Source organism: Tiliqua scincoides, chromosome 1 (assembly GCF_035046505.1).
Source record: "Tiliqua scincoides isolate rTilSci1 chromosome 1, rTilSci1.hap2, whole genome shotgun sequence".
NCBI lineage: Eukaryota > Metazoa > Chordata > Lepidosauria > Squamata > Scincidae > Tiliqua > Tiliqua scincoides.
Genome location: NC_089821.1, coordinates 64,009,301 through 64,153,177, shown reverse-complemented (window position 1 = coordinate 64,153,177; position 143,877 = coordinate 64,009,301). Strand labels below are relative to the sequence as shown.

The window sequence follows — 143,877 nt, the reverse complement described above, 5'->3', positions numbered from 1 at the left end:
TGTGTATGTATGTGTGTGCCCTTTCACATCTTCTCTCATTCGTGATGGCCAGTTTTGTGTGACTGAAGAGCAAGTGAAGACTGATTGCCAGTTCAGGGCCAAGGGTTGTGTAACAGGCAGCGCAATCCTAACTTGCACTGGAACAGGTATGCTGGCAGGCCTGCACTGTATTCAGTCACGTTTTGGGCTATCTGATGCTCGGCCCGAGGCAAGGGGAAACATTTCCCCAGGGAGAGCTGCAGCAGCCAACTGATGGTGCAGATCTGAGCAGCCCGGGGCAGCCCAGGAGCAGGGTTGGGCCCTGCCTCCCACTCTGGGAATGCCTGCCACCTGCCCTCCCTCGCCCTGAAATGCCCCCCACACCCCTCCTCCCTGCCCCCCACGCCTGCACTGGCTGAGCTTGGCCAATGCAAACTCACCCATTCCTGGGGCCTGAGTGGGTGTAGGGAGGCCAGTGACATTTGTGCGCTGGCCTATCTCCCCAAAGAGTGGCGCAAAAGTGCTTTAAGAAGGGGTGCTTAGGATTGGACCTTGAGGGCCCGATCCTATCCAACCTTCCAGCACCAATGCAGATGCAATGCAGCCCAGAGGTAAGGCAACCAATGCTCCCTTACCTTGCGGAGGCCTCTGTGACTGCCCCACTGCGGCAGGATGCAGTGTGCACCCCATTGGCATGGCTGCATCAGTGCTGGAAAGTTGGAGAGGATCGGGCCCTGCCTGACACCCAAAGCTTTGACGTTGCATGACACCCCTTATGGCAGCCGTGCTTCACTGCGGGCAGCTTTCCGGGGCCTCGAACAGCAACATCAAGCCAAGCAGCCCGGCTCCAGCAAAGAACCAGGGCTGCCTCACCTGTGGGCAAAGAGGGGGAAAGGCTGGCGCTGCCTCGGAGCTGCCTGTTCCTGCTGGAGCCTCCCACCGCCACGCGCCCGGCAGCAGCTCCACAGGTGCGGTTCTCCCGGGCAGAAGGTTGCCCCGGGCGGCGGCGCGGGCGCAGTGCCGGCTCCGGCCAGCAGAGGGCAGCGGCCGTCGAGGCGGCAGCAGCGGCCGAAGGAGGAGCAGAGGGCGGGGGAGGGCGCGAGGGGAGCGGCCGGGCGTCGCGGCGGCAGCAGCAGCAGCCCCAGCGCAGTGCCAGGCGCGTAGCGGAGGCCGATGCGCAGCGCCCGCCGGGCAGGCTGGGAGGGAGTCCCGCGGGGAAAGCGCGCCTGCCGCCGGGGGAGGGCCACGGGCGCGCCCAGACTCACCTCGGGGGCCGAGCGCGGGGCGTCTCCGGAGGGAAGCCGCTTCGAGGTGCGCGCCGCCGGCGTTGCGCGGCCGGGGGCGGGATGCCCCCCTGCGGGCTCGGCCACTAGCCCGCCCGGTGCATGGCACAGCCATGGAGGTGGTGGACGAGACGGAGGCTCTGCAGCGCTTCTTCGAAGGTAGGCGAGCGCCGAGCCGGGCGAAGGTCCGGGCTGTCGGCGGGCCAGCCGTGGCTGCCCAGGGTGCGCGCGCCGCTGCCTCCTTCTCTGGCCCCCGACGCCCCGCGCCAGCCACAGGGACACTGGCGAGGCTCCCCGGCCGCAGGGAGTCGGGGCGCCCTGCAGAGGCTTGTGCTTGTCTCGCTACCCAGCCACCCTCCAGGGTCTGCGGTGGGTGGGGAGGCAGGGGAGGCAGTGCCTCTCCACTGGAGTCCTGGGAGGCACACAAGCACCCACCGCCCACGTGCAGTGAGGCAGGTGAGGCAGAGCCTCCCCCCCCACGCCACTGCGTGTGAGGTGTGCAAGCACACATGGGTTGTGTGTGCTTGTACACCTCACAGGCGGCGGTGCTTTTCGAAGGACTCTGGTGGGGAAGACTCACCTGCCTCCCCACCCAGCCCAAAACATGGGAGGGAAGCAGGGGAACAGCACTGTCTGCCTGCTTTCCTACAAAACTTTCTGTAGAGTCTTTCCCTTCTCCAGGCAGCCCTTTAAGGAAGGCGTCTTGTACTGTGAAATGGGCTTACTCAGAAGCTGCGCTTGGGCACCTGTATCCGAAATGCCTGGTCATCTGTCTGGAATGCAGGTGCCTGTGTCCTGAAGCGTATGGCACATTGGACCAGGATGTGGATTGAACACTTAAGGAAGTCATTCACAGAAGCACTTCCACGCAGTGAAATCTTTGGCAAAGTTAATACTGTATGTGATAAATTCAACACACTGATTCTGCTCCAGAACTTAACACATCAAAGATGCCTCTGTGCATGGTCTGTGATCTTGCTGCCTTTTGGATGAAGAGGCCCTTCCAAATAAAAATCTGTTGGGGTGTTCATCTAGTTTGGAATCAGGCTTTTTTCCTCCCATTAGTATAATTGTTACTATTCAGTACTAGTATTAGTAATAATCAACTAACAATTGTTTATTTTTACTAATCAATAATAATTTATATACTGCTTTTCAACAAAAAGTAGTTCACAAAGTGGTTTACACGGCTAAGCAAGTAAATAAATTGTTTCCTATCCCAAAGGGCAGCAGTTGCTGAAAAAGATGCTGTGCTGGGACAGTTGCTATCCCCCTCCTAAATATAAGAGGAGCATCACTTTCAAAAATGCTTCTTTGTCCAGTTGGTAGGGGAATACTATATTTCCTTCACCACCTATGTTTCTGCAACGTATATATTGGTTTTTTTTTATGATGGGAATCTAATTGTTTTAAACCATTTAGGGAGTCTGTCTTGGCTGAAAAGCAGAGTACAGGTCTTTAAAAAATACCTCCACAATACAAAGCAGAGCACCTTTATGCTTTCTGTAGCACACATCTTACCATCACTGCAGAAGTCTGAGCATGAATCTAGCAACATGATTGTGGCCCTTTCCTGGACCAGGAGTAGGTCTGTAATTGATCGCATAGACTCTGGTATCTAATGAATTGATGGCTATCCTAATTCCTTTTCCATCTACCCTGTCTCCCATTGGACACAGCCCAAACAGGACTCCCTATTCTGAAATGAATTCCATTGTGTATCCACAATGCCATAATATTTGAATCAATTACCTGGTCAAGTCTGGATTGTAGAGTCAGAACCTGATTCCAGAAAAGTCTTCCAGTCTGATCCTTCATCTCTTAGGTTGTCCTGCATGTGACATGGTTGCAATAAAATATGATGTCTTAGGCTACCATCTTAGCCAATCTTTCATAGGAGGAAGTTCCATTGAACACAGTAGGATTTACTTCTGAGTAGACATGCATTGGATTGTGCCCTTAGTTGTCATGAAATGTTTAATAAAAGGGTAACTCCTGTGTTAAGTGTTTCTTTTTGGAATTGCAGTGGTGGAATGCATTTGACGTTTTGCTGTCATGTTTGTTGTCATCATGAATCCTCTTCTTTCTCTCCTGTCTTTATACCTTTCTTTTTCATCTTCTACATCTTTGCATTTCTCTTTTTACCCCAATCTTGTTTTTCTCTTCCCTGTTTTTTCTTAATTCTTCAGTGTTTTTGTCTAGCTTTTAAAAATGTTTTATTTTGTGTGTGTGTGTGTGTGTGTGTGTGTGTGTGTGTGTGTGTTTTGGCAGCACCCCTTTATTTGTAGTTTCAGAGTAACTCCAGCAAAACTACATTATTTTATTCATAATGTTTTCCCTTGTGTGATATCTGCATGTGAACCAAATTTCTGCACTTAGGATCTAACCAAGTTTACTCATAGATCCTACTGCAAAAGAAAAAAATACACAGGGCTATCTTACACAGTTAATTTTTAAGACATGACCTGTAAATTTCTGTTGTTGTCAGGCTAAGTGGCAGTATAATCTTCCATGGACTTGAGGGTCAGTTAGTACATTGATCACACCTGAGATTTGACATCACTTCCACTCATTGCAAGAAGCTTCCCTTCTTTAGAGTTAGGTATGCTTCCTATGTATATTCAAGATTCTGCCAGCTTCTTGATGCGATGTTGATATGGTAGAGGACATGTAATGGAGCTACTGAGCGCTGTTAGTGAGCACAGAATAGGAATGAACTGTAGAAATGTTTTGGGAAGAATGTATTGATCAGTTACGCAAATTCCAACATATTTTAAGTCACACTTACTGGTGACCTGTCTGTGTTTTTAGTGAGCTAACATGGCACAGTGGCCAAAGGTCCTGAGATTTTAGCTAAGATTTAACTAAGATTTTAACTTGGGGCAAAATATGGCTTCATAAAGTATAGGGTGGTAGCCTTAGGCAAGTGAGTATTTCTTGACTGCAGCCACTACAATCCCTTTCAATACCAAGATGGTAACAATGGCTTGCTTTACAGGGCTGTTGTAAGAATTACTGAGATAATGTACAATGTGTACAATACAAAATGTTATTTATATAATGAGTGATCAACCCTAGATGAAAAAGTTAAACATGTGGCTTTTATGGAAAGTTCTTGTATAGCACTCATTTTGGATGCCTTCTTTTCACTCGACTAAGAGAGGTTATTGGGCATGTATATCTTGGAAAAACTTGAGAATTAGACAAGGGAAGTGGAAATGTACATTTATAATCATAGACTGTAACCTAGGCTGCTATCCTAACCACACTTTCCTGAGCGTATGACCTATTGAACAAAATAGGACTTACTTCTGAGTAGACGTTAGGATTGTGCTCCTACTCTAACTTCTCCTTTGGCTCTGTGAAACATCCTGTTTGCCTGAAATACTTTTAATGTATGAGAGGTGAAAAATGATCAAATTCTGGTGAAAGTTTTATTAAGAGGCTTTTACATTCATTTAGCTCCTCTTGTTTGGTGTGTATTGTATAGTTGGATTTCCAGTTTCTCCAGCTCTCTGACATACGTGCATGTACATTATCAGATCTTTATAGTTTTCGTTTTGACCCAGTTTGGTCTTGTGGTGACCGTGATCGGCTCTGAAGGGGGTTCTGTACCCTGAACAGCTGTGCAATGGAGGAATTTAGTAGATGTAGCTTTCTTTATAAAGTAAAATGGTGCAAAAATCTTGACTTGGTGAGGTTCTGCTCGAAATGCAGAATGATAGGAGCAACGTTCAATAGTGGATATTGGCGATCCCTTTTTAAGTCCTGTTTGGATCAGCTTCCTTGAACTGTAAATGTTGTTTACATCTGCCAGATTCTGCCTTGGGAAGAAGTTTGAGTTTCACAGATTGACAGTATGCAGATTAGATGCTTTGGGCAAAATAAAGATACTGTTTTCTTCCTTTGGTTATGCTGAATGCAGTTAGGGCAAGAAGGACATTTCTAGAACCTATGAGTTGTGTAACTCATTGTGGTGCTATTTTGTATTTTCCTCATTGAGCACATGGTTTTGGTGAAGTTTTTGAGAATGTCGTCTTGTTTCTTCTATATTGTATTTTTGCTTGATTTGAGCTGTTGTTGTATGGTAGGTGAGAATGAGATGGGAGAATGTTTACAGCAGAAATAGTGAAAGCACATTGCCTAGTGCAGTGCTTCCCAAATTTTTTAGCACCAGAACCCACTTTTAAAAATGACAATCTATTGTGACCTGCTAGACAAAAAAAGGTCTGGAAAGGAATAATTTATTAGTAGTAATTAATGAATTATTAATGATAGGGGTCCTGTGCTTCTGAGGCTGCTAGAAACCTTACATATAGTATGTCTGTGTGTATGCATTTGCTAGACTCTCCCTAGAAATGTTCAAGGACTGTTTCCCCAAACCTTTACAGTCATTCCAGGGTACCCAGAAGGCTGAACTGGAGGGCAGGATGTGCAGTTAGGGACTTTCAGATTGGAGAAAAGGCTGAAACTGGATTCACACGTGATGTACAGTACGCCAGTTGCTAAAGAAAATCAGAAAATGTGAGATTTTGATTTGGGGGTAGGAAGATTAACTCATACCACAATTTAGCATTCCAGCCCACAATTTTCTTCTGCAAGGGTGCTTGAAAAGTTTTTTTTTTTAAGTGTTTCCAAAACTTTTTGCAAACCACCCAAAATGACCCACTGGTGGGTCCCAACCTTCAGTTTGGGAAACACTGGCCTAGTGTATGTAGGAGGCTAGTTGTATGGATTACTGACTCAGTATGTTCTGTCTCTCTCACCCTGTTTCTCTGTGAATGTTCAAATGGCTGATTTTCTAAAAGTATTTTTACCTTTTAGGGATAGATGTTGGTGTCTTTTTTTAAATGCTGAATCTTTTGATCATTGATATTGTGAGTCAGTCTGATGTTTTGAGAGACCAGTGGTGTTAAGGCAAACATGAGTAATCTTTGTAAATGAACAGTACAAACTATGCATGTCTATTCAGAAGTAAGCCTCATTCAGTTCAATTGGACTTACACTCATGTAAATGTGTATAGGATTGTAGCCTGACAGCTCAATGCTATGCATGTTTACTCAGAAGTAAGCCCCATTATGTTCAATGAGGCTTACTCCTGGGAGAGTGTGTAAAGGATTGCAGCCTTACGCTATTTGCACATAGCATGCTTAAATCTTGTTTTGTATTCCTTGTGTCTGCATTGCAGACCTAAAACCTACATTGGTTAGAATGCACACTTGACTTAGCAACAGCCTCCTTTTTGCTTTTGACCTCAAATGAACATCATTCAGAAGTGACACATTCCAGACTAGTTTTCTTAGTGTGATTTTTGTGAAAACAGTAAGAGTTGATTTGCAAGTTGAATCTGCATTATTACAAATAATTCATGCTTAAAATATAAATTCCATTGAAATGTTCCTGGCAGATGATGGGCTTCTTTTATGCTGATTTGGTTTAAGAAGAGTCCCACAAATGGTCAGTTGAGCCCAGCAGTTTGTTCCTGTGAAGTTGACCACTTCAGATGTTTAAGGGAGAACATATGAAGCTGCTTTTTACTGAGTCATACTATGAATCCATCTCATTCAGTATTGGCTACCCTGACAGAATAAAGTCTCCAGGATTTCAGGAATCTTTTCCTGCCTAGTTTAGGAGATGCTGGAGATTGAACCCGAGACTTTCTGTGTGCAATGATCCATCCCCAGTTAACAGAACAGTGTACCTGGAGAGGCTTTGAGCATCTTTTGGCTCATACACTTGCTTTCACTCTCCCCGCCCTGCACCCATTTGCTGGCTCAGTGCAATGCAAAGAGAGGCAAATGCCAAAACTGGAAAGATTTGCAGTTCTTGGAGAATTTCTCCTCTGTTTAACCCATTAGATAAAGTTATTTGGGAGTTTATGCTGTAAATCTGATAATCCTGAGGAACAGTGAGTGGGTTCATTCCTGACAGCAGAATGGTCTCCTGAAACTGAAATTAAAAAAAAAAAAAAGATATGGAATGTATGCTTGAATGATTGAAGCTGACCTCTAAATTTGGTGTTTCAGAGTTAAGAATAGAGATGAGAGAGTTCAAATTTGGGGGGGAAATATGGCTGTGTGGTGGAGCACCTGCTTTGTGTGCAGAAGAGCCGAGATTTCAATTCCCAGCATCTCCAGGTAGAGCTGGGAAGGGTCCCTGGACTGCTACGGAGTAGGCTCTACTGGGGAAATGGACCAGTAAACTGGCTCACTATAAGCCAACTTCCTCTGTCATGTTTGCATTTGATCATTCAAACAAACATGGTTGGTGGTCCTTAGCAAAACAAACAAAAATGCATATTTTTCCTTAGGAAAATAAAATTCTTATTAGAAAAAACCATTGGTAGACAGATCTAAAGTAGCCCTTCTCCTCCTCCTCCGCGCTTCTGACTGATAATGCAGGAGAGCGCAGTCTTTTCTATCTTCTTCAGGTACTTGGCTTGGTGCTTGGCTTCTGCAGAGAGCAGGAATTTAAGCACTACCGGAAGCTCAGGCCTCCGCATCTCTTCAATCAACAAATAATATAAACAAAACATATATTACCCACAAAATATATACTACCAATACATGCATATCAATAAACCATAAGAAGCGCCCTGCTGGATCAGTCTGAAGGTCCATGTAATTCAGCGTTTTGCTGTCAACAGTGACCACCAAAGAAACACATAAGCAGGGCATGAAGGGAACTGCTTCCCTAGTTGTTTGTCTTCCAGCAATATTCTGTCTCTGACTATGGAGGTTCCATTTAGCTATCATGGCTATTCTCCCATTAACCTGTTTAAACCTTTAAAAAGGCTAAATAAGATAGTGGTCGTTGCCACATTCTCTGGCAGTGAATTCTGTAATTAACTATTTATTTTGTAGTATTTCACAAAATATTGTGAACCTGTGCCTATTGTGAACCTTCTGGCAAGTTAAGAACCCTGCTGGATCAAGCAAAGGTCCATTTAAATCAGCATTCTGTTTCTTGCAGTGGCCAAAAAAATGCCTCTGGGAAGTCCACAAGCAGGAGATAGGGGCATGCTTCTCTCCTACCATTGTTCCCTTGTGACTGGTATTCAGAGGTAAACTGTCACTGATCCTGGAGGTGGTGCATAGTGAACCTGACTAGGTAGCCATTGTTAGATCTGCCCTCCATAAGGTTATCCAGTCACTTTTTAAAGCTGTTCAAGCTGGTGGCCATCACCATGTATTGTGGCAACAAATTCCTCAATTAAGTATGTGTTTTGTGAAGAAGCACCTGCTTTTGTCCATCATAAATTTTTCCTTTATCATTTTTAGTCAGTGACCACCACCCCCCATTCTACTATTGTGAGAGAGGAAGAAAAACCTCTTTCTCTCCACTGTTCCCATATCACACATAACTTTAAAAGCCTCAATCATGTGTCCCCCCCCACTTAATTGCCTTTTTTCCAAGCTATAAAGCCTCACACGTTGTAACCCGCCCTCATCAGCCCTTTGATCATTTTAGTTGCACTTTTGCACCTTTTTCAGCTCTGCAATATCTTTTTTGAAGTGCAGTAGCCAGAATTGTACACAGTATTCCAAATGTGGCTACACCATAGATTTTTGTAGGGACATTTTAATATTAGCAGTCATTTTCAATCCTTTTCCCAATTGCCCCGCCATTGAATTTGCCTTCTTTGAAGCTACTGCACATTAGGTTGATGTTTTCATTGAGCTGGTTGAGGACCAGGATGAGTGGGTGTCAGTGCACGGTTTTCACAGTGGAGAGAAGTGAAAAGTGGTGTGCCTTAAGGATCTGTCCTGGGACCGGTACTTTTCAACCTGTTCCTAAATGACCTGGAGTCAGGGTTAAGCAGTGAGGTGGCTAAGTTTGCAGACAACACCAACATTTTTGAGTGGTAAAGACCAGAAAAGATTGTGAGGAGCTCCAGAAGGATCTCTCCAAACTGGGAGAATGGACAGCAAAATAGCAGGTGCGTTTCAATGTAAGTAAGTATAAAGTCATGCACATTGGGGCAAAGAATCAGAACTTCACATATAGGCTAATGGGTTCTGAGCTGTCTGTGATGGATCAGGAGAGGGATCTTGGGCTGCTGGTGTACAGCTCTATGAAAGTGTCAACCCAATGAGCGGTGGCAGTGAAGAAGGCTAATACTATACTTGGGATCATTAGAAAAGGTATTGAGAATAGAACGGCTAATATTATAATGCCTTTGTACAAATCTATGGTAAGACCACCAGTAAGACCAAGTAAGACCTGGAATATTGTGTCCAGTTGTGGTTGCCACACCTCAAAAAAAGTCAGGCAGTGTTGGGAGAGTTCGGACAGACAAAAGAAAATATTTCTTTACTTGGCTTTTAGTTAGTCTGTGGAACACCTTGCCACAGGATGTGATGATGGCATCTTGTCTAGATGTCTTTAATGGGGGATTAGACAAATTTCTGGAGGAAAAGTCACAGGTTACAAGCCATGATGTGTATGTGCAAGCTCCTGATTTTAGATATGGGCTACATCAGAATGCCAGATGCAAGGGAGAGCACCAGGATGCAGGTCTCTTGTTGTCTTGTCTGCTCTCTGAGGCATTTGGTGGGCCACTGTGAGATACAGGAAGCTGGACTAGATGGGTCTATGGCCTGATTCAGCGGGGCTGTTCTTAGGATTTTAAATTTAAGTGCCATGTCAGCTGGTTTCTCTCTATACACTGACGCACTCAAGGAACTTTAGGAGGACAGCGAGGCAGAACTTGCCTTTCCAGAAACCATGCTGATTCTCCTACAGCAAGGCTTGTTCTTCTATATACTCAATAGTGTTATGCTTTCCACCAGTTGAACTGAAACACTGGTTTACATGAAACAAATGTTAAAATGACCAGCCTGTAATTTTCCAGATTCCCCCTTGGATCCCTTTTAAAATACTACAGTGCTTTGGTCCATATAGTTGCTCCTCCCCCATTTAATCATTTGTATTAATGATTCTCTTTATTGTTTTTACATATTGTGCATTTTAGTGTGGAACTTTTAAACCATCTTGTGCATTTGCTTCAACATGGGAAAGGTTGGATATAAATTTTTGAATACTGTCCTCCTCTGACATGGAGGCTAATTTCAAAGATATATTATGTATTTTTATTAGAAATAAACAATTTTCTTAGGCACTCTTGAGATGGTGCCTTCTGGACCCATTGATTTTTTTTTTTTAGTTTTAATTTGTCAATATGCTCTAGAGCAGTGGTTCTCCAACTAGGGGGATGCGACCCATCACTTCGTGTAATGCTTCCCCCCCCCTTTCAAGGGGTGGGGGAAGAGGAGAGGCAGGGAAGTGATCCCCAGGATCACATCCCCAAGGGGAGTGGTGCTTTTACTTCCTTGGACTCAGTGAGGGCTGCTGGAGGCTGAAGGAGGTGCGAGGAGCCCTACGCAGGGCTCCCTGAGACTTGGAATCTTGAAACGAACCAATCGCAAAGCACTTCATGTTTGTAGGAGGTGCAGTGCAATCGCTCTGTTTCGAGATTCCAAGCCTCGAGAAGCCCTGCGGAGGGCTGCACTGGGCTCCCTGCACCTCCTACAGCCTCCAGCAGCCCTCGCTGAGTCAAAGCACCCCCTTTGGCTCCCCCTTAGGGATGCGATCCTGGGGATTGTTTCCTTGCCCTTGCCCCTCCCCTGCAAAGATTTACTGAGGGAGTAAAGCTCCCTCAAAGTTTGAGAACCACTGCTCTAGAGCACTGGTGGTCTTGGCTGTTCCAGGACCATGGCATGAAATACTGCCTCCCCCCCCCCCGAACTGGAAGTCATTGCTGTGATCACTGATGTAAATCTGAGCAACCCATGTGAGGCTGCTTAGGCCAGGGTTCTGTGCTGCTGTGGCAGTTCCCACCCCCCTTCCAGGCCTGATCCACCTCTCATTTCTCCCCCCTCACCCAAAAATGCCCCTTCTCTGCCTCCATTCCGCTCTCCCACTCCTTTCGCCAGCCTGTGCCTACGTGGACTGGTGCTTACTCTGTCAGGTTGGATCTGGCCTCCGTGGTCCGGCATTGGCCTCTGCGCCGGCCCAGTTGATTCCTGAGTTGGCATGAACGTGCTTTATGGCACATTCACGACTCTCAGGAGCCAGTGCAAGGGGCCTGTGCCAGCTCATCTTGGCATCAGGATTGCATACTTAGTATATCTCACAACTTTCAATTAAACATAAGAGTTATGCTTCTGTGCTCCAAATAGTGCTATAATGTTCATTTGACAGGAAAAAAGTGTTTTAAAAGTAACAGCTGCTTCAGTACCCACTATCACTGCCCTGTACTGACTCTGCAGGGAGAGAATGGAAAGTAGTATTGGGGAAAGCACATGAAGTGGAGGGACTGACTTCTCATTTCTTCCTGGTGATGTGAGGAGTAATGTCCAAAGAAGCCCTTGGCCTGTCATAGTTCAGGCCTTTGGACATCCATCTTCACAGCAGATTTTGTGAACTTACTTTCTGATGCCTGTTGATGTTACTGACTCATGAATTTGTCTCTTTTTGTCCCTAGTCCCCTTTTAGAGCACAGGTATACATTTGAATATTATGATGTCTGACAGCAGGGAGTTCTGCACGTGAACCATGTGTTATGTGAAAAAGAGTATTTAAAACTTACTGCATGTAAATATTTTTTCTTATGGCAATTGATTATTTTTAAGGGAATTTCCTCAGTGTCTGCAAAAATGTCTTATTGCAGGAATTGTTTTCCTCACGTTACAGTGTGCCAAAAGTAGTTTCAGGCATTTGTTCAGTGTACTAAAAGTTCAGTTTTTATTATATCCATTCTTGCTGTAAGCAGTTCTATTCACTCTGTGCTATTTAAATTTGCCAATTTTCCAATATGCTGTAACTCTAAGGGTCCAGTCATTTCCAGTTTTCCAGTGCTGAGGAACCATGTGACTTGGGCAGGCACTGCATCCTGTGGTGGGGCGACAATCATGGAGGCCTCCTAAAGGTAAGGGAATGTTTGTTCCCTTACTCCAGAGCTGCATTGCTGCTTCCAGAAAGCGGAAATTGTATGTTTTCGATATTTTGTGGGAAGGGAAAAATAGAAGGATAGAGGCACATAGGCACCTCCTAGTAACTCTCTTTAGGCTTTGGAGAGAGTTCTAAACTAGAAATGGAAAGGCCTGGTACTTAGCAGTTCTTGTATAGGTCATATAGGTTAATCTCTTTGAATGAGTGACATTTACATATTGCTCTTCAACACACACAAAAGAATTGACAAATGGTTTGCATAGCAAAATAAATAAAACAATGATTCTCTGATCTGAAATAATACAAAATCTTAAACAAACAACCCAAAAAGGCACAAGGGAGACACCAATAAACAAACAGACCTGGGAAAGATGCTACATTCCAGTGAATAGTAACTGGTGAGAGGGATATTCCCACCTTTGGTCTGGAATCAATGATATGACCACTGTTTTCTGCCAACTCTGGTTCTGTGATAACTCATTTTTTCAGATCAGTAGTCTTCAACCTTTTCAGGATTTCCACTTCTCAGGACTGCAAACTGTATTTCTCAACTGAGTTGCTGTTAAATGGTCCACTAGTATTTCCAACAATCCTCACAATTCAGAAATCTAGGGTTATCTCTGAGTATTGCAGAATTTGAAGTAAATATTTCTTTCCTTCCTAACATAAATAGTTGGCAAAAATGTTTTAATTAAGCCCAGTAGTCTTCATTCTCTTATGCCTTGCATAGGGAGTAGTTGTTCCTGATAGAAAATGGAAGAAGCAAGAAAAAGAAGGAATTGGTAAATAATTTCAGTGCTTCCAGTGAAAGTGGAAGGAAAGAAGATACCAAAAACAGAGTAGAGTTAAGCCAGGCAGGGTGAATGAAAATATGGTGTTGCCTAAAATATCTTTACTCATTCAGATTTTACATCACCTAGCTGAGTACTTATTGATGTGTTAACTAAATGTTGATGAGAATTTTGATGGGAAAAAGCAGTAGGAAGGGAAATTTGGAGAAGTAAAGCATGCTGTGTTGGATTTTACAAGACAGGTGAGATAGTTATTGTTGGTGTTCCTGTGGTGTGCAGGGAGTGTTTACACAGAACATTTGTATTTTATATCAAAGAGTTGGTGGGGGAAGAGAAGCAGCCTGACCCTTGGCTGGCATTCTCTGGAAACCCTACCTTCCTCTCTGCCTAACACTCACGTAAGGGAAACAGTTACAACAGAGCTTAGCTATTTGGGATCCTGCGCTCTCTCTTTCTTGGCTAATTTATGAGATAAGAGGTTGTTAAAGAATGTATATCGGGAAAGATGTGCAGAGCAGCTTAAAAGGAAGAACAAATGGTGCTGGTGGAAGGGGGGAGTGAGATGGGTGGCTTGGCAACTCTCTGAAAATTTTAATAGGGAGGCATTTTTTTTAAAGCACCCTCTGGAGTTGAGAGCCACAGGGAGAGGAGAAATAAGAAATCCCAGGTTTGTAAAACTGGAGGGTTTTGGTTGCCTTGTTGCTGCCAGGAGTAAAATAAACTGATGAAACACAAAGGAGCTATGTCTTAGTTTTACTAGTGAAAACAAAACTAACTCCTTTTGAGGCACAGAAAATGTCTTCTGTATAACAGTTGGGAATCTTGATGCTCTTAACAAGGTGTAAAGTTGATAAATCATTCAGGTGCTCATGCACCCAAGCTTTCTTGCTCAGGTGGTTTCTTGTAACTTTGCTGTTGACATTGCTCATTTCAGCTCAGTGGGAAGCATCGGAGATGGCATATGTAACAACATTAGTGTGTTATCAATGTATGAAGGAGAGTGTTTGTATTAGCAAATGTTTAAGGCAGTGTGTGTGTATATATATTTGTAGAGTTATGTGGGTATTTTAAGGATACTTCTAACATGTTCTTACTGGAGGGATTTTGTTTAGCCATCATAACTCTGTTTGCAAATGTTTTGTTCTTTAATTTCTACAGCACCTCTAAGTGCTAGACCTGCGATTCTGAACCCATTCACATGCTTGAAAGTCCTACTGAAGCCAGTAGGCTTTTGCTGAAATATAGTTCTCAGTCTTTAAGGTACCGCAGGACCCTCTGTTTTCTTTAGAAGTCTATGATTAAACTTAGAACCATTGGCTTTCTACAGTGTTGCGGAAACTACCAATGGCTAGTCTGTTCCCACCAGGGCAGAACAAAAGTTTCCTGAATCACAGTCCTCCATCCTAATCAGAGCTAGTGATGAAACAAAGGTGCACACAGATTTAAAACTGGACAGTGTTCCCCAATACAGAAATATTGCTTTCAAACATAAATGCTCAGACTGTGTTGTTGTTTTTTTTTGGGGGGGGGGAGTCTTAGAATGTGCCAACACAGATTTTAAATTTCCACATCTATCTCAGTTCTCATGAGTAAATTGATCAGAATTCTTAATGCTTACCCAGGCAGTGCATTCTTTGATTGAAATGCCAGTGTGCAGGTCCCATCACTATGCAGTATTGAAACCATAGTGCTGTGAGGGTCTTCAGCTTAGTCCTATCACTTCACAGAAGTTAACTACACTTTCTCAGCTGCTAGACAGCACCATCATGAAATCGGTAGTGTCCAGTGTTATGACCAGAGTCTTCCTATCTTTACTGCATTACCATTCAGCTGTTACATTGCCATAAAATGCCTAATCCAACCTAAATAACTCCTGCTGCCGATGGAGGCACAGCAAGGTGCCCTATCCTACGGTGGGAGGGGGGCTGTTGGAGAGGTCTCCTCAGGGTAAGTGAACTTTTATTCATTTGCCCTGGGGAAATCTTCCACTGCCCCATGGGACTCCTTGGTTCTGTGCCAGTTGTTTTGCTGGCACAGGACCAAAGCATGCAAAGGCAGTGGAGAGGGACAGAGAGAGGATTCGGCCACACACTCATGCTGCTAAGCCTACCGTCCACCTTCTTCCCTGTCCCCCCAACCAGAAACTCCCCTGTTTCTTCTCCACCACCCCGTTCCTCCCACTGCCTGCCTGCACCACCACCCTGCCTTTCACCATCGGATAGTGGCCTGGGTCTGGTCACTGGCCTGCATGCATCCCATCAGTAACTACACTGGTGGCCTCACTGCACTGGCCAGCCCTGCTGGATCCCACAACTTTCAGCAGGATCCAGGCACTTCCACCTGATCTACCAGTGGAACGTGTGTTCTGCCGGTGGAGAGTTTAAGTCGGATTGGGCTGCCTGCTATTTAAGCCTCTACCACCACCACTGAAGTGAAGAATCCTAATTTTGGGTAGAAAGACATTTTCTCTCATGCCCATAAGCAGTCATGCGTCTTGTCATGGCTTGATGTGTTAGTGAAAAGGGGGTGTTTTGAGCAATCTGTTCCTGTTTGGTGGACTGTCGGTTCTCTTTTGGTTCAGTGCCTCCCTCAGATTTCATTAAGGCCAGTAATTATTCACTTAAGATGAATATTTCATTTGAGAACAGCTTAAATAACAGTGTCCTGAGGGTCACTGATAGCAAATCCCTTCTTCTCTTTGTCCCTGAATCTTAAAAACTGCCTTTTTAGCTTGGGTTTGTGGTTTGCTCATGAGGTGTTTTGAGGAGACTCTCTGTTGCTGCCCTGGGGGCATACAGACTCCTTCCCATCTCATTAATTTTAATCTCATTCCTCAGGCTTTTTGTTTTTTTGGCTGTAGGGGGGCAGTTGAGGCATTTGCCCCAGACTGCACATGTGGAGAGGGCCACATTGGCAGATGGTGCACTCCAACTGAAAAGAAAAAAGATGGACGCTCAGATGACTGCAGCTCCTGGATCTGAATGAGGTCCTCTCTGCCCTTGGTACTGAGGAAAGAACTTCTGAGGGGGTTGAAAACTCATTGACATCCTTTCAGAATATATGTAATGGGGCAGAATCTCATTTGGGGTGTAGGTCCTCACCTTTACCTGTTGACAGGCCAAGAGATCCTATAGGACAGCCTCTTCTTTTTAGGACTAGCTGGTGCTTTGTCAAGATGTTAAGAGGCTTTCTGTTAAGTACTTTGCTTAGCAGGAGCAAGTCTGTGACAGAAGGGTCCCTGGGGAAGCTGGTACAGTACAAACACATGACTGGCCCCTCTCAGTAATCCCCTTGCAAGCCCAAATACCAGAGTGTGCCTAATCAGAGTGAGATGCTACGGAGGGGTGGCAGCCTCCTTCTCTGATAGCCATTTCATTTCCCCACCACATTTCTCAGAAAGGAATAGAAAGCCCAGTGGACCACAGCAGTAGGGTAGAGCCCAGAAAGCAAAGCAATGTAATGTAATGCTAGAGCGGGATAGCAAGAGAGTGACTGGAGTGTGACACTTGGGGTGTTGCCACGCTCAGGATGCGCTGGATCAGAACAGGTAAATACATGCAGCAATGTTGTCTTTTCTGTGGTTGAACACTGACTAGCTGGCTGTCCTTTTTCTCTTGTCCTGGGCCTTTTCCATCCTGTCTTATCTCTCTTCAGGACCCCAGCTTTTTTGCTTGGAGATTCAGCATGAAGGCAGGCGAGGGGAGCAAAACTCAAGGTCACAGGGAGCCTAACAAAAAGGCCTCCTTGTGAGATGGGAGGATCACAGCCTTCTGTGTAGTACCTGTTTCAGTGTTCCCAGGAGCAGAGAGAGCACAGCTTCTGGTTCAGTAAGTCTGAAGGGGAAAAAGGCCTTCCAAACCGAGGGTGCAGTGGGTGCATTAACCTGATGCCCTTTGGTATGGCTGTAGCCCAGAGCTACCTGCTTCACAAATACCCTTGACCTTCTATGATGCCATTCAGAATTTCATTTTGTAGGGGCTGAGGGAAGAGGAGGGATAAGAAGAACTTGATGGAAATACTAATGAAAGAAATGGATCCCTGGGATTTGTGGGGGTTTATGAAAGAGTCAATTGCTCATGCGTGGCACGTAAGGATGAGTCTTACTAAGGGATGGAATGCCCTTCAGCTGGAGTCAAGACTGGAAAATCCAGCAGTTTTGAAGGAGCTGTCTGAAGGACCAGCTAAAATGGAGCTTTTTGCTGATGGAACAGAGTATTCCAGCAGTTTGGAGGTTGTTTGAAGTATGCTACTTAAGGAGAACTTTTCTCAGCAGCTTGGGTGATAGCTGGGATTGGAAAGTCTTTGAAAAGTTGTTTCTCTTGTAGCATGTAGGTTTTTTAGCATTTGGAAGAATTGCCGAAATGGTCAGATTTTTTAAATTTTGAATTGCACAAATATAAAAGAGAGAGTGTGTGCTTACATTCTTTGTTCTGTTGGGATTGTATTGTTTCCCTTCCTTGCTCTTTGTGGTAAAATGGGTAATCCACTCTCAGTTCTGCCTGGCAGTAATGTCACTAGGGGCATGCGGGGTGTGTGAACTGCACCAGATAACACATTTGGGTGTGTGTGAATGATACCGTTATTTATCATTTGATGCAAAATTTCATGCAGAATGCAATGAAACAAACCGTGTATAAATATCTGTATTCTCTCAAACGTTATGGACAAATAACACAGGCCAACATACATTTTGCTTCCTTAAACGTTACACCAATTCCTGGGTATATTTGGGGTACTGATTCCAAAAATGGCATCCATTTTGCCCTATCACGTCTAGTTTTGGAGACATGGCATAGCCTCTTTAGTGAATGGTTCAAGCAGCTTCCTCATGAGGAAGCCTATACCATGGCTTCCTCTTGAGGAACCTGCTTCAACCATTCACTAATTCATATCAAACCCCAAATTCATATCAAACCACCATAAAGTTTGGGAAAAACTTTTCTGACCCTCAATTTTGTAGGCCTGTGTAACCAGAAAAGGAAAACACAACTGCCTTATGTAAGAAAAAGTGAATTTTCTTAACTCAAAACTGATGAATGCGACTGATTGTTCCAAGAGCCAATGAGGTGGTGTTATGACACATTAGGGAACCAATGCGGTATTAGTATAAGTCAGCTCTCATTTCTGTATCAGAGCTAACACTAAAACTCTTAGTTAGTTGTATGAGTGTCATCAGCTTGACCTCTGGGTTTTAGTTGGTGACTGTTTTGTTGGATGAGCTGTACTGTTCTATATTTAAATAAATAAATAAAGCAAGCTAATGCAGTAACACCAACCCTAGTGATGCCACTGCATTTAAGCTGTACATATGGTGTGGTTTGGGAGGAGGTCCATCATGGGAGTGATATAGTGAGCTTATGCACTGTGTGACTCAAACTCTAGTAATGCCTCTGCTTACCTGGTGAGGGAAATTCTAGGCACAGAGAAATCTGAAGCTAGTAGTCCTAAGCGAGGAGGATTTCCTTGTTTCCCTGTCCTATTCCCTTATGATTATCAGGAGGCTAGGGCTGCAGTCCTGTCCACACATAGCTGAGAATAAGCCCCATTGACTTTAATGGAACTTACTTCTGAGTAAACATGCATAGGATTGGGCTGCAGTACTCTTGCTGCCACCAGTACAAAGAAAGCGGTTGAGAATGTTGCAGTTACTGTAATGCTGTTGTACACATAACTTCTGTTTATGAGACTGTGGAGTCTTCAATGCCTTCTCCAAGTTTTACTATGGAGCTCTTGATAAATCCTGCTGGGTTAAAAGCAGTTACAACAGAGAAGGGTCTTCCTTCCCTATCCTCTTCTTCTCCCCTAGTCATGTGGTATAACGAGCACATTCAAGCTGCAGGAAAAAAATCTGCAGCAATAATCCCTTTTTAGAAGGATAAAATTTTGCTAGTTATATGATCGATCATATCAAAAACCAAAAATATAATTGAGGAAAAATATTTCTATTTATGCACTCAATTTATTTAAATGTTTTACATTTTTCATATTTCTATATGTATTGTTCTTTTCCCAAGGAGCTCAGGGTGGTGTACATTACTCTCTCTTCCTTTATCCTTACAACAACCCTGTGAGGTAGATTAGTGCATCATAACTAATAAGGATTTGAACCCAGGTCCCTTGAGCATTAATCCAACATTTTCATCTCTATAGCATACTGTTTAGGACAAGAGGAAGCATTTTAAATGTACGTTCTTCCAATCTGTCAAAACTGGGATCAGGCCCTTTTGTCTTGTGTTGCAAATAATAATCTTCTATAGGTCTTGTCTGTGGTGTGCAGTGTGTGGAGTCTAACCTGCCTGCTGCATCTCTCTCCTCTGAGTGTCTGTGATCCTTCTAGGGCAGGGGTGTCCAAAGTTTTTGGCAGGAGGGCCACATCGTCTCTCTGACACTGTGTCAGGGGCGGGGGGAAAAAAGAATTAATTTATGTTTAAAATTTGAATAAATTCACATAAGTTTACATAAATGAATATATTAAAGATGAACATGACTGAATGAAGGTCTTGCGATAGCTCAAGGCCTACAAAAGGCCTTGCACAAAGCAAGGCTGGCCTTTCCTTTGCTGCTGCTACTGCATCACAGACGTGAAACAACAAGCAGTGGAGGGAGCCCTCATCCCACAGCTCACGTGAGTGGTCAAACAGTTGCCTTCATGCTGAGAGCAGTTGGGCCAGTGTGGGCTCCAACAAATCTCTGGAGGGCCAGAGGCTCATTGAAGACTGGGGGCTCCCTGAGGGCCGCATTGAGAAGCCTCGGGGGCCGTAAGTGGCCCCAGGGCCGGGGTTTGGGCACCCCTGTTCTAGGGCAATGGTCCCCAAACATTTTCGACTGGTGGCTCCGTTGACCTCCTGGGCCACTGGCCGCGGCTCCCTTTGAGGGTTACAATCCTATATGTTGTATAGGGTGGCAGTTTTTTTTGCAAGGATTCCGCAGCTCCCCTGGCTGGTTTTTGCAGCTGCCCAGGGAACCACAGCTCACAGTCTCTCCTAACAAAGATTTTTTTTCCTGTTATTTAACTCTTATCTTAACGCCCCTAACTTCCCCTGAAAGCTCCTAGAAAATTCCTCTCTAAAAATTTTCTGACTGGGCTCCACCATTGATCATTTGTTTTCCATTTGATGGCAATTTGGAATTACAAAAACCAAGAAAGATGTTTATATATGAAGAGTCTTTCTGTCTGTGTGCCCTTGTCTAAAAGGATGTTACCTAAATCTAACCTGGGAAGCTGTGGTATGTGTTAGTTCCACAGCATATGTTGTATATTTATTCATTTGTAGATTTATATCCTGTCTTTCACAAAATGAATACAAGAGGCAGCCAACATACAATAAAAACAAAAAATGCACCTAAAATCAAAATAATAAAAATGATTGTTTTAACAACAAGTGACATAGCGGACCAATAAAAACAGTAAAGCATTAAGAGAGATGCATCACTTAAAACCAACATCATTAAGCGAGAAATGTTCAGTCATGAGTTTCTCTCTACTGTCTCTCATGATGTCTGGCCAGTCACTTTATTGTCAGCTATTCCCCCCCCCCAAATGTTATAAACAGTGTTGAGAGATTTCTCCAGTTGCTTGTGCATTTTACCCCATTCTAGATTGTGAATTTGTGAAGAATGGGGATTCTTTTCAGCACCCTCAGTGTGACTCAGATCCATACTGGATCTTAGCCAGGACCCATATCTTTAACTTAGGGTGCAATCCTAGCTCCTTATGTCAGTGCTTTCCAGCACTGACATAAGGGCAATGCAGCTCTGAGGTAAGGGAACAAACATTCCCTTACTCTGAGGTGGCCTCCATGACTGCCCCCCAACTGCAGGATGCAGCATATGTCCCATTGGCACTGCTACGCCAGTGCTGGAAAGCACTGACATAAGGGGTTAGGATTGCGACCTTAGTTTTTTTTTCCCCCCTTTCAAACTTTCTACCTTCGGGGAATGTTTTCTGCATAAGTGTGACTACCAAGCAATGCAATACTGGGTTGCTGGGAACCCTGGGACAAAGCCCTATATTGGGTTCCCCTTGGTGTCCCCTACCTGCCCCTGATGGGTTGGGTGCTACCACTGTTATCAGTACTGAGAATTTAAGGGTCTGTCTGACCAGGTGGGCCCTTGGCCAGTGTCTAACCTAGGAGAATCCCTGTTGCCATTTTGCTGCCAGACAACTTCTGAATGTTGCAGAGGATTCTGAGGAGTGTTCTCGGTTGCTCACTGAGGTGTAATGGGACGCTGATTAGGCACACTGGGCCTCACCGTTGTACTACGTGCGTTGTGAATGTATCCCAGGATGCACCCCACATTATAAAAGCTCATTGGTGGTGGTAGACAAGCTGTCTTTCAGGGAAGATCGACTTCAAATAAGATTGGTATCAAGTACTGAATTTGTAATTAAGGATCTCTTGATAGGCTCATGAAGAACTGTGCAGTTCCCTGGAACACTGGATATCTCTGCTCTCCCAAATCATTTTGTGATCACAACCAGGGTTGTTTTCAAATAAGCATTCTTTTGTCAGAATATAGGTTTGGATCAAATCATGCACACATTTACCCTTCATACAACCTCCTGTCTTGCCTTCCGGGCCAAATATAGCAGGTCTGATTCATACATACAATCAGTGGCATAATAACCTCTTGAAAAACATGACAATGTAGGTTATGCCACATAGTAAATCCAAATGTATGAAGTTGTGTACTTCTGATTATTTTTGCCATGCCAATTACAATCACCTTCCTTCTTGTATCACTGCAGTTCGTGTTCATATGGTGAACGTGGCTGGAACCTCATGGGAAGTCACTCATGGAAACAAAGTTCACACAGCTACATTTTTCACCCTGCCATCCTGCTGGTTGCATGTATGAATCATGCCTGGCTGGTCTAGTTGGTAAACTATATTATAGCAATAACTTATTTTAATCAATAGAACTGAGACTGAATTAGAAATTATGTGAAAGTTGAAAAATTTGAGACATGCTGTCATGGGGAGAAAAAAAAAACTGCAAGCTACTGTCAGGATTCATCAGGAGAGTTGGCTTTCTTTTCTAGAGATTTATCTACAGTCACATTTATCTGTAATGCACAAAAGTAGGAATTTTTTTTAAGTTAACATGTTCTGCCCAGAACAGCTGAAGTTCTACAACTTGTTTGAATTGTGCCACTTAAAGAACTTTGCATTCATGCTTATTTTGCATCATGTGTTCTGCTTCTGTTCTCTGCTTCCTACAAATGAAAGATCAAGAAGTTACGTGAAGCAATTCAGTTCATGCTTACTGCTGGAGTACCTACTGCCTTCAGGTCCTATCTTAGCTGCTCATACGGGTGAAAAGTTTGCCTTTAAAACAAGAAAGTTTCCTAGGATGCTGATTCTTTCTCCCATACAAAAGTGGCTTCTATGCAGAATTGCAGGTATGCACAGATCTGGATATAAATTCTTTGTACAAATGAGTTCATATTCTTGCTCCTTTCTCACAGTTGGCTCTTCAGGCATAGAGAACAGATGTGAAAGAGTGTTACAGGGTTTGTTAAACTGAATTCATTGTTCTTGTCATCTTGAAGTTTTGTTAGAGCCACTTCATCCATGTATACAGAAGTATAAAGAACAACAACAAAACCCTGTGCTCCATCATGTGTGAAGCTGGTGCATGAGTCTGTTGTTCTGAATGTCTGTTAGGAAATTCTGACTTGTCCAGAATGTGTTTGACACACCCTTGCAGTTGCACCTTGCAGGAGCAGATCGATAACGAACAAACTGTCTTTGGGCAGCTTGTCTGTCATTATTGCCAACGTCTCATTGCAGATTCCTCTGATAAGCTTCTGCAGAGTGTAGATTGACAAGAGATCCAGGGTAATAAAAAAGGGTTTAAACCTAGATTCTTCCTTCTAAGCAAAGATTCCACAGTACACAATGCATGTAGCCAATGCATGCCTTCCCATTGGGGGTGGATCTATACAGCCAGCATTTATTGATTACATGTACAAACACACAGGCATCACATGCCTGGTATCCCCTTTACCCCTTTTTAATAAGAGTAAGTGCCACTGAAAATTTTTGCTGTGCATCCGGAGAAGGCACCTGTGTACTTGGCAGAGTATTCTGGGTAATCTGTTGCTTCCCTCCAAAGATGATGTTGATTGGCTGGGTCTTTGCCCTTGGACTTTGTGCTTTCTCTGATAAGAACCCCAATGAGCTAAATGAACCTGAGGAATGATTAACTCGGTATGTGTGCTGCCAGAGAACGGGGAGAAAAGGAGTGGCTCTCCTGAGACACAAACAAGACCCTAATGCAGTACTAATAGGTAATCATTTCACTCACTTTCCCCTTACCTCAGCCAGATTAGCTTTCTACCTTCCAGATGCTTCTGAATGACACCTTTTCTTATTCCTCTGCTAGGAAGGGAAAATGTTAAATATGATATAGTGTGATAAGATCAGTGAGCTAGGTAAGGGGTGAACATTATTGGAATACAGGTGCTAGAGAGGAAATGGGGTTTATCCTCTTTTCATTGTCTCCACATGTCATGCCCTTTCCTGGTTTGGGCAACCGTGCTTATCCCTGTGTCCCTCACAGTGACATGCCTTGTATCCCCTCCCATCCCCCCACCCAATGGGAACTGAGGCAAGATGGGAGAAGGTAGCATGAGTGACACATTGGAATGGGTTGCAGAACTCTGTCGCTCATTGTAATGTCCAAAGGAAAAAGCATATCCAGGGCAGGGATCCTGAGGAATTGCAGTCCGAATGCTGATTATGTTATTCTCCAACCCATCTGCTGAGAGAGTGACAGGCACATGCTGTAGACTGGTCAACTCTAAGCCTCCCATCTGGGACTGGCTGGGACAACAAGCCAGTTCCCATAAGTGGGCTGGCTTTTGCACCCCCCCCCCCAAAGTTCCTTAAGGGGGCCTCCATGGGATGGGAAAGTGAGGACTCTACCCTCACTACTTATACCTGCCTGATATTCCATGCCTAACAGACATGAGGAAGTTATGGAAAGCAAATACAAGCGTGCTCAGCACCACAGCATGTACAAAACAGCAAAACATCTGTTGCTATGAGGAACATAAAAACCCAGCCACCATTGCCCTCCAGCTCTTTTGAGCAGGGACTGATGTTGTCCACAGCAAAAGACTGTGACAGTAAACTTTAGTAACAAAAGGATAAGATCATGATGGGGTGGTGGTGGTGGCAGGGAGTGACAGATCAGTATTGCCTAGGCACTCAGAGCTCAGCCATTATGTATTGCGCAGTTGCAGAGCACAAGAGAAAGTCTTTCCTCAGGTCCATACCTAAGGTCCCACCTCATAGTCATGTTAATTGGCTATGAGTATGCCCATTGCCATATGGCCAGGTGGTAGAGATACAGCACCACTTGGAATGAGAATGTCAATTTAGCCTTTCTCTTCACTGCCATGTATATGGGCACAAATAGAGGGTGGAGTCCAGGTGACTTGGGGCAGTTGAAATTCCTGCTGACTTGAAATTCCTGCTGGTTTGCACAGAGATGGTTCTCATTATTTTGAGCTTTTTTAAAGCATTTTCGGGCACAATCCTAACAGGCACTTATGCCGGTATAGGAGCCCCAGGAGGGTTGCAAACGTGCCATAAAGCATGTTTGTGCCTCTGTGGGAGGTAGCTGCTTCAGTGCATCCAGATACGCCAATGCACAGAGGCTGGCAGAAGCCTCTGTGGCAGCTTCCTCCCCACCACTTGTGCCAGCGCACCTGCGCTGACACAAGTGGTGAAGGTAGGCATGAGGAGGCGGGAGGGGGCGTTTCGGGGCAGGGAGGAGGTGGGAGGGGACGGCGTTGGGGGTGGGCATGCAGGGAGCTGGGGCGGGGCTTGGACCTGGCGGTTATACCGGATCCCAATCCCCGTCCCCGCGGAGAACGTAGTGGCTTCAAGCTGCTTCGCTCTCCTCTGACTTGCACCATCTCCAGAGGTGGCGCGGGTCCGAGGAAACCCATTGGGGCCAGCAGCCCTTACCCAGGGGTAAGGGGAAGAGCTTCCCCTTGCCTCTGGCTGAACCGCTGCTGACCAGTAACCCACGTTGGATGCAGCACAAGCCTCCTAGCTTGCCTGCTCCAGCGCAGGTTTGAATTGCGCCCTTCATTTCCTACAACACCACTGTGTGACTCTGGAGTCGTTTGCCATCTAAATTTGTTTCTTTTTCTCCATTTCCTTCATTCCCCTACTCTCCCTCACTTGTCAAGGTCTCCTTGGCTTTAGTCCTGACAGTATCCCCTGTTCTTATTATTTGTTGTGCCTTTGTTAGAGTAGGGCAGGTTGATTCCTTCTGCTTCTATAATGGGAACCACTATAACCTTCAGTTTACCACAGCTCAAAAACACGTGCTGTTTTACAAGTACAAAGCTTGCATTATTTCTTCAACTGAACAGCTCCTGTTAATGTCGGTCAAATTAGCGGAAAATCCAAATCCAGGTTATTCCCTTTAAAAAACAACAACAACAACAAAAGAAGACACGCTGTCTGTGCTCAGTTGGAAGAGATTTTTCTTGTGTTACCTCTCCTGCTCCATAGAAAGGGCTAAAGCAGCTTTGGGAAGGGTATGCAGGGATTGTGGGCAAAACGTTAGGCTAGATTAGCCCATACATTGCAATCTGATGGCTAAAATACAGGATTGTAAATTGATTTTACTAAGTTATAAATGGTTGTTTCCCCTGCTGTGCTGGCTTACTTAGAATACTGTGTTTTCCTATTGCCTGTTCTGAAGATTGAGAACATTTTACATTCCCAAGCAGAATGTAACATGATGCCTCATGTGGGCTGCTTATCACATTGAACTTTGTCTGATTCATTGCCATGACTTAAAATGGCAGGAGGGAAAACTTCATTGTGGAACTTGGAGTCTACAGGTCTGAAGCTGTAAAATACAAATGCTAAATGACTGTTTATTCTGTTTCCTTGTTCTCCTGAGGCTAAATGCTTGTCATTTAGCATTTACATTGTGTCAGATGCTCCATTACCTCAGAATGTGCTACTCTGAATATACTTAAAGGTCTGATCCTATGGTGCCCATTGCCCCAGCCCCAGTCTGTGCCAGAGGGACACAGGAGAGGAGTGCTGGCCAGTAAGTTCTCATGCTAGGTGGCAGGAAAGCTTTTAGGGATGGCGGGAGGAAGGGAGGGAGGAGGCAAAACTGGGTGGAGCAAAGGTGTGCTGGAGAGTGGATCGGGCCTGGGGAGGGGAGAGGGACAGTGGCAGAGGCTGCCACCAAATCCTGTCTCCCCTGAGCTGTGGAGCCCAACACAGGTCTCCCTGGTTGTGCGCCAGCTCAGGAGCTGGTGCAGGTATGAGTAGACCCATTGGTGCCACCTGCGTTCTACATGTTGTTAGGGAACTGATGTTCCCTTACCCCAAGGAGTCCTCCTGTGGCTGCCCTGACCTTGCAGGATATTTCAGCAACCATTTTGGCATCACTGTACTGCACAGTGTCAGGGCAGCAGAGGATTGGGCTGCCCATTTTATACAATATGAAACCAAATTATTAAATTTGCAGAATTTCCTTCTTGGCCTTCACCTTGGACCAGGAAAGGTGGCTTGATGTTTCAGATGACAGGATTGTTAATAGTGACTGGATGAATGGGGCAGTCTTAATGAAAGTCTCAGGGAATGAAGAAGAGAGGTATATAGAGGCTTTGAACTCTTGACTGCTCCTGTCAGTATTTATCATAGAATCATGTACTAATCTAGTTGAGCCAGTACAGGTTGAGCCTCATTATTGGCTGGGTTCCAAGCACTCATGTGGATGGCAAAAACTATAGCACTATAGCAAATCAATTAAAAAAACAAAGTTTCTTTGCTCCCATTTAAAAACAGCCTTGCTGACCTTTGTGATGTTAAGATGGTTGGATTGTCATCTTAATGACTCTATTAAGATGACAATCCAACCATCAGTCTCTCTCAAGGTGCTTAGAAATGCTTCATTCTGACCCCTCCCTTCACCAGTGCAAAGTATCTTTCTTTCTCACATGCTCAGGGAGAAAGGAGGGGCCGCTGGAGAGAGAAGGATTGATGGTCAGCCAGCTTCTCTCTTTCTCTCTCTCTCTCATTAAGGAGGCTATTGTTAAAGGACTGTTCAGTTTTTTAAAGGAATGCATTTTTCCCCTTCTCCAGGGATCAGCACATTCCTTCTTATTTGCAGTGGCCATTCGTGTTGAGTCAAATCCGTGTATAAAAAATCCATGTATTAAAAAATCTGTGTATAACAAGGCTGGACCTGTACTCTGCTCAACTCAGATCAATTCCTAAGGTTGGCAGTGATGTAAGATTTAGCTTCAGAACAGAAGAGAGCACTAATTCAGAGTCCAAATCTGGCATTTGACATCTCGTATGTTTTGAAATGCTCTTCAGAGATAACTCCTCACAGAATAATCTAAATGAGATGTAGCAAAGCATGGATGATTCTGTAAAATTTTGTTTCTTCTTGTGATAGGAAGTAGATTTCCATGCTATTTAGTTGCTGGAGCCATCAAAATCTGCAACTTGAGAACTGAACATATTGCAAAGCTCAGGTAATTGGAATGATAAAATAGGAGTAGAAGACCAATCTGGTGGGCTCACAGCCCAATCCTAACTAACTTTCCAGTGCCAATACAGCCATGCCAACAGGGTGCCCACTGCATCCTGCAGTGAAGGGGTAGCCATGGAGGCCTCAAGGTACGGGTATGCTTGTTCTCTTACCTTGTGTCTACATTGCGGCTGCATTGGCACTGGAAAATTGGTTAGGATTGGGCTGTCACTGTAAAATACTGCAGAGATTAAATGGTGCTCTCTCCTGTATCTGGAAACCTTTAGTGACTTCCTGTCCCTGGGTCCAGTAGAAAGCTCACAGCAATAAACAAATTTTTGTGGCACCTTAAAGACTAATCTATTGTAGTATATTGCAGCATAAACTTTTGTGAACTCCAGTCCACTTAATTAGATGCATGGAGCATTACTTGCAACACATCAAAATGTTATGATTTCATGCACCTCATGAAGGGGACTGTAGTCTATGAAAACTTATGCAGCAATCAATGGGGTAGTCTTTAAGGTGGACAAGACTCTTAGTTGAGTTTGCCACCACAAGCTACCATAGTGTTTCAATAAAAAATAATAATAAAAGCAATACATGTCTTATGTATAATGCTTGACCTTGAAAGTCAGGTACTGTATTTTTTCTCCATAGTTAATTTTTCTTGCACTAAAATGTAGTCTAATTCAGCGTGTTTGATCAAATCATGATTTAGATTCCTTTTAAAATCATCTTAATTTTAGAGACTTTTTATAGTTGAAATGTGAAAAAATCCAAACTAAATTTTTAGAGTGAGACTATTGATAAGAATATTTATATAGTGCTTTTCAACAGGAGTAGTTCACAAAGCAGGAGAGAACATAGTAAAATAAATCAGTAGATGGATTGCTGTCCACAAAGGACTCACAAAAAATAATACAGAAGAGGCACCAGCAACAGTCACTGGAAAATATGCCATGCTGGGGTGAAGAGGGACAGTTACTCTCCCCCAGCTAATTATAAGAGGACACCACACTGTAAGGTGACTCTTTATTCAGTTAACAGCATATTTAAACTTTAACATAAGCCCTTCTGATTTTTGTAAAATGATTTTTATTTAGCCTTGCTTTCAAATTTACTGCCCACTATCCTTGTGAATGTTACATAGTTTATTTAGAAATTGAGTGATAGGAACCTATGTAGACTTGGACCAGAACCTTTGCATTTCTTATGGCAAAGCTTCATATATTCTTAAAATGTGGCATAAAGCCAGTGGGAGAGTGTTTTAAAGTGCAATCCAAAGGCGCTCTTGGGCTGACACAAATTCCCTGTGCAACCTGAGGTGTCGCAAAAGTGCCATAAAGCACCTTTGGGCCAATGGGAGAGTCAGGAGGCCAGTGCATGGAGGTGTGCTGGCCTCCTGAAGCCAGATCAGGCCTCCACAATGTTGGCAGATGGGTAGGTTTGCCTCAGCTGGTGTGGGGGTCTAGAGAGGGTGGGGAAGGGTGTTCCGGGGCAAGCGGGCCAATGGGTGAACCGGGCCCAGGAGAGGGGTAGTGCCAGGATCCGGCACTTAGGCCAGGTCCTAACCCCCCTTCTGGGTGGTCCGGCCAAACACCAGGCTGCTTGGATCAGGTGGCGCAGATCCGAGTAGCCCCATTTGGCCTGCTGCCATAATACTTGGGTAAGGGAAATTACTTCCCCTTGCCCCAAGTTGCGTCACAGCCAGCCCCAGCCCTGCTCTAGATGCAGTGCAGGCCATGTTTCATGGGTCATGTTTCAGGTTATACATAGGGGTTTAGAGATAAGACACCATGAGCGGGATAGATGGTTAAAACTATTCCTGTTCTGTAGGAAGTGTCTGTTGAAATTGTTTCTGCCTCCTGGAGAACAGAATGGATGTAGATACCTCGCAAAACACTTATGAATAGTTTAGTTTGTTATGTGGGAAGAAGAGGCAAGACAATCTTCCTTGCGGGTGCAGCACTGGATACAGAAGCATGCCTGGACTCTGTCGAATACCATACCAAAATGCATAAACAAAGTATAGCCACTCCTAGTACATTTCTTTCACATATGATCCATTTGTCTATATCATGACAAAATGTTTTGAATGCACTGAATTTTTTTAACACTTAATAAAGTACTGGAATAACCCTATTAAGAGAAGATTTAGCAGACTGCAGAAAAGGAGATATTTGTGTTCTTGAAGCATAAATAAGATAAAGATGTAAGACTCTTGATTGCTGTGTTCAGGAGACCTATCTTCCACCCTTGTAAGAAAATAAAAAGTAAAGAAGTTAAATTGAAGTTGGTTATCTCGTAGAGTTTTGAAAGCATCCAGCAAATGCATGTTTTTATTATCAATGAGCTTCTGGAAGATTTGTGTATTACCTTAAGAGTGTGTCAGCCCAATCCTATCCACTACCCTCCTTCACACTGTTGATGCAGCAGCACCAAAATGGCAACTACTGCATCCTGTGGTGGGAGGTAGTCCGGGAGGCCTCCTTTGGGTAAGGTAACAAGTTTTTCCTTACCTGGGGGTAAGCCTTCATGGTGGAGGTGGCTATACCTGAACCTGCGACAGCTAAATAGCTATCATAATTCCACATAAACCTGCTACAAGATTGGATCCTGGAAGAGGGTTACAATATTGGTGATGCCAGCACCACTGATTCCGCTCCCTCCTGGGCCTGATACTCCCATCCCTGCCACCTTCCCCTGCCCTGTTTCACCTCTTCCTGCTCCATTCCATTCTCCCACCAATTCTCCCGCTGGCTTACCTTGATTGGCGGGAGAAGCTCCAATGCGGTTGGGAAGGTTCAGGCCTTCCCACTTGTGCTCCCAGCAGCACATTGTATAGTATGCTAACGAGGTGCCTTTTGTCACAGGTGCTCATTGCTTTATGGCAATCAGCACCAATGGAGGATCCCAACCACAGACCTATGTTTATACCCTGCTTTTTCCCCACTCTATGAGCATCCAAGGCAACTCTCAAAATATATAAATATGCAATCTAAGCGTAGAAAAATTTAAACATTTCATTTGAAAAATGAAAAATTTAGAAAAAATTAAAAGAAAAATTTAAACATTTTAAACAGTTTCCAGCATACGCTAAAACAGATAAACAGTAAAGCCACCAAAAGCAGCAAGTGAGAAGGTTGCTTACAACATGCTCTGTACACAGGCAGCAGTGTAGTCTACAGAGGCAGGCAGGAGCACAAACTTGACTTTGTGGCATATCCTGCTCTGTAGGCCCTTGTGTCTTGTTCAGAAGTGCTGCAGGTTGGCTGCTCATGCTGTAACTCCCCTCTCCCCACATTTTCCCTTAGTAGTGACCACCACCTCTTTGTTCTGTACAGCTGTTAGAACGACATTGGTGCTAAATAAATGAGTGTTAATGACACTAATAAACGTTTGTTTTCTAAGAAACTAGTTGACTTATGTCATCCATCTCCTGCCCCTTAGTTTAGATGCTTGCTGTTCGTTCTGTTTCACTTTCTTCTTTTCTCACCACCATAGTGTGCATTGCCCGCTTAAGGGTATTCTACTTCTACTATAACACCTTTTAAAAATTTCAATAAAGAGAATGTTGGTTCACTGCAGGTAAGTGGTTAATGTCCCCTCCTGCTGGTTTAGATTATTGTGAACAGTACATCCTAAGCCATAGAAGAAAATGAGAATTTCTTCTTGTGATGTATGTCTTGTGAGACCAAGTGACAATTCCAGTACCATGGACAGCAGTATTGTTGTTCAAGAAAGTTCCAAACGTTACTTATTTTGAAAGATAGAACAATAGATTTAGGAAATGGAAATTCAGGCTTCTCTAATTTCTGCTCATTTCCTGGTTTTTCTTTTTAGGGGGTGGCATAAAAATTGACCTGGGGTTTCAGAAAATTGTATCTTGTGTTATAAGCCCATTGACCAGAATTATCCTTCTGTTGTTCTTCAAGCAAGTCTTACAAAAGCTCATGACTGAAGAGTACATTTCAGCCAGAGTGCATAAAATACTAAACTAAAGCTGTTCCTTCAGTAGTGATATATTTGTGCCTAAACATTATACCTTTAAAAAGGTCTACCTTTAAAAAGGACTCTGTAACAGAAGCAGTGCTGTACCTTGAAAAAGCAGTCAGTCATGTGTATGAGTGGTTCTTGTGAAAGACAAATTGCAGTCTTTGGAGTGGTGAGTGTGTATCTGTAAGCATGCCTGAAAGAGCAGGATAACTCTGTTTTACATGTACTGTAATTCTAAGTCATTGAAGCTTCATCAGTGAGCCCTGAAGGACTGTTTCCTCTTCATGTGATCATCTCTCTCCCTTGCTGGAGTAAGACTAACCATAGTTTGTTATGTCAGCTGAAGCACATGTTCATGGTGCCTCTTCTGAACACTAGCTAAAAAACTGTAAAAACAAGGTTTCAGTTTGTTCCTTTTGAAAAGTAATGGGAAGAGGACAGTGTTTCTCTTGATCTTAGTCTAACACTGAATTAATGCTGTGAAAGTGAAAATTGGAAACAACATTTTCAATTTTGTGTCCACTGCAAATGGGGAGTAGTTTTGAGCATAAAGATGTAATCCTGAAGTTATAAAAAGCATTTTAAAAAAAAAAAAATGAGATAAAAGGTTAGGTGGTATATTCATGCCCACTTGAGTAAACTCAATAAAATTGCTGGTTCAGCTACTTATGACTGAAGGGCCAATCCTATCCAATTTTCCAGTGCCAGTGCAGCAGTGTCAATGGGATGTGCACTGCATCTAGTGGTGGGGAGGCAGTCAGAGAGGCCTCCTCAAGGTATGGGAACATTTGTTCCCTTACCTCAAGGCTACATTGCAGTTCCACCACTGCTGGAAAGTTGGATAGGATTAGACCCTTTGTTTGTTTATTTATTTGTTTATTTTCCATCTTTCTCTTTGAAGGGCATCCAAGGCCCTTATTCTCCTGCTCCGCCTTGGTCTCTTAGTGGCAGCTCTTGGAGCACTAGAGGATTTCAGTCTCTAAATAGTGTTACTTCAGGAGCTAAACTGGGTAAGATTGTACACAATGTGCTACAGTGAAGGGTCACACACTGACCATGGAGAGAACCATTGAATTAATTATTTAAATGTGTTATCTAATGACTCATTCTGCTTGTGTAATTTCCCTTCTTCTCCCATTATAGCATTGTAACTCAGCTCTTTGTTACAGCTGCACTGACTGCTTCTTCAATTTTCTAGCTGTTTCAGAAACCTTTAGCACTGGATATTTCCTCTTGGTGGTTTTAATTGACAGTTGAATCCATTGTCAATTGAATAAGACGGCTTTATCAGCCCTAGAGAGTGTTAACTTGGGGGTGGCAGTATGATGGCTGGCTTGGACACAGAAATATGTAGGTTTTGCTCGTACTGGTTTCAACCAGAGATGAAGAGTTAAAATGGGTGAACAGAAGTTCTATATTGGTTGTGCTTGGCAGCACTATTTCTGGCAGGTGATGGGTGATTAAATCTTTGAATGCTCCCACCACATATTCAATACATATGCAAAACTAGTATGTTGGGGAGAAAGTCCTAGGTGTTTGGATGACATAGTAGCTCTGTAACCCTGAGGAGATTCTTTTTTAAACATGGGAGAACACTTAAATCCCCAGCTGCAGTTTGAATCGGTACTGCATAGTAAGACATACATCACATGGGGCTTCTGTTCATCTGTTTTAGCTCTTAGTCAAACCAGCAATCTAGATAAATGGCCACTCTGGTACTAAACTGGAAGTTGATTTAGTGTGCAGCTGAACTTCAGTATAACTGGAAACATCTGCTTTACCAGTAAGAATCTGCATTGGCATGGTACAGAAAGAACCTGTGTGAAGAGGGGATTATGTCATGCCACTAGCTGAAGACTGAAACAATACATGCAGGCAAACATCCTTCAGAAACTCTTTTCAGTTACTTTGGGGAGTTCTTTGGACACTGAAAGGCAGAATAGAAATCTCTAAGTAAATCAGTAAGACCCCAGGTGCCATCATCATGGTAACTGAATGTAGATGTGTTGGATGACAGTCCTCTGGAAGGTCAGTGCAGGTTCAGAGCTTCCATAAGCTAGAAGGTTCTGGTGAACTGTAGAAGGACAACCTGTAGGACTAGAAACAAGTGCAGGAAAATGAGGCAGCAAGGAAGACAGACTAGTCACAGCAGCCAGTCAGAATAGTATCAAGATCACATCAAAGTGTTCTATGCAATGAAGCAGGAGATAGAAACAGAATAGCAAATGGCTGAGGATCACAGGGTAATAATAATAATAATAAGGTTTTGAGGGCAAGGCTAGATTGCATGTTACTTGGACAGACTTCTGTGTGCCCTGAACAACTCTATCCTCAGTTCCCATCAGGAGCAATGGGCAGTGCTGGTGAGGGAGGCCTGTAAGGGCCAACAAGCCCTCTGGTGTTAGATCTGAAGATCTAGTGTTGAAGATCTGCCCTCTGATGTTGAAGATCTATTAACCCACTAACTCTTCATCTGTGGTTGAAACCAATTTGAGCAACTAAAGTGAAGAATCTTGGTTTAAACTGCCTGGATTACTTCTCTGCCCAAGACCCTGTGTGTCTTACCCTTCCATTTCTTTCTTTCTTTCTTTCTTTCTTTCTTTCTTTCTTTCTTTCTTTCTTTCTTTCTTTCTTTCTTTCTTTCTTTCTTTCTTTCTTTCTTTCTTTCTTTCTTTCTTTCTTTCTTTCTTTCTTTCTTTCTTTCTTCCTACCTTCCTACCTACCTACCTACCTACCTAACTACCTACAAAAGGCAACACACATACCCCGTGGGATGACTTGGGGTTGTTCCTTGTGCACTTGCATTAATTTGCTGAATGAGTGCTTTGTGATCAGCTGTTTCAATAATATTGGAGTGTAAAACTATTTTTTCCAGCATGTATTATTTAAAATGAAAGATTAACTGAACAAACAAATACTGCTCAGTTCCCACTGCTTTGCAGATCCTTTTGCGATTAGGGATCATTGCCTCTGTTTGGGGGGAGGTGTGGTCAGGATGTGGGGAAATCACTATATGTGTTAGTTTGGGGCTAATGGCGTAATAGTATGTATTTATCAGCATTTGCCCCATGTGTGTGGTGTGAACTGAAGGGGTCTAAAGAGAGAGAGATTCCAGAAATGTGAGTGCTTTCCTTGCAGCTTTCTCCATCTCGTATCCTGAAACATAATACAGAATGTTGTGGTGTTAACAGTGGAGACCATGAAAATGAAATTGGAAGATAAATAAGCCAATGTGTGTCTCCAGGCAGGCACCTTCACAGTCACCAAATGCTGATGTTTGTATGTGCTGTGATTTCCTCCATCTTAGCACATGAATTGACAAGTAGACCATTGACGGCCGTGGCAGAGGGGGGGAGCACTGGAGGGCATACAAATACTCTACTGTATTGCTGCTCACACCTTCCCCTCCTCCTCTGTCCCAGTGTCCAGAAGACAATGGCTCCATCCAAGCCTATGTTCACAGCTGGCATGGGCAGAGAAGAGGCCAGGGAATGGGTGGAGAGCCCTGAAAGAGCAGGGACCAAGGAAAAGACCAGAAGGATGAAGATGCCGATGTGAGAAGTGCCCAGAGCAGGTGTTCAGAAAATAGTGGGAAGAGATCTCTAAGCTGGAAGTGGCAGGAGAGGGAGGCTATAGATTTTAGTATAGTATAGTGGTGCTTGCCTTGTGCGCATGAATAAAAGGTGCTGCTTATGGGATTTTGCTCTGTTAGCATGAGTGGCTTGAAGTGTATTACCTCATACTTTTTTTAATGTCACCTCTTGTTATCCCAAGACTTAGGAACAATAAGAGAACTTGTAAGGAAGCGGAAGCTATGCCTTAGGAAGCAGAATTCCTTTATTTCAGAAATTTTATATTCCTATTTATGTTAGGAATAATTGTCAAATAATGCAACAGATGTAAGAAGTTGATGTTTATGTACAAACAGGAAATTTCCTGTGAAAGAAAATCAGGCCTGCTGTGCCCTTAGTCTTTAGATGTCCTTGGACTACAAGGCTGCAATCCTCTATTCCAGTGGTTCTCACACATTTAGCACCAGGATCCATTTTTTAGAATGTGAATCTGTCAGGACCCACCAGAAGTGATGTCATGACTGGAAGTGATGTCATCAAGCAGGAAAATCTTTTACAATCGTAGGCTGCAATCCTACCCACACTTACCCATGAATAAGTCCCATTTACTATCATTGTTAATTCTTGTTCTCCCCTGACTCACACATAATTAGCCAACTAAAAAAATACTTTCACTTTTCATTATAGTCTTTGATTGCATCTTGCTGTGTAGTGATTTTGCATTTCATTAACTAACCTAGTATGACCTGGCTAAGACTCCAAAAAGCAACAGAGCTGGTGTTGGCATAGTAGAAGGGACACCGAGGGCCACTTCACACATTGTGCAAGTTTGCCACTGGGTGTACACTTAGTAGGAGGCTGGAGACAATTGCTACTTCCTGATTATTTTTATTTTTTTATAATTTATTACTCTGCGTCTTCAGTTCTATAGAATTCTTAGAGTAACTTCATTACAAATTTAAAACAAGACGACTGAACCAAATACAGGCGTCCCCTGGTATTTGCTGGGGATATGTTCCTGCCCCCCTCCATGGATACCAGAAACCACAGATAAGGGAAGACCCTCTCTCCGTGTTTCCCCGCTGTCTCCCCATGCCCCGTTACCTTTGTTTAACTTCACGACACTTGCCTAAAGGGAGAACCTGACTTGCTTGAACGAACACTATAAGCAGAAAGAGAGAACATTAACTTCCTGCTTCCTCTTTGCTTTTAGTCTCTCTTCTAGGCTGTAGGCTGCTTTCTTGCTTGTCTTGCTATAAGCTTTCTGGTTATAGTATTTGTTCACACAAGATGGCATTCTCCCTTCATGTAAATGTAATGAAGCTAAACAAAGGTAATGGGCCACGGAGATCCGCAGATACTGAATACGTTGATAGTGGGGGACAACTGTAATAATAAAAACACAGTTTAACAATACATGATTCAAATTGTTATAAAATAAAACAAAAAATTTAAAAGGCCTGGGAAAATTAAAAGGTGTTTTACCTGAAATAAAAAAGGTGTGACGCTTTGCACCAGTCAAATCTCCTTGATGAGAAAATTCTAAAACAAAGGCATCGCCACCCAAAAGGACATTTCTGTGGTCACTACTTATCTCTCCTCTGATAGTGCTGGAACCTTTAATTATGGCATTCTTGAAAATTGGCTTAAGAAAGTGTTCCTAAATGATTGAGTTAGGAATATCATGCTGACTTTGGCCACAATTGACCTGGTATTGGACAAGCATATGAGAATATAAGAAGAAAGAGGAGGTCCTGTGGTGTGCATTGAAGTATCAAAGAACCCAAGGGAAGTTAAATAAAATCTAAAAAAAATGTTGATGAGGTTTGCCAAACTGTTCCCACACTGCAGGGAGAATACATCACACCTACAGAATTATTCCAGGAGCTAGAAAGGAGTGAGGTGTGGAGAAGATAAGGAAGCATTATAAGGAGAAGCTGAAATGTTCAAAAAACCAGATGGGCAAAGTATTGGGTAGGAACCTTAGGGTAGCATACTTCAGTCTTGGAGAATCTTGACTCTACAGAATTCACCAGCAAAGCTGTTTCATCAGCAAAGCTGTTTCAGGTATATGTAGTTGCGGAAGGGAACGGGGTTCTTGTTGTGTTCTTGTTGTAAGTTGTTGTGTTCTTGCTTAGAAAAAACTGTCTTTTCCCCCCCTCTGCATTTGAATTCTTCTATGCACAGTCATAGGGAATTGTGGGCTGCAGGAGCTTTGCTTTGGGTGGTCTATAAGGTATTTGTAGGGGGCTGGAAAGGGTCCAGTGGTGACTATGGTGCTCTCTCAGGTTACATGAGTTGCATCTCCTCCTGAGAGTGGCTGGTTAATTTTACGGTCAGGTAGTAAAGAGTATAATTAATGAGGAATGCTAAGCTGCATATCTGGGATGGGTTGGGGGGGGCTTGGGCTTGGGGGGGGGGAACACAGTCAATACTCCTGTATCTTGTAGCACTTGAAGTGAATTAAACTGTCTGAACTCTACTCATGAGTTTGTTCCAGCATAAGGAAGATGCCCATGCCCAAAGTAGTGGAAAGTGCAGTTACTTTGCCTGAATCTCACTGTGATTCTTCCAGTTGGATGCAGTCCTGTGGGTAGGTGGAAGATGCACTTGGGGGCTGTTGCTGAAGCAACCTCTGTACAGTACAGTATTTGAATGAATTATAGTATGTATGCATGTGGTGATACAGTATTGCAGTACAGATTCTGGGTCACAGATATTGAGCATAACTGTTCGTTTTCCCTGATCTTTCCTGCATTCTCTCTCCCCCCCCCCCCAAATTAGGGCAGTGTTTTGTTAGGAATCTCTTGTGTAGATTCTTCAGTCTCGTGTCCAGAGAGCAAGCCAATCAATAGACAGGAAAGTATAAACATGGAAGAAGGCAGAAGGGGAGAGAGGACTGCAGTGAGTCCCAGGGAATGTGCCGATGCTGCAACCAAATGCACTAATTTCACAACCCATTGTGTACATTCTTTGAAACCCAGCAGTGGCCACCTGCATTTAACTTAGCATCTCTGTGTTCTTGATTAAGTGTTGATGATGCTACTGGGCTAGAAAGAATGTCTAGAAGTTCTTAAGGTGGCTAAATAAAACATTCCAAGTAGCATGCGTATGGTTTGCAATTCGAGATGCTTGGAGGACACAATTTGATGAGAATATGCTACAATAAAGGCAGGCCCTCACTGTGACAGCAGGGCTAATAAATTAGGCTGCTCACTGTTAAGGTCTGCTGCCAGTAGCAACTCAAGGCATGCAATTTCTAAGGAAAGATGGTTTGTTAGAGGTCTTGGACTGCCGTGATCCTGTGCCTCAGAATCAACTCCCCCCTCCCCCCAGAGCTTGGTAAAGTCACCTGATACCCCATACTCATTTGCCTGTAATAGTACTAGACCAGTGGTTTCCAAACCAAGCACCAGGACCCACTTTTTAAAACAACATTCTATCAGGACCCACTTAGGTGTACCAGACTTTTAAAAACGGAGATCTAGAAAGAAATATTTTATTTATAAGTAATAATAACCAGAAAGAGAGGCCCACAAACATTTATCTCCCTTTATTTACCCATGCTTGCAAACTGCAGGAGCTCAGCTCACTGCAGGGCAGTTAGCATCTACAGTATCTGATTTCTGAGTAGCTTCAGAGCTTGAAGCAATTAGTTATCTGATCTTTTTATCACCCTTTGTCGACCCACCAAAAATCAGGTCAAGACCCACCAATGGGTGCTGAGCCACAGTTTGGGAACCACTGTACTAAATTATTTTTAACGTTCTACAAGAATTGATTGTGCCACTTCAGGGTCATTCCATATGACTGATACCTGCAGATGGTTCCTATTACAGTGTTTTCCTGCCCAATTCCATACAGAAGTTATAGGGGAGAGATTGACTATAAAAGTTAGTGTTGGAAATTTGCTTTGGATTCTTTTTTCCAGGTCACATGAAAAATTGTTTTGTGATCATATGTGGGAAAAAATGATAGTAGGAAAACAGATGTCTCATGCGACTGTTGTCACTGTTGCATCTGGTCACTTAAAAGAAGCTGGAAACACTGCAGGATAGATATTTGTAGACTTATTCAGGGTTTAGAATTTGATTTAGTTATAGATTTGAGTCATATCACAATGTATGATTCCATATCCTTTATCCTCTTGTATTTATTGTAGTTTTGTGTATCTGTAGCCTGCTGTAGGTCTTAAATGTAATGGCATGATCCTTATTTGATGTTTGAATAACCAAGGACAGAACAGAATATCTCCCTGTCTCCCAGGCTGACCCTTCGCTATGGAAGATGACATGATGCTATAGCCCCACTTGCTCTTTTCTCTTGGTGCTTTGCTTTCTCTAGTCTCTTCTTCTCCTCCCTTTAGTTGAAGTTCATCAACCCATTAAAATGGCTGACCTTCTCATCTTCCCCAGGTTCTCACATCTGGTTCTAATTAAAGTATCTAATGATGCAGCTTTCTCTGACAGTTTCTCTGCTCTCCTCCACCTAATGACCCAGGAATGATTAGAAGATGGGCAACAGACCAAATATATGTGGGGTGGATTTTTTTTTAAATAGGTTGATAGGTTTATGATATTTCTATCAATCAGTGGTAAATTCTGTTCATAATCTCCCAACCTTTTCCGTACAATGCTTTAAAATAGAAGGATGACGTTAACATTTCAGAGAGAGTCAAATTCAAAAATGATCATGACATAAATTTGACCCATGTGTATCTCATACCAATTTTCAGGGTGTATGTGTGTCAGGTTTGTGAAACAGGATAAAAACTGAAATTGTGTGTCTGTGTTCAACAGGGATGGGAACTCGAGTCAGGTGACTTGAGTCCGAGTTGTGAAAATGCATTTTTTTGCTGACTCATGTACACTCGAGTCACGTGTGTGGAAGACTCGGAAAAACACTCAAGTCAAGGCCCCTTGACTCGGCACTTATCCCCACGCATGCAGGCTCAAGTCTGTCTGGGCGTGCTTGCTTACTGTTTTTGTGGTGTGAAAAACTTTATGGGGCCATCATTCAGACCAGGTGAACAGCAGGGAGGTTCCAGCCAAGGGGCAGGGAAGGGTTAATGTTTGCTTTTGCATCCGAGTAGGAGGCGGAGGGAGAGAGGCAGGAGCAGGCTCTCTTGCCCATCTCTGATAGGAAGGAACCGATGGGCAGGAACCGATGAAGGATGGGCAGTCTGGTTTGTTTCTTTGGATGAGAGAGGGCAGGAAGAGAAGCCCAAGCGGGTTCTTGCCTTATGATTGGCTGGAGAAGCCCAGGGAGGGGGACGTAGGCAGGGAAGCGGGGGAGATGGTTTGTAACAATTACGCTTTCCAACGCATGACTCCTCTTGGCTCCGTTGTTACTTGGGAGGAGGGAGCTTCGTTGAATGACTGGTGCAAATAGGACTACTTCTGAGTAGAAGTGCAAAGGATTGGGTTGTCCTGGTAAGCCTTGCAGCTGCTGCATGTGCCCCTCCTCCCTCTTGCCACTTCTATCCCCATTCTCTTGCAGTCCGTCCCACTGCCTCCCACCTTGTTTACAGATGGGCAGGGACAGTAGGGGAGACTTTAAAGAGAATTTAGACACTCACACACACACACACCCTGGTACACACACTCTCATTTTTTCCCCATGACTGGCTTTTTAAGGGGAGTGACTCATGAGCAGAGTCCTTTCAAGTCGTGAAAAGGCAACCTGACGACTCGAAAAGTGTCCTTGTTATGACTCGTTTGAGTCGAGTCACAGGAGATGGAAACTTGTGACTTGACTTGAGTCAAGCCACGCTGGATTTGCCCATCCCTAGTGTTCAACCATCTGATCACAAATTCCTTTGCTTTACATGTAATCAACCTTGAGCAGCATATTGGACAAATGCAGGACCACTTTGTGATGCATAACAGCTCACAATCATTTCTTTACAATGTGTGTGTACTGTATATTGTGCATTCATAGCAGCCCTCCATCATATTCTGACTACAAATTGAGAACTGAGTGAATGGAGACAGTGATTCACCCAAAGCCAGTCAATGTGTCTAAGGCCATTTTCAACCACTGTGCCGTGGCACACTGGTGTGCCGCGAATGGTCCCCAGGTGTGCCATAGGAATTTGGGGGAGGGTCATTTATTAATAGGGCCATTGGGGGATGTGAGCCCCCATTGACAGCACAGTGTACTTTGTCAATTATCAAAAAACTGATGGTGTGCCTTGACCATTTTAGTGCCTTGCCAGTGTGCCATGAGATGAAAAAGAATGAAAATCACTGGTCTAAGGCCTAAGTTCAGGTTTCTCCATTGCCCCACCCTGAATCTCTTTCACACTTCATATGAGCCCAGGATAATGCCCTGAGTGGTGATCATAGCATTAAGAGTGGAAGAAAAGTCGCAGGGAAGGACCTCATTATCCCTTTTGCTAATTGAGGGGCCCATGAGGTGGGGATAGGTGGCTTTCAGTGAATTTGCAGTGGGCTGATAAATAACAAAACAGCGAATACAAAGAACGTTGGAGGTAGAGCTGGAAGCTTCCTTTGGACGCTGGCCAAGTTTAGATATTTAGGTCTGGCAGGGAAAATCAGTCCAAACAGTGAAATTCCTGGCATTCTCAGATGTACAAAGGATTCAGCTCTTCCAACTCCCTATTCCTTTTGTTAGATTAATGCCTAAATTAATGTTCTCATTTTCTTTTTCCCCTCTCAAGCATACCTCCTCCATTTTTTCCCACCCTTCCCTGAAATATGTTAGTGTATTGAACCAAAGATGCTATGGGTTCAGTGTTAGATGTGGTTGTGCAGAATCCCAGGTCCTGTGAAGCTTTGGGGAAGTTACTATATTTCAGCCTAACCTACCTCACAGACTTGTTGTGAGGCTAAAATCTGGCTCTAGATTTCTTGGGGGGAAGGAGATACTGGTTGTTGGCAACCTTCAGTCTCGGAAGACTATGGTATTGCGCTCTGGATGGTGGTTCTGGCACAGCGTCTAGTGTGGCTGAAAAGGCCGATTCGGGAGTGACAATCCCTTCCACACTGTGAGCAAGTGTAGTGTGCCCCTGGTCTGTCTCCCTGGCTATGGGCCTTCCTTCTTTGCCTCTTTGCCTCAGACTGTTGGCCAAGTGTCTCTTCAAACTGGGAAAGGCCATGCTGCACAGCCTGCCTCCAAGCGGGCCGCTCAGAGGCCAGGGTTTCCCACCTGTTGAGGTCTCAGGGAGAGAGGAAGACTTCTGTTCCCTCCACAGGCTCTGCCCACCCAGCCTGATTAGGAGCAGACAGAGCTGGGGTTAGGATTGGCAGGGAGCAGAGGAGGTGGACCACTGCCATTGTGACCTTTCTCCAGCCCCCCTTCATCTTTTTTCTCACAGAAAGGGAGCCAGAGAAGGTTTGTTGTGGCAACTCTGGAGGAAAAGGAGAATGTGCTGCTGTTATAATCCTGTAACTGGCTTTCCTTCCCTTGTGGGAAGGAAAATGAGCTGAGTAAGAGAGGAACCATGATGACTGCCCTGGAGGAGCTAAGTGTTGCGGCTTCAATACTCAGTTGCTTCTCTTCCCTAGTGGAGGCAGCAGCAAGCTGAGCAAATAGTGAAGCAATGGAGGTGGTGACCAGGGTCTAGGTGTAGGGCCCCCATAGCACCTTGTCATCCCCAATCCCCTGCTTAAAGTGACCGCTTCATCCTGACATAGAAAAGTTGTCCAGAAACATAAATGCAGCAACTTTTTTCAAGTTGCATTTCAGATAGAGGTGTCTATAACTGTGTATTGCTAATTATATGGAATTAAATATATTTCATTTTTAAAATACGTATATTTAATTATATATTTCAGAAAATTATATTTCAGAAAATTATTATACATTCCCAGAAAATTATGGGAGTAGAGTCACAGAAAAGAATAGGAATTGAAAAAGGGACTAAAAGCCAGGCTGAAAATGTTTTTGAACTTCTGAAATTATAGTATTTGAGGTTTAGATTTGTGTGGCCTAGTGTCAAAGATACAGATGTATATTGAACAACAGCAGCAAAAAGTGTTTTTTAAAAAATTAATTGAAAAATATGCCTTTTGTAGAAAAGATACCAGATTTTTACTTGATGATGATATAGCAGTCCAAAGTAGGGTAATACCTTGTTATTTTTTTGGTTAGTCTTAATAAAGACATCAACAGCAAACCTTTAAATCCTATGGGTTTCTTCATTAGGCTGTATATAGAATTCAGCTATATATAGTTTGATAGAAGAATACTGTAGAATTTGAAGGCCTGGTATTTCATACCTTGTAACTTTTTTTATTAGTCCTAATAAAATGCATTAACCCGCTTTGGGCTGTAAGTATTTTTGTGAGGCTTTGGAGTCTTTGGATAGGAGCTTAGGAGGAGACTAGTCACAAGAAAGGATAGTTAAGGGGCTGGTAGTGTTAGAACTTTGGAAGATTCTCACTGGCTGTGAATGCTTTTCCTACTCAATCCCTGTTTTGTTGGAGCTGAGAGAAGAGCAGCTTTTTGGGGGGAATGGGTGTGAGTTATGTGGGTGTTCTTGCTTCACTGAAGTGTCCTGCTCTCTCCTAATCTCCAGTTGGAAAGGGAGGGGGCAAACGGCCTTATTTAATGTTGTTAGAAGCTCGTGACTCCTAAGAGAAGCATTAGCTTTTAATTAATCACCTAAGCTGGCTTTTGGTAACAAGTCTTTACTGAATGGGGTTTCGAGCAACAAGATGCTCTTAAGAGCTCGTGCTCAGCGGCAGACATTCCAGAGATGCTTTTTGCGGGGGGGGGGGGTGAGGGGGACAGGCAGAGGTTTGAGAAAAAACAAATTAGGAACAGGTTTGGAGAAGAGATTTCCAGTGTTGGACATGATTCAAGATGGGGCCCCATAGTCCTGGGGTGCACTAAGTCCCTGAGTGATGAGGCTATAACAAGCCAGCTCGAGTGGTACGGAGTATTTTGCTCCACCAGAATTGGCATGTCACCAGAGCTAGGGTAGCTGACTCGAGAACCTCTAGCAGAAAGTTGAAAAGAGACTTTTGGAAGATCTCTTTATATTTAGTAAGAAAATAACTCTCCTCATCAACCCACAAACAACTACTTACAGGAATCTTGCTCCTTTTTAAAGGGTTGGTTATCAGTGTTTTTGAACCTATCTGACATGGTTTCTGCGTCTGTTTGCTTATCTCTCCTTTTGCTTGAGTCTCCCTTGTCATGAAGGTGACCTCCAAGGCAAGGTGGCTTGAAGCAAGGAACTGACCTGCTGCCAATGTCAGACTGGGTAGCACAGAGGAACAATCATTATCTGGTTGATCTGGGCTTGAGCCCCCTGGAATCTGACATGAAGTTTTTGCCTGATCCATGCAAAACCTTTCAGAAGGGGAAGGCAAAGGACCATTGGACACAGGGTTAGGCAATATATAAATCGAATAAAAAGATATTGTGGATTAGATCCTAAAAAATGTGCAGGGAAGGAATTTCTCCTGAGGCAACTTCTCCATTTGTTATACCCCTGAAAAACTGTGTCTTGGAGGTGGAGGGATGCTTGGGAATGGGAAGAAGAGTGGAATTCCCCAAAAATTGAGCAGAGGTGCCTTGCCTGAGCAGATCAGTACACAGTATAATAATTTTGAAATCAGATCATGTCTGATGGTGCATTTCTGTGAGGCATCAATGAAAAAGTCCTCTTTTTGTGCTCAGACCAACATAGTTTTGCATGTCATTTTTTATACTACTTCAAGTAGTGTTCCTGTTAGCCTTTTGCCTGGAGCATTCAGAAGCTATTCCTTCCCCTGTTAATGCTGCGTTCCTGTTCCCTCTTCTGAATTAAAGAAAATGCAGGGGGAGTGAATGAGAATTGGAACCTAGATTTTGTTTGAATAAGGTTTATCTGACCATACATTTGATCCATCTCTAACCATGCCAGTATGGGGATGTGGCTCCCACTGAAAGAACTGCAATGCAGATAGACACTGCTCACATTTGGATGTACATCCAATATGTGCTGGTGGTTCTGGGTTCACCAAGTGATGTGTACAGTGGCGCATGCCTCTGTGTGCAGGTCACCTGCTCTAGATTGGAGTAGCAGTTCCCCCCCCCCCCCCGTAAGCTGTTGGATCCAACTGAGTTTGAAACATTTTTAAACTTGTGTTTCATGGAAAAATGAATCTGGATGGAGGCTGGTCATGCATTGCTGGATGTTGAAAGATGGGTAAGTGCTTTGTGTATTTGTTCTTATTGAAAGTATTCCATATTCTTGTGCTAATTTTATTTTAACTTGGATTCCTTTTACTGCTCTGCTTACAAAGACATGCAAAACATGGACACACAGCTGTATTCTCCTTGAGCACTCCACCTTCATGACTCAAACATGCAGGCTTTGACAGGAAGTGGTAGAGTGGAGTTCTGGTGCCCTCCACCACTCCTACACCTTTGCCTAACCTATACAGTTCCAGAGTGTCCATTATCCTGAAGAGAGGCTTTCAGGGTAGGGGGTTCACAGGGAGAGGGGTGGGGAAGTTCCCTTGTGGGGATTTCCTTCCTCATGCACTTCTTAGGATCAATTAGACATGCACATTGTTCCTTTTAATAGATTATCCTAGCTGTCCTTCCTATTTCTTTGTGTGTGTTCTGCAGGGCTAGCTCTGCTCATGAAGCCGAGTGAAGCAGCTTTCTCAGGTGTACAACACGCTGGAGGTAGTGGATTTGCAGAGAGTGCCCCCACTACCACCTCTTTTACTTTCTCCTGCCTTTCTCCAAGGTCAGCCGGAATGGGAAGAGGAAGTGTGTGTCAGAGCAGGTCCTGAAAGACATTCCACCCCATTGCCACTCTTCTTTTCCTATACACGTACTTCCTCTTTTGATCCCTACTGCTTTTTTCAAATCATGGAAAGTGGGATAGAACATGAGGTGGTCACAGCAGGCAAAGAGGCGGTCATGGAGGCAGTGGCATGAATGCACTGTCAGGTAAGGGAGGGGAGAGAGGGCTTGAGGAAGGAGGTGGCAGCTGCAACACACTGTCTTAGGTGTAGGGGGCTTGGGGGCTTGGGTTAGCCCTGGTGTTCTGTCTTTTTTGAATCAAACTTGTTAGGGACAGGGACTTATCTGCTTTGTCTGTGTAACTCTATAATGCATTGTGTACTGGAAATACTTATTTTTCACATTTTTATATTTTTATACAACCTTTCCTCCGAGTAGTGCACGGTGGTGCACATAGATCCTTCCCTCCTTTTGTCCACATAGCAACCCTGTGAGACAAGGCTGAGAGTTAGTTCCTGGCCCAAGGTTACTCAGGAAACTTCATGGCTAAATGGGGATATGAACTTGGATCTTCCAGGTTTAGGTCCAGTTTCCAAACCACTACACCATCCGGGCTCCCCATAGCAGATAGTATGCTGTAGGCAGAAAAGTGGTTTATTACTTCAAAGCTCTGTAATTCAATCCCTATCATAATTTTTAGGCACTCTGTAAAATTATATATGGACTATATAGAGTTACTGCAGTTTTCATATGCATTTAATAAACATTTTAAAGACGAAAATAACATTTAAAGTTATTTAGCCCTTTGACCAAGCATTTCATCATTTATACTTTTTAATTTTATGAAATGTCTCTGAATTCTATACTGTTATGGCCGCTAGCAGGCTATTTCTTTAGTTGGACCCAGGACGCCTGGGTGATGTTGCCGTAATGGGAACTGATGATTGGCTGATGTCATCTCTATGAAGTGTTAGCTATCAGAACTTGGAGGAGATGGCCTCTCCCAAGGAGAGCTGATGTAAGTTGTGTGTGTGAAGAAACAGCATTTGAGGATAGCACTGAGTCAGAGGTAGGGAGGCCCAAGTCAAGGGCTGGATTGCACCCATGGTCTTGTAAATTAGGAAAGTCTTCCTTCAAAAATGAGCAGAAAGCATGAAAGAGAGGCTTATTAGGTTGACATAGTGTATTTATGGTATAAAAGTCTTTTGTTAAAGTTACCCTTAAAAAAAAACACCTAAGTGATCCCAGCATATTTTTAACAACTGATTAAAGCCGGAGAGAGAGAGAGCGAGAGAGAGGTGGGCAGCCCAATCCTATCTAACACCCCATGCAGTTGCACCAACAGCATCCTGCCAGTGTCAAATGCTGCATCCTGCCAGGAATTAAGGGCTGCAAAGTCCTCCTCGGGGTAAGGGAACATTTGTTCCTTGCCCCAAGGTAACCTTGTTGCCCTGCTAGGTCTACTTGGACCTGCACCAGCTAAATAACTGGTGCAAGTCCAAATAGACATGACAGGGCAGATGAATGCCAGGAATGAGGATGGGATATCGGTGCTTCTCTGCCACCAATATCACTCCTAGCTTTCTCCTGCCACAGCCCTTCTCCAAAGGTATATAAATGTCCCTTCCGGTTTCCACGAGAAACCAGAAGTAATGTGTTTTTCCCCCCCTAAACGGGCATTCTGAGGCCTGCAGAAGCTGGGGGCTGACACATGCAGCCTCTGCGTGCCTTAGAACAACCTCCTGAGTTTTTCAGGGACCTGAAATCCGCAGATTCAATTATCCATGAATTTTGACATCTGCAATACCAAGGTGCTGACCTGTATGTATAAAATTAAATATATTTGGTTGTAATTCTATAAAGGTTGGAAAAATTATCCAGCAAAAATTGTAGATAATTCATGACAGCTATGTTTGTGAGGTATTATAGAATCATGTTTTATCACATGAGAAAAGTATGCAATAAAAGAGGCTGAAATTCATAATTGCAAGATCACATTCAGGTTGAGTCTCATTATTCGGGAGGGTTCTATTCCCAGAACTCATGGATGGCAAAAATCACATTAAAGCAAATCCATTTAAAAAACAATGTCCCTTTGCTAGGCAATTTATCTTATTGCGTTGAGATAAAATTGTGGGTGAAAAATCTGTGGATAGTTAGGTTATATCTGTACACTGGAAAAAAAAAAGAGCTCCTCCTTTTCCTTTTTTCAAAATTACCATTGCTGCTTGGGAAAGGAGAAATTTTAAAGATGAGAGAGGTGGGATGCAAACATATCCACTGAAAAAAGAAGATAGAATTGAAAGGTGTTCTAAAATGCAGGTGGTAGAACAGAATCCTTGTGTAAATCCATGTCGTAACCAACCTTGAATACTATGTAAAGTTCTGATTCATGAAACAGGATACTTTGCTGACTGGGGTTCTGTGTTCAGTGTATGAACAGATCGGATATTGAGCAGGGAGCTGTACAAAGTACAAACCCAGCAAACCACCTTTCCCCTACTCATTTCTCCCTAACTTGGCAAACCAAGGCTAGTCTACTGTTCCGCAGTTTCTGTGACCAAGGAAACTATATTTTCCCTTCACTTTCTACTCTCCCACTCCACCCACCAATCCTTTTGGCAAAATTCTTTACTGGATTTATTTCTGCCGATTTGCTTGTCTTGGTATGAAAGGGATTTTCACAGGGTAAAGTTCTGATAGGTTGAAAGCTCCTTCCCCCCCCTTTTTTCTTTTTCTTTTTTTGGTTGGTTGGTTGACTAACCTTTACCCAGAATGCTGTTAAGAGTGGGTGGGAGACTCCTTTGATTGCATGTGTGCTAGTCTGGTGAGCAAGTGACATATCATTTTAATCTGCTGTGATGGAGCCATTCAGGAAAAGATTGTCTTTATTATCTGAGCTCTGGGTAACAGATTCTCTCCACTCTTTTTGATAATGCCTTTGAGACATAAGACTGGTGCACTAACTCCAGAGTGCTTCAGACTCCTGAGAAATAGATAAAGTAAGCATTCTATATCAACAAACCCAGTGCATTTTCTTGTACAAGAGGAGGCGGCGTAACTTTATGGGGGAAAGGAAAGTCCAGGCATTCTGGAAAAATGATGGCATGTAGATTTAAAAAAAAGTGGTGGATGTAACTGAATGGAGGGACAAATGTGTGCCACCAAAGGCAAGCCACATCCTAACTCCCCTGCTGATTGGCAGCCCACTCCTGCTGATGCAGTCACTCCAATGGAGTGTGTGCTGCATCTTGTGGGGGGCAGTCCTGTAGGTTTCCTTTTGTTCCGTTATCTTGAGTCTACTGCCCTAATGGGTCTCCTCAGACCTATGCCAGCCATTTAGCTGGCCCAGAACCTAGGAGAGTAAGGGGAAGGAGTGGAGGAAATAACGGGGAAGTAATGGGGATAGGATCCTGGTGCATACTAGTGCTGCCGGGATCCACCCCTTCCTCCTCTTTCCAGCTATTGCCTGCACAAGCTTTCCTGCACAAGCTTTTCTGCAGAAGCTTCCTCGTTGTACTCTACGCGATATCGCCTCCCATTGCCTGCCTCCAGATTACCCTCTGGCAGTGTGCTGGGGCCTCCGCCATTTGTGGTTGTGTCACTGAAATGGCTGCCAGCATCGTTCTATTTGTGATGTCATAAAGGCATGTATGATATGTCTTTTTGACAACACAAAGCCCAGTTAGAATTCGGCCCTAAGAGTGATATGTTCTCATGGCAGCTGGAACAGACGCTCTCCTCTGAGTCAGGGGCGCCCAAACCCCGGCCTGGGGGCCACTTGTGGCCCTCGGGGGCTCCCAACCTGGCCCTCGGGGAGCTCCCAGTCTCCAATGAGCCTCTGGCCCAATGCAACTGCTCTCAGCATGAGGACGACTGTTCGACTGCTCTCCTGAGCTGTGGGACAAGGGCTCCCTCCACTACTTGCTGTTTCACATCTGTGATGCAGCAGAGGCAGCAAAGGAAAGGCAGGCCTTGCTTTGTGCAATGCCTTTTATAGGCCTTGAGCTACTGCAAGACCTTCATTCATTCATATAGGTTCAATCTCTTATGTTTATGTAAATTTATTCAAATTTTAAATGTAAATTAATTCATTTTTTCCCCGGCCCCCAACACAGTGTCAGAGAGATGATGTGGCCCTCCTGCCAAAATGTTTGGACACCCCTGCTCTGAGTAAATGCAACAAAACTTGTTGAGGCTACTGTAATAACAAATAGGCAGAGAACAGTTGGAGTACAACTGCATCCTCAATAGTCACGAAATCATTCTTAAGAATTTGCAGCTCCTTCTAGCAGGAAGCCAGTTGCAACTCACAGTGGCAAGAGTCATAGCAAGCTATTGTTATGTTTATCTTATTTTGTTAAGTGTATTTATCAAAGTGGTTTATTTTTGTATTTGACTCTTTGAATGATCGCTGTTCCCGTATCGCACATTTTGCCAGATGTGAGGGAGGGCACCAGGATGCAGGTCTCCTGTCTTGTGTGTTCCCTGAGACATCTGGTGGGCCACTGTGAGATATCGTAAGCTGGACTAGATGGGCCTTTGGCCCAATCCAGCGGGGCTCTTATGTTCTTAAGTACTGACTGATGTGTCTCCACTGATATACTTGATTCTGAATTACTATTAAAAACCATGCAAGGCTTTGGTTATGCCTCTTAACTGTGTTCTAGTCATCTGTCTCAAATTCCTGAACTACTGCTAGGCCCTTGTTAGTAAAATGGTTTTTCATTTAGGTCCCATAGTCCTATCTTTCTATTCTTCCATTGTCCATCTGCTGGTCTCCAGCTGATGATCCTGGAGCAATACTCTATTCTTCAGATCTGAATCTGATGCTACTTTCCTTTTCAATATCCAGTTTTAAATCCAATTTAGTGCCTTGACTTAAACCAGCATTTTTGTTCTGGGAAATTTCTATCATCAAAACTTTGTCTGACTCTGAAAGAACAGTAGTATGTCGCCCAATTTTTGCTAATAGCTTTCCTGTACAACCTGTCTTTGCTTCAGGTCATGATATTAATGGAGCCCTTGAACCATCAAACATTGATACTAGCATCCTAGAAGAATACATTGGCAAGGAGGACTCACCAGATATGTAAGTGCCTCCTTTTTCATCCATATTCTTAATCCTTTGTGATGGTTGTGTGATGCTGTGAGCGTGACAGTGAGAGGTGTATTTGGGATGGGTGGATGAGTTAGTAGTAGCATTTATAGTGCTGTGGCCGACTGTTGGTAGTTTACTTTGTTTTCTGCACACTTTTTTCTTCTATCTTTTCTGTATTTCCATGTGACTTCACTTAACTTTCCATACCCACTACATCCATGGTTCTTCCAAAATTCTGTATTTCTATACTTCCTTCTTTGGCAGGGCCACTGGAAAAGTGTTTTACTCCAGATGTCTGAACTCAGTTTTCTAGCTATATTCTGCCAAAAGTGATGTGTTCTGATTACCAAGAAGGGGTGCTCTCACAAGATGGTGCTGTATAGGAAGCAAGCAAATGAATGAGAGTTAGGGAAAGAACCAGTTGCTATTGGTAATAGGAGATTTTCTAAGTCTGGGTGGTAATGTTGTGTGTGAGAGAACCCCTTATGTATCCTGCCATGTCAGGATAAGAGATGTGCTAATTTTAAATGTGTTGCATTGGGCAGCACTTAGTATGCTTAGCCACCAATCTTCATGTCCAGACTTATAAAAGATACATTATATATGCATTTTGAGGTTGTTTAACTTATCTCTCACAGCTCTGATTTGGACTCCATCACGGAAATTCCAGCCTCAGTCAGCTACCCTCATGTCCTGCCTTCTAGCTCTGCTGCGGTCAGTGCACCTGCCTCTAGTGTTGGTCATCTGACTAATGCTGTATCCAGTGGTACTCTTCATCATGGCTCCCCAAGCGCTCAAGGGCCAATCCGGCATGGTCTTCATCATGGTCCCCTGAACAGCCAAGTTCCAATCAGGCTTGGTCCCCCTTTGCCCAATCCATGTGGACCCAGCTACAGTGCTCACCTCAACTGCAATAACAACAATGGCATGGTGGCCCCTAAGGGATACCTCACTGGCCATTGCCTGACCAGCATTGTCCCTCCAATCAAATCCGAGCTCAAGGCCTCCTATGCACCTGGGTAAGTGATGCTACGGGGAAGGTACAGATCCAAAGTCAGGTTTATTTGAATGGTTCTGTGGATTTGTTCATAAAGCTATGCTCATGAGAGTCCATACTGGACGACGTATATATTTTTAAAAAGCAACCATGGGACACAGACTTCTGAGAGTTGGCAGCCATAAGCACAGAAGAAAATATAGTAGCTCCTAAAAGTGCTATGACTGGAAGGAATATTCCAGCATGATTGTCAAATTAGAAACTTGCATGAACTTTCTATAGATAAGTTATAACCGTCAAGGTTTAGTATTATTCAAAGTGTGTAGAATTAGATGTCATCTTTGCTGAGGGGACCCGAGTGTCCTGTTTATGGGTCTTTGCTAACATTGCAAATAAGAGAAGGAAGCCTGTGCAGACTGCAGTGACAGTAGTAAGGGCTTAAAGATGCAGGATATAGGAGTTTTTTTTAAGAAAAATTGAATGGGATATAGCACTGGAAATATCCTTAAGGGCATTCTCTTTCTCTTTAGTTGAAAGATGTCTACCTTGGCAACCATTTCAGAGAGATGATTGCCTCAGTCCAATATCTGCCTATGAATTGTTCTGCATAGAGTCAGAAAAAAGTGGCCAACGGAAGTACACTTGACACCTGTTATATGGCACATAAAGAACGTAGAATTCAAACCAAATTCTAGTAGACTAGGGGTCTGTTAAGCACTTATAGTAGACTCTGGGTATGCTACCCTCAGGAAAAAAAAAAAAAAAAGAAATGTTCAGAATAAACATTAAAAAACTGAATGAGTTTAGGGAGATGATATGATTCCTGCGCTTTGCAAGGGATAACTTATGACTGAATATGAGAAGAATCAAATTGATCAAAGTAGAATGAAACAGCAGGGGCTCATTGCTGTAGCAGTCTGGTAGGAGTTGATGTTAGTGATGCTGTCATGGCAACCAAGAAGAAACCTATTGTACTAGACAGGGAATAGATACTGTAGTAAGATCAGAAGAATTTGCCGCAGAGAACAAGAGTGTGAGGCAGACATGAACTTTAGTGAACAGTAACTGAGCTTTCTGCTGAAACCATTTTGCCATATATAATTTATTGTAAGTCTCCCAGCAGCGTCAGAAGGTGGGCCTACCCAGGCACATGCCAGCAACCAGTGCCTTCTCAGGACCTTTCTCCTCCTTTCCTTCCCAGCAGCAAATAAAAATAGTTCCAGGGGCCTCAGAGGACCCTTGGGAGAACCCCATTGCCTGTTGTAGGATTTACGGTAGCAAAAAAATCCACTTTTAAAATCTAGAGTCATGTGGTCCAGCTCTTTGTGACTGCTGGGCACATCCTCTTCCCTTTGCCAGCAGCCAATAGCTCCCATTTTAAAAGTGGATTTTTAGACTGCTCCCAGCACCCCCTGAACCCCAGCAACAAGTTAGTAAAGGTAAAAACAGCCTTCCCTTCCCCCACAGTGGCAGTTTTTTTTACTTTTGCTGCCTTACTGCTGGGGTCTGGGGGTGCTGGGAGCCCCATGGAGCCCTGTGCAGGGTTCCCTGTGGCCTGTAGAATGTTGAAAAAATGATTGCAACCCACTTCCTGTTTGTGATCACTAAACTGGAAGTGGATTGTGATCGGTATTTTAAACATTTTACAAGCCACGGGGAGCCCTGCAGAGGGCTCCATGGGGCTCCCAGCACCCCCAGACCCCAGCAGCAAGTTAGTAAAGATAAAAAACAGCCCCTCCTTCCCCTGTAATAGCACAGTCCTGGGGATTACGTTGCTACTTTCCCCCTGCCCCCTACCCTTAAAGCAGTGGTTCTTTTCCGGCTTGCGCCTCCCCTGATCCTTGTAGCCATTGGCCACGGCTCCCCATTACAACACCTCACCTCAGTTACCCCCAAAATGGGGATGAAGGTGTTATAATTATACACTAGAAACAAGGCTGCCAGCACTCTGAGGCTGCAATCCTAACCACACTTACCTGAGAGTAAGCCCAATTGAACAAAATAGGACTTACTTCTGAGTAGACCTGGTTAGGCTTGTGTCCTGAGTTTGTTAGCAGCATACCTGGAGGGTTTTGGAAAGGGAGGGGGGAAGAAGTGATGAATTTGCTGGGGGAGGGGAAGACTTTGTTTTGTGTGCATCTGCTAATTGCAAACCAATGCAAACTGAGACCTAGAGACTGTTTGACTGGAATCCTAACCCCACTTTCCTGGGAGTAAGTCCCATTGAATACAATAGGACTTACTTCTGAGTAGACCTAGCTAGGATTGTGCCTTTTGTCTTACAATAGCAGCCAACAAAGTACCCCCCCCCCCAAAAAAAAGGAGGCAGGAGGAAAAAGGGGAGTGGCTCAAAAGGAATGGGGATTTTAATTTTTAATCAATTTTTAGAGACAAAGCCATCAAGAGTGGCTTTTTTCTCCCTTTTGGAGGGGGAGGAAAAAGAGAAAGGTGAAGATCCTTGGTTAAGCTGACACAGACCCCCAAGCCTATTTAGGTCTACTCAGAAGTAAGTCCCATTAGAGTCAATGGGGCTTACTCCCAGGAAAGTGTGGAAAGGATTGCAGCCACATCCAGCGAGATTACAACTCACTCCACAGTAGATGGGGGCTGCTCACACACATACACCCAACATGCAGATGCCACCCCTGTTCCCCCCAGGCAAGATGGAGGGATGCAGGCTGGGGCATTTGGACACTAAGAGCAGGCTGGGCTCCCCAAGTGGAGGACTTACTCTTTCCTCCCGCTTTGGAGCCTGCCAGGAGTGCCCCTGTGCTGATGAGATGCAGCACCTCCAAACTCTTCTCTCCTCCGACCTTGACCAATCCCAAGCTGCCCAGGGTGAGGGGCACACTGGGAAATGTAGTCCTTGGGGCGAGGTTGCACATGGAGAGAGCTCCATGATGAGATGCAGCACCTCTGCCTGCCCAGCCAGCCTTCTCTCCCACCTTCCCCCAGCATGTTTCACAGCCCTCCCAGCTTCACGCTACCCCACCTACCTCATTCACAGCTGTAGAAAAGCAGCAGGCAGGAGGTGGAGCAGCCCAGCCCAACCTCTCTCCCCAAGATGCCTGGTGACACCCCTGGAAGCTAGCCACGCCTCCCTAAGGAGGCGGGACGCACGGATTGAATACCTCAACCTTAAAGGGAAAAGGGCAGGGGTTCTTAGGCTGGTGGGTCACAACCCACCCCGTTTGAGAACCACTGGGCTATGGAATTTAAAAGCATTCCTCATGATATTCAGTCCAAATGTACCCTTCTGTCTTTTGGGGTGAGCTCTTAAAGCAATTCAGTTGCTTTTTGAATTTACACAGTTTCTGAATAGGTGAAAGTGAACTGAGAGTAGCCCCAATAGGTGCCAGAGATATTACCAATGCACAACCACCCAAAATAATTTTGAAATTGTCTTAAAAATATTTGTAAGGGAAAATGTTTTCTTAATAAGGTGAAAGACACCAGTCATGGTTTGGACCCCTGTGCCGCCCTGGGGCATACCTGAAAATGCCATCCCCCCCAACCAAAAGTAGTTGTGATGACATAATGACATAACTGCAATTACTTTCAGTACAGTCCTGTCTTGGCACCAGCAGGATTTCCGTTTCTGCAAATGCTGAAGCTCGTGGATAAAATCCACATCAGGGCCCTCTGGAGGTGCCCTTCAGGAGAGGTGGAGCCCTCCAGTCATGTCTGGAGGTGTTCTGAGAGCCAGAAAAGTTGTGCGTGGCCTCTCTGACTCTCAGAAGGCCTTCTAATGCTTCCAGGAGGCCTCACAAAGATACTTCAACAAATGGAAAGTACCTTTCTAAGGCTTTTCAGAGGCATTAGAAGGCCTTCTGAGGCCTGGAGTGAGGCAGCTTGCGTCCTCTCTGACCCTTAGAATACCTTTGGATGTGACATAGTGGGCTGTTCTTGGAGAGGTGTGGAATGGGCAGCACAGCTCCCCCACCCCCAGTACACCAGTGAAAGACACACACATAAACAAAGCATTAGAATTGTATCCAAGGTGCTGCTTCTCCTGATGTAAGAAGCTTCATTTGTGCAAGGAAGGGAAGGGCGATTGTACCCATCCCTTATTCCTTCCTTGGGCACCTGTGCCCCCACATATCTGTTCCAGAATATCTCCAAATCTCAGGAAAAGATTTACAAAGGATGCAGCTGGATGAGGAGGGAAGAAAAGATAAGTGAAAATTGCCTTGCCCATCTAGCACAAATAGAAGAAATTTTTAGAAACATTTAGGATACAAACCATACATATATTACTTTAAACTTTTTGGCAGACAGTCTGCCTTAAGAATGAATGGAGAGGGCAAGAGTGTCAGGTGAACCAATATTTTATGGGATATTTACATGTGCAACAAAACTTGTAAATCTAGGATTACAGTATGATTGAAGAATCTGCTGTAGGTGCTGTTTGAATGTTCTTTTGATCTAGTCCAGTGGTTCTCATGCATTTAGCACTGGGACCTGCTTTTTAGAATGAGAATCTGTCAGGACCCACTGGAAGTGTTGTCATGACTGGAAGTGATATCATCAAGCAGGAAAATTCTTAACAATCCTAGTCTGTAATCCTATTCATACTTACCCGGGAGTAAGTTCCATTGACTCTCATTGTTAAAAGTATATACATAGTAGCTTGTTAAAAGTTTCCATTTAAAAATTTCCCCAAATGCAGTCACATCCCATGGTAGCATCAAGTCTAATATATTAAAAACAAAATATTAAAATGAATGGGGACCCACCTGGAATTGGCTCACCTAGTGGGTCCCAACCCACAGTTTGAGAAACACTGATCTCGTCTAAAAGAAGTCTGATTGAATTAACACTGGCAGATATCTAGCATGGAATCCCTTCATCTCAGGCACAGAACAATTACACAGAAACCCACATGGAAATTGGCATTTCCCAAGGATATAGTGCATGTTTGAATATAAAACCCACCTGGTTTTCCTTGTCCTTGTGTCATGCATGAGTTCCCCCCCCCCCAATTATGGAATAAGGCAAGTACCTTTTTCACTTCATAATTCAGAAACTTCCATGTGGATTTTGGATGTCTGATTGGAAAACTACAGCGGTGTCCGATATCCATGAGTTTTGAGTCCTCAGTGGAGGTGAGGTAGCATCCTAGACTGTCTCTAGGGGTGGGTTTGCAGGACCAACTCTTGGGGGAAAACACCCACTCCTTTCAGGAGACATGTAGTGCTGTGAAACAAGCAGACACAGAAGCTGAAGGGTGATCAACAAGCACTGGAGAAAGGACTAGTATGGCTTTTTCTGTAGATAAACCCCTGAATTAGAGTGAATGTGTAGTTGCAAGTCACACGTGGGTTGAAACTCACAGTCTAATTTCCCACAGCATAACTGCATATCTGGTGCGATCCTTTGTTAGGCTATCAAGAAGTTCTAGTGCTTCTTGAAAGGAGTTTGCTTTTTTCTTGCATCAGAAGTTCCCTTTCTTGCTGCCAAACTTCTTGGTCAATCCTCTGGAGCAAAATTTGCAAAACAAGCAGTGTTCTGTGTTAAGTACACTGCCAGAAGGCTCACTTAATGGATTGGCTAGGCTTAACTATGCTGTGAAGGATATACACAAACACTTCTGTAAATATTTGGCTAGGAAACTGAAAGGGTAAAGGGCAGGAGAAATTAACAAGACAGGCAAAGGAGGGAAAGTTCTCAAAGTAAGGCTAGTGGTGCCTTGAAAAGAGAAAGAAATTCTGTCAGGTCAGGTTAGAGTCTAACCTGACAGGTCAGCTTAGAGTGATAGACATACAAGTCTGCTAGCTGAGAGACATTGTTATGAACTTCTGTAGCTTTAGCAGGAACTGTGAGGCACCTGGGCACCTTGGAGACACAAGGATAGGGGATATGGTCCTCTAATTTCCAGATAAGAAGTCTCAATTACCCTGTCCACCAATTAGGAGGCATGAGTAGACATCCATCATGTGCAGCTGTTGTGCTTGAGCTTCTTTAATGCTCTAAAGCAGTGCTTTTCAAAGTGTCTGCCATGTCATACCAGTAGTTTGTTTTCTATATGCCATGGACCTGGTTTCTTGTTTTCTCTCTCTCTCTCTCTCTCTCTCTCTCTGTGTGTGTGTGTACACAGAGGCATGTATCAGCTCCTACCTCATCTCTCCTTCTTCCCTCTTCATTTCCCACAGTCTTGTAGCCTCTTGCAAGGCTTGACATCCAAGTCTTGCAGTGTCTCAGTCTTGTGGCAAACTTCAGGAGAAGCCTGAATCCAAAAGCCTCAGGAGCTATGACACAGATCAGCAACTGATGGCTTGTGGTCCACCGTTTGAGTAGCACTGCTCTAAAGTAATTGCTGATGCTTAGAAGAACCTTTATGGGACTAGGTTGCAAAGACTCCTTTCTGTCTTCCACAACCTTTATGAGGTTTTACAAGTTCTGTCATTGGCCTTTTTACTTTAGTCATATCCATATTCTTCTGTTCATGATGCTGGTTTCATCTCACTGCTGACAGTGCCAGAATCTGTTCCTAGGGCTGATTTTAAAATGTAAAATTATTCAATTTTTACCCAAATATTAAGAAGATTGACCTTTCTGAATACGCTCTCCCAAATTTTGAAAAAATTTGAAATTCTGAAAATCCGTACTTTTTTTCATTGGACCAATGTTGAATGCCCACATTGAAAGTCCTGTGAACCTTTAAAATTCATCGTGGAGAAGACAGAATTCATAGTTTCCATCCACTTCCTCCCTTACTCCTGCCTTTTCTTAGATACCCTTTGAGTTATATTTTTCCCTACATGTAGCCTGTTGCCAAATCCTGCTATTTAGTTTTCAGCAGCTCCAAAAGCCATGTCTTTCACTTCTGCCTCTATTGTTGAAAACCCTTGCCCATGTCCAGGTTCTCAACTACTGCAAGCATCTCATTGCTGCCCATCTTCCTTGGATCTTTCTTCCCTACTCAGTTGAGGGCACCTTTACTAAAATACTCTCTCTCTCTCTCTCTCTCTCTTTCTCTCTCTCTGTCATTGTATCCCCTCCTTAAGTGCCTGCACTGAGTTTCTTTTGTTTCTGTATAAGTGCCAGTCTCAAAAATTATGTTTCAGAACTAGATTTCCTTTCTCACCTGTTCCACCAAGTTTTGGGGCTGGGAAGTTAGCTGTTCCTGTGTCTGTTGTTGCTGGAATATTGTATTTTGGGTAGTCTCTAATTACTTTTTAAATGGTTGAATTTGTTTTTATTATAAAAGCACAACAATTTTTCATTCTTGTTGGCCACCTTGGGACTATCCAGTGAAAGACTGGATAGAAATGAATACATCGTCTTCCCTCTCTCTACCTCATTTTGTTCTTTGGTCACTGCTGCTACATTGTGCAAGCTCATTTAGCATCAGTCCACATTATTCCCTGCTTCTGCTCTCGGCTGCACACCTGTGGCTGCGCTGCTTCCTTAGCAAGATTATTCCTGGCTTAACTTTCATCTGTCTTTTCCAAAAGTATCAAAGTCATTTCATAAAGTGGGCTGAATGGCATTCATGATGTCTGCTGAGGACCAGAAGTGATGTTAAGAAGCAGGAAGCGTTGACATTAAGCAGGTTATGATCAAAAGTAAGCCCTTTTTTCTCACTTAGGAACTCATTAGCTGCAAATAACAGAAGAGAAAATATACAAATCTTGATCATATTTTCACGAGCCTAATTATCATGTGGGTTGCCCTTTTAGCAGTGTGGGTTGCCTTTTCAGCAGGGTTGCCACCTCAGCACAACTCAGCAGCTGAGAGCAGCTGATGGTGATACTGGGAGAGTCCAAGGGCCAGATGAAGAGTTTCTGGGGGCCGCATCCAGCCCATGGGTCTTATGTTTGACACTCCTGATCTATTCTGTATCTTTGTTACTGTTTCTTTCTCCCAGAAGCCTTGCTACTCCATCAAACCTGCGTTATTCTCCCTTCTCTGTCCTTTCTATGTTGTTTTTTTAAGCCCCAAAAGTTGCTACCATGTGATTTATGTAGATATAGCTAAGTGTACTCTTGGCTCCAAGTATATTTTGGATGAATGATAATTGAAACCATTCACAGAGAGCTTGTGGCAAGTGTTATGTTGACATGTTCTATCATAAGGAAGGCTTGATACCAGCAGGATACACATGACCACTGTCTGCCTCATCTTCAGTACTGATCCTAGCACTACATAGGCAAGAGTGGATGTAGTTAAGAACCTGAAGTACTCTGCTCAACCTTGGTGACTGTGACTGAGTTCCATCACTGTATGCAAATGCTCTGGAGTTATTTGCAAAATATTATTTCAGAGTATTAGTGTGGGGCACTCTCAGTAGCAGTGGTTGATACACCCCAAACTGACCACAGTACCACTGTGCACCAGGCTTACCACTGTGGACTACTTTGTAGGTGGCTGCTAAGATGCACACTTGACATGTTCCTGGTATATGAATCACACTTGGTCATTTCCACATTATGACAACTCAGGTCAGCATCCATTTTCTGACTGCCTCCTTACATTTTTCAAAAAAATGAGTAGGAAAATATATAGGGCTGACTGAAGTAATTGCTTCAGTGGACTGGTGAAAGACACCTGCTACCATTGCTACTCCTCCTCCTGCTCTTCGGATTCAGTAAAGAAATTGGAAATGGATTGGAAGAGGAAGTGTGGAGGAGAGAAGTGTAGTGGGCATTGGAGATGCTTCCTCTCCGAATCTAGGGAGCGGGATGAAAAGGAGCTATGGAGGTGACAGCTGGTTTCAGCTCTTACCGTAAGTGGTAAGAGGGGCAGTATTTGGCATACCAAGAGGTCTTGACTGGTCCTGGAAATATAATAGAGAAAGTATCTCTTAGGGTTATCCTTTCTCCACTCTACTTTTCTCTTGCCCTCTCAACTCATGTAACCTACAAAGTGTGAACTTTATGTGAGCTGTAGTGATTCTAATACTTCTCCAACAGGAACAGAGTGGCCATAATATCTTAGGCTACCAGATGGCAATCAGATGGTGCTACAGTTTGTATCTAACCTGAGTAATATTGGGGTTCTGGACTCAGCTGCTAACTTCTCTGAACTTTCATATAATTGTCCACGTTAACAGTGTTGAGGGTAAGTTCAGTGTTGTCGCCAAGTGACTTCCCTGTAACTTCATTTCCCAGTGACTTCCCAGTGGCTTCATTTGTATTTGGCTTAAGTAGACTTCTACATTATTTCCTCCTGTACCATTTCTGTCTCATCTGGCTCATTTCTGTTTATTTGACTTTGCCATTCAGCAGGATAGCAATTGTAATCAGCTACTGATATTTGACTTTTAGACTGGAACTTGTTTCAGTGGACTGTAGTGAGCTCTGCAAGACTTTGTTGTGGCAGTAATGATGTATATGATTGGGAATGATCTCCTAATTTTGAAGAGCGTGGAATTGAGACTGAAGAATGGAAGTTACTTGCCTGGATGTAGATTCACCATAGTTTTGAGTCTCCTACTGAAAATGAGATCCTGGTTTGAGCTAAGTACAGAAGAACCCAAAAAGTCGCTCTCCTGCTTGTTTGCTATTCTGTAAAGTAGTGACCTTCAACTTTTTTTGTGCCATTATCCCAATATATAAATAAATGAGACTGGGGACACCACTGTCAATCCCGCCCCTCTCCCAGGACCCTATCCACTCATCCCATTTCTGTCACCCCCACTCCCTGCTCTGTTCACCATAACCAAATAGTGTATTCTTACTAGAGAGAACAGAAAAAGTTACTGTGAAGCCTGGCAGTAGTGAAAGGTATTTTAGTGCCTGAGCAGGACTGGGACCCAATCTCTTAGTACCTGAAGGGGTACACCAGATGCCTCCCCTTTTACCTGGTGGTGCTCTAGTCCAGTGGTCATCAAAATTTTTCGTTCCTGTAAATTACTGCGACCCCACAACTGAGGGTTTATGACCTCATTGGAGTCCTGATCCCAAGGTTGAAGAACACTTCTGTAAAGCACTCTGCAGTTGCTGGTGCTATATAAATCAATAATGCTACACAGGAAGTTAACAGACAGTTAACAAAAAATAATAACTGTGGTCTCTGAATTATTTTTTGAAGTTCAGAAGAATTCCCTACTCTGTGTCTGGTTTGCTTTTGCATGCTTGTGGCCAGATTCGTTTCTCATTTGTTGTTGTTATTAATAATATGGCACCATCTATGTATCTGGCACCTTACAAAAAAGACTCTAGTGCCAGGAGAATTGAGGCTAGATATTGACATAAGGGGGAAATGGAGGCAAGAGATCAACAAGGAAAGCATGTGTTATGGTTTCAGTTGCACATATTTTAAGTTTAGTTACAGTAAGGAAGGTGAGCTAAGGCTTTTTGCCAGACACTTGCCTGAAAGAAAAGGCTGAATTTTAAAATGGATTTGAAGAAAGTGAGTGAGAAAACAGCATCCCTCAGGTGCTTCAGGAGGCGGTTCCAGACATAAGGGGAAGCAGTGGAGAAAGGACAGTATTGTTTGCGGGAGCAGGAAACCTTTGAATAGTTGAGGAAGGTGAAGCAAAGGGTATGGGGTGGTAGAACTGCAACGGGATATGAGAACTGGGAGGTAGAGGGGATAAGTTGAACTATATTTTTTTACTTCAGTGGTGTTGTTTTATACGTAGCAATTGGCTTATGTGTATTGATGGCACAATCTGGTCCTGAAGCTCACAGCTTTACTGGGTCAGATTGTGGAGCAGAGCCAGGCTCCTCAAACCTCCTCTGTATTTGTAGTGACGCAAATAATCTTTTTCTGAGGAACAGATACATTTCTGTTTTGGTTTCTTCTAGCTGAGCATGAAGCTGCTGGATGAAGAGAGGAGTCTTCTTAACAGATCACAAAATGGCCCTGAAATGAGATGCCTATGAATAAAATCAGAAAGGCTCACTGTGGGAGTAGCATAGGCCAGGCTTTGGGTGTGAGAGCAAGCAGCTGAAATAGCTCCCAAGGTTTTATTCAGGAGGTGCCCCCATGAATGGTTTAAGGGCACTAGGGGTGAGACGTTCGCAGGTACTCTTCTCCCTGAGTTTTCTGTGAGCACCCAGTGATTGGATCCCTGGATGAGGAGAGAACTGTTGCCAGGCTGAACTGTATTGGAGAATCATTCAGGATTGTTAGTCTCTGCCATTGTTAGTCTCTGCCAGCTGGGGGTGCTGCAGGCAGCGGGGTTATCCATGGTGCTGTTCGTTAGTTTTCCCCCCAGAGTTTTGAAGGATACTTTACATTCTTTCACCTTATCAATTTTGCTAGACACTTGTTTGACCTTTTCCTCTATTTTTCTCAATTGCTCTTCAGCACTTTACCCGACTCTCCCCCGGACTCTGGATCAGAAGCATACTCCCCCCAGCAGGTGAATGGTAAGTGCTAAGATTAAAACCCAGACTCAACGACCTGCCCCCCCCCCCGGTTGGCAAAAGTGGTTGGCTCTGAAATCTTTATCGGTTGGGGAAAAACAGACTGCTGCAATACGTGAAGAGTTTATCAGTTAGTAAATATTCCTAGACGTTCGTCTATTGTTTTCCTGCTATTCTTTAGAAAGAGGGGGTGGGTGGGAGCAGGAACATGCAAGGTGTGTACGGAGAGAGAGGAGGTGTAAATTTGCCTTCAGAAAGAGGAAAATGGTTGACTTCTGCCTAGTGAGAAAATGAAATGGAGCATTTGATTCTTATTCCTTGGGGTGACTGCAGTGTGAGGCTGCTTGAGAATTATGTAAAAACCAGTGCTGGCTGGAAATGAAGATCAAAGCAAGGAGACTGTCATGAGCTTGCTGTTAGGCGGTAAGTACGCTCTGAGGTTTCTGCCATCTTTTTGAGGGCTCCATTCAATACAAGGGACTCTCTCTGTTTCCTTTGACGGACTGGGAACTCTTAGACTGTTCTCCCCCCCCCACCCCCGTTGGGTGAGATTGGCACTACTTTGCCCCCCTCCCAGCTTTGTGTGCTTCGAGAGAAAAGTGCGGATGTGATCACATCCCACTTGCTACATTTGCTGTCCCATGATGAGGTTTAGGAGTTCACTATACTAGGGAGCAAGTGGTAGAGGTGGAGGAACTGGGTGGCTTGTGTGTCGGGGTATAAACGGGAATCTTCTAAAGTTTCCCTGGTGGTGCCTTCCTTTAAAACCTTAGCCCTGTTCATAGTGGAAGCAGCTACTTCTCCTTTCTCCATGGAAGAGGTCAAGAGTTCTGTTTATCTCACTGCAAAAATCCCTGGAATTCCTCCTGGCCCTTCTTTAAATATAGCAAAGAGGCTGGATTACTCCCCACTGAGTGAGCTGCTTTTCCTCACTACCAAAGAAGCAGCACCTTTCTTCAGACCAACGGCAGAGAAGCCTGCAAGGTCTTATCCTGCTCTCAACATTCTGGCAAGGGAAGAGCTGGAACCTCGTGCTTTGTAGCGTGCAGGATCTTAGTGGGTCTAGGGTGCGTATGCTGAGAGCCTTTATACTCGTGCCTCTTCGGTCCCATTGTTTTCCAGGACATTTCCCTCAGTTTGAGGGAGGTCTGTGAAAGCCAAGCAGCCTTTAGAAGCAGAAGGTGAGAGATGGCTTTCAAGAATACACTTACTGAAACTGAGTATTCAGTCTGCAATAGCACCATTATCCCATTTCACTTTCCAAACTGTGGATATCAAACCTTTGACCTTGACCTTCTGTTCTTCCACCTAAGCACATTGCCAAGCCTGCAGTTTTCCAAAAACTAAATTATATTAGCTATTAAACTAAACAGGAATACAGTTCTGTGGCCTATGGTGGCCATCTCCATAAATTGCTGCAGTTAATTCCATGAGATGATTTAAGTGTTGTGAGTAACCAAATAAGTACTTGGTTTTGTCTCTTTGAACGTACCATCAGTCAATTTCATTGGATAACCCCATGCTCTACTGAAGTGTGTGTGTGTTCACAGGCTATTTGGGATTTTACCGTTCTGAATAATTTGATATTCTCTATAAATCATTGATGAACAGGGTTTAAATAGTCATGTAATTCCAGCCCCTGTCCAGTTTCTTAGCACTGGTGCCCATTTCTTTCTCCAGGTTTCCTTCCACTCCATTGTTTCCTTCCTCAACTCCCCACTCCCAAGTCTTCATTATCAAACTTTAGCGTCCTCTGCATGATGCACTGTGTCATGAAAGAGTTTGCAGAATTAATTGACCTGGGCACAGATTTTTGCAGTGATTTGTGTAATATTGCTTTGTAAGGATGGAGTGATTATCCCCTTTGAATTGGTAGGAATGAGATGTTCGTTTTTCTGTGGATTAATGTAGGAAACTTTGGAAGATGGAGAACTGAAGGCTAGGGAGTCAGTCAACAAGGAGGCAGTCAACAAGGGCAAAGAGATAACAGCATGGGGGGAAGGGGTTGGATTTCATTTGCTTTGCACTACTCCAGCTGTGCTGTTTGCCTACTCACATAGGCAAGTAGTAATTGCCCTGCCTGATCAAACTCTAACTGCCTTTCCCCTCCAGTCATGCCCTGGCCCTTTAAAGGTGGCACCAAATTGTTCATATCTTCTTTTTCTGGCCAACAAAACAAAGCAGAACTATAGCTATGCAGAACAAGGACTAGATCCTGAAAAACTGTTTTCAAAGCAGGCCTCTAGTTCATGCACATTTATAACTCAGGCTAAAATGTGATAACAGCAGCCTAGTAAAATGATCATGATCTCCCACCTCACTCCATATGAGTGTCTTAATATTACTATATCACTTAAGCAGCTTCTAGCAGTTGAGAAAGAAGTGGAGGCAGTCCTTGGTAAACTCCATGACCCCCACCAGAGTGAAGCCAGCAAGGTCAGAGAGGCAGATGCTTTCTGCATTCAGAGCTGCTGCAAACTCAGCTTTCTTCTCTGTTTGCTTGTCTCAAAGGTGATAACATCCATGTGCTTGTACAGAGAGAATCTTGATAACATCCATGTGCTTGTACAGGGAGAAAATTGTCACACTACAAAGCTTCCTAATTCACCCCTTTGTGAAGCAAAAAGAGGCTAAAGGTATGCGTGGAAGTACATGGTGGAGGCAGAGTGGAGAGACAGTGATTTTTCAGATAAGAGGGGGGAAGAGAGAGAGAGAGAATGAGCAAATGATAGACTATAGCAGTTATATACATAGTCCTTGGCAAATCACTGAATTTGTCTTATTGAACCCTTATATTCCAAACTCTTTGATATTGCTGCTAAGTGCAATGGTAATGGAAAGACAATTCCAAATTCCTGACACAGAAAAACCTTATTTAAAGATGCTCCACAGAGGGAAGGGAGGGATTGAACAGCTGCTGTTTTTTAGATAACTTCTGGCGCTACTGATCTTGCTGCTCTCTGTGGGGTAGTCTTGACTGGAATAGGAATTGTCCCCTTCCTCTTGCTGAATTTGTGATCTCAGGGTGATTGACTCTAAATCAGCATGATGGTCATTCACCTTGATACTACAACACCTGAAAGTAGCTGATGTCATGGAAACAGCTTTGTATACTTTTGCATCTCTTACTGTGTCACAGGTTTCAAGACAAGTCTGGTTTTGGTTCTGGTTAGGGTCTCTAGGTGCCCCAAAGTATCATTAATAAAAGAGCTAGCCCAAATATTCTGACAGAACAGAGCCCTCTATCTATATTAACAACTTTGCATCAGGCTTCAAAGTTAAGTAAACTTCAGTTTTGTTGTACTAGGGAGAGATGTGAACTTGAGCCAAGGGCTTTTGTGAATGCCTTACAGTCCATTTCCAGATACATAAAATCTTCACATGCAATGTAAGCTTACATGTCTCATGCCACCTCTTCTGTCTGAAGTGGATAAAAATAGGAGGGAAGTTTGCTTGTAACCTTCAGCTGTGATGTGACTCGTATTTTATGCTGAAACGGAAACCAGTCACTGAAATGTGTCCTTCATAAGAAGGCTTTAAAATGAAACTGAACAGGTTCTACATAACTCATTTTGCATACATGTTTATACGTCATCAAGGCAGGAAGATTTACTACAGATAATCTCCATTCTCACTAAGTCCAACTGAATATTGATATTCTTTTTTAACCCGCATTTTTTTCCCCTTTTCAGTGATAGTCCATTAACTGATCTTCATCAGATAGATTTGGAACTTGGAATACATACAAACAGATCTACTTATAGTAGCTGGAGCATCATGATGATGATTTTTTGCTGAACCAGCTCTGCTTTCCCCTCTTTGGCTCCTCTAACAGTGCACATACACACATACAGCTCTGAATCCAGTGCTTATCTAGGCAGGCTTTCAGGATTCTCCTCCTTCCCCCAATAAAAAAATAGGAGCCAGGCATGTTTATCTAGTTAAACTTTTTTTGTTTTTGTTTTAATCAGCATTACTAGGTAGTGATTAGGTGGGGAGGAAGTTGTTTTGTGATTGGCATACAGTTATACATGTGATTTTTAAAAAAAGTTGCATGAGGATCCACAATTGAGTCACCACTCAGGGCCCAGTCCTATGGAGTCAGCGCTGGCTCACCACCAGTGTGCACTGTCACAGACATGCTGTAAGGCACATTTACGGGTCCTAGTGCCAGTGCTCAGTTGGTGCTAGTCTAGGACTGAGCTAATGCCAGTGGAACACCGGAGCTCAGCCGCTTGGCGTTCATGCGGACTGCTGAGCAGCAGAGAGGTCGGTGGGGGGATGTAGAAGGAGGGGAGGGAGGAGGTGTGCAGGGGTGGGAGTGGGGCGGGAGAGAGGTGGGGTCCAGTGGAGCTTTGCTTTGCTCCACTGGATCCACAGCCTCTGTGTCGGGCTGGCTGACTACCTCTAGCCCATTGCTGAAGCTACTTGGTTTACCCAGGGGAAGGGGACGAAAATTTTCTTCTCCCAAAGAAGGAGGACGCAGTGGCTGCTTGGAGCGTGCAGGGTACAGCGGCAGCCATTTTCAGCACCACTGCAGTCCCACATGCTGGGCAGCTCAGGGTTGGGCTGCCCATCTGTGAACCTGTGCACAGCTTTGATGAAAACCTTATTGACTGCTGGAAAGGCTGTGTGGCAATCTTTCGTAAATGTAATTTCACCATTTATTTCTGGGTTATTCATTGTGATTATATTCCTATATCATTCCATCCTTTAGATGCAGAAAATCGATAGGTGAATCCATTACCTGTTTTTCCACAGGACTGTGTAGCATGCATTTCTGTAACATAGTGATATTCCTGTACATTCCCATGGAGGAGGGGCATCACATATGCCAGCAGGGAGGCAAGCTGCCTACTGATAAGGACTGACCTTTCTGCTGACAGACAGACAGAAGAGAACTTCAGAGAACAGGATCCTTCAGTCAGGGCTGGTTTGCATTCTACATTGCAATTAAAATATGAGGGATACATGTACATGGTGAGACCTTTGGGAGCTTTGTGAAATGGAGATGTGGGGATACTTTTGTGTCACCTCATCATTATACAGAAGTGCTGCACCAGAGGAAACTGAAGCATGGGCAAGTTTCTGAGTATATACTGGTAAAGCAACTATCTGCAGAAGTTTAAAAGGCTAGAAACTTTCTTTTTATTCTTAATGAAAGTAGAAAAGTTAAGGTAGGGGCTTAATGTTCCTGTGTTATCTTTGGCCAGAGCGCAGGTAGAGTGTCTATCCAGAACTTTTTTTTGTTGAGTGACCCAAACTGATACACTGTGTCTTTGTAGATCCTCACCTGCTTCGTACCATGACCCCAGAGAATATGTGTCATGTGACTCCCCCTTCTCGGCTGGAGCATCCCCCTCCTCCACCCCCGCCACCTCCACCATCCCACCTCCAAGGGCCGTCTCCACCTCACCCACACCAACAGCAACACAACCATCACTATTCCAGCATGCAGCGGGACATGTACATGAAGGCTGAGCCTCTGATGCCACAGTTCACTATTGGACAGGGCATGTCACCTGGAGATCTCCACCATGCCCAGCAGTCACAGATGCTTCACCAGCTACTGCAGCAGCATGGAGCAGAGTAAGTCACTGGGGCAAAGGTAGAGAGAAGAAGAGGTGATAATTGTTTGAAGCCCTGAGGCCCTTATGGTGGGATTGCTACTTTTGTGCTATGATAATGGGCAAAGTCATGAGTGGTAGTGAAGCTCTGGTATATAAACTACAAGATGTGATTGTGTTGCATGTTATATCAGTTGGATAGAGGATGATCATGATAGTACAAGAAATTATGATAATAATTTATGTCTTGCTGTTATGGTTTTCCCCAGAGAATCATGGGAATTGTTGAGGGAGCCGAGAATTATGTTACAGATCTTTTGCTCCCCTCACAAAACTACAAGTTCCCTTGGAAGAGGAAATATTATTACAGTATATACTAGATTAGATAAGAGCAATATTGCCAGGAAAATAAAAGCCTGAATTGCATTATAGTTTTACCAGCATACAAAAATTCGCACTAAGAATCCAGAATTCATTCAGGCCAATCCGTTACTCTTGTGCCTACCTGTTTCCTGAACCTAGAACAATTCTTCTTTCCCCTCCCTCTGGAAATTCCTCTTGCAGTACAATCTCATGTGATTCCTTTTATTCTCTAGTAAAACCTTTTCTTAAAAAATTGACCTTTACTGATTCTCCCTCTTGTAGAGCAGAATATATTTCCCTTGCTAGTTTAATCACAGGAAAAATCAAAAGGCAACTTACTCCAATCCCCTAATGCAAGACACGACTGTCTGGCATCTCTTCTTTCCATCTCCCCATCCCCCCCCCCCAAAATCTGATCATGCCATCTAAAGTTGAGCATGCCACGACTGAGTGTAATGTTTATCAACAGCTTTAGGTGATCGTGATGCAATTTCAGTTGTCATTGGTTTTGGGTGAGAGAAGTTCTCTGCAAGTTCTCAAAACCAGCTGTTAGATATAGTGAGGGTTAAGTCCCCCCCCCCCACCCAAAAAAAGACATTTTAAGAGCATATGTTATGGCTACTTTTTACAGATTGTGATAACTACAGCATTTATATCACAGGTCAAAGGAGAACATGCCCTTTCATTTTATACTTAAGGATATTATCTCCAGTATGGAGTCCATTTGATGGTCTTTAACATTCATTACAATTGACTGAACTATATGTTACACAACAATGCATGTAACAAAAACCTCAGCAGCTTCCTTTTTTTTGCTTTCAGAAAACAACAGCTGAGGGAGGGAGGGACACAGACATGCAGTAGGGTGGGAATAAAAGGAGTTTAACCCATTCACCACCAATACATTTGGAAATCTATGGGGGAGAGGTAGATTGGGGGAGAGGTTTCTATGCCTTGCTCAAGAATCTGCTTTTTCCAAGAAATGGCATTCCTGCTTTAAACTCTAGATGGGGGCTTGCATGATTGAATGCTCCTCTGTACAAAATAATTTCCTCACATATGAACCTAAATGTTTTAAGCTCGGTAATCTCCAGTCTTTTCAGACTTGGACTTTACCTTTAGCCCAAACATGCATGATAAGACCAGTTTCTTAAACTTAACCATACATGTGTATAGTAGTTTTGCCCATTCACTTTGCAACTAGGGCCTGGTTGTGGGCCTAGACCCACCAGCTGGATGACTGTTCTAACAACTTGTGAGTGATATACTACATAGCTACAGAAATGTGGGAATGCCTAGTGATGTTCTTGTTGTGCACCCTCTGGAATCCTTTGACCCCTCTTCTTTCATGAAGAGTGTGAAGTTAGAATGTTCTCCTGTCAGGTGCTTCTTGTTTCAGTGCCTATTTGCTTTGTGGTTGGTCCTCACAGCCTTCCAGTGCACCCAGCCAAGAAAAGGAAACACTCAGAATCTCCACCAAATACTCTCAATGCTCAGATGCTCAACGGAATGATAAAACAGGAGCCAGGTACAGGATCTGTGCCACTCAACCCTGACAGAGTCCAAACGCCTCCCTGGCACCAGCAGGGGGCACTCTCACCAGGTATGTGGTGTTTGCCCCTGCTCCCTCCCGTAGTATCAGCATTGAGCTGTTGCTCATTTTTGAAAAGGGGAGGTGCTCTGCAGGATGGGTGCAAGGGAGGGAAACTCCATGATGGAGGTAACAGAATGCCAATGTCTCTTGAGTAGAACCTTCCTGAGTTGTATCCAGCAGGCAGACTATAGAAAAGGAAATTCCAGGTGTTGAAAAGAGTAGAGAGTTTCATCCATATTTCATTTCATTGCATATTTATGCCTCCCTGCTCTTTTCCAGGGGAAACTCCAAACTACTAGTAATAAAGGGGGATGGACCCATCAGTGCAACAATAAAATTCATCTGCCAATAAATGAGCACAATTGAGTTCATATTAACATTTTAAAATATTTCAGTAACATTCCATTTCAAAAATGTAATATGATATAACTTAATTAACATTACCATTAAAATACTAATAATAAGAATGAAAAATGTTCCCTACTCCAAGATTAGAAAGGAAAATAAGCAAAAGTTGTGAGTCCCATTATCAGGTGGGGGAAATTGGGCTGTTGTATCAGTGCTACAATAGTAGAGAGTTTGCATCAGGCTGCAGGCATAATTGATTAAACCACTCTTCCTGTTGCTATAGGACTGATTCAGGACAATGACAGCTTGAACGGCTCCTATCTGGATCCCAACTACCAGTCTATAAAATGGCAGCCACATCAGCAGAACAAGTGGGCGACTCTGTATGATGTGAACTACAAGGAACTGTGAGTAGAGATTATATCCATATGCAGTGCTGATGAATCCATGCAGCTACATGAGGCAGGCTGCGTGGGTGGTAGATTGAAAGGGGTCTGAGGGGCATTGGATTTGAAGTCCCTGTCACCCTGAATCTGCTGCTATTGCCACTTCCCTCCGACCTGCTACCAATCCAAGCCGCACTGACCTGCTTCACATGAACTCAAGCATGAAACAGATAATTCCCTTCTTTACCTATGCTCCTTGTTTGCTGCGGTGAAGCCTGAAAATGCTGGACTTCCCATTTCGTTTACGGGAACAGTGCAAGGTTCATGCTGTCCCTGTAGATGGAACAAGAATGCCACACTTTCAGGTTTCATGGCAGTGTGCAAAGAGCATGGTAAGGGTTTGGTTTGGGGATTTTTTTAGTGCAGAGGCAGTGGGCCTGAGATAGAATTAGGCAGCTTTCCAGGTTGCACCCCTCCCCCCAATATGGCTATCATCAAACTCATAAGAAAATTAGGCTTGGTAAGAAATGGAGTTTTCAAAGAAAGCAACAGACAGGAAGGAGGGTTTAGTGAAACAAATGTACTATCAGGGGTTCAAGGAAAAGAATAAAGCATCGTAATTCTTCACAGATCATCAAATTCTTCAAAGAATTGCAATATAAATATTAAGTATGATTATTGCATACTTTTTAATTGGACTAGCATTTTGTGGTAGAAGTTGATTCAACAAAAGATAATAATTCATGCATGGTTTATCTCATTCTGTGATACCAAGGCGGAGCCTCTCTATACCAAGAAATAGGTTTGACAGAAAAAGGCAATATCCTTTCAACAACTTCCAGAGGGGTAGCTATATTAGTCTTTTGTAGCAAAAACAATACCTGTGCTCTTGTAGCATCTGAAAGACTAAACAGTTCTTTTCAGCATGAGCTTTTGTGGCTACAGTCCATTTCATCAGATACATGAAGTGAAATCTTTTTAGCAGGAGCCGTGTCATGTCAGTAGACTGATTTGATTTTAGCACCTTTCTTGTCCAGTGCGTTTTACAAAATCAAATGACCAATTGTTGCCCTGAGGAACTTCAAATTTAAATTTGGACTGGTGGTGGTGGTGGTGGTGGGCAAGTCATTAAAAGGAGGGAAGGCAATGATGAAAAGGGTCAAATGTGAGCAAATTCAGTTTTCACCCTTATCACCAGGTTAACTTGACCAAAACAAATTTTGGTTGACATGTTCCAAGTTGTTTTCTTTTAGTGATCGCTGGGAATGGGAGGGGATGTCTATCTCTGTGGCTACAGCAGCAGCTTCTTTCATCAGTTTAGCAAGAAGAAAAAGTTACTATGAAAATTGTGGTTAGGCTAGAAGAGCGGTGCCCAAACCCCGGCCCTGGGGCCACTTGCGGCCCCCGAGGACTCTCAATGTGGCCCTCATGGAGCCCCCAGTCTCCAATGAGCCTCTGGAGATTTGTTGGAGCCCTCACTGGCCCGACACAACTGCTCTCAGCATGAGGGCAACTGTTTGACCTCTCGTGTGAGCTGTGGGATGAGGGCTCCCTCCACTGCTTGCTGTTTCACATCTGTGATGCAGTAGCAGCAACAAAGGAAAGGCCAGCCTTGCTTTGTGCCTTTTATAGGTCTTAAGCTATTGCAAGACCTTCATTCATTCATATAAGTTCATCTTTAAAGTATCCATTTATGTAAACGTATGTAAATTTATTCAAATATTAAATGTAAATTAATTATTTTTTTCCCCGGCCCCCAACACAGTGCCAGAGAGATGATGTGGCCCTCCTGCCAAAAACTTTGGACACCCCTGGGCTAGAAAATGAAGTAGGAGTCAGAAGGGAAAGGAACTGTTAGAAAGGCAGAAAAGGAGGCGAAAGATGTAAAGACTTGACTGGGGGGGCTCAGCAGGAGTCAAGGTAATAGGCACAGGATGGTGATATTTGAATGCATCAGACAGAAGGAAAACAAAAGGAAAAAAATCAAGTAGAGGAGGAACGTATGGATAAAGAGGATCTAGAAGAGTGTACGGGAATGCTGGTTTGGGGCAGGAAAGCAGTGAGGAATCTGCTACATTGTTTACTGGGGGAAACGGTTCAACCAATGAGCTAAGAGGCTGGTCAAAGGGTGGCTGGGATGGGACAGAGGGAAACCATGGGAGCTACTTGAGGTGAGAGCAAAAGGCTGGGAGAGCTTTGGGGGGGGAGAGCGAGAGGGAGAAAAATGTTCAAGAAGAAACTGCTGCAGATCCTCCCCACATTCCAGAAAGGTGATAGAGAACTGGCAGGCAGCCTGATGGATTCCAGGAATTGCCTACTCTCAAGAACACTCCCCACCCCTTGGTTTCTTCTGTACAGCTATTTGTCCCTGTTTTGGGAGATAGGGAAGGACCCTTGTTGTCTGTGATACCAAATAAAATGAGATTATTATCTGGCTTCATGAGAATTATGTGAAAAGAAAGGGCCAGTGATTTACACTTAGGCCAGCTGTGGCATCAGAGGGAGGCTGCCCTTACATGGCTCAGAATTCCCACACGGAGCACACTGTCCATGGCTGTCTTCTCAAGGTCTTGTAGATTTCTTCAGGGTATATAATGGGAGCAGAATTTATTTATTGCACCAACTAAAGGCCACGTCAATATAAGAAATTCCACTAACCGCTTCCTCTATATAATTAAAACCTAATTCCTTAGCAGCAGCACAAAAACAAGATTATAGAGACAACTATAATCTAACCATCAGTTATTTATCAATAAAAATCAATTTAATGTTAATTCAATTGAAAATTTCAAGTATAAGATTACATAAAGTTACTATTTTTATAAAAAATCTCATTGATTCTTTATACTTTTTGATAGCCTAGCTTTGATGGTGGAGATCACAAAGTTCACTGCTGTCCTTAGTTTTGGACACTTTTCTCTTAACCAAAATATAATTTTGGAAGGAGTTGTAGTGGTAAAAATACAATGACAATTTCCTATTGAATCTTCAATGCTTAGACTCACAGTAAAAATGTTGTGAGAACTATAGACTTCTTTCTCACTTAAGATTTGGTTCCTTATGATTTAAGTAATCAGTACCCATGTTGACCTTGAATGATTCACATTTTATAGTCTGTTCTGCTCTTTTGCATGATACTTCCACTGGTTATTTCCATTCACTGCTTCCAGTAATGATGGGTGCTCTTGGTCCCAAATTAAGCAAAATGTGTGACTGTTACAGCTCCAAACTTGTAAACCTACAGGGTACAAAGTTGTTTGTGCCTTTCAATGCATCCTGACTCCGAATAACTTCAGGAAATTTTGTGGGAGGTTTTAGTCTAAGGCCAGTGTGTCTATTAACTACCTAAGAGCCCAATCCTCTGCATGTCTGCTCAGATGTAAGTTCCATGATAGTCAGTCGGGCTTACTCCCAGGAAAGTGTGGATAGGATTATAGCGTAAATCTACTGAGAAAAAGCAGATTTTTTCCAGAAAAGCTTCCAGAAATGGGGGTGGGGGGGTGGGAATCAGTTTTTTATTGCATTCCTCTTCGCCTAATAGCCTATTTTATTGTAGATATCATACTACATTTTAAAAAACAGTTCAGCCATTAAAAATGAACAAAAAATACTTAAGCTGTTTCATTATAGACAAGTGAAAACTTTGTTCACAAATACAGGATAAGCAGAATGTGGCATTCTATTAAGTATACTGAACAAACTAAAATTATTCATCAAGCTGCTGAATATTTACCAAGCCTCTTTATGAAAGAATTCAATTAACTTTTCAGAGATGTGTTAAAAATGGTAGATTGGAAGAAGACAAATGTGTTAAAACTGCATTTGCAGCTTACCATGTGCAGTGGAAAATCTTGTGCAGAAGGTTCAAGGTGCAGTTCCCATCACCTCCAGTTGCTTGGGGGAGCAAAGATAGGGAAGACGCACTGTCAGAGACTTTAGAGCGCTTCTCCTAACCAGAGTGGATAATACTGTGCTAGACAAATCCATAGACTCGGTAGAAAACAGCTTTTTTTGTACATATATCTACCTGGCCTTCTTGTTTTTTTGTTTTTCCATAACCTACACCAGCCTCTTAGCAATTGTGAATTGAGACTGTGCTGATCCAAACTCATTTCTTAATTTAGAAGAGTGTCTAATCATGTTCAATAAAATAGAGGAGCCAGTAGCAAGACTATAGACCAGTGTTTGAAAATCGCTGGTGTACCACGGATGGTCCGCAGGTGTGTTCCAAGAATTTGGGGAGGATCTTTTATTATTGGAGCCGGGGGTGGGGGGAAGGTGTTAGTCCCCACCAGCAGCATGGTGTGCCTTGTAAATGGTAAAAAAAACTGATGTTGTAACTTGACAATTTTAGCACCTTGTCAGTGTGCCGTGAGATGAAAAAGGTTGAAGATCACTGTTATAGATGGCAACTTTCTTGGGTATAAAATCTTACGTTCTTTAAGCCAGGAAGCCAGCTGGGCTTCCTTGTTTTTCATGTTCTGTTCTGCTCAGCATAACACTTTGCCCGTCTCTGGAGCGTTCCACTCAAAAGATAAGATTTTTATCCTAAGCCCACTAAACTTGGAAGTAACTTTATGTGAAAGCAATGGGATTCATACTCCATTCTTAAGCCACATGTACTTGACAGTATGCTTTGTAGCCCCTCTGTCTTTAACATTGCCCCTATTACTTTGGAGGACATCAGGCGGATGTCAGTTGAGAAGATTTAATGAGTAATAAAATGCATTTTAATACTCAGGTTGTTGACTCCTTAGGCTTTTGTCATAGTAACTACCTCATTCTGGATGGTCCGGTGTCATCCAGGGAAGTCAAAACAGATCCGGGTTTCTGAACAGACCATTGAGGCTTTCAACCACAGAAATCAAATTTCTGTTTTCAAACTTAAGTACACACTCACATCCCAATTTAAATGGCAAAATACACATGTGCCATTGACAATGGAGAATGGAATATCTTGTAAGTGACCTGTTTACCCTACAGTGGACTTAGAAACAGAGGACTGGTTATTTCATAATTCCTGCTTTTGAGCTTCTTGTGGTGAAATCTGTCCTCACAGGAAAGTAGTAAATGGTAACAATTACGATAGGTTTGTTGGCCACAAGTGCACCCCCTGGTGGTGCACTTCTGCTGCAATAGCTCTTTCTTGCTTGGAAGGAGTTTTGAGTTTCTCACTATAAGGGGTCACTATAGAAAGTCTGTTCTAGATTATACTTGCCTTCTATCCAGTTTTTAGTTTAAAAAAAAGGTAACTGATGAAAATAGATGTTCATTTTTTAACTGGAGGAGAGAGAAGAGCAGAGTGCTGGATAGGCTTCAGTAAAGCCAACTATTTCATGTAAGAGAAACCTGATGTGTGGGGACTATCTAGGAAAAAATGGCTTGTCTAAAGTGATGTTCAGTAGGCTCTTTTCTCTTGCTGAATACCAACATCCTGGCTGTTTTCAGCGTTTGCTGAGAAGAGTTCTGAGAGCAAAGCCTCTTTGCTGAGAGAAACCTCTGAAATCCCCTTCAGAGTCCTGTTGGTTTTGCAAAGTATGACTAAAAATTGTCTTGGTTAGCTTTTAACACAACTGTCTTTCTGGAATGTTTCATGGGCTTGTTCCAGGTCTAGGTGGAGTGCATTTGGCAACATTCACAGTGCAGTGAAATATTGCAAAGCCATCATCTTCATTCTTGGTCAGCTTCTGTCCAACAAAAATCATGCCAATGCAACAACATACTGTGCAGGAAGCTCCCATCATGTTACAGCTGCTGGGACTGCAGATTAAAGCACTGAAAATTGCCCATGTCAAAGTGCGCATTGACAGTTATAGTACTGTAAAGTTGAATTTTGCACATTCATCTTTGAATTTTGTTGGGAAGTTAAGTCCCCAAATATTGGGATTCAAAGTGAAAAGAACTTAGTTGTGAAATTCTCAAACTACAGCCTATATTTTCTCTCTCTCAGAATTTTTGGTGCAAATATTAAATTTGTGGGAACTTTGCCAAATATTTAAGCTATTAAAGTTCTGTTTCCACACACATCCTGGGGCCATGCATTTGCAGACTTTACTATGCAATAGTGATTGCAATATGAAGGTTCATCTTCCTCTCTTCTAATGCAAATTCCAACTCCTTATAACAGAACTTTCCTGCAATATTAACAGAAAAAAGTGTAATGTGAAATGCTTTGGTTATGGTTAGCTATGGACATATCTATCTTATTGTCGTATGCTTTGACAAGTCTCTTAAAAAGGTACAAAGTGACCTGAGAGAGACAAAGGGCATGGCTTATTGAATTGCCAGGATCACTGACTTGTAGCCCTCATCTCTTGCTACTATTGTTTTCCCCTTTGCTGCTTCATTTTTTCTTAATTGTTTACACTCCTCTTCTGCCCTGCCTATCCTTTCATTGCTCTGCATTCTGTCCCAGTTTGTGCTTAAAATGTTAGTACTTGGTTTTTTTAAGGACTTCCCATAACAAGATTGCAGCCCTTGATTCACAGGCTAATATTATAATGCCATTGGACAAATCAATGGTAAGGGCACACCTGGAATATTATGTCCAGTTCTGGTTGCCACATCTCAAAAATGATATCGTGGAAATGGAAAAGGTGCAAAAGAGAGCAACCAAAATGATTACTGGACTGGGACATCTCCCTTATAAGGAAAGGCTACAGCAGTGCTATTCAAACTGGGGCGTCGCGATGCCCCAGCCTGGGGCCCTGATGTCTGCCCCCTTAAGGGGCGGGGGAAGGCAGTGCACTTTCCCAAGCCTCCTGCAGCCTCCCCGTGGTGCGGGGAGCTCGGTGTAACGTCTGGCAGGGCTCCCTGCAGCAGGGAAAGTGGATGCAGAGCGATCGCGCTCCACTTTTGCTTTAGCGGGGGCGGGGCATGATCGCTCCACATCCACTTTCCCTGCTGTGGGGAGCCCTGCCAGAAGTTGCGCCTGGCTCCCCGCACCCCAGGGAGGCTGCAGGAGGCTTGGGTAAGTGTACCCAAGACCCTGCAGCCCCCTGAGCGGCGCGATCCTGGGGATTGCGCCGCTGCCTTTCCCCCGCCCCTGCAAGGACGTACTGGCTCTCAAACTCTCCCAGAGAGTTTGAGAACCACTGGGCTACAGTGTTTAGGGCTCTTCAGCCTAGAACAGGGGTGCCCCAACCCTGGCCCTGGGGCCACTTGCTGCCCCCGAGGACTCTCAATGCGGCCCTCATGGAGCCCCCAGTCTCCAATGAGCCTCTGGCCCTCTGGAGATTTGTTGGAGCCCGCACTGGCCCGACTCAACTGCTCTCAGCGTGAGGGCAACTGTTTGACGTCTCGTGTGAGCTGTGGGATGAAGGGCTCCCTCCACTGCTTGCTGTTTCACATCTGTGATGCAGTAGCAGCGACAAAGGAAAGGCCAGCCTTGCTTTGTGCAAGGCCTTTTATAGGTCTTGTGCTGTTGCAAGACCTTCATTCATTCATATGAGTTCATCTTTAAAGTATCCATTTATGTAAACTTATGTAAATTTATTCAAATATTAAATGTAAATTAATTATTTTTTCCCCTGGCCCCCAACACAGTGCCAGAGAGATGATGTGGCCCTCCTGCCAAAAACTTTGGACACCCCTGACCTAGAATAAAGGTGCCTGAGGGGCGCATGTAGGCTTATACCATGTTCTTTTGAGACTGAAGGTTGCCAACCACCCAACCAGTTAGTCTGTGGAACTCCTTGCCACATAATGTGGTGATGGCATCTGGTGATGGCATCAGGCTTAGATGCCTTTAAAAGGGAATAGGACAAATTTCTGGGGGGAAAAGTGCATCACGGGTTACAAGCCATGATGTGTACGTTGCAACCTCCTAATTTTAGAAATGGGCTACGTCAGAATGCGAGATGCAAGGGAGGGCACCAGGATGCAGGTCTCTTTGTTCTCTTGTGTGCTCCCTGGGACATATGGTGGCCCACGGTGAGATACAGGAAGCTGGACTAGATGGACCTATGGCCTAATCCAGCAGGGCTTTTCTTATGTTCACAGAGCTGAGCAATCCATCAAGAATTAGGGTTACTGGTTTGAAAGTAGGATGCTTAAATAGTTAATGTAAATCCTGGCTGGATGTACTTTTAAGAAAACTGTATTGAGGTCTGAAAGGATTGAATAAAGTGGGACAGGTTGCTGGGTTTTGCAAGTCTTGATCACCAGTGTCCTAACTTAATTTATTGGTGATATTCTTAAGGGACAATCCTAAGCGTCCTCCTCACTGCCAGAACTAATGTTCTGATGCTGGGAGCTCTTTACAGCCATTGTAAACAGTCTGCTGGCAGTGCACAGAGCCATGCACTGCATGCCCACCAGTGGCAAGGCCAGAGCAGCCCTGCACATGGCAATGGACCAGTAGAGGACTACAGATGATGGTAAGTTGGTGGTGAAGGGCTGAATTAGGAAGTAGTAAGGGTGGAGGAGCATGAATCAGGTCCAGGAAATCCATAAGTGGGAACTATTATAGGACCTCTGGACGTGACCTGTCACATCTGGGAGGTGTTTGGAGGCGTGGGCCTCAGAGGGCCTCCTTTTTATGAAAACAGGAAGGCCTTCAAGAGGACTTCTGAGGTGCAGGGAGACAGCTTGCTACGTCCTAGTGTCCTGCTGCAGTTTTGTTCCAGATTGCTGTCACCCCCCTCCCCACAGTTTGCTATTTTTTATGACAATGAAACTCTTGAAGGGCCAGTTCACACATTGATTGTAAAGTGGAACTTGATCCTTATTCGTCTTGCACCTTGCAAGAGGAGAAAGCACCTGGAGAGGGACTGGAAATTTTAAGCTAAAGCACTTCTGAAGGAGAAAATGGTTAAGTACCCCCTCTTGCCCCATTGCTCCTCTGCTCAATATTCCATTTGCACTTGCATTTCCATTTGCTTCTCATTATCTTCTCCAGAAACTATGTTAGTCTGGGCTGTATCTAATTTTAACTGACCACAATGAGGCCTGTATTGGCAAAATGATATACAACCTTTATAGTAGGGTCTAGATCAGTGGTTTCCAAACTGCTGCCTTCATTCTCCCTGCCCCTTAAAGGGGTGTTGGATAGTGCTTCTCAGGCTGGTGGGTCACAACATCTAGTTAGTGTTAGGACATCTAGTCCAGCTTCCTGTATCTCACAGCGGCCCACCAAATGCCCCAGGGAGCACACCAGATAACAAGAGACCTGCACCCTGGTGCCCTCCTTTACATCTGACATAGCCCATTTCTAAAATCAGGAGGTTGCACATACACTTCATGGCTTGTAACCCTGTGATGTTCATGGCAGGCGGAGACCCCGCCCCCTTGGGGGTGCCCGAGCACGGGGGGCTTACCCGGACAATGCGCGCAGGTCGTTGGCGGAAAGAAGGACAGGAGGCAGATACAGCCGATTTGTATAGACGATCTACTCTGGTTAAACTCTTGACATTCATGGGGCCTGTTACGTCACAGGCCCCTTTGATTTACAGAGACAAGCGGCATCGGCGACCTACATGCGTGTTCCCCACTCCTTCCCGACCCCTTGCGGGTTCCGGCAGGGTTCCCCGGCCGGTGCCAGTCGGAAAGGAATAGGGGTTCCCGATGGCTGTCACAGCGTTGTCGGGGGTTAGCTTATCTGTCCTTTTACCTCCAGTCTTTGTACCTCCTTTGTACCCCCTTTGTACCTCCAGTCTTGCCCCGTGATAAGCTGGCCTCCAATGTGGGTAATAGATACGGGGTCCTTGCAGCAGCGGCCTCGCCTCTCCGGTTTTCACCCCCGGACCCCAGGTGGGTCTAGCATTGGGTGGTTCCCAGCCTCTGGCCCTTTCCTCCAGGGCTGAGGCTAGCAAAGTTCCCCTTGAAGCCTCTGTTGGCTGAATAAGGCCGGGGTGGCTACCCCCTCGGGCCTCCTCTGCAATCCCTCTCCCAACTGGAGAGGAGCGACCTCTCCCTAGGCTCTCCAGCCTCCTTATGAGGCTAGCATTGTTCGGGTCCAGCCCCACCACTTCTGCCCACGTGGCTGCTGACTGCTCCCAGGAGGCACTAGGGCCTACTCCCAGGCAAGTGACTTGCCTGGGATCCCAGTCCTGATAGTGCCCAGGTTCTACTCCTGAGGAGGCCCTTACCCCTGAGGAGACCCCTGCTCCAGGGTGATTCCTGGCCTCCTGGGCTGGGCCTAGGTGACAAACCCATAATGGATTTTTCCTCCAGAAACTTGTCCAATCCCCTTTTAAAGGCATCTAGGCCAGATGCCGTCACCACATCCTGTGGCAAGGTGTTCCACAGACCAACCACACGCTGAGTAAAGAAATATTTTCTTTTGTCTGTCCTAACTCTCCCAACACTCAATTTTAGTGGATATCCCCTGGTTCTGGTGTTATGTCAGAGTGTAAAGAGCATCTCTCTATCCACTTTATTCTTCCCATGCATAATTTTGTATGTCTCAATCATGTCACTTTGCCCCACAATATTGTTTCTTCAAATATCCATCCAGAATCTGGATTGCAAAGGGGAATGAACTAGCAGGCTTATTTAAGGCCCTTTGTTTGGGCTGTGTGCTGAGTTTTGTGAAGTAGAATTTTGAAGTCTTTGGGGAGCAGACTCCTAGGAAGTAGGTGGGCATTGCAAACAATCAAAAAGGTCTGTGTAGAATTATGATTAATTGGGTAATCATGGTTTGTATTCCTCTGGGCTGAAGCACTCTCATCTCTCCTAAGAGATAGAAAGGAGGGGAATTTTTTTCCTGTGTTTATAGATGTGTGTTTGGCAGCTATCAGCCTGAACAGACATTGACCAGATCATATTTGAGGGGCTCCTGGTTGCTATGACTCACTCTTACTTCTGCATTTTAATTTCCCCTCTTTAAGTTATTAACAGACAAGTGGCTAGTCTGATATAATCCCCAGTGGCACACAGAAGCTACAGCCCCTTTAGCTGGGTCTAAGGAGAAAAGATGGTAAAGTGACTTAAGACTGAGAAAGAAATGCCTAGGTCTGCCCTTTGGGTGGTGGAGGAAAGAGTTTGGCATTTGGGCAACGTAGAGGGGAAAGCTACATAGGAAAAAATGAATGGCAAAATAATGCACCAAAAATGTGAAAAAGGGGGTGAGAGGGGGAGAAAAATTCCTATCATACTTTCTGGCTAAGGTAGCTTGCTCTGTGACCACCATCTGGTTTTTGTTCAGGGCACATCTCTGGCAGTTCAGGGTCCCCCTGTTTCTATGAGGAAGAACGAAGTGGCTCTTTACAAAGCCTGCCAGGTTCACTCAGCCAATGTTGCTGACAGCTCACAGAGCTAATCCAGTTGCTTCTGGCATGTTTAAGGTGGATTGTCAATGTGTACAGGGCCAGCCTTTGGACTTTTGGAGCCCAAGGGAAAATACCAAAATCCTATTCTTGTCACGTCTATGCACATAATACTGCACTGGATCTTGAAACTTATGGCCCTGGTACTCTTCTCATGGACCTCGCTTGTACTTCATTGAACTTTGATTTGTCATCATCCATCGGCCAACCTGTTGGTCCTTGGTGCAATTCTTCTCCTTGACACTTTCCCCAGGCCTGTGGGGTGAAAAGATACCACCATACGGAATGCCTCTGTTAAATCCTGGTTTTGGGGTGAAAATAGAACTGTTCCAAATGATTAAAAAAAACTCATTACAAATGAAGCTGGTTAAGCTGGAAAACTTTACTAAGTAAATGGGCATTTCTGCATGAATTTATAGTAGGAAATGAAGACCTTCAAGAGCCTCCTTGATCATCATAACTCTTTCAGACAGAGGGCATCTTCTTTCACTTGGGTCAGTGAAGGAGTGACCCAAGTAATGGGTTTCTTTTTTTTTCTTTTTTAAGTTTTAAGTACTTGTAAGAGAATAAGAATATCATTGGACCATGCAAGATATGGAACTTATCAAAATCTAACTTTGCTTTCCATACTTCCCTTTACTTCAGCTGAGCTCATCAGGTTGCTGTATATATGTGTGTCAGTCAATGAGGCAGCATCCCTTAGGAAGACCCTTCTCACACAGCAGGCAAGGCCCCTCAGGAGGTGGGAGAAGGGGGGACTTTTGGGGAAGGCCACATAGTTTCACTGTTTCCATGACAACTAGTCCATTAAGGAGACATAGATTAAACCACCCCAGCTGCTACATATGTTGCTTTCCAAAAGCAAAATCCTGAGCAGCTTTGTATCCTGTGAACTTGCATTTTTGATCACTAGTATTGGGGAGGGGGGGGGAAGGGATGGAATTTGTAAGAAGCAACTCTGACTTAAAATCAGGGTTGTGGTGCTCTGAGTCCAGCCTGGTGCTGAAGCTGGGATGTCTTCCTGGAAGAGCTGAATGTCAGCACAGGAATGGCTTTAGTGACACATTTTAAAAAATCCTGTTAAGTTGAGAAATTTCAACTTATAGTCTCACAACTGATCTGTAGCTAATGGTAACTGACCCACAGCCCAATCCTATCCACACTTTCCTGGGAGTAAGCTCCATTGACACTAATGGGACTTACTTCTGAGTAGACATGCATAGGATTTGGCTGCCATTTGGCCAAGCAGTGTCAAGCTAATTGGTAGTTAGGTGCCAAATTTTTAGGAAAAAATGTGCAAGCAACTTCATATGGCGTCCTCTTTCTTCTGTGACTAGCATTGTAGTTTGTCACAGGAGAATCAAGTTCAGATGTTGAAGGCTTTCAGAAAGGAGATTGATGGCCGCATTTGTAGTAGTTAAATATTCTTCATTGTTTCCTATAAACCAGTGGTATTCAGACTGGCATGTTTAAGGTAGATTGTCAGTGTGTGCAGGGACAGCTTTTGGACTTTTGGAGCCCAAGGCAGTGCCTCACCAGCCCCTGCAGCAGCCTTCTTGGGGTACAGGGAGCCCTGTGCGAGTGCCTGCAGGGTTCCCCAGCTGTTCTGAAGTGAAAGTAGAGCAGTCGTGCTCCACTTCTGGTTTTGTGGAAGTGGAGCGCAATCACTCTACTTTCACTTCAAACCAGCTGGGGAGCCCTGCAGGTGCTCACGCAGGGCTCCCCGCTCCCCCAGGACGATGCTGCAGGGACTGGTGAGTGCATCCCAGTCCCTGCAGCCCCCCAAGTGGCGCGATCCTGGGGATTGTGTCGCTGCCTTCCTCCCACCCCCACTACCTCCCTTGCAAGAACTTACTGTGCTTTTCAAACTCCCAGAGAGTTTGAAAAATGCAGCTATAAACCAAGGGCAAATGTCAAAATCTGGGTCTAGATCAATTCTTAGTTTATGTTGTCACATTTTCACTTCAACTCAGGCACACTGTAGCACCTGAAATTTCTCCACCCTCCATCCCAAATCCATTGAGGTATAGCGGATAGAGTATTGGATGGACCAGGATGCAGATCTCCATTCAGCCATATAGCCCCCTGGTCAATGTTGGATCAGTCACTTAATCCAGCCTTATGGGAAAGCCCATTTGGAAGAAAAAAAGGGGGGGAAACCCCAAAAAACCTTTACCTTCAGTTCTTCCACTCTTTCTGCCTGAACATCACCTTTACTTACTGTATACAAATTGGGCCCTGAACAAGGTATGTCAGCAAGAATCAGAAATTTCTTTTCAGAATTGCATAGTTAACTAAGCATTTTAGAGTGCTTGAATCAACTACACTGCAACATGAATTATTCCATAATAGAAAGGGGAGGGAAAGAATGGTCCGTCACAGTACGCTTGCTGGTGTTTTCAGAATACTGGTGATGACTGTTAGTTTTCTTGTGTCCAGCTATCAAATTGTGTTAGAACAGTAGTTCTCAAACTTTTTAGCATCTGAACCTACTTTTTTAGAATGACAATCTATTGGGACTCACTGGAAGGAATATCATTAATCTGGGGGATGTCATGGCCAGAAGTGACATTATCAGGCAGGAGAATTTTAACACTCCCCCATACATGACAAAATCAAATCAATTAAGTAAATCAGAAGTTTACGATAAGTTTAAAAATTTATTTAAAAGAAAGAAGAACCCTCCTAACCTTCCCAAGCAGTTATTGATCTGTTTCCAAAAAATTTCCCAAACATCCTGCAATGCTATCCACACTTAGCTGGGAGTAAACCCCAATTGACTATCATTGTTGAAAAGCATATACATAGTAGCCTGTTAAAATTACAGATCTGTAACATTTCCCCAAATGCAGCCGCATACCATGATAGCATCAAGTCTAATATATTAAAAATAAAATACACATTGAAATGAATGGGGACCCACCTGAAATTGGTTCACGACCCACCTAGTGGGTCCTGACCCACAGTGAGAAACACTGTGTTCGAAGAACAGAAAATGCGCTGCTAACAGTTTTTTTTAACATTTGTATTTTCTAGATAGTGGTACTGTATTCTTTAATGTCAGTAGAAATAACCTGAGCAACTTCTGAGTATGGGAGGGTGTGAACTTAAAATAACTCTACTGACCCCATGTCTATTGTGGATGTATTCGTAGCCTATCATTTCTTCATGTATTCCTTTACCCAATATATGCTTTTTTGTCTTATTCTCTCTTGGTGACAGACCTATGCCCACATACCGGGTTGATGCAGACAAAGGCTTCAATTTCTCTGTGGGTGATGATGCTTTTGTGTGTCAGAAGAAGAATCACTTCCAGGTCACCGTCTACATTGGTATGATTGGAGACCCCAAGTATGTCAAGACCTCTGAGGGCTTGAAGCCACTCGAGTGCTTCTACCTGAAACTACATGGTGTAAAGGCAAGTTTGAATAAGGACACTGCAGTAGTTGAAGACAGAGAACAGTCTGGTGAAAGGCTATGTGGATGTCGGTGATTGTGCCTGCCAGGCTGAACCTGCTGGGGAGCACATGCAGCTGTGTTAGCATGGAATCTTGTCATTGTGAACCAGGATAAATAGAATGATGCTAGATACAGGTGGCTGTATATATAGGCCTGTACTTCTATCTGTGTGATCTTATGAGTGTGTTGGTATATATCATATGTTTTATTAGATTAGCTGTAGAACTGAGCCTATAGTCTGAATGGTTGTAGCAGCAGCTGGTACTCCCAAAAGTGAAGATCTGGTGAAATTCACCTTCTGAAATCTTTTAGTGTCTCCCCTCTCCCTGTTTTGAGAGTACCAGATGCCACTAGAACAGATTTAAGCAAAGGAATTGTCCTTATCTTGCCAGTACAATGTAGTCATAGTGAATCCGTTGTATTAAATTGGTGTGGATATTTACAGAGCTGTGTATTTATTCATGATTGTGTTTCTAAGTGAACTAATATCAGACGATGTATACCTGCAATACAAGTAAGCATGCTTCTTTTTGGAAGCAGAAAAGACCCTGGGTGACTCAGGCTGTGTACAGTATACAACTCCGCCTTCCTGAACTCATACCCTTTCTCTTAGAGACTGACACTTGGAGAAGAAGGATGGAAGTAGAGTGTGCATAGTGAGTGCCAGACACCAGGATATCTAATCATCTAGCTGAAGTGTTTCAAGATGGAGATATGAATACTTTGGGAATACATGCACTTAGGAATAGGGCATGAGCAATGATAAAATTCTGAGCATGCTCCTTACATTGATTCTGGATTTTTCTTTCCAGTTGGAGGCCTTGAATCAGTCAATCAACATAGAACAGTCACAGTCTGACCGCAGCAAACGGCCCTTTAACCCTGTCATGTGAGTATTGCCCAGGCTTCAGTGTGAAAGAGAATGAGGCACTGGAGTTGGAGAACAAGACACACTATTTGTAATACTGCTTTTCTGTATGCCGCCTTTTCACATACACATTTGTGTGCAATCCAGAGAAGGTTAAGCGACAAGTAAAAGAAGCATCGAAGGGGCTGTTGTGCATACAACATGCACAACTTCCTTGTATAAACTCTTCCTTTGTGTATGAGACAACCCTGAACAACCAGTTGAATGCAAAAGTGGTTGCGCATGAAGCTGAATGCATGGAACATTGCAGTGATGTCTCATTAAAGTTGGTGAGATTTAAGTGGTCAGCTGTGTTTTTAAAGTCCAGGGAAACCATGAGACTTGGTGCCCCCTGCATTAGATTTCTGTGCTTGAATGCTGTTTCCTTCTCCACCATGAAGCACTTGGGTCCCTGATTTTTATGGGCTTTGGTTGCCCCATTTGAATGACAGAGTTTCTCCTGTGCTGATACCTTTTCTCCTCTTCAGGGTCAATTTGCCTTCAGAGCAGGTTACAAAGGTCACGGTGGGCCGGTTGCACTTCAGTGAGACCACAGCTAATAACATGAGGAAGAAGGGGAAGCCCAATCCTGACCAGAGGTAAGGAATGGTATACAGTCCTCACTCTGAGAAGGAAGGCCATGTATATCTGCATGTTGCTGTTACTCAGAGCCAAACAGCATGTTATGATTAGCATGTAACATGGCTCTCTCTTTTTGCTTTGTTTTTATAAATCATGCACTATGGGGAGAGATGTGAAATAGGTCAAGAACATGGTAGAGGTGGTGGGGTGTAGTGCTTTTTCCCCGCCATCGTTGTGACCCTGAACTCACAGGTTGTTGTTGTTTTTAATTGGGGGGGGGGGGGAACCTTCAGCTGAAAGTTTGTTTCCAGTAAAAATGGGAGGCCTGTGATTGGGATCAGAATTGTAGTGGAGGGAGGAATTGGAATTTTGTCTCAGTTAATCTTCCCCCTTCACCCCCACACACTGTTTACAGAAACAAAAACAACCGTATTACATCGTAACAAGTTGTTTGACCCTTAGAGTGCATAATGTTTCATTGAAAAAGAAATCTGCATGTTGTATGGTTACACTATTGCTAAATGAAGTTCCTCTTTGTCTTCTTGACTCTTAAATAACTCTTTGCATCTCACACTACCTAAAATATACATTTGATTTAAAATAAGTTCTCTTACACTTCATGTCCTACTATAATGCTTTCTGATCTAGGGTCTTGGAAGAGAAAAGGGAGAGGGACTTGAGGAGTAGGCTTAGAATAATGTGAGCTGCCTCTGCTGTTGGCACAGCTCATGTCTGTCTGAACATCATTCATCTTCTAGAGCAGAAGTGGACATTTATGATAAATAACCAGCACGAGATTTAACTTGCCAGACAGATTATGAACAGAGGCTATGTGCACTCTGACTGCTTGTCTTAGATGTTGCTTATAAAGAACAATATGGAAAAGGCCACTGTTTCTCAGGGCCCAATCCTATCCAATTTTCCAGTGGTGGTGCAGCTCTGCCAATGGGACGTGCACTGCATCTTGTAGTGGGGAGGCAGTCTTGGAAGCCTCCTCAAGGTATGGGAACGTTTGTTCCCTTACCTCAGGGCTGCATTACGGTTGCACCGGTGCTGGAAATTTGGATAGGACTGGCCCTCAATCGCCCATCCTCACTGTTTCAGCTTCAAGACAAAGGAACGAGAATGACTGTAAAATACACTGTTTAATACTTAAGATGTGATCTTGTAATAGAGACTGGATATTAAAAAGTAGATTTTAAAGTTTTTGCTTTGAGTCCTTCCATATTTTACATGTTTTAGAAAAATAACATTATTGCCATAGATATGTACTGCTTTCAGGGTGTCAGTCCCAGGACTCAACCAGTTTCAGAAGCTGGAGAGCAGAAGGCAGTGGTTAAAGCTGCTGCTTGGTCTGCTTTCGAAGAGATTCTCGCTGGTGCTTCTGCTGTAAGATGGGGTGTGCCAGGCCTCCTGCTGCAGAAGGCCCTGGCCCTGTATGCCAAGGGCTCCAAGGGCTATCTCAGAGAGGGGCTTACTCTTCAAATAACTTCAATTAAATCAATTTTTCCCAGATATTGGAAAGTTTTGCCATTCTGCTGTTTGGTCTGCCTTTCCCCTTCTCCCAGTTGATTTTCAAATCAAATGATGTTCAGAACTGTTAATATATTTTGGGATTGCAACTTTCCACTCAATAACATCTCTCTTTGTGGGGGAAGGGGACACAATTTGAATCTGAGCAGGGTTGCCTAAGTGATTGAGACTTTTTTTCCCCTGAGCTGTTTACTGTATGTCATTTTGAAAAGTGTACATTATTTTCTTACTAGGAAATGTAAACCATTTTTAAAAGTGATGTTCTGTGTATCGGGGTTCCCAGTGGAACTCTGCCTTCCCCTGGTCCTCAGCATACTTTGTTTTGTTTTCAGGTACTTCATGTTGGTGGTGGCCTTGCAGGCGCATGCCCAGAGCCAGAACTACACCCTGGCTGCCCACATCTCTGAGCGCATCATTGTTCGAGTAAGTCCCTCTCACTTTCCTTTCACTCACAGGACATCTTCCTATTCTAAGCACCTATAGCTCTGTGCTTGATTTTGCTGGGGTTCTTTGATACCCTAAAACTAGCACCAACTGCTCTGATTGTACAGCACTCCCTGCAGTCCTTTTTTCCTGTCCACATCACATACCCCCTACCCAAGTCTCAGACTCAATTTTCCAGCTTGGCTTTCTGTGCTCTCCCTTCTTTTTCCCCCTGCACAAAAAAGAGTTTTGCCAGTAAGCAACCAGCAAGAAAGTCCACATGCTTCAGAGCTTAGAGATTTCCAGCAAAGAGACATGGGCAGGGGTAAGAGCTTATTTTTGGAGAAAGGTGCTGAAGGCTGTTGAATGTAAGGCAGCTCCTGAACCTTCTGCTGCAATACAGGAAGGCAGTGTTGCAAGTAGGGGTGTGTGGCATGGTGGCAACCTTGTGCAGATGTCAGCCCTGCTACCTCCTAAATGATAACACTCTTCTGCTGCCTGGATGCCATCATTTCAGTGCAAATCAGCATGTAACCGTGTGCCACTGTCTTAAGTCGCATAGATCAGATGCTCATCAGCACACTGCTGATGTTAAACCAACCCACAGGATTGCACTTGTGCAGACACACCTTATGACTCTTGGGAAGGGAATGTTGGGAGCCACTGAATGAGGGGGATTTCTAAGAACATTATGATCAGGCATAAACTTAATAGAGAGTGAGATCATTCCTCCCCCATCTGCTTTCTAAGTTATTGTTCAGGTCCTGACATATCAGTTCTGAAACTAATACCCGAAATGGGTGGACTTTTCAGCAAACATATCTATGGATTTGTTTCTTGGGCTTTACAAAGTTTATCCTTTGGGGAAGGGCATGTGACAAGGCCATTTATGGCTCTTGTACTGCCAGTTGTTCTTAGCAAATAAGGATGACAGTAGGCTGTGACTTTGTGGTTGGCTGTCTCCGCCCTGCTGCCTTTTTTAAGTGCTGTGTCCATTTCCTCTAGCAAAGGGCCGGTTCGGGGTTAAAACACAAACAGAGGGCAGACGGGGACCCCGGAGTCTGCAGACAAGTAAGTAGCACGCTGAACTATGCAGTCTCCGGGGTGGAGGTGGGGGGCTCTGTTGCAGAGCCATTGGGAATGGTGGGCAGGGTAGATGAGAGATGCTTCTACCCTGAAAAAGGCTTAGGTGCAGCCACAATCTTATCAGCAAGGTTAAGGATATGTCTGCACTAGCACAAATATGTGGTTTGGTTGCACATCAGATGCACAGCTGACGTGTATCTTCAGTGCAAATAGTGTGAGCACCATAGTGATTGTGGGATGTGTTGAGAAGCAATGCTATGCCATGTTCTTTTTTGGCAAATGGATGCTTTTTTGATGCATGATGCCTTGCGATTATTTATAGTAGTGGTAGTGTGCAGCACCATCAATGTACAGAGTCTTATAAGCAAGACAGCATAATCCTGCCCTGAGGAACTTACAGTCTAAAGTTTATACAGGAGAAGGCAACATAGAAAAAGGAGGAAAAGAATTTAGGGGGATGGGCATGAATGTGAGGAAGCAAATGCAGTTACATAGACTTTATTTCAATTGGGGATTTACGTATATGTGTCCCACCTTTCCCCACCTGATAGGGAGGTGCCAAAAGCAACTAATGATTCTCTTAAGAAAAAAATAACTATAAATGAATAAAAACAATAGGACAAATTAATTAAAGCTGCAAAACCCACATACAACAGAAACAAAACAAATCCCAAAGACTAATCAAATAAATTTTCAGGTCCTGTTGGAATACTGGTACTGGGGAAGGGGACCTGATCACTATTGGCAGGAAGTTTCATGTACAGAGTGTCCCACAGAAAAGGCCCTGATACATGTCACTACCCACTAAGCTTCCATTGTCAAGAGGAGCAGTGCCTGGGCATGCTCCTCCATCATCATACATACATCATACATGACTCTCCATCAGCTGCTAAGGTTCTGGGTGGAAAGATGACTGATGAACAGATGTGCATGTAAAGATGGGGACCACAGAGCATATGCCTGAGGGTGCCACATACCTGGCTCAGAGGCTGGATGCAGTGCAACAGATCCCTGAAACTAGGGCCATCAGGATATGCCCTGTGGATTATGCAGTGAGTTTTCTGCGTGATGATGGTGGAAGCAGTTCTGAGGACAGTTGGCACTCAGGGTACTTTTAAAGGGGGAGTGACAGAATATAGCTTCTGTTAATAATCTAATTCAGTGATTCTCGAACTTTTAGCATTGGGACCCACTTTTTAGATTGAGAATCTGTCAGGACCCACTGGCAGTGATGTCATGACCGGAAGTGACATCATCAAGTAGGAAAATTTTAACAATCCTAGGCTGCAGTCTTACCCGCACTTACCCAGGAGTAAGTCCCATTTACTATCATTGTTGAAAGCATGTACATGGTAGCCTGTTAAAAGTAGCCTGACCGGAGCAGGTCAGATCTGTAATATTCCCCAAATGCAGTTGTAGACCATGGTAACATCAAGTCTAATATATTAAAAATAAAATATTGAAACGAATGGGAACCCACCTGAAATTGGCTCGCAACCCACCTAGTGAGTCCTGACTCACAGTTTAAGAAACACTGGTCTAATTCATTAGACTTAGGATAAATTACTATTTACTAAGAAAAAGAAATCTGAAACCCTTGCATAGAATTGTCAGTTTTGTCCAGTATTGATTCTTCTAGTCTGGAGAGAAACCCAGAGTTTTGCAAGACTTCAAAGTTCCCTGGAAATATTACTGAGCCCCTTTGTAACTTTGGACATTTAACTAGACCAGGGGTCTCCAAACTTTTTGGCCAGATATCTGCATCAAATATCTGCATCAAATATCTGGCACGGTGTTGGGGGCCGGAAAAAAAACTTAAATATAAAATTTATATAAATAAGAGATGGAACTTAGATGAGTGAATAAATGAATGAATGGGTTCATTCAGTCAACCTCTCTGGCCTTTAGAACACCCTCCAGATGCAACCAGAGCACAGTTCCAGTCATGTTTGACCAAGTGGGCCAGAGGCTCTCAGGGGACAAGAGGCTGGCCGCGGGCCAGATAGAAGCTCGCCGTGGGCCGCATCTGGCCCCTGGGCCGGGGTTTGGAGACCCCTGAACTAGACGTTGCCCATATACTGTCAATTCATAAAGACTAGAAACATTTTTGTTTAAAAAAAAAAAAGTTTTGATTCCCAGGACCCTGATTTTTGCTTTCATTGTAAATTTTGTGCGCATGCATAGAATCCCAGAATACATGCAGCCCTGTTTATAACTGGCCTTCCCACAAAGTCTTAACCTTAATGAACACCAAATGACAGCATGATTTTCTATATAACTTCATGCAGAGTTGAGCATTAAATAGAAAAATGTTCTATAAGCCATGTACAGGGTCACATACCCACGGGTACAGGGAACAAAATTATTCTCTCTCTTTCCTGTTGCTCTGCTTGGCCTAACTGTATGACTTCCACTTTCTAAAGTCTGTGTGGCATCTCAGTGGCTGTCTCCCTCAGTTCAGCTGGCCACAATGCCATGACTTCTGAGGGGACAATGTGTGGACAGAAGGTGAATTTAACTCTGGGCCCAGCCTTGGCGGGAGAGGTCAGCTTGAAAGAGTGATTTTAAAAAATCCTGCTCTTCCTCCAAGAGGCTCAGGATGGCATGCATAATCCCACTCTCTATCTTCCCACCAGTCCTGTGAGGTAAGTTAGGCTGTTGCAGGCTAAGATAGTGACTTAGCCCATGATAATTCACAGAACAGGAAACTGAAACAACATTTTCTGATCAGAAGCTAACACTTTATTCTCTACACCAGTGTCTCTAAGAAACCTAGAAAAGGGACAACCTCAGCAGATGCTAAGAAAGAATTTGTTGCAATAAACTGATAAAGCACAGTGTATTGGGTGTAAAACCTTTCTTCAGGGCAATTCTTCTTACTGATTACTTTCATAAAGTGGTGCTTTTCGTACAGACTTCTGGAGTGAGCCCATATGCAATAATACCTTTTCTCACCACTGGGAGTCAGAACACATCTGGGATCAGCAGCCAGGAGATTCTAGGTCAGCAATAGTGAACCCACAAACATTTTTTAGAGATTGACCACTTTCCTTTGCCTTGGTTAGATCATTGGATGTTTACCTCACCCTCCTGAAGGTTACATGTGTCAGTTTCTGAACTATCTCTTGGGACAATTACCTCTCTTGAGAGAGAAAAAGTTTGCTTGCAACATAACCTGTCTGTTATGGGCTGGTAAAAGACGCTTATCTCAGTGAGTCTATAAACATGGACTGACACAAAACCAAGACTCCTTGTGCTTCATTGGCAAACTGGATCAGACAGCCTTCCCATGTCATAAACAAAATACTTTTAGACTAAAGATACAGCTACGCTGCAATATGCGTTTTGATGGAGTTGTATCACTGCCTCCTAACATGGACAAAGAACAGTATGTTCTTATCCATGCTGATAATCATAAGCATTGCACAAAGTGGGATTCCCATTATAAGGCATCCGTATAATTTACATCTCTACATAAAGGCAGGCTGAGTGTCGCTGCATCTGGCCACAATTGCCTGAACGGTATAGTATAATTTACCTGAAGAGGTGTGGGACTCATAAGCATACTATGGAGGCCCCTTGTAATAGGATTGCCACTTAATAAGTTTATTACTGCCTTGATAGTTTGGGTACTTTTATTTCATGTGTTTGTATTTGTGTTCAATTATTCACTGACCGTAGGTTTGTTTTTGTGTTCTTGCTCAGCATCATTGTCAGTTAGTGGAAAACCTTTTTTTCTAGTTTAAATTAGCATGTAAATGAACAGTTGTTTCCTGTCTTCTTTAAGAGGAGCTAATTCTACCTTGCACTTAGTCACAAGCTAGATGCATCAGTCTCTTTTCTCCAGATCTCCCCCCCCCCCACCTTTTTAATTCTCTGTTACCAATAATATTTGATTGTCTTCTTTGGGCCTCCTTTTTCAGGCCTCTAACCCAGGTCAGTTTGAGAGTGACAGCGATGTTCTCTGGCAGCGTGCTCAGCTACCGGACACTGTCTTTCACCATGGCCGAGTTGGCATCAACACAGACCGCCCTGATGAAGCCTTGGTTGTCCACGGCAATGTGAAAGTCATGGGGTCCCTTATGCATCCGTCTGACATTCGAGTGAAAAATGACATCCAAGAGGTGAGAGCCTGGCTTAACAAGCCTTCATCAGTATTCACAAGAGTCCTTTCAGGTTTTATCATTGGACTAGACTCTCATGAGAAGGGTATCTTCTGTGAACCATTCATTGCTAGCCAGACAGAGAACTCCAGGGAGGCAGACCATCTTCTCTAACATACAGTCTAGCACATGGAGTAGCAAACCTTCTATACCCAAGAAGTTTAGTAGTCCAAAATTTAGGAGGAATCAGCAGGGAATAAATGTTCCCTTCCGCCAAGGAGGCCTCTGTAGGCTGAAACTCCCTCACAGGATACATTGGGCATTGCCATGTGGGGAGTTAGGATTGGGCTGTCCGGCACCTCTGGGAGCTTGCTTATGTACCTTCTGAGAGTCAAGGCATTCTCAACTGCAATATAATATTCATGCTTGCCTGAATCCATCAGCATGCACAGATCATGATCCAGCCAAGATGTAACAGTAAATAGAGCTTTGTTTCTCTACATGCCATTTGAAGTGAATCAAATCTCCATTATTCAATATGGTTTATGAGTTGTGCCAAAGGGCTAGGCTACTTATGGCATTAAGTGCATCATTATGTAGGAAGAGGCTTGGCTTAACTTGCACATACAGTGATATGTGACCATGGTTTGGATTGGGGCCAAGGTATGGAGGATAGGGCATTTAATCCTTTACTTATGTGTTGTTTTCTTACCGAAAAGTTAAGCCAATTTTGTGCTCTCCCCATCCTCAGCAAGTGGCTTTTTCTCTAAAAGTTCCATTATGGGGTTAAGCATCCCTTACCTGCATGCTGTGACTCTGATCCAAATCATGGCCCTGCATGACTGCTTGCTTGTGAGTGAAGGCAAGTGTCTAACTACATGATAATGCTTTCAGTGTCAGGCTTGTTTGGCCCTTAGCACCTGTAAAAGCAGAGCTCCTTTCTGTACCACAAGGCTGAATATTGTCCCCCTACTTAGGATGGCCCCTACATAGGATGTCTCCCTGCTTATCTTGTCCAGAGTGCAGATATTACACCAATGCTGAGCTGAGCTGTGTGGTTCCCTTATTATCTCTTTTTAATTCCTGTGAGGATGTGCTCTGCCTTCAAGTGCATTGTGGCTACAGGTATTTGGGAGCCAGAGTCACTTACAGACTTTTGTGGATCTTTTCTCTGGTTTCAGGTAGACACCACAGAACAGCTCAAGAGAATCTCCCGTATGAGGCTGGTGCACTATAATTACAAGCCAGAGTTCGCTGCCACCATAGGCCTTGAGACCACATCTGAAACAGGTACAGCCCCTACACTGACCTCACAGCTCTGTTATTGTTCAAACATTTTAATGCTAGCAAAACATCAGTATCCACCTTAGCCAAAGTACACTGATTTCACTCTATGACCCAGCCAACGTGCTCCTTGCTGTCCCATTCTGGAGGCATCTTTATGGTGTTTTCCTAGCCCACTCTGCAACAAACTCAGGTGTAATTAAGTTCACATAATATGGCATGTGTCCTCTGGGTGTTGATTATCAGGTTATGAATTGTATCACACCTATAGCCACCTGTTTGAGGACACAGCTTGGATTAAGGATAGTTTTGATAGCTAGGTCACTGAAAGGCCCAGGTGTTGCAAGGTTTGGGGACTACACTGGTCTTTCTTGATCCCATATCATTGAATCATGATGGGAGAACCAACCTTAGTAATGAACCTTCACTAAGGAGGTGGCATGCTTTACAGGCCAAACATGGTTGTCATAACCCATTAATTTTTCTCAGCAAGAGTATGGTGTTTATTTTGTTAATATTATTTATTAAAATATATATTGGTGGGGATTCCACGCCATTTAAAGAGTCATCAAGGAAGCTTACCATTTGCATAAAACAAAAAATCTAATTTAAAACAGATGCAGCAGACAGAGAGGTGAAACAAAAATCGAGATAAGGCCAAACAAAAAAGTCTTCACTGTCTGCTTCAAAGCAGGGAGTGTAGGAACCATTCTGACTTCATGGGGGAGAGAGTTTCACAATTGGGATGGGCACCATTGAAAAGATTTATAAAGTATGACTGTGTGACTCATACTTTTAACACATGTACACAAGTCTGGGAACATGGGTGCCTAAAAGAGGGATTATGTCATCACACACAGGTGTACATGTATTTGCAACATAAAGTGTGGAGTTGCTCTCATTGGCTCCTTTCCTTGGTTTCCGCATCCCAGGTGAAATTTCAAGACTCACGCAATTCACCAAAATTATTCTACACTGATACCATGCTAGCTGCTTCAGAGTACACCCTGAACTAATGCTAAAATTCATTTGAGTTGTAAAAGCAGTTTGTGGGTTTGGCACAAGAGTTTCTGAAGGAGAAGCTGCTCCTTGCACATATCTGCTATTTTTCCAGTGAGTTTTCTTATTGGCTGGTCTTGTGCAAAACCATTAAACTCTATTCCTAGGGTTGCTGATAGGAACAGTCTCTAAAATAACATGAATCTTGGGATTACACTTTTAGTTTGCAAAGTTCATACATGAATCATCCTAAGGAAGAACTACCCAACAAGCATTATCTAAGCTTCTAAGGTGGCATTAATATTTTTGGTCCAGGGCAGTTATGAAGTGCGTTGCCATTTCTGTGCAGGTGTCATTGCTCAGGAGGTAAAGGAGATTCTACCAGAAGCAGTGAAAGAAACTGGGGACATGGTCTTCACCAGTGGGAAGACCATAGAGAACTTCCTAGTGGTGAATAAGGTGAGTAGGTATAGATTCCTATGAAGTTGACAGTCAGAAAAGGGTATGAGAAGGATTGATGAGGACTGCAGAGTCCCTGGGTATGCTTTGCTATTCAATGTAAAGTTGTAAGGGAATAATATTCATAACAATAAAATCTGAAACTTGTTTTCTGAAATGTTTGCAGATAACATCTTGCTGATTTTTCCTTAGCGCTGCTGTTCATGGAGATTTCAGTTATATGAGTAGATACTTGATCTGCTGTTGGGGGAGCTATAAAGTTGTGTGTTTATTGTATTTGAATATATTAGAGAGAGTCAAGCCAAACTAACAGTGATGGGGAATAGTTAAAACTATATTTCATCTAGTTGAATGCTAATTGCAACTACTATGTAAAAAGTAGTTTGGACTATTTAGTATTTGGACTATTTACTGCCATTGATTATTTACTACTGTGTCTGAAATCCTATCCAAATGTACCTGGGAGCAAGCCCTACTGATAAAATGGGACTTAACTTCTGAGTAGGAATGCATAGGCTTGGATGTCAGAATAATAACTTTTTTAAAAACATGGAGCGTTCCTTATTTAAATAATTCATTATTTGTTATCATACTGAAAACACTGTTACAGAAGGTGGTTCCAATATCTTTACAAAAGTGTAGCTAAAAGTACTTTTTAAACTGTACTTGGTTGGCAACCTTCAGTCTCGAAAGACTATGGTATAAACCTACAGCACCCAGTATTCCCAGGCGGTCTCCCATCCAAGTACTAACCAGGCCTGACCCTGCTTAGCTTCTGAGATCTTAATCTGCAGTTTAAAGTAGTTAAGTACACCTCAGTGCAAATTGGAACCCAAAGCCAATTCAGAGAGTGTTTTGATGTTGCTGTTTTTGTTTACAGTAACCTTGAACTTAACCTGAGCCTAAAATTTCTGTACTGTTTTATCTCAAACTGGATCAAATGTCCAGTTAAACTATGTTATTTTGAAAAGGGACTTGAGTTCAAGGCTTACTAGACCATTTTGGGGACGACGACTCTAGAGCTACTAAGTAAGAATCTAAAATGTTTCTTTATATGCCCTCACAAGTGCTGAGCTAGAACATTGGAGAGTGGGAGGAGCAGATGGTGGTACATAACCAGGTAGTATTTGGCATGCTACTTGAGCTGGCACTGACCATTAGGCTAGGATGTGGTGGGGTGTGATAAGTATGTTGGACATCATCTTCTAAATTAGGTGATGCATAAATGTTTTGTTCCTGTCATAGAGCAGTCTTTCTAGGATAGAAAGGATAGCATTTGGAGGATGGCTTGGGGGAGAAAGGTGTCACATACTAATTGCATTGAACTTACATGATGAGTATTTGCGCAGATTACTAGTTTCATTTTTGAAATCTGTGAATGTGACAAATTCCAAGTACAATTGAAGAGGGCAGGGGGAGTCATTTTAGGCTGAACCACCTTCTTTGCTGATGTGCTTGTGCATGCCCCTGTGATACTGTCCCAAAGTTGTGGTGTGCCACGGTAAAGTCTCAACTCTGTGACTTGGCCATATCACTTTTTGTTTGAGGAGTTTTATGCAAAAGTTCCTGCATGCCAAAATTAGTTTTCTACAATGAAGAAGTCACTAGTTTTCAACCAGTGTCCCCATCATTTTTTTTTTGTCCCCACATCGGGGTTTGTACAAAAAATTACATCATCATATGGAAATGAAGTCACACCATAAGGGCTTGAATTGAACATGCCCAAGAAAAATATGAAAGTGAATCTTGATATTACCCATGGCAGGAGCGCATTTTCATGGAAAATGTAGGGGCTGTGAAGGAGCTTTGCAAACTGACGGATAACCTGGAGACCCGGATTGATGAACTGGAGCGGTGGAGTCATAAACTTGCCAAGCTCAAACGATTGGACAGCATGAAATCGACTGGGAGCTCTGGAGCATTCAGGTACTACAGAGACCTTTCCAAAAAAGTACATTAATTTTACTCCTGCCTCTCCATGGTGTCGTGACTTGGAACGTTCAGCTCTGAGTAAACACACCTTTTGAGGGATTTAACCCTTAGCTGCACATAGAAAAAGAGGGGTTTGAGATTTTGGCAAATGCAGAATAAATGTGTTGGTGCACATATATGTACAAGATGAAATTATGCAAATTGAGAGAAAAGAAAATTAAAAACCAAGTCCACTTCTTTGGTAAGAATGTAATGTGTTTGTGCAGGATGTTTGAAGACTGCTACCATTGTAGATAGCCAGGATAGTGTAGTGTTTCTAGCATTGGGCTTAGACCTGAAAGACATAGGTTCAAATCCCTGCCCAGCCATGAAGCTTGTTGGGCAACCTCGGGCCAGTCACTATCTTTCAGTCTAACCTACTTTTACAGGGTAGTGAAGTGGGGAAGGAACCATATACAATACACTGAATTCCTTGGAGGAAGAGCGGGATAAAATTGTGAAAAATAAGTAAAATACTGGAACAGTGAGGGAGAGAAAGGAATTGAAATGAGATGTGGCAATAGTGCTGGGTCTGGATGCCTTTTAATTTTTTTTCTGTTGCAGTCAAGCAGGGAGTCAGTTCAGTCGTGCTGGAAGCATTCCACATAAACAGAGACCCCCAAAGTTGCCCAACAAGGTAAGAGGATTGTGAAAGCATGGCAGGTTTGCTGTCTGTGTTATATGTGTGGGAGGGGTGAGAAGCTGTTCTGGTCAGGAATGGGCATATCAGGTACAGCTTGACTAGAGTTGAGTCACGAATCTCTGCCCCCTGTGACTTGATTTGAAAACAAGTCATAATGGGGGAACTTTCCAAGTCTCCTGGAGCATTTTCATGTCTCAAAAAGACTTTAGTCACAAGTCTTTCCCTTTAAAAAACAAGCCATAATTCCATGGGGAAAATGGAACTGCTGTCTGGGTGTGTGTGTTTGGGGGAGTTCTCTTTAAACACTCCCCTCCTGTCCCAATCCCATCTGTAAACATGGTGGGGTGGGCTTGACTGTATGGAAGTGGGGGCAGAGGCGGCAAGAGGGAGGAGGGTCATGTTTAGCAGCTGTGAGGCTTACCAGTTCAAACCAATCCTTTGCGACTCTACTCATAAGTAATCCTGTTTGTATCAGTCATTCAGTGGGGCTATGTCCTCCCAAGTAACAACAGAGCTCACAGCAGCCATGCGGTTGGAAAGTGAGATTGCTACAAACCTCCCATTCCCGCTTCCCTGCCTCCTCCTTCCCTGGGCGACTTCAGCCAATTCCAAGGCAAGAGCGCCCTTGGGCTCCTCCTCCTGCCCTCTCTCACCCAAATAAACAAATTAGACTGCCCATGCTTCATCCAGTGATCATCAGTTCCTTTAGAGATGAGCAAGAGAGCCCCCTCCCCCCCCCGCTCGGATGCGAAAGCAAACATTAACACTTCCCTGCCTCCTGGCTGGAACCTCCCTGCTGCTCACTCGGTCTGAATGAAGGTCTTTCATGCCATGAAAAAAGTAAGCAAGCACACTCAGACACAGACAGACATGAGTCTGCATGTGTGGAGACCAAGTCAGTGGTCTCAGACTCGCGTCAGTTCCCGAGTCATAGGTGCAGCTGGCTCAAGTGTATGTGAGTCAGCAAAAAACACTAATTTTTGTGACTCGGACTCGAGTCACCTGACTTGAGTTCCTATCCCTGGTTCTGGCACCTAGTGATTCAGGTGCTACTCTGGGCTTTTTGGGTTTCTGATTCGTGAACAGGTTGTGCAGTCTGTGATGATGACAGGGAATATTTAGGTTGCGTTTCACAAGCAGAGTTGTGTTTGCTAAAGCTGCTTATCAGTGCTGGGGTGAATGTTGGCATGAAACACTGTAGATGCTAACAAGCTTGTGGTGTGTTGTTTGAGGCTGATACTTGTTTGTGACTGAGAAGCATTTTTGTATGCACAGTGTATTTCTTGATTGGAAATTCTTCCTAGAATTCATGTCAACTATCACATCCTGTTTCATCCAACAGTCTTGCATACCCATGTTTCGTCTTCTGTTTGCTCTTTGAAGTCCTTGTATTTTCATTTAGGACTCTTCTTCTAGTTCAGCAACCTACAGTCCCTCAATGAACTCAGTACTCTCCTACTTTTTTTAGTAACCTTATTAACTGTGGCAGCATTGTCTTGTGGTGGTATTTGCTTTTCCCCCCATGGAGGGTGGGCTAACCTCTGTGGGAAATAGAGGAACACTATAGTCTGCTATCCCTGAGGATGGTAAAACAGAAAGATTAGATCAGAAATAGAAAGACCAACTTGTCAAGTAGCCATCTGATGTTGTTTTTCCTTGCCCTTTGTCTCCTACAGCCCTCTTCTGCAGTTACAGACCAAGCTTGTATCAGCCAGCGTTTCCTACAAGGGACTATCATTGCCCTAGTGATCATCATGGCATTCAGGTAAGCGTCTGAACGTTTAGACTGTTTCACACTCAACTGATGGGAGTTGATCAAGTGGGACACAAAAAGTATATGCGGAATGGACAAAGTGTGTTTGTTTAGGACAGAGTGTGTAGTGCTAATTGGGCAGAGGCACCTTTATAAAGTGGTGTCCTCTTATATTTAGCAGGGGAGAGCAACTGTCTCTCTTCAACCCAGCATGGTGTCTTTTCCAGTGGCTGCTGCTGTTGTCTCTTCTGTATTTTTTTAGATTGTGAGCCCCTTGGGGACAGTGAACCAATGATGGATTTATTTTACTATGTAAACCACTTTGTGAACTAATCTTATTTGAAAAGTGATATTATTCATAATAATCTGAAATAAATCAAGATGAACAAGTGCTGCCTGCTTTATAGCACCATCTTCTTGCTACTTAGCAGTATGATCTGGGAGTGGAGCCACAATCAAGGTCATATCAGGAGGAGCCAAGTCTGCATACTGAAACTGTATATAATGAAATACATTATATATTATATATATACATTATACATTAAATACATTAATACATGAAATACATTATATATATCATTTTCTTAAACACAGCCGGACATGCCAGACTACTTCTAGTTGCTGCAGTTGCACTGATTGCAGTCGTCTTTTCCCTACAGTTAACTTGAATTGTTCATATTTTTTCAACGGATTTCTCTTTGGATTAAAGAAGTGGGGGTGAAATAATACATCTTAGCTTCTGCTTTCTTGTCTTCTTACTGCTTTTTGGGAGCAGGGGTGCCAACTCATTTTCAAACTGATCGTAAGAAATGTAATGGAAAATGGGGTTGCAGAACCTGAGAACTCCACCTTCCTGTCATGGGTTGTTCAGTCTGAGCTTGACCCGTATAGTGCATGTGCTCTTTACTTTAGGTCAGGGATCTCCAAACCCCGGCCCAGGGGCCAGATGCGGCCCGCGGCCAGCCTCTCTCTAGCCCATGGCCAGCCTCTGATACCCTGAGAGCCTCTGGCTCAGTTGACCAAACACAACCAGAGTTGTGCTTGTGGGGTAGGGGAATGGAGGTCCATTTAAGTGTGTACTTTATTCCTTGGGCTGTGTTGGTGCTTGGAGAAATCCTGGACATTTGAGCCCATTCATTCATTCATCTAAGTTCCATCTCTAATTTATTTACTTAAATTTTATTTAAATTTTTTCCGGCCCTCGACACTGTACCGGATATTTGATGCGGCCCTTCGGCCGAAACGTTTAAAGACCCATGCTTTAAGTAGTTTATGCTTGGGATGGGACAACTGTTGTCTGCCACACTGAGTTTCCTTAAGTTGTATAGCTTGTAGATTGTGGCCATTCCATACCTCGGCTACCATAGTACACTTGCAACAGATATAATCTAAGTCAGCTTGTACTTGTAGTTTTTATAGGCTGGTTCAGTTTTGACTTCCCACATTTGACTTCTAAACTAGGTTGATGAAATTTGCAGCCAAGAAGATACTTTTCAGATGTCTTTAGCCTAAGGAGTGAGTGTGGGTTGCTTGTACACATAACAGATTTACTGTTTGGATATAACTTTTCTTCTTCCTTAAACACTGAAGATTTACATTCTTTGATGTCTTTTTCCCTTTCCCAGTGTGGTGTCCATGTCTACCCTCTATGTTCTCAGCTACCGCAATGAGGAGGACTTTGTGGATGTGGAAGGGTATGTAGCCCCTACTCTCCTCCTCTGATCACATACTTTAGAAAGTGACATGACTCCCTTGTTTCCATGGTAGGAAATCTGCTATCATAAAATACACTTTCTCAAACCAGAAAGTATACAAAAGGGTACAAGAAAAAACACTTATTATTTGGGGGAGGGGGGAGTGTTGGGGAATCCCTAATAAAGCAACAGTATCATGGTTTTCAGTTGTCAACTCAGTGGATTAAGAGAACACTTCTAATAAATACTATAATATTATATTGTTATAAAAATAGAATATAAAAATATTATAATAAAAATAATAAATGAAGCACTCTAATAAAGACTTTGGAAGGGTGAAATTAGTCAGAATACATTGATTGAAGATGATCAAAGGTGATTCTTAAGGAAATGGACCCTGAAAGAAACTGCAGGAATTGCATTGTTTTTCTGTCTTGAAGAAGATGGGATAAAATTTGAAAGCAAATAGTATATCGAAGCTCTTTGCAGGCAGAGCCGAGACAGGTTGGGATCTACCAGATCTTTCTATCTTTTTTTCAGACATACAGTGAACTCACGGTATCCACAGGTCTAGTATGTGCTGATTTGACTTACTGTGGATGCCTGCGGATACCAGGGTCCTCATTTAAAGGGCTTTTAAAAAGAAGAAAAGGGTGCCAGAATTGTGTTTCCTACCTTCACATGGCCAAACCATGCCATTTCCCAGGCTGTAGAGCTATTTTAGGGTTAAAGACCCACTTCTGGGTCACACAGAGGTTTCTTGTTCCTCCCTGGTTCGCCCCAGAATGCATGAGCACAGAGAGTGGGGATCTGTGGCCATCAGAAAACTGAAAACCCAGCATCTGATACAGGATCCTGTTCCGCTTTTCTGTGACTTATAATCCTTTTCAAAAGTCACTGCCGATACCATTTGGAGGCTTTTCCCTCAAACTGCAACTATTCAACATGTGCTTCCCACTAAGAATGAAAACTGGGATTCTCATGTAGTCAGATTCTATCCCCGGTCTGCATGGTGAACCTGTGGATATAGAAAATGTATACAGGTGTCTCCAGATGTGTTCATATTATGGGACCCTGTTCAAATGGCCATTCACAAATTTCAAGAAGCTTAGGCTGATTTATAGTGGCTGAAAGCAGGAGTCTCTGAGAATAACCGTCCAGGCTTCTTTGCCTTTCATCTGTTTTGTACTTACAGTTTTAGACACATTTAGAACAATCGTTACTAAATTACTGATAGATCTCTTTCTCCCTCTCCCCCTCCGCTTGCTTGCTTCTGCTCTTTGTTTTTCTCTATCCCAATCCTTGTCCTGTCTTCTCATTCAAATGTTCCTCCTTTATGGTTTCCTCTCTTGCCATTTCCTTCCTGCTTCATAGTTCTTTTGCTGTGCCGACTGCTTGCCTCCTGGCTCTCTTTCAGCATAGGGGTCCTGGCGTCCCAATTGCTCTCTGTCCACGGTATGGTGCCTCTCTTTTCAGTATACAGTTGATATCAGTGTTGCATCTTTTCTGATTTCTCATCTTGTGCTCCTTGCCATTTGTCCAAATTTTAGTATTAATATTCTTAAATAGAGAAGGCAGGCAAAAGGTAATGGTAAAAAATAAGAATTTAAGTGGATATTTTAGAACCAGACAAAATAATTTAAGTGAAAGGATCCAGCAGAATGGTGGGTTACCTTAGATGGGAATTAGGGTGCTAACAGTTTTCAGATAGGACATCCTATTAATTTCAGCGGAATAGACTTCCCAAGTATAGAGATTTTGACTTTTCAGTCTGTCTGCAAACAGGATGGTTTTATAGCTCTCGCCCAACATATGTATAAAGTTTGCCTTAATAGCTGTCAACATTATGGCAGACAGCAAAGCAAGCCTTACTTTTTATAGAAAGCCTTCTCTTCTCCCCACATGTCAACAAATTTTGGACTGGAGGAGAGGACTTTCCAATATATGTAACAAACATAAGGAGTACAAGATTTAACTGAGAACTCCACCTTCCTGTCATGGCTTGCTCAGTCTAAGCTTGACCCGTATATGGCATGGTGCTCTTTACTTTAGGTAGCTTATGCGTGGGATGGGACTGGGTTGAGACAACTATTGTCTGCTGCATACTTCACATTGAGAGGGAGATTTCCAGTAGGACCCTAGAAGATTTATGTGCTTACCAAATGCAATATGTAATTGCATGTATATTTATGTACCTGTCCAGGTGTACAGGTTAATCAGATATATCAATTACAATATGTAATTGCACCTGTCTGGATGTGGGCCAATAATGTGTACATCAGGTGGCAATGTGATAGAAGACCGTTTTTCCACAATTTGGGGAGTAAGGGAAAAGCATTGCCTGGATCGGAGGCCGTTTGGCAAATTCTGAGCTCTCTTGCAGGCTCACCTCACTGTTCGTAGAGTGGAGTGTGTAAATAGGAGGTCTAGAGTTGAAGCATGATAGCAGTTCTGATATTTTCAGGCTATGTCTGAGCTGTTCACTCTTTGTTACTTTGTTGAGGGTTACAGTACTCATATTCCTGTTGTGCTTTCCTTTTACCTCTAGTTTCTTTGCTTTCCATCCTGTTCTCCTTTCCTACCTTCATTTCCACAATGAAACATTCATGCTCTTTTGGTTACAAACTCTTCAGGTACAATCTCCATCTCATTCTACTTCTCTCTGTTGCTTCATATGCCATGTTTTCATTTACTTCCAAACTTCATGTCCATATTTTTCTTGCATTTTAGTTCTAGTCAGAATATTGATAAGAATCCAGTTACATACTCCACTCCTTCCTCATCGAACACACCTACAGATGCCTCCACTCCGCAGCATGGTAGGTAACATTGGTAGTTTTCTCAGCTGGAGGTTAGGGTGTGGGAAATGTTGTAATTTCTCTTGATGACTGTGAGCAGGTCACACATTTACGAGTATCATTGGCCATTTTGCACAAGAAGAAACTGCTGTCCTCCAACAGTAAGCTACTTTAAAATGTCAGGATATCTCATTATGGGCACCTTGTACTCACTGAATGGCTGAAGGGTGATTTCGCTTGCATTCTCTGCTATGGACAAACACAATCTACAGTCAGTTCTCGTTATCCGCTAGGGTTAGGTTCCTGGAAAACCTAGTGGATACCGAATTAGCAGATACTAAATTATTGAACCTATTGGAAAAATGGGGTTAGGTTCAAGGGGACCCTCTTCACCATACACTCTATGAACTTTATGAACCTGAATCTTAACTTGAAGTATGTGGGGTCGGGTGGATAGCAAGGGCTCATCGACATCTCCAACATCTGATTCTTCCTCCTCCGTGCCGGATATCTCTTGATGCATTGAAGGTTGCTGGCCCAACATCAAGGCCTCAAAGTTCAGCAGTGGGGTGGGGGTTGCTTCACCCTTCTTCCTCCTCCAGCTGTCTCTTGGCTCCCTCTTTGGGCTTGCTCCAGCGCCAGAGCAGCCCTCACGTAGCCTTCCAGAGACCTCTCATCATCAGCCTCTCATCATCTCCAGGGTTGAATTCACAAATAGATGAGAACAGAATCTCAGATAATGAGAGGCAGATGGCATTTCTGCCCCTTGCGTATAAGTGAATTCATGGATAGCAAATTCGCATATAAAGAGAACTGATGGTATATGCATGCAGAAAAACAAGTCCATAGGCCCAGTCCTGTCCAACTTTCCAGCAATGATGCAGCCGCAATGCAGCCCTGAAGTAAGGGAACAAATGTTCCTTTACCTTGAAGAGGCCTTTGTGACTGGCCCCCTACCATTGGATGCAGCGAATGCCCCATTGGCACATCTGCACTGGCGCTGGAAAATTGGATAGGATTGGGCCGCAGTAGTGGTTGTCTGATCTGGGTTTAAATCACAGGAGTTTTTTGGATGCTATTTTGTACTCACACTGTACCTCTGCTGTTGTTATCTTTCAGCCACAACACATGTACCCGACTCTGTCTCTGGCTTGTCCGCTTATAGTATTGTGGTTTGTTTCAACCGTCCTTGTTTCTCCATGTGCTGTTCTCCTTCTCCCAGCAATGTGTCTTCTGCAGTTTCAGAGACTACCACCACTGTTGCCGTCAACCAAACAGGTAAGCAGTGCCACACAGAGGTGGTGTCAAACTGTGAGTTGGGAGTTCATTCAGGGAGAATAATAATTTATGTGCTTACCAAATGCAATGTGTAATTGCATGTATATGTATGCATCTGTCCAGGTGTGAATAGTAACAGGTTAATCAGATACATCAGTTACAATATACAATTGCAGCTTGGGGGTTTCTTCATTGTCTGTGCCTTTGTCTTTGTATGGCAGCTTCACTGATGGTTGCACATCTTCTAATAGGGCTTCCATAAAATTTTGTGCTATTGAAATATGCTTGATAAAATTGACTAGATTTATTGTTGTTGTTTGTTTATTATTAAAATATATGTGAACAGGTTGGTCCTCAGCATCTGCATGGGTTCCATTCCCAGAAACTTAGCTGATGCTGAAAGCCACAAATAATGATATCTGCAGTCTGACATTTTTTCTGAGGTGTGGGGAGGTCACATGTGTGACCTCCTCATGCCTCAGAATGCCTGCCAGAGCCTTCTGGCAGGCAGTTGTGGTTTTTGCAAAAAAGGCCTGGCAGGCATTCTGAGTTGCTAGGAGGCCAAGCTTGACCTCTTTATGACTCAGAAGACCTCCCAGACATGACCTCTGGTCCTTTTGTGGGTCCTCCAGATGCGGGATTGGAACCTGCAGTGGGTCAAATCTGCATGGATAAAGAAGACCAACTGTACTATTTTCAACAAATAGAAGTTCACAAAGCAGTTTACAAAGCAAAATAATTTTTTTTAAAGTTTCCCTTTCTCAAAAGAATGCACAGTCTAAGATAAACTTAAGAGAGAGACCAGCAAATGGCCACTGGAAAAGACAGTGTGCTGGGACAGAGTCAGTTGCTCTTTCCTTGCTAATGCAAGAGAACCATCACTTACAAAGTGCCTCTGAGCCCAGTTTCCTGGATATTATTGTCCTCAACAAACACAGTGCTTTACAGAATTGCAAGAGGACAGGCCTGTGCCTTCAGAGGCTTACTATTTAAAAAGTGATACGAAGGAGACACAAAGGAAGTGAAGACAGGGTAAACTAGGGCAGAACATGCCATCATTTCTGTTACTGTACTTAGATTTAGCTATAGTTGGAAAAGGGAAATTGCGTCAAAAGTGGGTTTGAATGAAGCATGAGAGCCTCACAGAGGCAGTTCCAAACATAAAGGGCAGCCAGGGAAAAGGAGCTAAATCATTTTCAGGAGACCTACACTGACTGGGAGTGGTGGAACAGGACACATAAATGTCATTGACCTGGAATTGGCTTCCCTTCCTTGTCTGCTACAAGGTTTTGTTCCCCCCCCCCTCTTAACACATCAGAAAAAATAACAGAGGGGTCAGGAGACCTGATGGTAATTTTAATATAAATATGCATGCTAGATTTTGCACTTATTTCCAAGCACTGGTTCTGTACAGGTTCAGATGTCTCACAGGCCTTTGTACAGGTAATAAACCTCTATCGAGGCAGCACACTTCAGAGTGCAGGTAGAAGCTGAGTAAACATCCATAATTCCTGTAAAATCCAAACAGAAAATGAGATGTTGCAGAGAGATGGGTTCCCCCTGCCATGCTAGCCTTCTGCCAAACATGTTGGTTTTCTGGTGTAGAGAATTTTCAGATGGAGAAACATATGGTCACGTGAACCCCAGCCTGCAGTCAGAAGTGGTACATTCCAAACACAGGCTTATTGCCACAGTGAGAACAGAGCCTTTGCACCACAGTGGCTCTTCATCCCTTTGCTTTATCTACTCTAATGATATCTTTATGTTGCTCTCTTCTCACAGACCAAAACCTCGTATCGCTCCTGCCAATGACCAACATCAAAGCCAAATCTAGGGGAGTCACAGGCAAGGCGGCTTCCCATACAAAGTGGTCAAAGACATCTGAGCGATCATGGGGCTTCGGCAACCCCAATGCCAGCCCATCTTCCCCCTTTATCCGCATCCAGGGCAAGTCCAAATACATCTCCAACCTCCCTCTAACACACAACAGCTTCCCAGCAGGGCAGGCACGACGGCAGCGTAGCATCAGCCATCCAGGCCCAGAGAAGCCCCTCATGGGAGGTGGCATTCAGGATGGTAAGTGTTCCCTCTTGTGTTGACTGTTCTGGTTTAATGTTTAGACCAGCCATTTTCAATCTTTTTCAGCTCACAGCACACTGACAAGGCACTAAAATTGTCAAGGCACACTACCAGTTTTTTTACTTACATTAAATTACTACATTACAATTAATTTTTAATTAATACAATTAATACAATTAAATCATTACATGACAAAGGGCACAATCCTAACCAGGTCTACTCAGAAGTAAGTTCTAATTTGTTCAATGGGGCTTACTCTCAGGAAAGTGTGGTTAGGATTGCAGCCAAAGACTCACAAGAAGTTTGGAGAGTATGAAGTTTGGAGTATATGTGATTCTGGAAAGGAGGAAAAATGTTGTTATCAAAGTGTAATGTCAGAAAGTGCTGGCAAAGAGAGGTCAGACTGAGCACATAGTAGGGTGAGGGGCAATGAAGACACATGATTGAAAGAAGTGTAGGATTCAGCTGCAGTGGGGGGGGGGGAGAATGTGAGGAAAGTGATTCTGGACCTTTGAAAGATACGGAGGAGTGAAGGGAGGAACAGTAAGAGAGGTGCTAACTGCGATTATGAGATTTGGGGGGGGATGTTCCTGTGGGGGAGAGTGGGGTGGGGAGAAGTGCCAATTGTCTGCTCCTGTGTTTAAGGAAAAAGTGTGTGACCAAAAGCCCGATTCTAGGCATGTCTACTCAGAAGTAAGCCCCACTATAGTCAACGTGGCTTACTCCCAGGTAAGTGTGGCTAGGATTGTGGTCCAATGCCCTTTCCCTAAAAGGCAAAAGACAAGGCAGGGAGGGTTGCTTTGGGGAGTTGCAGGCAAACTGTGGCACCAGAACCCTTTGAGCCAGCCAGTTCTTGGGCTGGTGGCCTCAGCAGACTCACTTGCTTCTTACCTGCTCACCTGCTCCTGCCTCCCTCGTTCTCACTCCGGACCTCTACCTCGACTTAATGCCCAATCCCACTCATGTCTACTCAGAAGTAAATCCCATAATAGTCAATGGGGCTTACTCCCAGGTAAATGTGGATAGGATTGTGGCCCAAAGCCCTTCCTCTGAAAGGCAAAAGGCAATGCAGGGAAGGTTGCTTTGGGCAGTTGCAGGCAACTGTGGCAGGAAAAGGGACTTTCATGGACCCTTTGCCAGGCCAGCCAGTTCTTAGGCTGGTGGTTTCAGCAGACTCGCTCCCTTCCAGCCTGCTTGCCTGCTCCTGCCTCCCTCCTTCTCACTCACTCCACGGGCTTCTCTAGCTGCCCAATCAGCATGCGGGGCGGACTTGATACCCAATCCTAGGTGTGTCTACTCAGAAGTAAGCCCCATAATAGTCAATGGGACTTACTCCCAGGTAAATGAGGATCGGGTTGCAGCCTTCCTCCCGCTCAGCAGCAGGAGATGCAAAACAGCCACATCTGCTCCTTTTTCGCTGCCTGGCCCCCGCAGCACACCTGAGGCTGCCTCATGGCACACCAGTGTGCTGTGACACAGCGGTTGAAAACAGCTAGTTTAGACCCTGAGTCTATGCTTTCGCTGGTTTGCAGCTGCTGCCCACCCATCTCCCCTAACCGTTCTTCCAGTCATGTGAGCTGTTCTGGAGTGCTGCGTTTTCTTCCAAACCAATCCATTTCCCCAGTGTGCCCAAGCACTATACTTCTTACTGCATCTGTATCCAACCCTCAGAAGAAGCCAGGGGGACTTCCATGTGGCATCACTCACAGAAGTCCAGTGTCACAGCCAGTGATCCCTGTAAGATCTAGTGCTGCTACACTGAGCCCTACTGTGCTGTGCATCAGTATGGTGGCTTATTCCTGCTAATCAGTGATGACATCATCACATCATTGCTGACTTCCAGGTCAAACAAATTCCAAGCTTCACGGAGCTTGGTTGAGAGGTGCAGATACACACCTTAAGGGGAATGCTAGTCACATCTATCCACAGCTGCTGCCACTGTGTCATCCAAAATCATACTGTATCTGCTTGCATTAAACCCAGTTTAAAGCTGTGCCACCACCACTTCTGAGATGTCATTGTTGCTGAAACATTTGCCAGACTGTCTGATCTCTCGGTTCTGTGTGGGAAAGAGCGTCATCTGCATTATTCATGCTGCTTTGCATTTCAGAACTTTTGATGCCCATGTATGCTTCTTGGTCCTTGTTTTACTCAGTGACATCTTCACCAAAACCAAACAATATTTGAGAAATGAAAAATATTGCGTAAAAGAGATGACTTTAACCACATAATAGGGCCAAAAAGGAAACCAACATTGGCTTCCACGCTGAACATGAAGTTATCAAATGTAGCTGAAAATTGCATCCTCAATAGCAAAAGGTTATGGGGGGGGGGAACCGTTTGCTTCTCTTGCCCAAGGAGAAACACAGAGGCTTTAAGTGTAATTCCTATACTTCAGCAACAGGGCTTAGTGAGGAGGAATGAACTCTATGACCTTAAAAGTTTGTTATAAACGTAACAACTCTGACTGAGCTCCAGATGCTAGGGGCTTGACTTAATCTTCCTGTGCCAAATATCTTCCTTTTCCTGTCTTATTTTTCCTCTCCTATAAGGAAGGACTCCTGTACTCCAATCCATAGCACTTGTGGAGAGTAATGTAGCCATCACACCCCAGGCCTGTGTAGCTGATGATAAATGCAGGTAAGTGCAGGAAGTCAGGTGTAGTGTCCTGCCATAAGTGGCATTGGTGGTTCTTGGACTAACCCAAGTGATTCCTGCTGTCATGTCATGGTAGCTTGCATACATCTGTCTTGTGGTCAATGATGAAATCATTATTTGGTGCAGGTGGGGCATTGGCCAAAGGATAAGGTTGTGTGAAGTAGAATCCTAGTGACTGAAAGCATCGGCTGGTGAGAAAAAAGCTGAAAAGGCTGGTGCCTGATTGGAAAGTGGACATACAAAGCTCATATATAAGATTCCAGCTTTTAACCTTGGCATTTCTGGTTAAAAGCATTATCAGATCACAGGTTTGATAAAGATTTCTGCCTAAGATCTTTGAGAGCCACTGCCAGAGAACACAGTCCTGGGGTAAATGCGCCAATGTCTCTCAGGGCAGAAGGGCTAAACGAGGTATCATGTTAATCACTTCATTGACTTGTATGTGTGTGTCCATGTGCTTTCACGTGGAAGTTAGCAGCCACAGTGGGGATCAGGATAATAGTGGGGTTTTCCTACCCTCCACGCTCCAGTCCCGTCCCCCCCCAGCTCCCAATGCCTTTCTCCACCCCCATTTTTTAGTTTGGCCTCAAACAGCTTTATATGTTCATTCATGTGTCCATATAAAGAAATAAATCCTAAAATCTCTATGGATTGCGAAATCCAGTTGAAATTATTTCTAGTGTATCTTTGATTCCCTGAACAACCTAGGAGAATGAGTTGTAATTTAGGTTTTAAATTCAGCGTCTTGTGGTATGCATCAGAGGAGTCTATATTCCCTTTATGAGCTTTGGCAGATGCAGCTGGTGACCAAGGTGACTATTATAGATTGTATTGGTTTTTTGTTTGTTTATGCATATATAGGACAGGGAACATCACCTACCGCATCCCCATCAGCAAGTTTACTGCAGTGAACACAAACCTTACCTTGGAGATGAAGTGAGTAAGAAGTCTTGAAAAAGCAGGGATTATGGTGGGGGTGGACAGCCATGGCCAGTTTCAAGTCTCTGAGGACCATTGGAAAACACTCCCACATGTGCCCCTTCCTACCTAGTAAGAGAATCACTCTGCCACCAGCCCATGTTGAAGGCTGCAGGTACAGAGGTGGTCTCAGGGATGAGCAGTGGGCCCTCAGCAGCTACTCAACAATGCCAGCCATGGCACCAGTCTTGAGAAGGACACACTGTCGAATAAAGTAATATTGTTAATGTAAGCAATTAGCAGGGTATACACTGGGGGGAAATTATGTAAGAGTATTGATGCGTGCATATAGTGAGAGAGGGAGAGTCAACCTGGCTGTACTGGCATAAAGACTGGAAGTAATCCATGAAAAATACTGAATTGTGGGAAGTTAAAGGCATACTATGGAACTGGCAATGAGAAGCCTGTGAAATGAATTTGTCTACTTAATTGTGCACTCCTTTCCCCTCTCCAAATGTTTGGAAACTTCTCAGAATTGGAGTGGGAGGAGATCACGCAAAGGAGCAAATCTTATTTTCTGTATTCTTTCTGTTTCTCTACTCTCATATCATCCCAGCCCGCACCCCCCCCCCAACAACAACAACATGGGACCTCTTCTCTGGGGAGTTTGGTCTGCCTTCCCTAAACAAAACCACCTGCTGTTGAAAATAACAGGGTTTTATGTATACAAAAATAGAACAGGAGCAGAAGTATTGAGTAACCCAGTGGATTAATGTGCAACATGTGATGGAAATAACTGTCCATAGAAGAAAAGTGTGAACTGCCGAAAACAGACCAGATGAGGAGGATCCGTGACATTTGTTCTGTTGAATGGCCTGAGAAAGTGCTAGTAAAAGTGTAGCAGTTGAAATACAAAGGTGACAGTGTTGCATCTCAAAACCGTTCCCCTCAGCTTTATATAGAGGTCTTCTCTTTTCTTTTTCCAGCACTTCCTCAGCTGCATCTGGGTATTTCTGTGGTCTCGTCTCCAACATCCCATGTCAGCAGGCTGTTTTGAGCACAGACAACTTCCCCGATGCAGAAGAAATTCAGGTTGGTTCCAAAAGCATCTCAGGTGGCAGCGGGTTGTTAGCCAGATAGCAAACATCAGTCAAAAAGGAGCCTGGTTTCTCCAGTGTGAACATTTTCTTGTACAAAGTGTTGTGTGGATTATCAGAGCTTTAAAGTGATACACATATTGGAAGCCATAGAGAAATTGACACTAAGTTTAACTTGCACTTCTCAGTGTTACATGTATTATTATTATACTTTCTCACAGATATTTTTTTTTTACTGGATTTGTATCCACCTACCGAGTCATTCCCAAGGACCTAGGCTGGGTAGCTATTTTTGTCTACAAGATGTTGCGTTACAACTATCACCGGAGTATACGCGCTGTTCCTAGTAAGGCGGCATTTTGTAATTGACTGATGGTGCTTGTGCTCATCCCAATGGTGTCCACGTACTTTTCAAGCTGTTTCGGGATAGCACCCAAGGCCCCTATGTCTGTTGGGATTACTCTTGCTTTCTTGTGCCATTATTATTATTATTATTATTATTATTATTATTATTATATTCATATACCACTTTTCAACGAAAAGTTCAGAAAGCGGTTTACAGAGAAAATCAAATATCTAATGGCTTCCTGTCCCAAAAGGGCTCACAATCTAAAAAGGTGCAAAAGAACAGCAGCAGACAGCCAATAGAAAAGACAGTGCTGGGGTCAGGTGGGCCAGTTACTCTCTGTCTGCAAAAAAGAGGAGCATCCACTTGAAAAAGTGCCTCCAGGGGACAGTGTTTTAATTCAGTCTTTCATTATAGTTCAAATATTTATTCATATACTTTTAGAGAAGATATAATGTTGCCTCTTCAGGCAGGCTATTTTGTTAGTAAACTGCATATTTCTTGTTTATTAAGATTTTAATTCCTTTGAGTCTTTCGAGACTGAAGGTTGCCAACCAAGATTTTAATTCCTTTGAGTCCCTGATACCTGTATCTCTCTTCCCTTCCTTTGTCAAGAGAGAGATCCTGCTGTTGATGATTGGATCTGGAATAATGTAGCTTCCTCTTTACTCCCCTCTAGTTTCAGTTTCTTCCATGCCAGGAAGGGGGAGCAGAGAAGGTGCAACCTTCTGCCAGCCGGGGGACGGGACGGGACTGGTCAGTGTCAAGAACAGTAGCTTCCCTTTTACCTCAGCTGTGATTTCTCCATTCTCTTCTTTACCTTCTTTAGGGACAAACATACCGTTGGCCTGTGGTGATGATGCCATTTCAGGAGTTCACCTATCACTTTCGATTAGCTAGGCCTGTGAGTATAAGCACCTGCTGTGTCCTCTCTCACCTGCATGGCATGCTGGTATACCATTTCACCTCATCCTTCAGAGCTGAGGGGAAAGTAGGGTATTCAAGACATCAGAGTCATTCCCTAACAGAGTCACCCTACAGCACCAGATTTTAACTCTGCTTGCTGGCTAGTGGAGCACAGAATTGAGAACTCCAAAGCCAAGGAGGTATGGATAAGTGTGCAGATCAGTAGGAATTGCACCCTTGATGGTGTGAATATCCAGACCTTTTAATTCCCCCCTAGCTGTAGATAGATAAGAAAAGCTCTTGTGTCATTTGAAAACAATAGTTCTAGACTGTGCTGGGGTACTATTTTGGTTAGCCATAATCTACGTTAGTGAGGACAATAGATTCCTAATTTGACAACAGTCCTAATCTGAGTGGGACTAATTGAGTACTGATTCCAGTGGCACAGTCCAGATTTACCACCAGTACATCTATTGGTATTCCACCAACCTCAACACCTTACTCATTCCTTGGGATGAAGTGAACTATAGTTCACAAAAGATTAAGCTAAAACAAGTGTCTTGGGGCCCAATCCTATTTTCCAGTGCTGGTGCAACAATGCCCATGGGGTGTGCACTGGTGGTGGGGAGGCAGTCACAGTGGCCTCCTCAAGGTATGGGAACATTTGTTCCCTTATCTTGGGACTGCATTGTGGCTGCATCAGTGCTGGAAATTTGGATAGGATTGGGCCCTTAGTCTTTAAAGTGCCACAAGACTCTGTTGCTTTTGTTGCTGCAGCCTAACATGGCTACCCATCTGGAAGCCATTTCCATTTGGGACCAACACACAGGGTTGTTTGAACTTCGATGTTTGAGAGCCAGAATGGTGTAGTGGTTGTGGCGCTGGACACAGACCTGAAAGGGTTCAGATTGCTGCCATGAGGATTTTTTGGGTGACCTTGGGCTAGTCATTATCTCTCAGCTGCACCTACCTCACAGTAAAGACAAAGGGAGGAAAGGAACTATGTACACCAGTGGTTCTCACACATTTAGCACTGGGACCCACTTTTTAGAATGAGAATCTGTCAGGACCCACTAGAAGTCAGGACCACTTCATGACCAGACTTATAAAACTAAAATATGACTTGACTAAAATATGCAACCTGTCCCTCAAAACGGCCACGGTGCCAGAGGTTTGGTGGATAGCAAATGTCATACCAATCTTTAAAAAGGGAAAGAGGGGGGACCTGGGAAACTATAGGCCGGTCAGCCTAACATCTATACCGGGTAAGATGGTGGAATGCCTCATCAAAGATAGGATCTCAAAACACATAGACGAACAGGCCTTGCTGAGGGAGAATCAGCATGGCTTCTGTAAGGGTAAGTCTTGCTTCACAAACCTTTTAGAATTCTTTGAAAAGGTCAACAGGCCTGTGGATGCAGGAGAACCCGTGGACATTATATATCTGGACTTTCAGAAGGCGTTCAACATGGTCCCTCACCAAAGGCTACTGAAAAAACTCCACAGTCAGGGAATTAGAGGGCAGGTCCTCTCCTGGACTGAGAACTGGTTGAAGACCAGGAAACAGAGAGTGGGTGTCAATGGGCAATTTTCACAATGGAGAGAGGTGAAAAGCGGTGTGCCCCAAGGATCTGTCCTGGGACCGGTGCTTTTCAACCTCTTCATAAATGACCTGAAGACAGGAGTGAGCAGTGAGGTGGCTAAGTTTGCAGACGACACCAAACTTTTCCGAGTGGTGTAGACCAGAAGTGATTGTGAGGAGCTCCAGAAGGATCTCTCCAAACTGGCAGAATGGGCAGCAAAATGACAGATGCGTTTTAATGTAAGTGAGTGTAAAGTTATGCACATTGGGGCAAAAAATCAAAACTTCACATATAGGCTAATGGGTTCTGAGTGGTCTGTGACAGATCAGGAGAGAAATCTTGGCATGGTGGTGGATAGGTCGATGAAAGTGTCGACCCAATGTGCAGTGGCAGTGAAGAAGGCCAATTCTATGCTTGGGATCATTAGAAAAGGTATTGAGAACAAAATGGCTAATATTATAATGCCATTGTACAAATCTATGGTAAGGCCACACCTGGAGTATTGTGTCCAGTTCTGGTCGCCACATCTCAAAAAGGATATAGTGGAAATGGAAAAGGTGCAAAAGAGAGCGACTGAGATGATTACTGGGCTGGGGCACCTTCCTTATGAGGAAAGGCTGCAGTGTTTGGGCCTTTTCAGCCTAGAAAAGAGGCGCCTGAGGGGGGACATGATTGAGACGTACAAAATTATGCAGGGGAAGGATAAAGTGGATAGAGAGATGCTCTTTACACTCTCACATAACACCAGAACCAGGGGACATCCACTAAAATTGACTGTTGGGAGGGTTAGGACAGACAAAAGAAAATATTTCTGTACTCAGCGTGTGGTTGGTCTGTGGAACTCCTTGCCGCAGGATGTGGTGATGGCATCTGGCCTGGATGCCTTTAAAAGGGGATTGGATAAGTTACTGGAGGAAAAATCCATTATGGGTTACAAGCTATGATGTGTATGTGTAACCTCCTGATTTTAGAAATGGGCTATGTCAGATGCAAGGGAGGGCACCAGAATGAGGTCTCTTGTTATCTGGTGTGCTCCTTGGGGCATTTGGTGGGCCACTGTGAGATACAGGAAGCTGGACTAGATGGGCCTATGACCTGATCCAGCGGGGCTGTTCTTATGTTCTTATAAAAAGCAGTAACATCAACATACGTATGAGTTTCCGCTTGGAAGAAGATGAAACTGGAATTTATTGAGAATGCAGGTCTGGTCCTGGTGCAGCTGCACAGGGCTTTCTACCTGAAGTTGAGTGCATCTGTTTCAGATTGGACTTTTTTCCCACCTCTTCCCCAACTAACTAGGAATGCATTTGTGCAGATGATGGCCTTTGCATTGCCCTGTATAGATTCGTCTCCTAGATTCAGCTTCTTGAATCTCCCAGAAATCAGATAATAAATTCTAGCTCCAGAATTCTGGGAGGGTATATTTCCCTTCAGGCACACTTTCTGCTTTGACTTTAAATTCAAACACTGAGTTTTGTGGTCCCTCCCAACCCCCCTCCCCCATGGCTTAGAGCTGCTTTCAATAATCCAGTAATGTCATGTTGTTGACTGTTTTTGTGATTCCATAAAGAGGAATCACACTATCTCCATGGAAGCTGGCTTCCCTTCAACCTTTTCCCTTTCTTCTTCCACCACAGGGCCAAGCTAACTGCAGTACTCCTGTGGAGCAAATGGACTATCTCTTTACTGACTATTACTTCCAGTTCTATTGGCTCTGTGAGTGAGTCTTGGGAGCACCACTGCCCTTAGAAGCTGAAAGGGCCCTCAAAACCCTTTGGACTGGATTTCTGTGAACCCCCAAGCCCTATCCTGTTGCCTCTGATCTGCAAGCTCTTCCCCTTTGGGCTCTTACCCAGTTTGGTTCTCCTTTTCTAATGGTAGGATATCAACATTAGAATGTTATGCAAGAGAATTTTGCCAAAAGCAAAGCATATTTTTTCTTGACACGCTAGCTGGATGCCATTTAGTTCTGCAAAGGCCGAACGTTATAGGGATACTGGCAGTCCTTCCTTTTTTTCTTTCTTACACTGGATTTGAAAATGCTACACTGGACTATGCCAGCGGTCAGTCAATTTGGATTCCTCAGTGTTGAGAAACACATCTCGGCTGGGAATTCATCTCAATACTCAGAGAACCAATGAAGCAGCTTTCTAAGACACTGAAATTTCTTCTTGATGCTCGGAATCCAGTTCTGAAGCTAAAACACTGGAATTCCTTCTGTAAAGGAGTGGTCTGCTTGGAAGTGTTGCAAGTCATACACTGGAGTTTCTTGCATTCAGGCTGGCAGCTGGCTGCTTCTCTCTATGTTTAACCTCTGCAGAATTCCTGGTAACACTGGAACACAGGATTGACCAGTCTTTTCAAACAGCAGCAAGTGGTGGGACAGCTATAAAATTCCTCTCTGGCTTTTCCTTTTTTGCCATATATTTACATTCCAAGGAGGGCAGGAAGCTTACAAATGCCACTCTCCAAGTCTCAGGCAGGCAGTTTGCTCCAGTGTGCCTTATTTTTTTCAGAGTTGGAGGATGCTTCTATGGAAGCTAGTAGTTGTGAGTTTCTTCACCCCACTCAACCTGAGGACATGTCTCTCTGGGCTTTGCCTCTGACCTTTATACTTTGGGGGTTGTTATACATACTGGGGGTTCCTCCCATCAGAAACAGCAAAAATGGGTCTGTCCCAAGAATCTGTGACAAAGAGCACTATGGCAGAGCCCAAGCTCAGCATAATCCTTGTACCAGAGACTGAAGGAGATACCTACTCGACACTAAAAATATTCAGGCTGTAAAGATCCCCTAGAGGTCTTTGCCAGGTAGCAAACAAAACAGTTTTCACTCCAGTCTGAGTATCTTTGGAATTCTGAGATATTTGGGTTAACTTACTGTTACAAGGTCTTAACTTGCTAAACCACTGATATTTTTGTTTGTATGTTTGTTTAAAAATCCAGCTGTTTTAATGATTGATCTACTTGTCTCTCATAGGAAACCAAAGCGGACTGGTGCTGAGCATCAGCCTGCACCCAGACACTGTATGGGATGCTGGGAGGAGCTAAGACAGATGTCCAGGCACAACCAGTCTTCATAGCAGACTTTTACCTGCCATCCAAAGGGAGAAAGGATAGGACCTATTCAGTCAGGTTTTGGCTCTTCATGAATTAGGGTATGCATAATAGTAAGAAGAGCTGCATTGAGAGGGAAGGTGAGTGAGAAGAGAAGGGATGAAAGAAGTTAGCAAGCTCCTGGTTCTGCTTTCTGATATAAGTTTAGAGTTCACATATATAAACATTCCTGCCTTTGGCATTGTCTGATCACCCAGGCTTTAAATCAGCCTGTTGTGAAAGAGGCAAATGTGTTAAGTCATTTCTGCCCAACGTTGCATATATGCAACAGGAACCAAATGTGTACACCTGTGGGCCAGGCAAAAATGGATTAAGCAGGGATTCAGACTGTGTACCTTTTATATTTGGTAAAAGGTGCAATAGTCCCTGTGTTCTTGGACTGAGCTGCCATTTAATTACTGTTAATTGAATTGCTAGGTGGGCAAGCCCTTGATTTGTTTCCAAGGCCATCACCAGTTCTGTATACTTGTCGCTCCAACTTCCTATAGTTTCCCTCTTCCCAGAGAACTCTGAAAATTGTAGTTCTATAGCAGTTAAGGGTCTCTAGCTGAATTTGTCAGTATTTCACTAGCCTAAGGATCCCAGGATTCTTTGGGTGAAACCATGACAGTTAAAGTGGTCTGAAAGCTGAAGAGGCTTTTATATAGATTATATAAAAGATTTATAAAGTGGCTTTATAAATTTGCTCTCAGTGTCTGTTAGTACTCTGATCATGCCTTCTGCATATGCATGCGTATGAGGAGAACCACAAGGAAAAATGACAATAGACTATGGCATCAGCATTCATTGGGAGCAGTGGTGATGGAAACAAACACTGGAGTGAGGAAGATGCACATGTCTGATCTCGGAAGCTAAGCAGGGTCAGGCCTGGTTAGTACTTGGATGGGAGACCGCTTGGGAATACCGGGTGCTGTAAGCTTATACCATCATCTTTCAAGACTGAAGGTTGCCAACCATTTCAGCAGTCCACTCAGAGAGCCTTGATGAGCCTGTGGGGAATGTAAAGAAAATACAGTGCAGTTACAGCATAGACACCACCAGATTGCACTGTTGTCCAAAACAAATGGCAATGGTGACAATGGGATCAGCGCTTCATATGCAGAGTTTGGTAACCTACGAATGCACATGACTCAGGAGAACTGTGCCAGTCAAGGTCACTACAGTGTTTAGACTGGAGTGTATAAGTTGTGAATGCCATTTAGTGCCAGATTGAATGTGTAAGTGAGCCATTTTAAAACTTAACTTACACTTCAGCCAAGCTAGCTTTTTTATGTGCATGTGAATTTAACAATGCAATCCTTTGCATATTTACTTGGAACAGAGTTCAATAGGACTTACTCCCAGGTAAGTGTGTATAGGACTGCAGCCTAAATGTCTCTTATGAAAACAGACACTAGATGCTTGAACTGCAAATACTAATTTAGATATTACTTGTGAAGACACCCTGCGACCACCAAAAATGTAAGATAGTGGAGAATCACAGCCACCCTCACTCCTCCAAGTCACCCCCTACAGCCCCTGCTTCTTTCTCTACCCATTGTTTTCTCCTTCTCTGTGATCTTGAGGAACCCTTTGGGGCCCCACAAAATTGACTTCTGCCACTGTTTACTATTCTCTTTCCCCCCCCCTAAACTGCTGGAGGGAGGCAAAAATTACCTTGAATTGTTATCATTTGTTAGTATTACCTTGAATTGTTTTGGAGTCTTAATTTGACATGCACATCTCACCATCCTTGAATAGAAATTTGCTGCTGTTTTTAGTCTCAGAATAATAAACATTAAAAGGGTAATCTTTCATGAGTTTATGAGGGGCCATGGGAATAGATCAAAAATCCAGTTAGCTATATATATATATGACAGTGACTAGTATAAGATTTGCAAAAGGAAATGCTTGAAAAACTACAGGGAAGCACTGGACTGTCCACCTACCACATGGTAGGTGGCTCGCATACATAGGGTCAGGTTAGCTCCCCTAGCCTTAATCTCTCCCAAGATTAACCTACAAAGCAAATGATGCAGCAGTTTAATTTACTAACAATCTGCATTCATTGTGCTAAAAGTACTATACCACGGAAGTAGTTGTGCCATCCAACTAATTCCATTGGTTGCTGGTGGTTCACAGCTGCATACTTGCCAGGTTTGCTCACTTATTTAGCATGTAGTCTCCTTGGGAGCCTGCTTCTCTGTCTACCACTGGTGGATGTGCTTTGAAGCACACAGCTCTGTTCCAAAATGTTTTTCCTTTCTAGGATTAATCAGCCATGAAGGTGTGGTAGCAAACACATGCTCACCATGCAGCACTGACAACCCTCGAACCAGAACTCCCAATTCCCTAGCAGTACAAAGTAGAGATTAGCTAAGAAAGCACTCCTTACTTCCCTCTGGCTTCTAAAGTCTTGTGTACCAACCACCTGTTATTACCATAGGAGTTGGAGTGTTACTAGAGCAGCATGAGAGATGCAGCAGCACCAGTTCTTCCCATGCTACTAGGTCATGTTCAGAAGCCTAACCCCATACTACAGGACCTCATTGTGCAACTCCTCCTTATGCCCCCATTAACTTAAGTTTCCTGAGCACTGACATTGGGGTGGGGAGGAACTGCAGCAAAGGTTCCCCATGTGCTCCTTGTGCTATGTGATAGCATGGAAAGAAGTGGCATTCCAGTGGTTCATCACTGGAATAACATGACTGCAGGCTTTGGGAGACGGGAGAATCTATTCTTCCCTCTTGATCTTGAGAGGCATCTTAAGGCTCTTGGTCCTGGTGCGGACTCTCTTGGCTACTGGAGGAAGGAATAAATCTGTCCTTCCCAGCATCAGCAGACCAGAAATGCTCCCTTGCTATGGACTGATAGAAAGGAGGCTGTAGCCTGTTGGTGTAGAACCAACTGATTAAAAACAATCTGGTGAGGACATTCTCATTTTGACCAGACTATCCCCTCACTCCCAAAGTATAACCAAACCATCACCCATGATTTGTTTCTTTAAGATGAGGGCAGGAGGGACCTAGTGACATCAGAAGTAAATTTAACCAATCGCTTTTCTCCCGGTGTACTACATGAAATCAGAGAGAAGGGCATCAGACATTTACACTGGAAAATTTACATCAATCTTGTCTCTGAGGCTCTGATATGTATAATCCATGGTAACAAGTAGTGCTCTTTACATCACAATTGTAATGGTTTAGGTTGAAGAATGCTATAACCATTTAATGTGCCTATTACCACCTTTGTGTCCCAAAGTGCTTCACAGTATTGATGTGTGGGGGGGGGGGGAGAGGTAAGGAATCAGGGCAAGAAAACAGGAGTTTTAGTCAGTTAATAGTTGTGCATGTTTCAAAAGATGATACAAGTACATCAGCTGGCTTGGCTAGCTGCAGTGATTTGCCCAGCTTGCCTGTCTCAAGACATGTTCTCATTACAGCAGTTAACTGTAATGTGACCTTGTTATTTGCAGGGATTGGTTGCAGGACCCACCCCTGCAGATACATGGATATGTGTATATGCAAATCCACACCACTTCTGATCTGATGAACTAACTGGAAGTGGCTTTTTGAGGCCTATTAAGACTCGAAGAGACCTCAGTGGATCTCAGAAAGCCTGATGGAGGCCTTGGAAAGCCACTTTCAATGTGACGAGCAAACTGGAAGTGGTTTTCCCCTGGTATCTATGGCATCTGTAGTGAGTCAAATCCACAGATGCCAGATTCATGGATAGTGAGGATGCACTGTACTCTCCCAAAACAGAAGAGTAAAGGGTCCCAAGTTGGTGCTTCCACCCTAACAGGCAGTCCTCTTCCCCTAGATTTGGATCATGAAGTTGGACCTCTCTCTAGTTAGCTGGGGGGGAGGGGCGGCAAGAGAATGATCAGACAGAAAACAAGCATTGATAGGAAGCCAACTTTTAAAGTGTGGCTGTTTTTCAGGGCTGGGAATGAGTTTTCAAAGAAAAATTCATAAGCCTTTTTAAACCTCTTATTGTTAAAGCTTAAAGCCTGTAAATAGAAGTTTGTGCCACCACTGTGAGCCTTAAGGAAGATAAAGCACTAATTTGTTTTTGTTTAAATGTTGCTATCACAGCTTTAATTACTGTATATTGTTCATGATTTCAGTCATACACTTAGCAGGTACTATATTAATGAAGTTTATATTGTTGTCTTGCTTTGGTGGAGGATCAGTGTGGCTGCTTTTCCCCCTACCATCTTTCTGATTTGTATTTATATTTTGTTTTTGGGTTTTGTTTGTTGGAGTACTCATGCTCAGGACTCCTTTCTTTCTGTTTGCTTATGTAGACCTTTATTCATAAAAAATGTACCTATATAAATAAATATATAAGTATACTACTTTGTATTCAAGATTGGCTCATGTCATCTTCCTCAATCTCATGGGATGGACAAAAACAGTTTTAACAATCTGAGCCCCAATCCAACTAGAGCAAGTCATGCTTAAGTCCCAAAAGCGGTGGAACGCGTTAGACACAACTATCTGAAACCACATTGGTTTCACATTGGACATGCAGCCTAAGACCCAGATGATCTTAACTAGAAGTAAATCCCATTGATTTTGGGGGGCTTGCTCCCAAATAAGTACACATAAAAGTGCAACCTTAGTATGACTAGGGCAGCAATCCTATATGCACTTAGCTAGGGGTAAGCCTCTTTGAACACAATAGGAATGCCTTTTGAGCAAAAATGCATAGAATTGCAATGTAACTTTACCTGGATTGGAGCTGTGGTATGCTGCTAGCTGCAAGAAACGTTTTGAGTTTTTTTGTTTTTGTTTTATGCACTGTGTGTTTTGACTGTAACTGCTCGTTAAAAAGCAGCATACACATTCCTTCCTTTAGACCACTGGTTCTCACAGGTGGTTCACAAGAGCCTAAGAAGTGGTCTGAAAAGTCTCAGGAAAAAGGATTGCCTTTGATCACTTCCAGCGCGCTGCCCATGGACCACTGAAGAGGGTGAAGAATGAACTGCCCATAGCCAGCAACAGAAGAGGCAACCCACAAATCTTCACTATAAATAATGCATCTAATAAATCTCTAATTATTACAAATTGTATTTTGTGTGCAAAGGGGTGGGGATTACACACAGAACCTATGGGGGGTACAGGGGGTAATTTGTACCTAGGCCCAAAGTGAAAAGAGGGACCGGACCCCAGGAGCTAAAGAAGGGCCAGAACTTTCCTGGGATCTTATTTTCCAATCTCACCTGGACTTGTTGCCCACTTGGCATGCTGGATGCAAGCCATATGTGCTGGGTTAAGGAATGCATACAGGACTCTCCCGAACACTGAAAATCTGAGAGGAAACTGGCCTGCTACAGTAGCTATTTGGCTTTTAGATCTGCTTACCATGAGGGACTATATCAAGGACACAGCTGTAGAACTATAGCTGCTACAGAAGTAGGTTTCGATACATACAGGACACTTTCCATTCTAGTGTGAGCCTAAACATTTATGCTAATTTTCCTATGATTTTCTATTTTTTAGAGCCTTAGTAGTGTGTTTGGTTTTCTGTATTACTACATTTGGACTCTACATTGGGAAGCATAGAACCCTTCCTGCTGTTTCACCCCCTCCCTACCCCACCCCTGCTGCCACCCTCCCCTACTCTGTTTTACCCCTCCCCCTTTGGGAAAGGGCCCAAAAGAAGCACTGCACCCCCTGATAAAATTCCTCTTGGAGGCACTGGTTGCATGTGGCCCATGCCAATTCCAGTTTTTGTCTCAGTAGTTCACAGGCTCCTAAAGGTTGGGAATCACTGCTTTAAACCTAGAACAGAACCAGGAAAAGCTTATTTGCCTTCCAAGCATACTAGTGAAATGCAGATTTTCATTCCTGAAGCAGTCAGTGCAGCAAAAATAACAAGAAAACGAACTCATCACAGAATCAGCTTTATTGAAGCCTGACAGTGTGATACTTTGGGCTATAAATGTGTCTCAGGGTTATAGTCCACTCTCACAACGAATCACATTATTAAGTACAAAAATAGAAAAAGAATGAGCTTCAGTAAGGCTTCTACCTGGAACCTGAAATGAGAAAAACAGATAAATCAGACTACGTCTGCCAGACAGAAGTACATACTTTCAACCTTTCTAACAATTGTTGCTTGCTATGATAAACAGGAACATAACAAGATCAAAGCCAGACAAGAGCTTCACGAGACTCCAATCCCTAAAAACAGAGCTGCCACACACTCAGGGGTGTCAAACATAAGGCCCGGGGGCCAGATGCATCCCCCAGAAGCTTTTAATCCAGCCCTCAGGGTCTCAGCTGCTGAGGTGTTACAGCTGAAACGGCAGCCCACATGAAAATTGGGCTTACCCAAATCTTGACATATGATCAAGATTTGCATACTTTCTCTTCTGTCATTTGCAGTTAATGAGTTTATATGAGAACAGGGTCTGATTTTTGGCCATTAGCTGCTTAATGATGTCACTTTCTGCTTAATGACATCACTTCCAGCCCTCAGCTGGAGCCCTGAATGCTAATTTCGGTGCTCTGTATGAAATGAGTTTGCCACCCCTGCTCTACATAGATGGTGGTGGTTGTCGGTATGGCCCCTGCTTTATTTATATAGCCTTCTATGATTTTAGTGCTCAGGGTAACCAACAGCAATTGCCAGGGGTGTTTTTTCCTGTGAAAAACACAGAACACAAAATGAGAATTTGCGCTCAAATTGCAATATAAAACGATATTACGATCCAAACAAAAAAAACTTATTTAATGAAATAACACCACTTTTGCTTATTTTTGAGGAATCTACAAGTAGCTTTCACTAAGGCAGTGAGCCCCTGAAGTATTTCCAATGGTGGAGCAGCTGAGTAAAAGTATCCACCAGAGGGTGTGCCCATGTGCGGCAGCTGGGGCGGAAGAGACATGAGCAGGTGGGGAGAAAGTAAATGCCTGAGCAGAAGCACAGAGAAAGAGCTAAGTCTGCAGTTCCAACCTGCCTTGCTCCCTATTTGTTCTTCTTCACAGTACTGTAATCTGGAGTTCTAAACTGTGATCAGGTGACTGTGATTTGGTTTTCCCCTCTGCCCCAAGCTATTCTCACATGAAGCATGCATTTTGAAAACCAAGTAAGGCACAGGAAGCCTTTCTCTGATTTTATTTTTTCCTGTATTGTACTGCACCTTGACCTGCTTACTTTCTGTGCATTTTTTGCACATTTTATGCCATTCCAGTATGCAAAGGGAAATACAGTGATCTTAAAAAAAATTCTGCTTGTCTGTGTGGTGGTGTACTTTCAAGAAGCTTGGAAAACCAATATGTGTATATGTGTGGCAATGGTCTAAAATGATAGAGTTCACAGTTGAAATGCTGATTGTGCTATATTGTACTGTTTGTACAATTTTGAATAAGAATTTGGATAAAAATATATATTTTTATATATGCTGTATATTTTGCCCATAGAAACCCAGATGTCTGCCACTTGCCCAAAATGGTAGAACCTTGGTAGAAAATTCAACCTTGGTAGAAAACTCAAAACCTGTAATCATAATCATACATGCAAATCAAATCAGAGAGAGAATCAGGTGAAGACATCGGAGGGTGGTTCTGCTTCAGCTGAACTGTCCTGCGCACCCCCCCCCCCCCCGCACAGGTCCTCTAAACAGCAACTATCTTGTAAGGTCAGAATTATTACAGTAAAGTTTAACATATTTGCTGTTTGTTTTTTTCAATACTATAAACTGCTTTGAGGACAGAGGTCAAGAAATAGGACAAATCTATAAAAAAAATAAATTCACTCGGCTTCTGGAGTGTACAAGAATGAACTGGCTATTGTGGGAGGAATCAAGAAGCAAGAAACACTTCATCTACCAAACCAACATCAACAATTTTTAAAACTGGTCTGCACTATGACAGCTACAGCTTCACTTTTCCTGCTCATTGAAAAGGCTATCTCAAACATTTTCTGCATGACTTCAAGTACAGAGCATCTCAAGAAAACATACACACAGAGCTTCAGCTGGTGCACCAGCTGCAACCATACTTAAGTCAATCAGAACGGACCATGGTAGTCCATGCCTTAGTGACTTCATATCTGGATTACTGTAATGTGCTGTATGTGGGTTGCCCTTGAAGACTGACACTGCAGTCTGTGCAGAATGCGACAGCCTGGGTGGTTACTGGAGCTAAGAGATTTGATTGTCAGATTGCTGCTTCAGCAACTGCACTGACTACCCATTTGTTTGGGGGGTCAATTCAAGGTGCTGGTCCATCCTGGTCCAGGTTATCTGAGGGACTGCCTTCCCCCATACATTCTGGCCTGCTCTCTTAGATCATCTGAGGGGGCTCTCTTACAAGTGCCGTCTTTGTCTCAAGTTAGAGCAGTGGTTCTCAAACTGGGGTGTCGCGATGCCCCAGCCTGAGGGCCCTGGACTCTGCCCCCTTAAAGGCCAGGGTTGCGGGATAGGCAGTGATGCGATCCCCAGGATCACGTCGCTAAGGGGGCACAGGGACTGGCATGTACTTACCAGTCCCGGCATCAGCCTCCCTGGGGGTGCATTAAGCTCTGTGCGACCCTCTGCAGGGCTCCCCGAGCTTTAGAAGACAAAAGTGAATCGATCACGCCCTGTCTCCAGTTTGCGATTGCAAACCAGAAGTGGGCAGTGATCGCTCTGCTTTCACTTACCAGTCCCTGCAGCAGCATCCCTGGACTGCTCCCCGGGGTGCGGGGAGCCCTGCGCGACCCTCTGCAGGGCTCCTCCAGCTTTCGAAAGTGAAAGCAGAGCAATCACACCCCACTTCTGGCTTGCAATCGCAAACTGGAGGCAGGGTGCACCAAAAAGTCCCCCGCTGATTTTATCATTTTTATTAATATTTTATTTACTATTTTTGTTCATTATACATTTTATTGTGGAACTTAGTAAGCCATCTTGGGCATTTGTTTTGGCACAGGAAAGGCAAGACATAAATGCTTCAAATAAATATAGTGTCAAATTATACTATAATTCACACATACCCTGCATACGGTGTACATACAACCAGTTTGTATGGACAGAACCAGTTAATTGGTTACTGAATTAGACCAAGCGTTTGAAATGTTCCCCATTAGCACTTATACACTGCTGATATCATTGATTAAGAGATTTGCAGGCATCCGCCAACATGCTAGAAGGGTTCCACACCTCTCCTCAATTGCTGCTCAATGTTTTCTACAAGGAAGCATGTATGAATCAGAGCTCATTATAATGTTTGTATGTTTTTTTGAAACACCCTGTACTTTTGCCAAAAAAGGTAGCACACACCTGATGTCATTTTGCGGTACAGGCAAGGCTATAGCTGGCCTTTATTATCTGGGTTGTTTATGTATAGAGACCTCTAGCTTTCTTGGCACAGAACTGGACATTTCTGATGAAAAATACTAACAGCCAAGCAATACAATGGCTTAAAACACAGAATCAACATTCAGCAAGCTTAATGGAAGTAAATTAATATGAAATGGAAGCACACTTTTTCTAGAGTGAAAATTTATCCTGTTGCAAGGCATTTCCTTCACAAACACCAAGGAGAAAATGGATATAGTCATCTGTTTTTAATTCAGCTTTTCCACAGGGAACCTCTTCTTGGAAGGAGGCTCATGCTGGTATGAAGAACTCAGAAAAAGAACCTTTCAATGAAGCTAGAACACTTTTAAACTTCAGACATACAAGTCCTGCAAATCTCTGTGTACAAGTTCATAAAGTTACAAAGGGTTTCCCCAACATTTATGCAATTATACAGATATGTAAAATGACCCTGGTATGCTGCAGGAGTTCTGTCCAAAGTCACGTGTCTGACTCAGAAGTGGTTACCTGTAAAGAAGTCAGATATCCACATGTCAAGAGAGTGTATATTGTGGCAGAGAGATTGGGTTCGTTCCTCATTGTCCACTATGGCACCATGGGACAATGGGGAACAGCACTGATGTTGCACACCCAGGAAACAAGAAAAGGATGATAGGGAGGCATTCTTGGAAAGGAGAAGTTTGGGTGATGGAATGGCAGTTGGGGAAAAGCAGTTGGAATGTTGGGAAAGAGCAGTTAAAAGAGACAGTTGGAAAAGAATGTGGGGGAGACAGGCAGTGGCTCTGAGGAAAAGCTGCTGAGCAAATGATTGGGAAGGGCTGATATGAAAGAGAAGCAGTCCCCGAAGACCATCTGGAGAGTCCCACTGAGGAGCAAATCTGTAGAAAACGTGTTAATACCTACCTCACTGTTGTAAAGTTTACAGTAAAATTATTTAGAAGAAACCTTACTGTGTCAGTGGGTTTGATGAGGACCAAGTGCTAACCTGACAAATCCAGTTCTTTCATAATTGTAAGGAAACAACTCATGTAAAACGTCCTTTCTTCAGTTTCCAGTAACAAGACTGACGTATCATCCATGTCAGGAAATAATTCTGAGGAGTCCTTTAGTTCCGATTTTACTAAGAAAAGTCCAGACAAACCATAAACATCCCAAAATGGATCCTTCTCCAACCTGCTTTTCAAGGGGCAAATAAAGAGTTGGGATACACTTTTTGCTTCCTTTGACTCACTTAGGGCGTAATCCTAACCGGCACTTATGCCATAAAGTACATTTGTGTCGTAAAGCATGTGCCGTAAAGCACATTTGCACCTCTGTGGCAGGAAGCTGCAGCTTCCTCCCCGCCGCTTGTGCCAGCACACCCACACCAACACAAGTGGTGAAGGTAGGCGTGGGGGAGGTGGGAGGGGGCGTTTCTGGGCAGGCATGCAGGGAGCCGGAGGTGGGGCTGGGACCTGGCAGTTATGCTGGATCCAAACCCCCGTCCCCTTCAAGCCGCTCCGCTCTCCTCTGACTTGCGCCACCTCTAGAGGTGGCACAGGTCCAAGGAGACCCATTGGGGCCAGCAGCCCTCACCCAGAGGTAAGGGGAAGCGCTTCCCCTTGCCTGTGGCTGAGCCGCAGCTGGCCAGTAACCCACGCTGGATGCAGCGCATGCCTTCTGGCTTGCCTGCTCCAGTGCAGGTTAGGATTGCGCCCTAAGCCTTTGAGGGGTACTTTTGTCCCTAGCAGAGTTAGAAGAAAATGCTAATGGCCCAACAACTGCAGCCTCCTCCACCTTCTCCTTCTCTCTGGCACCTAGCAACACAATCAGTGTCTGTTTAACCCCTTCTTTCCTGGAAACCTCCTTTCCAACTTAATTCACTTTTTCCTGGGCCACAACTTGTGTCTTAGAAGCAACAGTTTTGTTCCTGGAAAAGTTATCAAATTCTGGTTGCATCTCAGCTATACCTGACTTCTTTTCCGTAGGGACTCTACCCACTTGTTACCATTTGTTGTATTCTCCATCAGGCTTACATGGCCTTTCCTTTACCAACTCCCTGGCATGAATCTTATTCACCATCTGCAATTCTGGTTGATTTTGTCTCATCTGCAACTGACCTGCTGTGTCTACCACCTGTTGCCTTTGCTGCCAGCGAGATTGTTTTGGGGAAATTGTTTCTCTTACTAGCATTCCAGAAGGCCAGCATACATAAGTCACTCCCTTTGAGAGAATTAATCCAGTCCCATTTACCTTCCAACATATTTAGCTCCAACTTGGGAAACAGAGTTCTCATTCACCATCTCACATTTCCTTCTGCTCTATTATATCCCATCCTTACACATGGAACAGGCTCAGAGCTTACTGCTGTCCTAGCTAGCCTTCCAAAATCATAAATCACTGGCTGCTTAAATTCTCTCCTCCAGTTCCTTAGGTAAACTTCTAAAGATGCCAGGACTGTCATCTTTGGTAAACAGCTCCAATCCACTCTGCCCTCTCTGTCATTACAGGGCACATTTCTAAATCCATATTCCTCATCTGAGGTTCTTTGTAAATCAGTAAAATCCTCAATCTCTCCTCAAGTTGTAAGTGATTTTACTTTCTCTCTTCCTCTTGGAACTTTGGGGTTTTCTCCATAACATTGTTTCTCTACCTGCTGCATCAACTTCACCTGTCTCTCCCCAACTCATCAATTTGCTGCTACATTACTTGCGTTCACTGTAGAAGGTACTTCACCATTCTTTCTCCAAATCTCTATAATAATTACAATCGTCTTCTTCCTGCTCAGTTTCCTATCTTTCTTCAGAGACTCCACTGGTTGACAAAGCTCCTGCAATTCTTATTGCAACAGGTTTGCTCTATCTCCCCTGAACAAAATTGTCCAGTATCCCCACTTCCTTCTCACCTCTGCCTTTTGTCTGTCCATAACTTATCCCTGTAGACCTGTACTGGTGGTTGCTTCCATTGCACCAACTGTTGCTTTATTCCTTGTTCCCTGTCCTCTTTTGCACTTGGAAAATTCATCATAGCCTCCATCTCTGATAACTTCTGTTCCTTTTTCTTCACTTCAACCTCCTTCCACCATCTTTTCATAGTCTCCCAATACCAACGCTTCATTTCCTCATAAAAAGATAATGTGGTGATGCTATTCATGCCGCCCTCAGCACTATCTTCAAATGTCACTGCTGCAGCTTCAGCCAGCACATTCAATGATACAAGAGTTTCCATATCCAATACTGTAGACCTCACTAATTTTACTATGCTCTAGACTTCATTACCAACTGTGAAGTTAATGGGGAAAAAGCACCCCCAAATAATCTCAACATTGCCACTATGTCATGCTAAAGAGATAATGAAATCCCCTTTTTGCCACTTGGTAACATTATTTCAGCCACAATGTATAACATTGCGCTTGTCAGGTTAGTGCTTGGTCCCCATCAAACCACACTGACACAATAGAATTTCTTCTAAATAATCTTACTATAAATTTTACAACAGTGAGGTAAGTATTAACATATTTTCTACAGGAGGTTTGTTCCTCACAGTGGGACTTCCCAGATGGTCTTCAGGGAATGGTTCTCCTATACCTCAGCCCTTCCCAACCATCTGCTCAGCAGCTTTTCCTCAGAGCCACTGCTTGTCCCTCCCACATTCTTTTTCCAACTATCTCTTTTAACTGCTCTTTCTGAACATTCCAACTGCTTTACTTCAACTGCCATTCCACCACACAAACTTGTCCTTTCCTAGAATGTCTCCCTGTTCTTCCAATCCTTTTCTTGCTTCCTGGGTGTGCAACATCAATGCTGTTCCCCACTATCCCCTGGCGCCACAGTGGACAATGCACAATGAACCCAATCTCTCTGCCCTAATACACTCTTGACACCACACATTTAAAATAACTGTACAAGGCTTATCAAACGTATTGGACTGCTTACTGTCACTGTGAATAGCACAACCTATTCCTATGTCCTAACATTTATGTCTTACCAGGGAGAAGGTGCTCCTGATTTATTATCACACATAGATTCCAACCCAAAGTAGTAGGAAAAGAACTCCAAAGCCCATGAAGAGTGATGCCACCAGGGAGATCAGCAGCTCCTTGTAAATGTCTCGAGTGTACTTGGTGGAAGTCACTTCATAGCTGAGGAATCAATTAAAGCAACAACCAAACATAGGATAAAGGCCAGACAATGAACACTGATGCAGTCACAAAAAACACAAAGCCTTATTCCTCAATACAGTTGTGACTTCTTTACTGTCCCACTGCCTATAGCAGCAGTCTGCTATGCAAAAATTAAGTGAGTGAAACTTTTCCAAGCATGGAGACAAACAATGGGAAAAGCTCAGCCAGCTTAATTGCGTATAACTGACTGCTGAAAACAAATCAGGAACCAGGAAAAAGGTGGCAACTCTATTACCAGAAACACTATTAAATATACATTCTCAATTTCACCTTTCTGTATTTTATATAAGTAAACCAATGTAGGCACCACACATTCAAGAAATTAAATGTCAGCACCACTATCCCTGACCTCCATTAATGCTCTTATCACATCTGGACCAGACTACTGTAACAAGCACTCTGTGGGGTTGCTCTGAGGACAGCTTGCTTCAGAAAAGGCCCTGTGCTTTGAGACTGCAATGGGATGAAGTCACTAGGGCAGTGGTTCCCAATCTTCTTAGCATCCGGACCCTCTTTTTAAAACAACACTCTGTGGGGGCCCACCTAGCTTCACGACACTTAAAAAAAACCATTTCACCTTTCCACCTGCCTCCCCACCCACCGCACGTCCCTGCAGGCAACGCAGGCGACTCAGGCGCCGGCCGTGGCGCAGTCGCTGCCGAGGATACACGAAGAACCAGGCGGTGAAGAACATGCCGATGGCCAGCAGCACCACGGTGAGGTGGGGGAACACGGCCGGGTTCACCGGGCTGGTGTATCTGCTCATCGTCTCCAGCTCCTGGTGCGGGCGGGGGAAGAAGAAGAAGGCGCGCAGTTAGGACCGGCTTCGCAAGGTCGCCCCGGGCCCTCCCGCCCCTCTGCAGGGTCTCCCAGTCCCACCGCCGGCGGGGGGGGGCAGGTGCCCAGACCCTCACCATGGCTCTAGGAGCACCCTCTCTCTCTCTCTCTTCACAGGCGGCGGAAGGACACGTCCCTGTCTTCGTGCTCAACTCCGCCCCTTCCAGAGACTCCACCGGCCGCCTTCCGTTCTCTTCGTCAGAACCGTTGGCGCGAAGCCTGCCGGGAGTTGTAGTACACTCGACGCAAGGGCGGGGAGGGAAGCCCCGAGAGCGAACTAGTAGTTGGCAACCTTCAGTCTCGAAAGACTATGGTATCGCGCTCTGAAAGGTGGTTCTGGAACAGCATCTAGTGTGGCTGAAAAGGCCGAGTCGGGAGAGCGAACTACATCCCCCAGAAAGGACCTGCCTTGACTCCGCCCAGCAATCCTCCGGTCAGCCTGAGCGCGGGATTCGGAAGGCGCTGAGCGGAAAGGGGTAGGTGGCGACCGCGGGGTGTTCGGGAAGGCGGCGCGTGCGGCAGGAGCGGCAGCAGGTGAAGGCTGAGGGGGAGGAGGGCGGGTCACGGCTGGCACTGCTGCTCTTCTGAGAGGCACGCGCGGAGGGAGGTCGAGCGCTGCGGGCTTTTTGGGGGGGCAGCCAAGCCGCGGCTGAGGAAGAGACCCTGCCGGAGCCTCGGCTGGAGCAAGGCAGAGCGGGCGGCTGCGGCCCGCGTTGCGGAGCCTCCCTGGTGGGTTATTTGGGGCGCAGCACCCGAGGAGAGGCTTCCTGGTTGCCTTTCTCGGGAGGCCGCGCCCAGAGCCGTGCAGGCTCCAGCAGTGCGGGTTTCTCGCCGCTCGGTTCCGCCCCGCCCCCGAGCTGAGGCCTGCTGGACTCCAGGGACGTGCGGTGGGTGGGGAGGCAGGTGAGGCAGAGCCTCCCCACTGGGGTCCTTCGGAAAGCGCCCGGCACCCACCACCCACGCGCAGAGCGTTCCTGCTGGCTGCCCTGTTGTTCCCGCAGGGCACGGGCGTTGCAGTCCACGCGGGACAGGAGGAGGAAGAAAGCGGCTGTCGCTCCTGCTTTTAGTCTTTATGCTGAAGCGCTGCGCTGCTGTGTTCAGAGTGGCTTAGAATAGAATAGGACCCATAGAAATGAAAGGAACCTTATTGCATAGAACAGATAACGTGCTAGTTCCCAAACTAGGTCGGACCGACTGGTGGGTCACCCAATGTTTGGTGTTCACTAAGGGCTGGGCAGAGCCTCCTGTGCAAACACAGGTAATGGCAGGATCAGATCAGCAATTGCATCAAGCGCTGAGGCTATTCACAAATTACATAGCTGCTAATTGCCCTTCAAAAAACTCAACTCCTGGGGTTTCCAGGGAGGAGAGCTCCTGCAGTTTGTGAGCTTGTATAAGTATAGGGAGATGAGTCTGTCTTACTTGATGCTCCCAAATAAAGAATACAAAAAAACTCCAGATTTTATGTTTTTTTTATTTTTCTGGGGAGAAATGTGGGAAAAGAAGCATTCGTTAAAGTCCACTAGGGCTGCTTCGTTTTGAAAATTGAGCCCTAAAACTGTAGTGAAAAATATTTACTTAAATCAAAGAACTTAAAACATCACCACTGGAAGTAAATTGCCTTATAGATAGTTTGAAAACAGTGTTATTTACTCAGAAGTAAGCCCACTGTGGTCAGTAAGACTTAGGTTATAATTCTATCTTAACTCTATTTATAGATCCTATATCCTACCACCAGACAAATGGGGATGTCTAAACCTATTCCTTAATTGATTTAGGCCCAATCCTGTCCAACTTTCCAGTGCCAGTGCAGCTGTGCCAGCAGGTATGTGCTGCATCCTGTGGTGAGGAGTCAGTCACAGAGGCCTCCTCAAGGTAAGGAAATATTTGTTCTCTTATCTTGGGGCTGCATCAGTGATGGAAAGTTGGATAGGATTGGGCCCTTAGTCTCTTCTTCCTGCAAGTCATTCGTACTTGTTCTGACCAACTGAACTTTTTCTGGTAGTGAAACTTTTATAGCTTGTCTTCTGTATTTCTTTGAAATTTCATTTAACCTAAATGTATATATGTTAATTGACTGAGGGTGCAAACCTAACCCCTTATGCCAGTGCTTTCCAGCACTGGCATAGCGGTGCCAATGGGACATGTGCTGCATCCTGCAGTTGGGTGTCACTCATGGAGGCCTCCTCAAACTAAGGGAATGTTTGGTTCCTTACCTCAGAGCTGCATTTCCCTTATGTCAGTACTGGAAAGCATTGAGATAAGGGGTTAGGATTGCACCCTCAAGTGAACATAGTTTATTAACCCTAACTGAGACTGTACAGCTTGTTTTCCTGTTTCCTAGGAAGTTATTTCTTTAAGTATTAATGACTCATCGTGTTTGGTTTTTGGCTTTGTAGGTTTCTCTTCAGATTCAATCTTCTGCTTGGGTTTTGTTGCCAGGATGGGAATTCATGGTTTGGCCAAACTGATTGCAGATGTAGCTCCTGGTGCCATTCGAGAGAATGACATTAAAAGTTACTTTGGCCGGAAGGTGGCCATTGATGCATCTATGAGTATCTACCAGTTCTTGATTGCTGTGCGGCAGGGAGCTGACATGCTGCAGAATGAAGAAGGTGAGACCACAAGCCATTTGATGGGCATGTTCTACCGCACCATCCGCATGGTTGAAAATGGCATCAAGCCTGTCTATGTCTTTGATGGCAAACCCCCACAGTTGAAGTCAGGTGAGCTGGCCAAGCGTACCGAGCGCCGAGCTGAGGCAGAGAAGCAACTGGAAGAGGCCAAGGAGGCAGGTGAAGAGGAAAATGTTGAAAAGTTCAGCAAGAGGTTGGTTAAGGTGACAAAGCAGCACAATGATGAATGCAAGAAGCTGCTGACCCTGATGGGCATTCCTTATGTAGAAGCCCCTGGAGAAGCTGAAGCCAGCTGTGCTGCTCTGGTGAAAGCAAGCAAGGTTTATGCAGCTGCTACTGAGGATATGGACTGCTTGACTTTTGGTAGCCCTGTGCTGATGCGACATCTTACAGCCAGCGAGGCAAAGAAGTTGCCCATCCAGGAATTCCACTTAAATCGCATTCTTCAGGACATGAACCTGACTCAGAAGGAGTTTGTGGACCTTTGCATATTGCTGGGTTGCGACTACTGTGAGAGTATTCGTGGCATCGGGCCCAAGCGTGCTGTGGAACTCATCAAGCAGCACAAGAGCATAGAAAAGATTGTGCAGCAAATTGATACCAAGAAATATTCTCTGCCAGAGAATTGGCTCCACAAGGAGGCACAACAGCTCTTCTTAGAGCCTGAAGTTGTCGACCCAGAAGCTGTGGAACTGAAGTGGGGTGAGCCAAATGAGGAAGGGCTTGTCAGTTTTTTGTGCGGGGAGAAGCAGTTCAATGAAGAAAGGATCCATAATGGAGTGAAAAGGCTGAGCAAGAGTCGCCAGGGTAGCACTCAAGGCCGACTGGATGACTTCTTTAAGATCACTGGCTCCATCACTTCAGCCAAGCGCAAAGAACCAGAACCCAAGGGACCTGCCAAGAAGAAAGCAAAGGGGAGTGTTGCAGCAACCTCAAAGCTCAAAAGAGGAAAATAACTTAATTTTTAGAACCTCATTGGGTCCCTTCCACTCCTGATGGCAACAAAATACCTACAAATTCACTGCAGTAGCCTGCTTGTAACTCTGTTGTAGTCAAAAAGCAGCACAGCTGTTGCCAGACCTTCCACTTAGCCTAGCTTGACATATGACACACAAATGTTCTTAATAATAAAGAGCACTGCTCTAAGTGTTTGCAGTGTCCAGCCAAGGCTGGCAGTGCTACTGAGAAACCCAGGGGGCCTCACCACACTCAGTGTGGTGAACTATTGGCCAGATATAGCATGAGACTGAGTCCATCTTTACTAGCCCTGCCATGTTTGGAGACATTCTAATTGTAGTTTCCAATAAATATTGATTATTCTGCTGTTCCTACTTTGACGTACTGCTTGCCACTGTCAAAGCGAATTGTGTGAAATTGATTGTATAGCTCTGCTAAAAAACTAATGAAGTAGACAAAAAAGAAGGTTGCTAATTTGTAGCACAGTTTGCTAAATAGATCAAATGTGGCCATTTAGTCCTCATTAGATAGGATTGCTGCAAAGGCTTCTGCACCGTCTTGGTCACATTGGTGACCATATTGGTATTGCTCTTGCCAGCTAAAAGAACAAATGCAGGGATTAAATTGGTAGATACTTTTATCAAATGAATTCATGCTGTGAGGAGTTTTAAAAAAACATTTTGAAACATGGCAGCTGTGTAAACATGGTAGTGGGCAAGAAATTAAATTACTAATTTCAAAGATGGTCAGAAGCTGCTTTTCAGATTTTGAGGAACATTTTATGAGAGTTTGTTCTTTTTAAGTAGAAATTTACCTTCTCGTTTAGTGTCATTTTGTTTTGCCGTGTCTGTAAATATAAGTGACTAAACAAGGAAAACCTATTTATCTTTAGAATAAATAAGGAAATCAAATGCTAAACTTTATCATTTTCTAAATTCTAGCTTTGTGTTGCTTTTAATGCCAGGGTGAAAACAAAGGAGCAATATAGAAGTGGGTGGTTACCATCCTTCACTCCTGTTGCTTCTTACGTTTCTGTTAACTTTTGCAATATATACAATAAAAAATCTTTTTGCATTGTCACATCTCCCTATATAGCAAGCCAAACAAAGTATTTGTGCATTAATCTTAAGATAACCAAGATCTTGAAACTTAAAGTCACACTGTAATTTTGCCATAGTTCATGAGGGAGGTACTCACTTTTCACATATTTTTCCTCCAAGTCCTTTGAAACAACAATCTATTCACAACAGTTCTGTAGATAAAGAGATGGTGTGAACATAGGAAGCTACCTTTATGTTCAAGCAAATTGGTAGTCTATCTAGCTCTGTATTGTCTCTCCTGACTGCCAGTGGCATTCTAGGGCTTCACAGGTCCTTCTAGACGAGCAGTTTTCAACCAGTGTGCCAAGACACATTAGTGTGCTGCGAATGGTCAGCAGGTGTGCCATGGGAGTTTGTGGGAGGGTCATTTATTAGCAGGGCCATTGGGGGATGTGAGTCCCCAACTGACAGTGTGGTGTGCCTTGCTAGTTATTAAAAAATGGATGGTGTGCCTTGTCAATTTTACCCCTTGTCAGTGTGTCGTGAGGTGAAAAAGGTTGAAAATTGCTGTTCTATCCCTATCTGGAGATACCGCACTAGGAATTGAATCTGGAACCTTCTGTATACAAGAAGGTTCTTCCTGAAGGAGGATGTAGAACCTTCTCAACTTTGTTCTAGATTTTCAGACAATGCGCCATGCACAAGACTAGAGTTAGGATATGTACTCTGTTAGGGACTTAGAAAGGGGTTTGTTACCAGAATCAGAGTTATCTCAAAGCTGAATCTGTCTACAAAGTATTATGCTCTAAGGTAGGAGAAAGAGATGTTTGTGGGCTCAGGACTAGTTGACTGCTGTTCTACCATAGATGGGTTGGTGCAGCACTGGTAAAATGGATACAAAAAAAACCACCCCACCAATTTTTCTGATAATTTTTTATGTTGAAAGTGGAGAGGTGAAAGGATTTTTCTGCACAGTTTCTAGAGTGTTAGGGTCACTCCATTTTATGCCCCCAGAGGACAAAGATTACTGTTTTAGGAAACTGACACTGGAGTTGTTTGCAGGGTATCCTCCCCCATGATGATTAGGTGATTAAAAAATGTGACTTTGGTATATTGTTTATGGTGAGGGATTAGACTTTAGAATCCACTTGGTTTTGCAATCCCTCAGTTACAGGTAAATTTCTGTACTCAGCTGTGGAACACATTGCACTAATGCACCTAACATAACTGAAAAAATTTGTGTAAAGTGAGGAATTCAGTTAAATTTCTTATTTTCCGGGGGGGGGGGGAGGGGGGAATTCTGCTGGGTTGCATTCATATATCACTTTGGAACATAATCCTAATGCAGTTGAAGTTTCAGGCATTAGCTTGAGTCAGTCAGCTGGAGATTACCATCTCTACTGTCATTCAGATTAAAAAAAATAGCTGTTCAAAGTTTCAGGAAGCCTTCCTTCTCAGCACTTGACAGTACAAACCTAGGCATACTTACTCAAAAGTAAATCCCATTGAGTTGACTTAGGCTTACTCACATGTAAATGTGCATAGGAATCCACCCTGAGTCATGTTTTGTTGTGGAACTTATGTTTCCAGCTACATTCAGGTTTTTCAAATAGGGGGATTATCTCTAGGTTTGTTTTACTGAAGACTTGTCTTTCCATCAAGTGACATGGTGATGATAGATTTTTTGCTACTTTTGTTCTGAGGCTGCAAAAGCAGATGAGGTACCTGTTGCAGCAGTCAGCTCAATGTATTTTCCCCCTCAAGCTGTGCCCATGGTACTCAGGGGTCAAAGAATCACCCCTTCCTTGAGGCTGATATTACTGAAGGAATAGTGGCCAGCTAACCACAGGGTGAGCCAACCTCAGCAGGGTACTCAGAGGTCAAAGAGGCACTCCGTCTTTGCAAGATCTGCAAAAGCTAGACCTGTATGCTCAGTAAAAAAAATATTTTTGGGAAGGATTTTCTTGTAATTTTTGAGTATGATTTAATAAGGATCTATGGGATAACACCATGAACAGTACTAAAAAAACCATCTAGTTTGTGTTGGATGTGGTAATGCAATGCTGCTGTTTCAGATATATGGAAACACCTTGAATTTTTTGCTGCAGACATTTACCTCGTTCTGGAGGCCCCCTGAAACTGTTGCAAAAAAGCACCATTGGCAGTGTTGCACAAACGCACCTTCAGTAGAATACAGGTTAATGCAATAACTTCTGAATGAGAGAACACGTATTCAGCCCTTAGTCTGCCTGTAGTCAAGGTCTAGTTATCACTGAAGCTGTCAAGGTTGGGCTACTGCTCTTCTCCCTGGTGATCCGTTTCCTGCATGCTGGGAATTTGTATGGTAGAGCATCCAGGTATTTGACTCCTATCTGCAGATTGAGAAGTCTGCTCAGACCCAGGCTTCCTGCCTCGGCCCTTTCTCCTTTTCAGGACCACATATAACAGTAGACTTCTGTTTTTCTGGTACGAGAAAAAAGGATTGGGAAACTTCTATTTGTACTACTGAACGAATTTACAGGCGCTAATTTGGCAGGAAAATGGATCCCAGTTACAATAATGGTTGTTGCATTTATTTATTTGAGTCATGGCACCCAATGTTGAAGACCATTGCTTATACTTTGCATGCAGACAATTACAGGCTCAATCCTTGACACCACCATGTAGGCCTGAGAGAGTTTCTTATCTGAAACCCAGGAGAGCCTCGGCTAATCAGTGTTGACACTACTGCAGAGCTATATCTAGGTATGTGCAAGTAGAGCATATGCCCTAAGCACCACATGAAGGAAGGGCAACAGATGACAGAACTGCTGAAGGGGGATGACTGGGGAGGTGCGCATTTCTTCAGCAGTATTCTGGATGTTTTCTGGGCTATGTGTATGCAGCACTCACTGCTTTAAGTGGTAAGTGCTGCAAAGTTGGGCTCAGTCACTCAGTTTGGTTCCAAAATGGAGGCATTCCAGAAGCTGGGGGTGGGGGTGTATGTGTCACAGCTCCCCATGGGGCTCTAAAAACATTCTTGTCATGGTCAAGAGCAGGGGTGCTCACACTTTTTTGGCTCGAGAGCTACTTTGAAACCCAGCAAGGCCTGGAGATCTACCAGAGTTTTTTTACAATGTTCGCGCCATCGTAACATATAACATTTATACACCCCACTCATTTTTGATGGTCATAAGCTTTCTGTAGTTTAAAAGAAAAAAGCGAGCGCTTAAAATTGGAGGTAACACAAGGCCACAAGAGACCTGCATCCTGTGCCCTCCCCTGCACCTGCCATTCTGAGGCAGCCCAGGAGGTTGCACAGACCCATCATGGCTTGTAACTTTTCCTCCAGAGGCCTGTCCAACCCTCTGCTGAAGGCACCCAGGCCAGGCAACATCCCACATCCTGCAGCAAGGAGTTCCACAGACGAATGACATGTGGGTTTTGCCTATCCCGACGCTCAGCGTCAGCGCTGACCCCTGATCCTCATCCTGTGTCAGAGGGACATGCTTTCAAAGCCCCTTTTGCAGGCACTACAACTGCATCCTGTGGCAGAGAGTTCCACTGCCCAACCGTATGCTGGGTAAAGCATTTTCTGACCCTCTTGACCCTGCGAGGGGCAGCCCCCTGCCCACTTGACCCCCAGACGCCTGGCCCAGCGCGTCCCTGTGGAGCTGGAGAGCCGCAGGCCTTCCGCACCTCAGAGAAGTTGACGGTCAGGGGGATGATGCCGGCCACGTAGCAGCCCACCAGCATGGCCAGGGACAGCAGGCCGATGGACAGGAAGTTGTCCATGGCTGGGGGGCAGTGGGGCGCCTCGGCTCAGGCAGGGCTTCCCGTCCTCCCCCCGCAGCCGCCTGCCGTCAGGGGCCGCCCCGCCGCCTGGGACCGGCCGCAGCGGCCCTGAGCGCCCCCACCTGCGCTGACGCCGCGGCCAGGCAGCCCCCTCAAGGCGCGACCCGCTCCCTCAGGCTCCAGCCTCAAGGGGGCGCAAAGGGGCTTCGCCTCGATCTGCTCCCTCAGGCGGCGGCTCCTTGCAGGCAGGCCCAGCAGGGAAGGCCCTCGGCAGCTACAGTGAGGGGGGGGAGGAGCGGCTCGCCAGCCCAGCCCAGCGGGCCAATCGGGAAGCTCCGGGGCTCTTTCCCGCCCCTTTCAACATGGTGGGCCAATCGGGAAGCTCCGACGCATAACGGCCATGTTAGTGACGGGAGGCTCGGCGCGCGCTCGACTGATTTTGCTTCGCGATTGGTTGATCGCGATCGACGTTTTGAGCACACCTGGTCAAGAGGGAGCTCCCAAGATAATGCAGGCTGACCCAGGAAGTAGTGTCTAGCAGTTTTGTGTTGCTACTTTCCTGTTCCCCACCGCCCCTTTGTTGGATTTGTAGCTGAATGGGGAAAAGCCTCAGTAGCCTAGGTACTACCACCAGCTCAGGCTTTAAGTAGACAGGGTTGTCTGGGCAAAACACCCTCCCAAGATAACACTAAGGGCCCAATCCGATACCGGGGCAGCACTGGTCTCCCATGAGGTGCCTGGGAGATGGCCAT

The 143,877-nt window shown here is 44.0% G+C and overlaps 3 protein-coding genes across 6 annotated transcripts; 2 read left to right on the top strand and 1 right to left on the bottom strand.

The window, feature by feature from the left end:
- Window positions 1-60,596: 60,596 nt before the first annotated feature.
- MYRF (myelin regulatory factor) lies at window positions 60,597-124,969 on the top strand. The gene is made up of 26 exons (XM_066619786.1): window positions 60,597-60,640; window positions 63,172-63,233; window positions 68,516-68,819; window positions 70,591-70,763; window positions 71,386-71,509; window positions 85,978-86,173; window positions 87,027-87,103; window positions 87,610-87,720; window positions 89,569-89,659; window positions 90,665-90,730; window positions 94,669-94,869; window positions 96,030-96,138; window positions 97,481-97,590; window positions 99,356-99,516; window positions 100,126-100,198; window positions 101,881-101,969; window positions 103,583-103,651; window positions 105,026-105,106; window positions 106,382-106,470; window positions 107,569-107,727; window positions 109,510-109,803; window positions 112,359-112,446; window positions 113,326-113,400; window positions 114,369-114,474; window positions 115,655-115,729; window positions 118,952-124,969. The coding sequence occupies exons 1-26, from the start codon at window positions 60,597-60,599 to the stop codon at window positions 119,036-119,038; spliced, it is 3,114 nt and encodes a 1,037-aa protein (XP_066475883.1). The 3' UTR covers window positions 119,039-124,969.
- A 1,335-nt stretch (window positions 124,970-126,304) lies between these two features.
- TMEM258 (transmembrane protein 258) lies at window positions 126,305-134,904 on the bottom strand. 2 transcript variants are annotated; one of them, XM_066611250.1, is made up of 4 exons: window positions 134,796-134,903; window positions 134,550-134,659; window positions 133,686-133,839; window positions 126,305-126,455 (listed from the first exon to the last, which is right to left on the bottom strand). In XM_066611250.1, exons 1-3 carry the CDS (start codon window positions 134,796-134,798, stop codon window positions 133,713-133,715), a joined length of 240 nt encoding a protein of 79 aa, XP_066467347.1. In that variant the 5' UTR covers window positions 134,799-134,903; the 3' UTR covers window positions 126,305-126,455; window positions 133,686-133,712. The 2 variants fall into 2 exon arrangements, with proteins under 2 accessions (XP_066467347.1, XP_066467349.1); XM_066611252.1 differs by lacking the exon at window positions 126,305-126,455 and adding an exon at window positions 127,845-130,226 and having other exon boundaries at window positions 134,796-134,904.
- Window positions 134,905-134,935: 31 nt separating this feature from the next.
- FEN1 (flap structure-specific endonuclease 1) lies at window positions 134,936-138,345 on the top strand. Of its 3 annotated transcripts, XM_066611249.1 has the most exons (3): window positions 134,936-135,194; window positions 136,497-136,593; window positions 137,118-138,345. In XM_066611249.1, the coding sequence occupies exon 3, from the start codon at window positions 137,162-137,164 to the stop codon at window positions 138,308-138,310; it is 1,149 nt and encodes a 382-aa protein (XP_066467346.1). In that variant the 5' UTR covers window positions 134,936-135,194; window positions 136,497-136,593; window positions 137,118-137,161; the 3' UTR covers window positions 138,311-138,345. The 3 variants fall into 3 exon arrangements, with proteins under 3 accessions (XP_066467346.1, XP_066467344.1, XP_066467345.1); XM_066611247.1 differs by lacking the exon at window positions 136,497-136,593; XM_066611248.1 differs by lacking the exons at window positions 134,936-135,194; window positions 136,497-136,593 and adding an exon at window positions 135,199-135,252.
- Window positions 138,346-143,877: the final 5,532 nt, after the last annotated feature.

Excerpts from the sequence above, each read along its gene's own strand:
- MYRF (XM_066619786.1), top strand. The coding sequence starts at position 60,597 with ATGAAAAGGAGCTATGGAGGTGACAGCTGGTTTCAGCTCTTACC. Across the intron at positions 90,731-94,668 it reads ACCCCGGAGTCTGCAGACAA|GCCTCTAACCCAGGTCAGTT; the intron begins GTAAGTAGCACG and ends CTCCTTTTTCAG. Across the intron at positions 106,471-107,568 it reads TGCCTCCACTCCGCAGCATG|CCACAACACATGTACCCGAC; the intron begins GTAGGTAACATT and ends GTTATCTTTCAG.
- TMEM258 (XM_066611252.1), bottom strand. Across the intron at positions 133,840-134,549 it reads TTCACCGCCTGGTTCTTCGT|CTATGAAGTGACTTCCACCA; the intron begins GTATCCTCGGCA and ends TTGATTCCTCAG.
- FEN1 (XM_066611247.1), top strand. The coding sequence starts at position 137,162 with ATGGGAATTCATGGTTTGGCCAAACTGATTGCAGATGTAGCTCCTGGT.